General features: G+C 43.3%; 3 protein-coding genes across 3 annotated transcripts; 1 reads left to right on the top strand and 2 right to left on the bottom strand.

The window, feature by feature from the left end:
- Window positions 1-45,047: 45,047 nt before the first annotated feature.
- LOC145406062 (cytochrome P450 6a8-like) lies at window positions 45,048-45,569 on the bottom strand. Its single transcript, XM_080277248.1, has one exon. The coding sequence runs from the start codon at window positions 45,567-45,569 to the stop codon at window positions 45,048-45,050; it is 522 nt and encodes a 173-aa protein (XP_080133374.1).
- An 11,077-nt stretch (window positions 45,570-56,646) lies between these two features.
- Window positions 56,647-57,528, top strand: LOC145406061 (uncharacterized). Its single transcript, XM_080277247.1, has 2 exons — window positions 56,647-57,240; window positions 57,490-57,528. The coding sequence occupies exons 1-2, from the start codon at window positions 56,647-56,649 to the stop codon at window positions 57,526-57,528; spliced, it is 633 nt and encodes a 210-aa protein (XP_080133373.1).
- Window positions 57,529-61,129: 3,601 nt separating this feature from the next.
- Window positions 61,130-85,730, bottom strand: LOC145406060 (cytochrome P450 9e2-like). Its single transcript, XM_080277246.1, has 6 exons — window positions 85,554-85,730; window positions 67,948-68,632; window positions 65,455-65,673; window positions 64,758-64,818; window positions 64,014-64,204; window positions 61,130-61,299 (listed from the first exon to the last, which is right to left on the bottom strand). The coding sequence occupies exons 1-6, from the start codon at window positions 85,728-85,730 to the stop codon at window positions 61,130-61,132; spliced, it is 1,503 nt and encodes a 500-aa protein (XP_080133372.1).
- Window positions 85,731-144,179: the final 58,449 nt, after the last annotated feature.

Here is a 144,179-nt window from a genome sequence, read left to right as displayed (position 1 = left end):
GGCATATTGGCCTGATGGGGTGCCTCCTGTTGTTCTCAAGAACTGTGCTTCTGTGCTTACACCCTGCCTAGGCAAACTCTTTCGCCTTTGTCTGTCAACTTGTACCTTTCCTTCTTGCTGGAAGTTTGCTCTCATTCAGCCAGTCCCAAAGAAGGGTGACCATTCCCAACCCTCCAACTATCGTCCAATTGCTTTAACGTCCTGTATTTCAAAAGTTTTCGAGTCAATTCTCAATAGAAAAATTTTAAGGCATCTTTCCTATCACAACCTTCTTTCCGATCGTCAGTACGGGTTCCGTCAGGGACGCTCCACTGGCGATCTTCTCACCTACCTTTCAGACTCCTGGTCATCCTCCTTTCGGGACTTTGGCGAAAGCTTTGCCATTGCACTTGACATCTCAAAGGCTTTCGATCGAGTCTGGCATAAATCTTTAATTTCCAAACTGCCCTTTTACGGTTTCTATCCTTCTATCTGTGCCTTCATCGCTAGCTTCCTTTCTGGTTGTTCTATAGCCGCTGTTGTAGACGGCCATCGTTCTTCTCCTAGATCTATCAACAGTGGTGTTCCTCAGGGCTCTGTCCTATCACCAACTCTCTTCCTTTTATTCATCAATGACCTTCTAAGCTGTACATCTAACCCTATCCACTCATACGCTGATGACTTCACCCTTCACCTTTCCATTCGGTTCCCGCAACGCCCATCTCAACAGTTACTTCAACAAACAAGGGATGAGGCTATGGCGCACCTAATGTCTGACTTGGCTCGTATCTCTGACTGGGGTAAAAATAATATGGTTGTCTTTAATGCATCTAAGACTCAGTTCTTACACCTATATACCCGACAAAATCTTTCACAGGTATACCTTCTAATGTTTAATAATATTCAGCTTAATCCTGCATCATCGTTGAACATGCTTGGGGTTTCATTTACTCGGGACTTATCTTGGAAAGATCATATTACATCTCCTGTAAAATCTGCTTCCAAGAGATTGGGTGTGCTAAGCCGACTCCGCTCTTTCTTTACCCGTGCACAATTGTTGACTCTACACAGGGGTTTTATCCGGCAATGTGTGGAGTACAACTCTCATGTGTGCGGAGGCTCCCCACATACAGCTCTTCTCAATAGGGTGGAGTCAAAGGCTTTTCGTCTCATTAACTCTCCTCCTCTTACTGACTCCCTTCAACCTCTGTCTCTTCGCCGCACTGTTGCATCTTTATCTCTTTTCTATCGCTACTTTAATGGTCGCTGCTCCTCTGAACTGTCTGCTTGCATTCCTCCACCTCTACGACGGGCGCGTAGCACCTGTCTGGCAGCAAAATCCCATCCCTTTTCTGTCCAACTCTCTAATGCAAGAGTTAACCATTACTCCCAGTCTTTCATTTATGCAACAGGTCAGCTCTGGAACTGTCTCTCTCTGTCTGTATTTCCTGCTGCCTATGATCTCCAGTCTTTCAAACGTAGTGTGTCCAGGCATCTCAAAATGATCGGATCTTGAATCTGGCTCTCTATTGTATTTTGTTTTTCTCTTGGAGGGAACTGTTACTGCGGGCTCATGGCCTTTGGTTCCTTCTTCTTCGCATAATATATATATATACGCAACAATTTATCTTGCTCTCGTGTTCCTGAACTCGATTCTTCTGAATTCTCTACACTCTAGCTTCGGCTTTCCTCTCATTCTCTGACTAAATATATCTGTGCTGTTTCCTTATCTCCTAATTCTGCTATCAAAAATTCTTTGACTATCTTACTTCTACGATGGAACACATTCTATCCATTTCTCCTTTCTCTGAAATCTCCATTCTAGGAGATTTCAATGTTCACCACCACCTTTGGCTCTCCTCTCCTTTCACTGATCCACCTGGTGAACCAGCCTACATCTTTTCTATCTTTAATGACCTAGAGCAGCTTGTACAGCACCCTACCCGTATCCCTGACCGGCCTGGAGAGAGCTCCAACATACTTGATCTCTTCCTTACAACTTATCCTTCTGCTTACGCTGTTAATCTTTTCTCTCTGTTGGGCTCCTCCGATCGCATACTTATCACCTTAACCTGTCCTATGCGGACCCTCAAAAAAAACGTCGTCTCTGGCACTTTGGAGCTGTGGATTGGGAGGCCCTCAGGCAGTACTTCTTTGATTTTCCCTGGAATGATTATTGCTTCCATGGCTGGGAGCCATCTGGGTGTGCCTTGCGCTTTACGGAGGTTATTCTCTCGGGCATGGAAGCATACATTCCTTTCTTATATCCTCTGAGTAATGTACGAAAGCCTTGGTTTAATCATGCTTGGTCTAATACTGTCCGCAACAAGGAGAGGGCCTACAAAAGGTACCGGAGCCAACCCACCCCTGAATCACACCTTTTATACATTTCTGCCCGGAATCGTACTAAGTCTGTTCTTCGCTCTGCTAAAAATAATTTCATCCATACAAAATGCTCTCAACTCTGTAACTCGAACTCTTCTCGCTCCTTCTGGCACCTTGCCAAAAACCTTTCTAACAACTTTACCTCATCATCCTTCCCTCCTCTTTTCTACTCTGATGGCTCTGTAGCTATTTCTTCTACTGATAAAGCAGATCTCTTCACTCAGACTTTCTCCTCCAATTCCACCTTAGACGATTCCGGTGCTGTTCCTCCATCACTTCCCCCCTCTGACTTCCTCATGGCTAACATTAAAATATCTTCAGCTGATGTATTTTCTGCCATTGCTGGCCTCAGTACTAATTTGGCATATGGGCCTGATGGAGTCCCTCCTGTTGTTCTCAAGAACTGTGCTTCTGTGCTTACACCCTGCCTAGGCAAACTCTTTCGCCTTTGTCTGTCAACTTGTACCTTTCCCTCTTGCTGGAAGTTTGCTCTCATTTAGCCGGTCCCAAAGAAGGGTGACCATTCCCAACCCTCTAACTATCTTCCAATTGCTTTAACATCCTGTATCTCAAAAGTTTTTGAGTCTATTCTTAGTAGAAAGATTTTAAAGCATCTTTCCTATCACAACCTTCTTTCTGATCGTCACTATGGGTTCCGTCAGGGATGCTCCACAGGCGATCTTCTCACCTACCTTCCAGACTCCTGGTCATCCTCCTTTCAGGACTTTTGTGAAAGCTTTGCCATTGCACTTGACATCTCAAAGGCTTTCGATCGAGTCTGGCATTAATCTTTAATTTCCAAACTGCCCTCTTACGGTTTCTATCCTTCTATCTGTGCCTTCATCTCTATCTTCCTTTCTGGTCGTTCTATAGCCGCTGTTGTAGACGGCTATCATTCTTCTCCTAGATCTATTAACAGTGGTGTTCCTCAGGGCTCTGTCCTATCACCAACTCTCTTCCTTTTATTCATCAGTTACCTTCTAAGCTGTACGTCTAACCCTATCCACTCATACGCTGATGACTCCACCCTTCACCTTTCCATTCAATTCCCACAACGTCCATCTCAGCAGTTACTTCAACAGGCAAGGGATGAGGCTATGGCACACCTAATGTCTGACTTGGGTCGTATCTCTGACTGGGGTAAAAATAATCTGGTTGTTTTTAATACATCAAAGACTCAGATTTTGCACTTATCAACCTGACAAAATCTTCCACAGGTATACCTTCTAATGTTTAATAATATTCAGCTTAATCCTGCATCATCGTTGAACATGCTTGGGGTTTCATTTGCTCGGGACTTGTCTTGGAAAGATCATATTACATCTCTTGTAAAATCTGCTTCCAAGAGATTGGGTGTGCTAAGCCGACTCCGTTCTTTCTTTGCCCCCTCACAATTGTTGACTCTATACAGGGGTTTTATCTGCCCCTGTGTGGAGTACAATTCTCATGTGTGGGGAGGCTCCCCACACACAGCTCTTCTCAATGGGGTGGAGTCAAAGGCTTTTCGTCTCATTAACTCTCCCCTTCTTACTGACTCCCTTCAACCTCTATCTCTTCGCCGCAGTGTTGCATCTTTATCTCTTTTCTATCGCTACTTCAATGGTCACTGTTCCTCTGAACTGTCTGCATGCATTCCTCCACTTCTACGATGGGCACGTTGCACCCGTCTAGCAGCAAACTCTCACCCCTTTTCTGTCCAACTCTCTAATGCAAAAGTTAACCGTTACTCCCAGTCCTTCATTTATGCAACATGTCAACTCTGGAACTGTCTCCCTCTGTCTGTATTTCCTGCTTCCTATGATCTCCAGTGTTTCAAACGCAGTGTGTCAAGGCATCTCGAAATGAATGGATCTTGAATTTGGCTCTATCTTGTATTTTGTTTTTCTCTTAGAAGGAACAGTTTTGCGTGCTCATTGCCTTTGGTTCCTTCTTCCTCACATAAATATATATATATATATATATATATATATATATATATATATATATATATATATATATATATATATATATATATATATATATATATATATATATGTATATATATATATATATATATATATATATATATATATATATATATATATATATATATATATATATATATATATACACAGAGAGAGAGAGAGAGAGAGAGAGATAAATAGATATAACCCAGTAGCCCAGGCCACTTCACATCAGCTCTAACCCTAGCTTTGTGTCACCGGTCCGTCGTGTCACAGGGCACTCCGAGTCGAAGTGGGAATAGCATGGAAACCACTAGCTTCCAAGCTGCTGTCTCTTTGATAGGCATTTGTTTATGGTTAATGAATTTTTGAAGTTGTTTGTGTTGCAATTTAAAGACGATGCTAATATTTATCATTAACCTAGAACGGAACAGAAATATAAATGAACCAGCATCAAGATAGTCTCTTCCTTCGAGATCGAACTGTTGGCAAGTGAGAGAGTGGAAAGTCTATAAGGGAGATTGACAACACCTTAGGAATATCAGTGACAACAGTTTCATTATGGCTGATGCTTTGGGCAGAAAGTGGAGACCTGAACAACCAACTGAGGGGATGACCACCATGGTAGACCACGGCCAAAGATGATCGACAGATACGAGAAACTGCAGAAAAAATCCTTTTACCAAAGCGGTGGCCATACGAGATCAACTATAGCTACATGTGACTGCCCAGACTGTGCGAGTTGTCGATGGTATTCGTCACAAAACACCGGCCAAAGAACAGCAACTAATACCTAGGCATTGTGAGGGCAGATATAGGTTCTCAGAGAACCGTGTAGGAAGATCTCGTTTATTGGGCTTGTGTCATATTCACCGACGAAATAATATTCACCTCGGCAACATGCAGGATGATACATTGCTGGAAGGGAAATAACAAATTTAGTATTACAGATGGCATCACACGTGGCAGTTTATATACAAGTAAAGATAACGTGTGCATTCCATTTAGGTATCTAAAACTGTTGTGTAGATCAGAACATATTCCATATTCATGCAAAGATGGTTTCAAAGCAAACATGGAGAGCTGAGAGTGCAACATCCATGCCACACAGTTTGTCTAAGGTGGTAACTTTTGACCTTTACCTTCGGCCAAGTATTATAAATTCCAGTTACTATATGTATCGACGAATACTGGTTGGAATTTGGTTGACGATATTTATGTTGGCCTTGTCTTATGACACTGACCATTTAATTACTGTCCTCGGAATAGAAACTCTTCACCCTTGTCTGATCTAAGTCCCTTCCAGGATTTCTCCAAATCAAACAACTAGCTAAGACAAAGGGTCGAATCATTGCCATTTCCCAGTGTCTCTTACCTTTGTCCAGCGATTCTACAGTATTATTCGTTTCATCCTCTGCTGACCCCTCAACTTTATTACCACATTCGGTCTATAGCTGGTAACAAAAAAAAGGTGACTCACTATGCGCTTGAAATATGACCTTGTTAGGCCATAACTCAAATTCCTGTTCCACTTTAATTTTCAATATAATACTAATGCTGATATTTGGTTCAGTAGGATTTCCGTAATGTTGCCACAATGGAGGATTAGTGTCCCTCCCTGTAAAACAATTAACTCTAAGCCCTTGGCCACCCCGTTTGGGATACATAGCGTCTGGCAATGGATGGATGGATGGACATGACCCCTGGCTTAACACGCACAGCTGCAACAGCACACCAAATAACATTTCCTCTATTATCACACTAACAGAAATACGAAACCCAAAACATCTGTAAAGAAGCACGTCGTGGGTATGTCGTGTGTAACGTGCGAGGATGGTTTGTCTCCATGGAGTGGGTTGTCTCCCTCACACAGATGGACCCTTCACAGCAGCAAAGTATCTTCTTATTCTTGAAGAAGAATTTCTTCCTTCCTTCTGTGAGCAGGATACCCTTTTCCTGGGAGAATATTGTTTGCCCATAAAACATGCCCAGTGCACACAGCCCACATGGTCCAGAGATGGTTTGACTAACACCCCAACCTGGAACTACTGGACTTGCCGAGTCGGGGCTGTGATATGAACCCCATCGAGAATCTGTGGGGTAACTTGGTATACACATGGGAAGAAGTGGAACGAACGACACAACAGACTGTGTTTGTTGCAAATGATGGGTGGACTAAATATTAGATACCTCATGGCTTATAGCCATGTATTATGTTCGTAGACAAGCTGTCTACAGCAGACTTAGAAAGCACTGAATTTACCTTGTTAGATAACTGTCATACTTGCTGCTTCTGTGTCACGGTCACTATGTTCATATACAGTTAAGCTGCATAATGTGAAACATATTTTCTAGGTTAAAGTATTGTCATTCATTATACTTTAACATATCTTTACTAGTGAAGGGAAGGATGAATATCAGACAAGGTAGTGTCAGATATAAATGACACACGAAAACTGTTACTATCCATCTATGGGGTATGAATGTTATACAGTATTAACAAATACATTGTAGGGAAATCAGATCAGAATTTTTACGTCTTTCACTCAAAAACAAATTGCCTTAGATATTGTCGGTACTGTGTCATGCTATTATACATTGTTGAGATAAAGTGAGTCTACTGCTAATCTCTTTGCATCTGACGTAAAGAAATTAAAACAAACGGACAGAGATATAAACATCAGAATTATAAGGGCCAAATCGACATGATATTTATTTTTCATTTTAGAACAAATGGAAAGTCAGAGTTGAAACCTGCATATGGAGTGAATGGAAGAGACGAGAGAACTTGGTAGGGAAATGAATATCATCATTTTACTAGGACCAAATGGGGGAGGCGGTGGTAAAATTGATAGGTCTGTTGTTCTAATAGACGCAGGTTTGGATCCCAGCTGGAGCAGGGAACAGTATATGGGTATGATATTCGCTATAAAAAAAAAAATAAAAAAAAAGATTTTAATGATTTACCATAAGAACCGCCTGCATGTCACAACACATCCTCATTGATAATAATACACCACTCCTGCATGAAACAAAATGGACGGTGGGTGTTAGTGCCGAAGTGGTGTCATGTGGAGGTGTAAGGTTTACAGGAGGACTGCTGGGCCTCAGGGAATGGGCTCTTAACCCTATGCCTTGAGTCACACATATAAAAACTCAGTAAGTTACAGTTAGGAGAGCCCTTGTTCTTCCAGCAGTCCATTAAAGACTGCCCCTGCTGCTGCTGGTAATGATGATGATGGCCCATTTGGCCTGCATACAGGATTACCCCGTCTGCCTTTGTATGTGCTACACAGGATCATCCATAATCCCAACATACAGAATGACAGGATACCTATTATGATCATGAACTTATAAACGACGCCTATGCTGGTATCCTTTTATATAGTAGCAAATACAGTAGTCAAAAACTTCAGCTCTCGGAAAGATAACATCTCCAGCGAGAGAATGAAGGCTACATCTCCAACTGCCGTTCTAGACCATAGAGTGATCGGTCCCGCGTCAGCTGGGGTGCGTTGGACTTGCCCCATTTGGACAAGGCCAGACGCAGCTATAAGCTATGGTAAGGCGGAGGGGGAGTGGGAGACTCCCGTTACCAAGTGTAGATGATGCGTTTGTTTTCAGTGGGGCACAGCTGCAACAGATTACGACAAGCAAAAGCCATACGTAGTCTAGATCATTCTAGATCGATCCAAGGCATGTCACACATTTTATACTTGGAGTCATCTTTTGAGTGAAATATATGGCTGAAGTGTGTCATCATAACCATTATAATTAGTGCATAATGAATATATACTGTAGGCCCTGTGAATATATAATGCCCATGAACCTTTCTTTGTAATGAAAACAATGTGTCTTTTTTTTAATGTATTTAACCATATCAACACAAGCTTTGAATGAAATTTCATCACATCCAGTGTATTATATTCATCCGGTTATGCATGGAATATGGGTGTAGCAGAGAGGAAAAGTTTGAATGTAATGGAGATGAGGTGTCTGAGGAGTATGTGTGGAGTTACGTGTATGGATCGCGTGTGAAATGATGAAGTGGGAAGGAGAACTGGAGTTGTTCGGGAGATGGCTGGTAGAGTTGAGCAGAGAGTGATGCGATGGTTTGGGCATATGGAGAGAATGGATAATGAGCGATTGGTGAAAAAGATAACTAGATCTGATGTGAGAGGTGTAAGGCTGAAAGGGAGACCACGAATAGGATGGATGGACAGTGTGAAGAGAGCGCTGGATGCGAGAGGGATGTCTGTTGAGCAAGGAAGAGTGGCTGTGAGTGACAGAAATAAATGGAGAGAAATTGTGAATGAATAAATGATGACACAGCCCTGAGGAGATATTCTCCCGCATATGGTCTGATCAGCTAGTCAGGTCAGGTGCGAGTAAGGGGATGGGTCTATTATGATGTGGCAGGGGTAAACCAGCTCTGCTGTTGGGCCCTGCTGCGGATGTCACTGATTGCACTGTGCAGTTGACGCATGTGTGGTGTGGTGCAGTGAGGATCTGTCCCTTCTCCCTTTTGGGGCTAAGATGCGAATGACTGTGTTGAATGGATGAGTAAATGGGGAGTGTGTCGTCCTGTCTCTGCTACCTCCCTTTACTTGGGGGAAGCAGCCTAGGTATATAGATAGATAGGTTATGCACATAAGCAAATACATATCAGACAGCGACTTAGTTTGAGGAAAGTGACTTCACTATCCCCGCCTGCCCTCAGAGCGGTGGCCTAAGAGAGAGAGAGACTGTCATTAAGAATGGTTTATCGACCACAGTAGGGTTTTAAGGCAGATTACCACTATGAGTTTAACATGAAAGGAGAGCAGATTCTGCGACCTGCACCACCCTCAGTCCAAAAGGGTTGGGGGGGGAGGAGGAACCGGCTGTTTAGAGGGGGATGGAGAGAGTGAGAGAGGTAGGGGGTTCAGGGGAGGGACATTCCACTCTGCTTGGCCTGGCCAGTCGCCACCATGCCCGAGCTAAGCGAGACCACTTCGACTACAGCTTCGTCTGCTCACGCCCTCGACCCGTTGAGGGGGGCGCCTAGCAGCAGAGCAGAGACGCCAGGAGCCACCACCATCCAGGGAACCGTGAATTGGTTCAACGTGAGAGCGTGTTACGGATTCATCAAGCGCCGGGATACTGGTGCTGATGTTTTCGTTCACGTCTCGGCGATCGTTGCACCAAATCCACGGCATTCCCAGCGCTCACTTGGCGATGGGGAGACAGTGGAGTTTCGTGTGGTTCAGGCTGCCAAGGGTCCCGAAGCCAAGGATGTCTCTGGGCCGGGGGGCGTTGCTGTGCAGGGCTCTGCCTATGCACGGCGGCGCCCCACGTCCCTGAGGCGTCGGCCGAGGGGTCCTGGGAGTGCTGATCACACTAACACACTTGTTGCGATGTGTATCGCGACTGCCGAAGCTTTCAGTGGGGGTGACAAGGCGGTTTTGGCTGTTCTCCTCCCTCAAATCTTTGAGGAGAACGGCCTTCCACGCCTTGCCATTCCCCGAAGCTTTGCTCGTGATACACGTCTCCCCCCTCGTCAGAAGCGTCAGGCTCGGCGTCAGCAGCCAGCACCACCCCGCACGACACCGCGGAAACGGCTGTCCTTAGATGCCCCTCTTAACAGAGCGACTGGCGCCGTCACGACTGCACCTCAGTTCACCGATCCGGAACCGTCCCAGGCCATGGAGCTCGACCATTCACCCCAGGAGACTGTCGTGGAGGTCCACCTTCCTTCGGCGGGAGCTGAGGAGGAGCGGCCATCTTCTCCCGTCCCTTCTGTACATCCGGATGTGGCAGAACCGCCCTCCTTGTCCTCTCCATCTGCTCCTGATGTTGTGGAGGCACCTCCCCCATCCTCCCCACAGTCTCGTTCTGTTGCTCTGTCTTCTCCCCTTCCACCCAGGGAGAAGAAAAAGAAGAACAAGAAGAGCAAGGCTAAACCTGATCCTCCAACCATTGCCAGGCGAATCGAGACCCTGCTTCCACCTTTCGATAACGCCAGCCTCGATTCCTGCACGGATACGTACCTCGAGGAGCTTCTGTGCGACCTCACAACACCTGTCAATGATCACGATGCACTGCCGTCCATCTACCTGCAGTTGCACGACGATCTACGAGAGGCGTACATTTCCAACTCCCTCTCACCATCTCAAGAGGAACGTATCCGTGCAGGTGTTGCCTGTGATCCACCTCGTGCTGCCTTGGTGAATTACATCGTCACCAGACTCCTATCCTAACTGTCTCCATCTGTGCCATCTATTGCCTTGCCCTTGCCATGTCTGCTGTCTCTTCTGAGACTTGTTGCCTGTCTCCCAGCTTTTATTTATTTATTTATTTATTTATTTATTTATTTATTTTTTATTTTTTATTTTTTATTTTTTTTTTTTATTTTTATTTTTTGTGCCATTATCTGTTTTTCTTTTGCCCATCTCTGACGGGCTCTTTGTTTGCCCGTTCCCCACCTTTGCTGTGGGGAGAATATCTCACAAACAAAACAAACAAGGGGAGGGAGCTTGGGGAAGGGAAGACGGGAGTGAGTTTCCAGCATTGAAATAGTTGACAGAAAGGGAAGAGAGGATTTTGTTTTATGAAGGTGATAGCAGCCAGTAACCACATCTGCAGATGATGTGTTAATATTACAAACAAAAAAATGCCATTATATAGCTTATGGAAACAATTTAATGTTTGTATCAAATTAATAATTGATGAAGAGTGTTCCCTATCACCTGGTAACGCATGACAGGAGCGAGTGAGCACCCACTGGATCGGTCTATGACATGGAAATCTCTTTTTATCGTTTATATTATCATTGCAGTTGAAGTTTATCTCTCAACGAAATGAGCAATGATAATGAAAAAACACCATTACGTATGTTTACATATACTAGAGTCTTCTAAATATATGATTCGTGGCTACGTGTCAGTTTCAAACAGTGATTGGTAACCCATTCATTCATTCATCCACCTAGACACAACAAAGTTGTTAATACGTCACGGGTCGCAGGCATACCAACTGCCAGACCCAAGCTCTACTCTTATACTGCACCAGGTTCATATATTCCCATTAGTACAAAATGTGAAGTACCCCTCCCAACAGACCACCAAGAGAGACTGGAAGAACTAGAGGGGGGGGGGAAGGAGGTAGGGAGCTAGAGGGGGAGGGAGAATGTAAGCAGCTGAAGTGAGGTGGATGGTTGGGTAGGAAGGAGGTAATGGGGAAAGGAGGAGGGAGAGGGGAGGGAGGAGGGATGGGGGATGGAAGGGGAATGATGGAAATGTGTTTTTCAGGGAGGAGGAAGAGGTGGAGGGAGACGAGAGGTGGAAGGTTTGATTTGATTAATTTATTACACACTAGGGCTTTAAACCTATTACAGCGCCATGCTGCCATATGTGAGGTGAGTACAGGGGAACTCGTGCCACGCAGGACACGCTGTCTAGCTATAACAAATTAACATCCACCAAAGTGTGGATGACACATGAGAATAACATCTAGATTGCCAAGGGTCAATGGAAAGTAGTTTGGGCTCAGCCATTTTGCTCTGCGAGGATTTTGTTGTCTTCACCTTCAACCAACGTGTTTGACACTCTTCTAGGGAGGGCATAATACCTTCACTTCGAAGGAAACACTATATGAAGCATGTTGAAATCATCAGCTCTAGACAGGCATTGGGGACTAAATTGGCCCCTGCAGTCGAATTGAGGAAAAAGTTAAATAACCTTGTCATGTGGTGAATTGCTGACTGTCAAGTATGAATGCCCTTGACCCAAAACTTAAGATCACAGCCAAGGTCAAAGCTCAATTGGACAATTTGAAAAAAACTAGATAGTACTGAGCTACAGGCACCAAACTTGAACACCCAAGGTCAAGTTAAAACTTTGCTCATTTCTTTATGTACTGAGGTCACCTGCACAAGACGGATGACCCTGTAATGTGGTGTTACTAAAATTGCTGGAAGCAATATCCGTTTTCTTTTTCTTCTTCGTCTTCTTCTTCTTCTTCTTCTTTTTCTTAGTAGTAGTAGTAGTAGTAATAGTAGTAGTAGTAGTAGTAGTAGTAGTATACTATCATCATTAAATGGTTATTACCACCATGATCATCAGTGGCAATGCAGATCAAATTAAGGAAATACAGGTTTTCACCTTTTTATAATAATCTAACCTCACATCACCACCGCGATCACCATTAACGATATTAGATGTAAGCCACCACTATAGGTCGTCCACCATAAGCTGACAAAGATGCTTGATATTTGCATCAAAATTTGTCAATAATGTTATATTAATGCTTGCTTCGGCTCTACATCATTTACATAACACTTCCTCACGCTAGCACCATTTTCCAGAGTTCTTTGTTACACCTCAGCATTTAAGACTGAGAGACGTAAGTTTTAGGCCAAGTTAAAGTGTACAGAGTATTAAAGCAATATAAACAGTATGATAGGTAGGAGGTGATATAAAGAAACGTGCACGACCTGGCACTCTACTGTACCTGTACTGACTTCAGTTCTGCACATGGTATTCTGGGTCTCATTTTCTTTACTTCCCTCTCCTCTCTCTTATTTTCCTCAATACTGTCTTTGCTTTTACTTTTATTTATTTCTTGCTGTTCTCCTTGCATTCTGTTTCCTTCGTCCATACTTTATTCTTTCTCTTTTCAGTGGATTTAATTTTTGTTTCTCTTATACTTTGTTCTCGGTTCTGTCAGCTTTATTTATTTATTCTCTTTCTTTTTCCTTATATTTTCGGTTATACTCGTTATGCTTCTTGTTTTCCCCTCTTCTCTTCTTTCTTCTTTCACACTTTTTATTCCATTATCTTTTCTGCCTTCTTTTTATTTCATTTCCTATTTCATTATCTCCTTTTTTTTTTATTCCATTCTTTTGCTCTCAGGACTTTTTCTCCTTTCATCTTCCCTTAATCATTTTTCCTTCTCATCATGTTTCTTTTCCAACTTTTTTCACTTTCCTCTTCTTTTCATTGCCTATTTCAGTACAGCATCAAAAGTAACAAGACAGGTAGGAAATCAGATGTACAAACGTTGTTATCATCATTACTAACCTAATACCTATCAACATCATCATAACTACAACTGCCGCTACCACCAGAAGCAACAACATCATCACTATCAGCACAGTCATATTAAAGTACTGAAAAACAGAGCATTATGAAGGTATATGAGTACTATGAACTGAACATCTACTGACAGTTCCACACTGGTCGGCTGGGGTTCAAGCTGAAATCATTATACTCGTAGCCTTTTTTTATATATTTGTATCTCTCATTCCCTTCATTAACGTATCTGCTTATTCATCTGCCAGTCCATCTATCTATCTACGCTCATGTATACCAAACTATGTATTAATCTATCTCTCGGTCAACTTATGGCTATCTTTCTATCTATCTTCCTACAACTACAGCAGGAAATTAGGTGGCAGGGGTTCGTTGCACCAACATCATGCACCTTCAACACGATGAGGTATTTTATATTTTATTCTTGCAACCACCAGACGATTTTATTCAGCTAAGAGCCCTCTAGTAGAGCAGGGGTTAATGTACACGATACCCAACCCCTCCAGTTCTAAAAGTCTGGCTTAAGTTCCATAAAATCGTCTGCAGATATGAAAAAGAACATGAAACATAAGGAAAGAAGATATGAGACTGACCCATGTCCAACGGCCTGGGTCTCTGCAGCCAAGGTTTGGAAATTGAATGCTTTCTTCTTCGTCACCCCCCCCCCGCCTTTTTTTTATCATTATATCCACCACAAAAACCACCACCACTGTCATCATCATGATCATCATCATGAACATGATCATCATCATCATCACCATTCAGCATCACTACCACCATCACCATCCCTGGCAATGCAGATCTATCTAAACAAATAATCGTTTCCTTCTTATATCATTTGCACCACCACCACCACCATTAGCTGCATTAGGTCTATGCAGCCACTATAGTTCGTCCACCATATCTTGGCGCAGGTTTTCGTTATTCTTTGCAGCAAATTTCCCGTTGTTGAATGGTAGATTAAGACTACTTCGGCTATACATCATTTACATAACACTTCCTCCTGACTAACACCATATTCTGGAGTCGCTGGTTAATCCTCAGCACTGAGATGAAGTGATGGCAATTTTAGGCCAAGTTAAAATAGGCAGAGAATTAAAGTATTATAAGCACCAAGATAAGCAGAAGGCAATGTGGAGAAAGGTAGAGCGGCCTGGGATTATTATTATTATTACAGGTGTATTGAGTTTGATTTTGTTCACACTATTTTTCTTTCCTTTTCGTTTAGTTTCGGATTTGTTTAATTCCTGTCCCTTTTATGTTTATTTTTCTAATTTCCTTCTTCCCTTCCCTCTTTCCTTTTCCTTCTGTCTTTTTTCTTTCGATTGATTTCCTGTTCATTCCTTCTGACTCTTCTTTTTCTTGTTTGCTTTGATCTTTTTCCAAATTGTTTCGTTAATGTCTTGCTTACTCGCTCTTTATTCTTCATCAATAAAACATCAAGGGAAGCAGAAGCCAAAGGGCAGTAAGGTAGAGCGACCTGAGACTCAAACAAAGGTGTCTCCAGTTCGACCCTATATACGAAGAGCTCCTTTTATGTTCTTTCTTTCTCATGTCCTTTTTCTTTCTTTATCTTTCCTTGTCTCCCTTAGTACGTGATTCCTAAGTTGAATAAAATGGTCTGGTAGCAGCAATAAACTAAAAATGACGTCACCTGGATTCAAGGGGTTAACCATGATGACATATTTTTATAGTTTATTCTTGCTACGGATAAGCGATTTAATTCAGCTTAGGGCAGGCCTCGTAGTGAAGGGGTCAGAGACAGTCTTCATTAATTCCTGCTGCCGCAAGACGATTTTATTCAGCTTAGCAGAGATCACTCGTTACTGAATTACTGTTCTCTGGAATGTGTTCACTACTATAACCAGTTTATACTTTTATTTTTATTTACTCTTTACGCATCCAACTCCGGCCAAAGGTTTAACAGTTCGTTCCCTGAGGCCCAGCAGTCCCTCTGTGTACACCATACACCTTCTACATGTCATCATTTTGGCACTAACGCCCACCGTCCTTTTAAAATACAAGCGAGGGTTCTCTCAGTGAGGACTGGTGTACTGGTGTTAGTGAGGTTGTTTTTACATGTTGGCGGATGTTAAGGTAGATCAGAAGAGTCTGTTTTCAAGAAATCCAAATCCTTAATCTATTCCCTGCCCCAGCCAGTATTCGAACCCGCGATCGAACAGCATATCACCACAGCATATCACCATTCAACTGACTCGGTCATCATCATCACCATCATCGTCGTCTTTCATCATTATCGTCATTATCATTACTATCATCATCACTATTATCTTCATTCGTTATTATTTTTATTACTATTATTATTATTATTATTATTATTATTATTATTATTATTATTATCATCACTATTATTACCATTATTATTGTTATTATTATTATTATTATTATTATTATTATTATTATTATTATTTTTATTATTATTATTAATATTATTATTATTATTTTTATTAACATAACTGTTCTTATTTTTGTTTGTGTGGAATATCCTGGTAACATATTCGTATCTGTATTTTTTTCATGACATTTTCTTCATTGATGGATTTTCAGCAGAGTTTTCGGGGGGTTTCAAGGCCAACAGTTTATTGTGTAACCGGGCAGGTTTTAGGCATACGTTACCCGGGTGGTAATTAGGATCCCAAACCTATATAAGGCCTCGCCGAAGCTTCCACGACACTCGCAGCCCACCTCTCGCCGAGGCAACACCTCCACCGCTGTTCCCGGCGGGACCAGCTCTCCACAGCAGTCGTTTCAGCCGAGGGACGGGCCTGTCCTCTCCATCTAAGGGAGTGCCCTGGTCAGCCCACCAGGAGGTTGAGGCTCGTCCGCCCTATACCTGGCCGACCACCCTCCCTCCACCAATACCTTGACCGGGGCTGTGCCCTCGTGATCACCTGGACCGGGCCTCCCCTTTGTGCATCCACCTGCTGCTGTGGAGAGGTGGAGCGAGTGAATGGGGGTTGAGGGCAGAGTCGGGACGCTTCGATCCTGAGCTTCGGCGCCCTTACCATCGGCGCCGTTTCGTCTACCAAGCTCTCTTCCCTCTCTGCCCTCTACGAACCTCCTAGCAGCCGGCCGCCAACCACCGCCGAGTCGTTTGGGGATTTTACCTGAGCTTGCCGGCGCCCCTTCCATCGGCGCCGTGCGGTCTACCGCTCTCTCCCCCTCGCCTCGTCCATCATCGGGCTGTTGCCTCACCACCATCGCCTCGTTCCCTTCCTCTGCCGCCCTTGCCCTGTCTGCCAGTCTGCCGTCCGTGCTTTGTTTCTTCATTGGAGCCGTTTTCTGCATTTTCCCTGACGGGCTCTCATGTTTGCCCGTTCCCCACCATGTTGTGGGGAGAATATTTCAACAAACAACAGCTTCCACGAGTCATTAGGTGTTGGAGGAGTGGAGAGAGTGCACGCGCACCTCTGACCCTGGGTGAAAGAAGACCTCGGGGGCATTAAGACCCCGAAGGTAATAAGACATCGGAGGTAAGAAGACCTAGGGGCCAAGAAGACCCCGAGGGAAGCAAGACAAGGAGAAATAAAGCCCGGCAGGAAAAAACCGCAGGGCAACTGAGAGGATATTTCTCCGGCTAATCCTTGGTGAATCCCTACGCTGAGATAGGATCTAGTTATGTCCACCAGGTAATAACTGGTCTGTCTAGGCACGGCGGAGATAGGATCTAGTTATGTCCACCAGGTAATTACTGGTCTGTCTAGGCACAGCTGAGATAGGATCTAGTTATGTCCACCAGGTAATAACTGGTCTGTCTAGGCACAGCTGAGATAGGATCTAGTTATGTCCACCAGGTAATAACTGGTCTGTCTAGGCACAGCTGTGATAGGATCTAGTTATGTCCACCAGGTAATAACTGGTCTGTCTAGGCACAGCTGAGATAGGATCTAGTTATGTCCACCAGGTAATAACTGGTCTGTCTAGGCACAGCTGAGATAGGATCTACTTATGTCCACCAGGTAATAACTGGTCTGTCTAGGCACAGCTGAGATAGGATCTAGTTATGTCCACCAGGTAATAACTGGTCTGTCTAGGCACAGCTGAGACAGGATCTAGTTATGTCCACCAGGTAATAACTGGTCTGTCTAGGCACAGCTGAGATAGGATCTAGTTATGTCCACCAGGTAATAACTGGTCTGTCTAGGCACAGCTGAGATAGGATCTAGTTATATCCACCAGGTAATAACTGGTCTGTCTAGGCACAGCTGAGATAGGATCTACTTATGTCCACCAGGTAATAACTGGTCTGTCTAGGCACAGCTGAGATAGGATCTAGTTATGTCCACCAGGTAATAACTGGTCTGTCTAGGCACAGCTGAGATAGGATCTAGTTATGTCCACCAGGTAATAACTGGTCTGTCCAGGCACAGCTGAGATAGAATCTAGTTATGTCCACCAGGTAATAACTGGTCTGTATAGGCACAGCTGAGATAGGATCTAGTTATGTCCACCAGGTAATAACTGGTCTGTCTAGGCACAGCTGAGATAGGATCTAGTTATGTCCACCAGGTAATAACTGGTCTGTCCAGGCACAGCTGAGATAGGATCTAGTTATGTCCACCAGGTAATAACTGGTCTGTCTAGGCACAGCTGAGATAGGATCTAGTTATGTCCACCAGGTAATAACTGGTCTGTCTAGGCACAGCTGAGATAGGATCTAGTTATGTCCACCAGGTAATAACTGGTCTGTCTAGGCACAGCTGAGATAGGATCTAGTTATGTCCACCAGGTAATAACTGGTCTGTCTAGGCACACCTGAGATAGGATCTAGTTATGTCCACCAGGTAATAACTGGTCTGTCTAGGCACAGCTGAGATAGGATCTAGTTATGTCCACCAGGTAATAACTGGTCTGTCTAGGCACAGCTGTGATAGGATCTAGTTATGTCCACCAGGTAATAACTGGTCTGTCTAGGCACAGCTGAGATAGGATCTAGTTATGTCCACCAGGTAATAACTGCTCTGTCTAGGCACAGCTGAGATAGGATCTAGTTATGTCCACCAGGTAATAACTGGTCTGTCTAGGCACAGCTGAGATTGGATCTAGTTATGTTCACCAGGTAATAACTGGTCTGTCTAGGCACAGCTGAGATAGGATCTAGTTATGTCCACCAGGTAATAACTGGTCTGTCTAGGCACAGTTGAGATAGAATCTAGTTATGTCCACCAGGTAAAAACTGGTCTGTCTAGGCACAGCAGAGATAGGATCTAGTTATGTCCACCAGGTAATAACTGGTCTGTCTAGGCAAAGCTGAGATAGGATCTAGTTATGTCCACCAGGTAATAACTGGTCTGTCTAGGCACAGCTGAGATAGGATCTAGTTATGTCCACCAGGTAATAACTGGTCTGCCTAGGCACAGCTGAGATAGGATCTAGTTATGTCCACCAGGTAATAACTGGTCTGCCTAGGCACAGCTGAGATAAGATCTAGTTATGTCCACCAGGTAATAACTGGTCTGTCTAGGCACTGCAGAGATAGGATCTAGTTATGTCCACCAGGTAATAACTGGTCTGTCTAGACACAGCTGAGATAGGATCTAGTTATGTCCACCAGGTAATAACTGGTCTGTCTAGGCACAGCTGAGATAGGATCTAGTTAGGTCCACCAGGTAATAACTGGTCTGTCTTGGCAGAGCTGAGATAGGATTTAGTTAGGTCCACCAGGTAATAACTGGTCTGTCTAGGCACAGCTGAGATAGGATCTAGTGAGGTCCACCAGGTAATAACTGGTCTGTCTAGGCACAGCTGATATAGGATCTAGTTATGTCCACCAGGTAATAACTGGTCTGTCTAGGCACAGCTGAGATAGGATCTAGTTAGGTCCACCAGGTAATAACTCGTCTGTCTAGGCACAGCTGAGATTGGATCTAATTGGTCCACCAGGTTATAACTGGTCTGTCCAGGCACAGCTGAGATAGGATCTAGTTACGTCCACCAGGTAATAACTGGTCTGTCTAGGCACAGCTGAGATAGGATCTAGTTATATCCACCAGGTAATAACTGGTCTGTCTAGGTACAGCTGAGATAGGATCTAGTTATGTCCACCAGGTAATAACTGGTCTGTCTAGGCACTGCTGAGATAGGATCTAGTTATGTCCACCAGGTAATAACTGGTCTGTCTGGGCACAGCTGAGATAGGATCTAGTTATGTCCACCAGGTAATAACTGGTCTGTCTAGGCACAGCTGAGATAGGATCTAGTTATGTCCACCAGGTAATAACTGGTCTGTCTAGGCACAGCTGAGATAGGATCTAGTTATGTCCACCAGGTAATAACTGGTCTGTCTAGGCACAGCTCAGATAGGATCTAGTTATGTCCACCAGGTAATAACTGGTCTGTCTAGGCACAGCTGTGAGAGGATCTAGTTATGTCCACCAGGTAATAACTGGTCTGTTTAGGCACAGCTGAGATAGGATCTAGTTATGTCCACCAGGTAATAACTGGTCTGTCTAGGCACAGCTGAGATAGGATCTAGTTATGTCCACCAGGTAATAACTGGTCTGTCTAGGCACAGCTGAGATAGGGTATAGTTATGTCCACCAGGTAATAACTGGTCTGCCTAGGACAGCTGAGATAGGATCTACTTATGTCCACCAGGTAATAACTGGTCTGTCTAGGCACAGTTGAGATAGGATCTAGTTATGTCCACCAGGTAATAACTGATCTGCCTAGGCACAGCTGGGATAGGATCTAGTTATGTCCACCAGGTAATAACTGGTCTGTCTAGGCACAGCTGAGATAGGATCTAGTTATGTTCACAAGGTAATAACTGGTCTGCCTAGGCACAGCTGAGATAAGATCTAGTTATGTCCACCAGGTAATAACTGGTCTGTCTAGGCACAGCTGAGATAGGATCTAGTTATGTCCACCAGGTAATAACTGGTCTGTCTAGGCACAGCTGAGATAGGATCTAGTTATGTCCACCAGGTATAACTGGTCTGCCTAGGCACAGCTGAGATAGGATCTAGTTAGGTCCACCAGGTAATAACTGGTCTGTCTAGGCATAGCTGAGGTAGGGTCTAGTTAGGTCCACCAGGTAATAACTGGTCTGTCTAGGCACAGCTGAGATAGGATCTAGTTATGTCCACCAGGTAATTACTGGTCTGTCTAGGCACAGCTGAGATAGGATCTACAGTAGTTATGTCCACCAGATAATAACTGGTCTGTCTAGGCACATCTGAGATAGAATCTACAGTAGTTATGGCCACCAGGTAATAACTGGTCTGTCTAGTCACAATGGAGATGGGATCTAGTTATGATTTTTTTTTTTTTGCAGGTAAGACTGCCTTCCTCGTTGCAAGTGACGCCAACTTCCTTTCCTTTGCAGTTGGCATCAATAGTCTGTTAAGGAAACGCTATCTTCGTTAATTTTACTGACAGCGTCTTTATCTCTCTCTCTCTCTCTCTCTCTCTCTCTCTCTTTCTCTCTCTCTCTCTCTCTCTGACCCCTCGGGATGGTGAGAGAGATCACTTTTCCAGTATTCATGCTTGTCGTTGTAGGCAACTAAAAGGAGCCTTTTTGTGTCCAGTCATTCCCTGCCTACTGTGTTATTTTCTTTTATATCAACTCTGTCTTCTTGATATTTCCTTGTTTCTTCCGGCCTTTATTTCCCTCTACTCCTATGGGGTTAAACATTTGATATTATGATTGGAGCAGTTTAAGGCCCTCCCACTAACACCGTCCCTTCCTCCTTGTCGTCTAACGCTAAACCTTTTTATTATCAAGCCGCTTGATCGCCAAAACCGCTTGATCGCCAGCATCAGTGCCATGTAGCCAATTTGTGGTTTGGTGTTTGTTTTTCTGTATTCCTTCCTTCCTAGGATCTCGTTATTCCACCAGTTAATAACTGGTCTCTCCAAGAACAAACTCTGCGTGTAGAAGTACGATCTGAAATAAGCTCTAGTGTTAGGACACACACACACACACACACACACACACACACACACACACACACACACACACACACACACACACACAATTCAGGATCGGGTGCTCCTCCTTTTCGACAGGAAAAAAAAAAAAGTCCCTTCCTTTTGCTGGAACTCTTACCATTTTATGGTTACAGGAAATAAACAAGCTTATCATCCGGGGAGGTGGGGGAGGGATGAATACTTCCCGAGTATTCCTGCCTGTCTTAAGGGGCTATCAGCCCTCCTTCACCTTTAAAGTCTTACCAGTATTTTAAAATTCCCGTTTAAGTTGGAAAGAAAATGTTTTCCCCTCTGGGTTGTTGCTGTAAAGCTGTTTACAGCTTCTCCTTACTATAGCTTTTGCTTCTTGAGGTGCTAGTTGTACTATGCTACTTTGTTTTCACACGGCTTAAGTTTTATCAAAGCTAGATTTCTATTCTTCTGCTTCCTAATACATCCGTTCCATAACACTTACTTATGCTAGCACCATATTCTAACTTTATTTGTTATAGCTCAGCATTTAAGACTGAGAGATGGATATTTTAGGCCAAGTTAAAATGTACAGAGTATTAGAGCAATATAAACAGTATGACAGGTACGAGGCGATATGAGGAAAGGTGCAGCGGCCTGGCACTTTACTGCACCTGTACTGAGTTCAGTCCTGCACAGTTTATCTTCTAGGTCTCCTTTTCTTTACTTCCCTCTCCTCTCTCTTATATTCCTCATTGCTGTCATTGCTTTACTTTTATTTATTCTTTACTTGTTCCCCTTGCTTGCTGTTTCATTGTTCCTTACATTTTTCTTTCTCTTTTCATTGTATATTCCTTATATGTTTTTTTCTCTTATACGTTGTTCTTCAGTTCATTCGGCATTTTTATTTATTCACTTTTTTCATCTTTTTAGTTATATTTCCGGTTATAATCGTTATGTTTCTTGTTTTTCCCTCGTCCCTTCTTTCTTTCTCCTCTCACACTTTTTAGTCTTTTCTTTTCTATATTCTTTTTATTTCATTTCCTTTTTCATTAACTCCATTTTATATTCAATTTTTTTGGTCTCAGGTTTCTTTCTCCTTTTGTCTTTCTTTAATTTTATTATTTCTTTCTGTTTTCCTATTTCTTTTTTCACTTTTCTCTTTTCATTCTCTGTCACAATACAGTATCTAAAGTTGCAGTAGGAGTGGGAGACCAGAAGAACTAATATTATCATCATAACTAACCTACGACTTATCAACATCATCAAAACTACCACTGCCACCACCAGTACAAAAACAGCATCATCATTATCATCACAGTCACAGTAAGATACTTAAAAACTGAGAGTATCATGATGAAGGTATATGAGTATTATGAACAGATCATCGACATTGCGTGGCGGGGATTCAAGCTGAAATCATCACTATCGCTATTTTTTTTTATATATTTATATCTTCCATTCCCTCCCTTAATGTATCGGCATATTCGTCTGTCAGTCCGTCTGTGTATCTATCTACGTTGTTGTTTTATACCAAACAGTTTATTAACCTATCTATCTATCTTTTGATCTTTGATCTACATAATATCTATCTGTCTATCTTCCCACAACTTCATTAGGTGGCCGGGGTTCGTCGTAGGTACATCATGCACCTTCTTGCTACCACCTGACGCTTTTATTCCGCTAAGAGCCCTCTAGTAGAGCAAGGGTTACTGTAGACGATATCCAACCCCTCCAGTTCCAAAAATCTGCCCCAAGCTGCATAAAATATTCTGCAGACACAATAATACCATAAAAAAGAACGAGGAAATGAGATTGGCCAGAGTACAAAGGCCTGGGTCTCTGCAACCCAGACAAGAAGGCCGATTGCCTTCTTCTTCGTCTGCTTTTTTTTTTTTTTGCCTGATCATCATATCGTACCACAAACACCACTACCACCACCATCATTATCATCATCACTATTCAGCATCACTACAACCATCACCATCCCTGGCTGTGCAGATCAAACTAACCTTTTTTTTTTTTTTTCTTCGCAAATATCATCATCATCACTACTTTTTTGGCATAATTAACGTCAAAACTACCCAACATCACCACACCCACCACCATCACCATTAGCTGCATTACTGTAGATCTAAGCAGCCGCTAGAGTTCGTCCAGCTTATATTGGCGTAGGTTTTCGTTATCTTGCAGCAAATTTCCTATAGTTGAATGGTATTAAGGCTACTTCGGCTATACATCTTTTCCATAACACTTCCTCCTGACTAACACCATATTCTAGAGTTTCTTGTTAAAGCTCAGCACTGAAGATGGAGCGATGGCAATTTTAGGCGAAGTTAAAGTAGACAGAAAATTAAAGTATAAGCACCAAGATATGCAGAAGGCGATATGGAAAAAAAAAAAAAAGTAGGCAGGCCTGGATTAATTATAATTATAGGTGTAGAGAGTTTGATACTTATTAGTTTGACCTTCTTTTATTTACTTTCATACCCTTTTCCTCGTTCATCCTACATTTTCCCTTCTCATTTAGTTCACGCATTTATTTAATTCCTGTCATTTTTTCCTTTCCTTAGCTTCCTTCGTTCCATCCCTTTTCCCTATCTTTTTTTCTTCCATTCTGTCGTTTTTCTTTTCATTTGTTCTGTCTTTTTCTTGTTATGTCTTGTCACATTTTTTATAACATTATTTCGTTTCTTTCTTACTTACTAATTGTTTTTTTGTCTCTTCTCTGTCTTCACTATTTTCCAGCAATAAAACCTCAAGGGAAGTAGAAGCCAAAGTGAAGACTCTAACAAAGGTGTCTCCAGTTCGACCCTATATACGAAGAGCTCCTTTTATGTTCTTTCTTTCTCATGTCCTTTTTCTTTCTTTATCTTTCCTTGTCTCCCTTAGTACGTGATTCCTAAGTTGAATAAAATGGTCTGGTAGCAGCAATAAACTAAAAATGACGTCACCTGGATTCAAGGGGTTAACCATGATGACATATTTTTATAGTTTATTCTTGCTACGGATAAGCGATTTAATTCAGCTTAGGGCAGGCCTCGTAGTGAAGGGGTCAGAGACAGTCTTCATTAATTCTTGCTGCCGCAAGACGATTTTATTCATATTAGCAGAGATCACCCATTACTGAAGTATTGTTCTCTGGAATGGTGCAGCACATGTATACCTAGTTTTTATTATTTTTATTTACTCTTTATGTGTCCAGCTCTGGCCATAGGATTAACAGTTTTGTTCCCTGAGGCTCAGCAGTCCTTTGTACCATACACCTTCCACGTGTCACCACTTCCACGCTAATATACATGACTTGTGTTGGTGTTAGTGGGGGTGGTCTACAAAAATCCAAATCTTTAAACTGTTCTCTGCCCACGCCAGTAATCGAACCCACGTCTATTTGGACAGCAGATCATCTCTCAAAAGACACTGCCTTCATCATCATCATTATCAACATCATGATCGTTTTCCTCACTGTCATCACTCTGATCATCACCATCACTGGCATTATTATTATTATTATTATTATTATTATTATTATTATTATTATTATGCTGGTAGGTGGATGGTGGGGGCGTCCATCATCCACCTACATAATGGTTTTTAGGGTAGCTCTACCTTGAGTGGCAAGCTAAATTTTTTCATGTAAACCAAGAAAGCCAGTGCCGGTCCTAGCTTTTCTGAGGCCCTACGCTGGATCCCCTTTGGAGGCCCCCTCCTCCCAACTCTTATTTACATTTCTCTTCCTATTCACCGAAGTTATACCCCTATCCTGAGCAATGTAAAGTAAAAAACTAGCACTGCATAATCTTGTATTCTCTGAATAAAAAAAAAGAATAATGATACTTTGTGTGAAACTATAATTACAATTTAGTATGCATAATTTAATGTCCTAACTCCAATATTACGCGCCACGACGCCACCATGGAAGTTCTTGTTTTTTTTTTTTTTTTTTTTTTTTTTTTGTGACCGACTCTGGGCATAGGCTTCACAGCCTGCTTTCAAGGTGTTTACTCGTATTCGTAATGGAAACGTTTAGTCATGTAAAATTTTATGAACAGCCTTGTATTTCTAACATATTTTAGCCTAAGAAAAATATTCTTCCTGAATTATTCAGTGTTTATAAACGGAAAAACCTTTACCATATTTGTGAATATTTAAATTTGTTATACTAAAGGGGGGGAGGTCTCTTGTGGCGTTTATCCTCCTATCACATTCCAGTACTATTTTACGATAACCAGGTGACGAACGCCTAGCGTGAACAGGAAATTTATTTATGGTACGAAAAACGGGAACGTCAGATAATTTCGTCAATACTGGCTCTTAGTTTTTATAGTACGACCATAAAACATCGGTCAGGAACGTTAACAGTAAAGTTTGGTCAGTTTAGCCACTTCGATATTCGAAAAACAGCAGCCTACAATCGCACGATGAGTGGCAATATTAAATAATATAATACTAACCTTTACGGTTAGCATGAGCTTCCTCATGTACCCTTTTCTTTGTTCGTTTATCAAACCTGAGAGATGTTTACGCTTCGATCAGCGTTGCCACTCATGATCAGTGTATTTTTCAAGATGTTTGGGTAAAACTTTTCAATATTGGGTAAAAATTTTCAAGGTAGGCTACTACATATCATTAAATATAATAAAATTATTCATTAACTGAATATATGATGCCATATGCAGTTGGCACATTAACTGAATATCTGATGCCATATACAGTAGAGCTGGCACATGTACTTCCTGACTATTCATTTAAATCAGTTTCCCGCGAATTTCTGAATTTCTAAAAGTGTTACCTGACCTTCACATTTTAGTACTGCCTAAGTTACTACATCATATAGATTTGTTCTGGAGGGTGCTTTATCAACAGAAGAGCAAGTTGAATGCGACAAACGACTTGAATAAGCAAAAGCTTCTTTATTTATTCATGATACGGTACCAGACAGGCAACAAACAATATAATATTCTGTTCAGAGGTCTAAAAATAAAAATACATATATGGTAATTAAAGGTTTAAATGAAAAACGAAAAACAATTGTGAGTTTAACCCGTTCAGTATGCGAGCTTTTCCTTCGCTGAAGAAAAAAAAATCTTAGAAAAACAAGCGGTTCCTGTCACAGCAAACGTCGCCCAACAGCAGTTATTTTATTGCTGTTAATAACTGATTCGTTTCTGCCATTTAGTGTCAGTGCACAGTTAAAGTCTAAGGTAATGGTACAAATGTTTTCAAGTTACCCCCTCTAAAAATCTGTGATCTTAAGTTCGACCTTTCAAGGTCAAAGGTCATGGTGCCAAATATGCGACTTCCTATATCGTGGTACTGGTAAATATCTCTATCTTCAACGAGTTTCGGACTATAGCCCTCTGAATATCCATGACCTTGAGTTTGACCTTTCAAGGTCACTTACTGGTCAAGGTACCAATCAAAAACCCATATAGGATTTCTTATATGTTGATAATAGTAAATATCTCTCAATTTTCAAACATTTTTGAGTTATAGCCCCCTGAATATAGCCTATCCATGACCTTGAGTTTGACCTTTCAGGGCCATTCAAGGTCGAAGATCTTGCTGCGAAATAAAAGCCAACATTACAAGTTCCTGTATGTTCTTAATAGTAAGTATCTCTATCTTCAACCGTTTTCAAGTTATAGTCCCCTGAAATTCCGTTACCTTGATTTTGACCTTTCTTGGTCACTCGATTACCTCCAAAATTTTATCACTTTGGGGACAAATGCCCAAATATCCTGAAAGTTTCATGTAATTTCATGCAGCCGTTTTTCTTTATTGTTGCTAACAACCAAAGAAACAAACAAATAAACTCGACCAAAAACAATACCTCGTCGGACTCTGACCGGGCGAGGTAAATATTCTTAACTCATTGGGGCACGGTGGGACATATATTTACAAGAGAATGGATCAGGGACGGGCCACCACACGCCACACCAAGGAATGGGAGTGCTTATGCTGACAGCCTGTAGATGCTAGGGTTGGCGGTTTGGCGGCCAGTTTAAATAACAGTATCAATACACATTTAAGTTACTTAACACAAAATCATCAAATTGATTAGTTGCTGGTTCCTTGAAGGCCGTGATAAGAAACAGAGAAGTGAGCATGGAAGTGAAAAAGTTATTATATGACAGTATTGTGATACCAACTCTAACGTATGGAAGTGAAGCTTGGACGTTGTTTGAGGGACACAAGTCAAGAGCGAGAGCAGTGGAAATGAGTTATTTGAGAGGAGCATGTGGAGCCACATGGAGAGACAGACTGACAAATGAGAACGTGAAGGAGCGTTGTGGTGTGGATGTGAATGTGATAGGAAGCGTTAGGAGAAACACATTAATGTGGTTTGGCCATGTGGAGAGGATGGAGAGTGAGAGACTGACGAGGAGAGTGTATGCGAGTGAGGTGGAGGGGGAGGGGAAGGCCAAGGATGGGATGGAGGGATGGAGTGGAGAGGTATATGAGAGAGGGGGTTGTGAATTTGGAGCAGGGCGGTGAAATGGCTGGGGACAGGGCGACGCGGAGGCGATTTGTTTGTGTCCACCCCGTATGGGATTAAGGCAACTGGCAATAGATAGATAGATAGATTAGTTCTCTACAGTCATATGACTGATTTTCTCTGCTTTATTTAGATAGTGATATCGCAAGTGGAGAAAAGGTAAAAACAAACGAATGTAATGAGAAAATTTACGTAATTTTGCATCTTTTCAAGATTTTGATAGTTTTTATTTTTTTTTTTTCAAGTTTCCAAGGTCGGGGTCCATTTTTCAAGATCTTGGAAAAATTTTCAAGCAGTGGCAATGGTGGCTTCGATGTCAGTTTCCTGACCGACAGCAGCAGTCAGCGTGACAGGCGCTCTGCTGATCTGCAGTGCAGCACTCAGTATTGTCACCAGAATTTAACGTTAAATCCCACTAAACAAATTTCTAATTACCACTATTTTTTGTTACTCTAAAAGACTAATGTAATTTTTGCCTGCAATTATTCAGTTATTATTGTTTATACAACGTTCATGCACGTGGAACCAATTAATCAATATAAGCACCATTCTCGACGTACTTTTATTTTATTTATAATTATTTATTTTTATAATACACATCCTGAGGACGGGAGGCCCCACCAGTGATCGGAGGCCCTACACACTGAGTGTAGTGAGCGTATAGGAAAGACCGGCCCTGAAGAAAGCATTTACAACGCAGGGTACTAACCTTTTAACCAACAACACATGTTCCCTGCGTGACAACAGGTGGGTTGGCGGAGGGTTAATGCTACTCCCCGGAAAAGACTACCTAAAAATACGAACAAGAAGCCTCGGACAAGGACTGACCAAAAGGTGACGAATAAGATCCGAACAAAGGACTAGGTACGGATAGCTACATGGAATGCAAGGAGTGCAAATGAAAAGGTGAAAGAGAGATTGTCCAGGTGCTTGAGTGTGAGAAAGTGGATGAATGTGGATTAAATGAAACTAAATGGTGAGGTGAGAATGTGAGAGAATTGGAGTATGGACGGGGTATATGCGCGGGAGTAGGTGAGAACGTGAGGGCAAAAGGAGTGTGTATTATTGTGGGCAACAGAAGGAAAGAAAATAAGACAATATGGATCAGTTGGCTCAAGGATTATATGGGTAAGACTGAAAGTTGGACTACATATGTAGGCGATTGTGTGCGTGAATGCGCGTTTGCAAGATCGTGCAAGCAGAATGAGAAAAGATTTCTGGACAAAGTGTGCATAGAAAAGTTTGAAAGGAATGAGAGAGTGTTTCTGACTGGATATATGAATGGGAAGGTAGGGAGTGTGAAGGTGGATGGAGTAGTTGGTGAGTGGGGTGTGCCTGCATAGATGGATGAGAATGGCAGTGCTTTAGTGGACATTTGTGCCTGGAGGGAGATGATGATAGCCAATACCCTCTTCAGGCACAAAATGATCCACAGGTATACGTGGCGAGTGATGAGAAGGGTTGATGGTGAACTGAATGAACGGGAGGCAATGACTGATTATGGATGTGTGGATAACTGGATAAGAAGGTGTGTAATGGATGCAAGAGTATATAGAGGCTGGGGGAGTGGACTCTCTGACCATCATTTGATGGTGGTCAGAATCAGTGTCTAAACGAAATTGAGAAGAAGAAGGGGGGAAGGACAGGATGAAGTAGTATATGCAAGGAGGGTGAAAAGGTTACAAGAGGATGGAAAAAAGTCAGAAAATAAAAGGGAAGTGGAGGAGCGATTGGGTAAATATGGATTGGAGCAGATGGGGGACGTGGAAGGTGTGTGCAAGTTATTCACGAAGAAATCTGTGCACCACGTGAGGTAGTGTGTGGGGTGAAGAGAAGACGAAAGGAGGTGCAGGAAACGGCATGGTGATATGAAGCGGTGAGAGAGGCTATGGCACAAAAGAAGAAAGCTTATAATGAGTGGATGAGAAACGGGCGTGGAAGAAGTTGAGAGATGGGAAGAAACAGTTGTATGTAGAGAGGAAGAGAGAGGTGAAGAAGAGAGTGCATGGGGAATTTGGAAGGAATTTGAGCATAAAGTTGAGGGAATGTAAGAAAATGTTCTGGAAAGAGGTAAAGAGAGTTTGACAGGGTGCCAAAAAAAAAGTTGGTTGGGAGTGTAAGATAAAAATGGTAAATTACTAGTGAAGAAGGGAGAAAAAGTGAGCAGATGGAGAGAACACTTTAACGAATTGTTGAACATAGAGAATGAAAGTATTGAGAGAATAGGTGGCTGGGAAATGGCTGGGAGATGGGGGGATGTAAGAAGAGAGGAAGAAATCAGTAGGATGGAAGATGTGGAAGTGATGAAGAAAGCTAGAATGGGGAAAGCCAAAGGAATTGATGGAGTGTGTGGTGAAGTGCTGAAGCATGGGGGAGAGATAGTAGTAGAATGAATCTGGAAGATGTGCAGACTGGCCTGGGAGGAAGGTACAGTCCCAGAGGATTGGAAGTCAGGTATAATTATTCCCCTCTGCGAAAACAAAGGGGAAAAAGAAGTGTGTGGTAATCAAAGGGGTATTTGTCTTCTTAGTGTAATAGGAAATGTATATGGTAGGATACTTATTGACAGAGTTAGGGTAATAACAGAGGACTTAGTTGGAGAAGAACAGGGAGTTTTAGGAAAGGAAGAGGTTGTGAAGGTAAGATATTCATTCTTAGATCTTTAGTGGAAAAGTTTCTAGAGAAGGGATAGAAGTTGTATGTGGCCTTCATGGATTTGCAGAAAGCATATGACAGGGCGGATAGACAAGGGTTCTGGAAAGTATTGAGAATATATGGAGTAGATGGGAAGTTGTTGAATGCCGTGAAGAGTATGTGTGAGGGTGCTAAGGCTGCAGAGCGTGTGGATAGTGAACTGAATGAATTTTCTATTTGAAGGTTGGGCTGAAACAAGGATGTGTCATGTCTCCAGGGTTGTTCAATCTGTATATGGATGGTGTTATAAAAGAGATACAAGGCAGGGCAGTGGATGCTGGAGCGGCAGTAATGAGAGAGGGCATAGTTTGGAAACTCCCTGTACTGTTATTTGCAGATGATACTGTGTTGTTAAGTGAGGACGAAGGGGAGCTGCAAGGCTTGGTGGATGAGTTTGGGAGAGTATGTAAGAAACGGAATCTAAAGGTGAATGTATGGAAAAGTAAAGTTATGGTCTTCGGGAGAGGTGAAGTTGGTGAATATACAGCGAGGTTGGATGAGGAGATAATGGAAATTGTGAGTGCATTTAAGTACTTGGGTAGTGTGATGAGTAAGGATAGAAGTTTAGAGGGTGAAGTGCTTATGAGGGTACAAGAAGGAATATAGGTTGTTGGTTCCTTGAAAGCAGTGATAAGAGACAAGGAAGGGAACATGGAAGTGATGAAGTTACTACATGACAGTATTGTGATACCAGGTTTAACGTACGGAAGTGAAGATTGGACATTGTTGGAGGTACAGAAGTCAAGAGTGAAAGCTGTGGAAATGAGTTATTTGAAAGGAGCATGTGGAGTCACATGGAGAGACAGATTGACAAGTGAGGAAGTTATGGATCATCGTGGTGTGGATGTGGATGTGATAGGAAGGATTAGGAGAAACACATACAGGTGGATTGGCCATGTGGAGAGGATGGAGAGTGATAGACTGATGAGGATGGTGGAGGGGGGGGAGAGGGAGGGGGAGGCAAAAGATGAGATGAAGGGATGAAGTAAAGAGGTATATGAGAGAGGGGGATGTGAGGCTGCAACAGGGGAGTGAAATGGCGGGGGACAGGGCGACATGGAGGCGATTTGTTTGTGCCCACCCCTTGCTAGATTAAGGGGTCTGGCAATAGACAGATAGAGATATACATATACATACGAGTACACACACACACACACACACACACACACACCGTCATACACACACGTACTGTACATATACTGTATATGTAAAATAATATTTGTTTGTTTTATCTAATTTTTACTTTATATCTTTTTTTTAATATTACTTTATTTATTGGAAAAAAATACCTAATCTAAAAACCCTAAAACTAATAACCTAACAGACAAATCGCTAACCTCTACTAAAGCCTAAAGATACAAATACCTAAACCTACACTAATGGTAAAAATACCTCGACCAAGAGAACACCATCAACTGCAGATATGTAATGCCTTTCTACATTGCATACCTGCACTTATCACCTGCTGACTGTCAGTCGAGGCGCAAACTAATATAGGGGACATCAGTATATGAAAGAGAACCAGATGAAACAGGAACATTTCCATATACGTCAGCTGTCGACACTAATTAGTACAACTTAAACAAGATGGTATAAAGTACTTACATAATGTTTAGAAAATGTGAAGTACCCCACCCAACAGACCACCAAGAGAGACTGGAAGAACGAGAGGGAGGGGGAAGGAGGGAGGGAGATCGAGAGGGAGGGGGAATGTAAAGAGGGGAGGAGAGAATCGGAGGGTGCAGGTAAGGAGGGAAGGAGAGGGGAATGGAGGGGTTGGAAGGAGGTTAGGGGGGAACGAGGAGGCAGGGGGGAGGGAGGAAGGATGGGGGATGGGGTGGGAATGAAGGAAGCGTGTCTTTCAGGGAGCAGGAAGAGGTGGAGGGAGACGAGAGGTGAAAGGATTAAGAGGTGAAAGGAAAGAAAAGAAATTGAAGAAATGTAAAAAAAAAAAATAGGAGAGAGGGAGTTGGGTGGAAGAGAAGAGGGGAGGAGGAAGAAGGGGTGTGAAGGAAGGAAGGTGGTGGAAAAAGGCATGTTTGTGGAAGCAGGGGGCTGAACTAGGGGAGGGATGGAGGGAGGGTGGGAGGCAGAATTCGCCGGCTCGTGGTCAGTCTGGCTTGAGCTTTGGACGTGGGATTTTGTCTATGATTTTGGTAAAACATTTTATTTCCATTTTCTTCCCATTGAGTGTTTTTATGTAGATAATATTGATAATAATTTGTACTGTAAACACTTCTAAGTAGTTTTAAAGCTTACTCAGATCATTGAAATCGTAATAGCTGACAATAGAAGGGCAACTGATCTGTGTGTGGAGTTTGGGGTGGCGTCTGTGTGTGTGAAGATTGAGGTCGGCGTGAGGTTTTGGGTGTGGAATTTGTTTTTGATATATTTATGGATATTTTAGTATTCATGCTTTTATGGGTTTTTGGTATGATGGCGGGACGGCAGTACTGGCGTAACGCCTTAAACGTGTCTCATTCGTGTTTGGGAGGCGTGAGGAGGATGTAGACGCCATGCTTAGGCCTAAGCAGGATGGGTGAGCTTTCCATCTCGATGTCTTCGTTTCCTGGCGGTATCCTGAGGTCAGCTGCCGGGATCAGCTTGGCCAGGGCAACCTTGGTCTCCATCAGGGCGAACCGCATGGCTGAAGAAGAAATATCGTGTAATTAACAACTGAAATGCGTCTGTAAACGAACTTCAGGGGCTTGGATGATGAGTGAGTGTCTGCTTTATTTCACTGGTCGAAGTCGATACTTCTCCCTTTACAGTGCCTTCTCTCTCCTTGCTCTCTGGTTATAATAAAAAATAATAATAATAATAATGATGATGATAATGATAATAATATGCCCTTATGTCAACAATGGAATCAATGCAAAATAAAAAGCAAACAAATACCAAACAAAACAATGGTAAGCTGTAATAAAACTAAATCGCCAAAGAAGATGTGTTAGGGAATCTCAGCTGAGGAGAAGACGAAGATGAAAATCTTCAGCATATTTACGATTCCTTTTCCTTCCTTCAAAACAGCCTAAGACATTTTTTTTTTCTTACGTGGAACATAATTTTTACATCAACACATGAGACACTAGACCATTCTCCATTCTCCCTTGCATCATTATACTGTGTTCCTGGCGTGGGAGGTGAAATTTGATGTTAGAAGATTGTTTTGATCTGTGTTGTTTTGGTGTCTGTGTATATGTCAGTCAGTCTCAGTCAATCAACCAGACAGTCAATCAGTCAGTCAATCTTGTCCTTCACGTGAAAACAAATTACAGGTACGATACATCCTTTGACATAAACTTGGCTCATACTTTTGTCCTTTTGCTGGTCGTCTGGCCTTTGGTTCCCTCTTTTTTTGCATTAAAAAAATAGGCTTTCTTGATATAGCACTTCGGCCGGTATTCCCGTCTGGTAAGAAGGCTCCCTAACACCTCTTCCTCAGCGATTTATTTTCCAAACTCCTCATTAATATCCGATGGTCTGCTTCTTATGTCTTTTCAATATCGACATTGATTACATGAATAACACACAAGAATATAGTAACGGAGCAGAATCAGAAATAAATCGGTAAGGAAGAGGTGTTAGTAAGCTTCCTAAATAACACACAAGATTATAGTAACGGAGCAGAATCAGAAATAAATCGGTAAGGAAAAGGTGTTAGTACGCTCCCTAACCTTACTAGAACACCGCCCTTCCTCGTGATTAATATAAGACAATGTGTGAGCTGGGGGAGGTCAGTGAAATAGCGGGTGACTGGGCGACATGGAGGAGATTTGTTTGTGGCCACCCCTTATAAGATTAAGGCGTCTGGCAATGGATAGATATATAAACTGAATATCTTACCAAAATTCAATATTCAAGATAGAGAGATGGCAATTTTAAGTCAAGTTGGAGTGAAAGGAGTATAGTGTTGAGGCTAAGTTAGAGTAAAAAGGACACAGGGAAGCCATGTCCATGTCCCCATGTCTCATTCTGATCCCATGTCCAATTCTGACCTCATGTCCTATTCTGACCCCGTGTCCAGTTCTGTCCAAATATCCTATTATGACCCACCATGTCCTATTCTAAATCCATGTCCCACTCTGACCCCATGTCCTATTCTGACCCCATGTCCTATTCTGACCTCATGTCCTATTCTGACCCCATGTCCTATTCTGACCCCATGTCCTATTCTGACCCCACATGTCCTACGATGACGATGTCAGGACTCTACAATATCATGATATAATACATAATAGCTACTAACCTACATAGGCATTCTAGAGGTTAGGTCAAGTCATGACAAGGGCTTGGAGGAAGTGACGTTCGTACTCTCTCTCAACGAGGAATGCCAGTCAGCACAATATGCCATACACAGCACCTGGTGATGCTTAACCGAAAAACTACGACACACACACACACACACACACACACACACACACACACACACACACACACAGGCTTCTAGACTGTAGCACCAGTCGAATAGGGCAGTACACCCGAAGTGGATGGCAAGCTGGTGATAGGGAGAGCTGGAGCTCCCATTTCACCAGCCCTCAGGACTTGATCTTGACCATCTCTATTTGCTGAATATTTTCAGTGCATTCATTTACATAGAGAGTAGGCCAGCATGCTCTCATAATACCTCTACCTTCAACTGTCTACACCACACTACATGCGCATAACACATCACACCTATTCACTCTCTTTAGTAATGGCTGCTGCAATGTTACTATCAAATGAGGTGGTACCTCGGAATGCCACCACCGGCAGGGTAGGGCTGGTGGCATAGGGTCCTCCCGGTCGCCACCAAGCGACTGCGCCGGCAGCAACTGTTGCTATTTGTGGGAATGCTCTTCAGCGAAGAGGTGAATGTGCGGCCTTATTCTTCACCAACATCTGCGGCCTTACAACAAATTTAAACTCAGTTCATTTTTTCCTTCAGTCCATATCCCCTTTGGCCCTTTTCCTCACAGAACCACAAATCTCACCCTCTACCGATATATCCCCAATTTGTTTTCCCCATTACCACCTCCTTACAAACTTCCGTAACAAGGGCTGCACCTGTTGTTATATCAAATCCCAATATGCAGTTGACACTATTTTAAATTCCACTTCATCCAGTTTTGATTACTCATTATATAAACTAAATTGTCAAAATATTACCAAATATATTTGTGCAGTATATCGCTCCCCCAGCGCTTCTTCGGAACCCAGTGTATTTGATTCCATATCCACACGTTGAGTATCCTTATCCTTGCCCTAAACACCGAAATTACCATTTTGGGTGAATTTAACATACTTAACGTTGAATGGTTATTGCACTCTGCCAGGACTGACGACGCTGGTCTAGAGTGCGAGCTGTTTGCGGAATCGTTTAATCTCACCTAGCTGGTAAAGCAACCAATAGTCCAGTCCGGTTTTCAGGTATTTGGACAATTCCAGGCATTTTGGAGTAAAAGTTGGCAAATAAGCTTTTCTAGGGTGTTTTTTTGTGCAAAATCCATTTATGCTGTTTGCCAAGCTGTATCTCTCAAGCTGACACCGTCAGACGGGTACATCCAAGATGGCCGCCTTAAACTCAAAAGCATCATTTTTATATGTGGTGCCTCGTCCGTATATCATTATGATGACCCTAAAACCTTATTAAAACCCACTATAAAGGCATTGTACATTAATTATTTTATTGATATTACTTTTCTCTTAATTAAGTAATAAACATAAACATAAATCTAGGATGGCTGACAACACTTTTATATTACAAGTTGCAGATTGTAAATTGATGAACAGGCATAGTGGCAGTGTGTTTTACACAGTGTCATTGTTGGGCTTCGACATTGCTACAATCGTCATCGGATGTTCTACATTTGCATGCTGCTGTACAACGCAAGTGGGAATTTTTACATTTGCAACGTGCACTCATACATCGGTTGGCGCAGTTGCAGGTGATCAGTTCCACACATGAGTCTGGGACTGGGGGTAGGGACATCAGCATTGGCACCAGTGATGCACCTTCCATCCTCCATCCCATCGTCTCTGGTTGAGGTAGTTCTGGATACTGTTCATTTGCCTGTCACCACACAGCTGTTTGATAGTGAGCTCTTTGGATGTGAAACGAAAGGGCATCACCAGTTGGAGGAAGAGTCTCTGGAGCACTGGACTTCACGAACAGAATTTCACGCGCCTTGTTGACTGTTGTGACGTTGGGGACATTGTACAACTTACAGAATAATAATTCAGCGTTCTTCGCTGTCGCGTCATCGAGTTCACCTTGACCTAGACCTTCAAGAAGGGGAGAGTGTTCTTGAAACACCTTCCAGCATATGTCCTTTCCATGCCTGAAGAGATATGAAGTTGTGTCACTACCAGTGATGGCGTGAAACGCTGTAATGGATTCCATCTTATCGTTATCAAAAGCAAGCCGTTCCACAATGGTGTGTATAGGAATATACTTCCTGTTGCAGCTGTTCCTGCCTTCAACCAAACTTTGTCACTGGGCATTTTGTGGAAATGTGCAAGTAGTAATACCAGGACATCTGTGTCACGTGCAGCTATCACAATGTTAGAGGCCTGAATTTCTGTACAATGCAGAATCATTCTTGTATCTGCCTCTTCGTGACGAGCTTTGAGTTTGTCTGTGTCCACTTCTGGATCCGATGATTCCACCTGTTCTTCATCGACGAATTCGCCAGATACCACAACAGTTTTGTTTGCTGAAACCTTCAGCATCAGTTGTTGTGAGAGGAAATTGGCCAAGTCTGCATTGTTTTCAGGGTGTGCCATGAAAGTATCCCACTTTGTTGGGAGTGGAACATTCCTGCCTTCAATCAAACGTCGGATCGCCACTGATGCTTGACCACATCGTGTCCTTGTACCCTCTTTAATGGATTTCTCGTAGTATCTGTCAAACACTGCATCAGTTCGTTAACAGTGTCCCACCTTGAAGAACAGCTCCAATGAACACGTCAGCTAGGTCTCCAAATGTGGCTACTTTGGGTGGTTTCCCAGTGGAACAAACCATTGCTTGACCATCAATTATGAGTGTTGCTGTTTCCCCAAGGTCTGCAGTGCCTAAGCTGGGAGGACATTGTACTCCTGAGGTGAGTACTTGAGCCAAGTCTGCTTTTGATCCAGATCGAAGTCTGCCGTTTGTCTCAGCTAGAGCCTGGGGGACTGTTAAAAGTTCATGCATCATTACTTCTGACATGTTTACACGTCGGCCACTTTCGTAGGCAGTGATCAGGAGCTGGATAATTTTCCTATCTGCTTTGATGGATTTCTTAATACCTTTCAGTCTGGAATCTTTGTGTTTCACTTCATAGAGTGAAGCAAATGTGAGCGCCTTCTTTTTGGGTAGAGGATCTCGGAACTTGACCTGTCTCGGTTTTGGAGCAATGAACCTCTCTTGGATGAAGTTGTTCAACTTCTCCTATCCTTTTGAGTGTGCACCTAGTGGGTCGTTTTCAATTTCCTTTGTGGCAATGTCCATTGTTGTAATGTTCTGCAGATCGTCACATGCCTCATCTGAGAATAGCTTGAATGACTTCAGTGCCGTTCCAGGAAGCAAAGATATCAACAATCAAATAAAACTGCGGCCATCTTGGATTTTCACTGTTTATGATGCTTTATTTACACACAAAGACACACATTTTACATACTTCATTATCAATATGTACATTAGGAGCTTGTGCAATGCATTATATCAATTAATATATTTTATATTTGAAGCAATTCTTCAAAATATGCATTTTCTAGAAAAATAGCGGCTATCTTGGATTTTGTCCGCTAGGAGCAAAACCACACGAGATACAGCTTGGCAAACAGCAAAAATGGATTCAACACACACAAAAAAAAAAAAAAAACTAGGAAAGCCTATTGGCCAACTTTGACTCTAAAATGCCTGAGGATTTTTATACAGCCACATTTTCCAGATATTCCACTAGTCTACAACCAGAACACCTGATAATCCTGACCATAATGCCCATCTCTTGGATTTATTCTTGACAAATAATCCAGATCAATACAGGATAGAGGTACTGTCACCACTTGGATCCTCTGACCACAATCTCATCAAAGCCTCATTAGTTAACCCCCTACACCTCCCCGTTCTGAACCTGTCAGGGTGACCCGATGACACTTTGATTGGGTAAACTGGGATGGGTTTATAAATTATCTTGCTGACATTCCATGGCAGTCTTTCTTCTCTAGTGATCCCAGTTCTACCAAGACCCACATTTGCGACTTAATATGGTATGGATTTATTCATACCAAATCAACAGTTCATTAAAAGATTGAACTCTTCAAAATGGTCTGACGGCAGCCGTGCCACAGCAACAGCCCAAAAGTCATTAGTATATAACTTTTACTTAAAATAAAAATCGTCTGAATCACTCTCTCAATTCAAAATTGCTAGAAATCATGCAAAAGCTGTATTAAATCTAGCTAAATCAAACTTTCTTCAAAAGCAAGCATCAAAATTACTTAACAACCCTAATGACAATAGAATGTTCTGTCAACTCTTCTTTCAATAATAACTTTAACAAGTCATCTTCCATTCCCCCACTAAAATATTCAGATGGCAACATTACAAATGACCCGCGTGGGAAAGCGGATATTTTTGCCAGTACATTTGCCAGAAACTTTACCATACACGATACCAGCCAGAATGTCCCAGTACTAGAACTTGACTCTCCTGAAATTGCCATACTTAAATACAGACAAGATATGTAAAATCTATCATAGACAATTAACCTACCAACAAAGCACCAGGCCCAGATGGAATTCCGCCAATTGTTTTGAAAAAGTTTTCCCCTGAACTTGCCTCTGTTCTAGCTAAATTATTCAGACTATGCATACGTACTTCTTTATTCCCAAATTCGTGGAAAGAAGACAATATCCACCCAATTCCGAAAAAAGGAAGTTCGTCTGACCCCTCTGATTTCAGACCAATAGCTGTCACATCTTCTCTTGGTAAAGTATTTGAAACTTTAATTAATAAGCACATTGTTAAACATCTTGAATCCAACAACTTAATTAGTGATAGACAATATGCTTTTCGCCACGAAAGATCCACCATTGACATACTCAATCTCCTAACTCATACCAACCATCAATCAATTGATCTACATGGAGAAACTCATGCAGTAGCTCTTGATATTTCTAAAGCTTTCGACAGAGTATGGCACCGTTCCCTGCTGTCCAAACTCCCTTGCTATGAACTAACGTTTTTTGTTCCTTTGATTTCTTCATATCTTAGTGACAGGAGAATAAGAGTAAAAGTAGATGATGTATGTTCCAATTTCTACTCAATTAACGCCGGTGTGCCGCAGGGATCAGTTCATGCGCCAACTCTATTCCTAGTTCATATTAATGATCTCTTATCTGTCACCCACAATCCCATCCACTCATATGCAGACGACTCAACACTACATAGTTCATTCACACTCACACACCCATATAAAAAAGTCTAATATCTCTACCTCTCAATTCAGTACAGCCATCTCCATAAATCAATACCTATTACGATCAGTGAATGGGGACAAAACAACCTTGTCTCTTTTACTGGTACTAAAACTAAATATATATACAATTTACTAATAGAGAGATATTGCCAGATTCTTACATTACCTTCAGTGCTTCTGATATCCCCATCTCCAAGAGTATTGAAATTCTTGGCATCTCACTTAACAATGCCCTCAGCTGGACCTCTCATGTCAGATCACTTGCTAAAACTGCCTCAAAGAAACTTGGATTATTGTACAGAGTCCGTAACTTCTTTGCTAATGAGCAGTTAGCTATAATTTATAGGAGTCATGTGCGCTCTCAGCTTGAATATTGCTCACCCTTGTGGAATGGATGTGGAGAGGTTGCATTAAAACAACTATACAAAATTCAGAACAAAGCTGTTAGAATTATTAACAACCCTGCCATTAAAAATAAACTACCTCCCCTGCAAGTAACAAGGAATGTTGCCTCCCTTGCATTATTCTACAGATATTTTTTTGGCAAACGCTCAGACGAGGTTGCGTCCATGGTGCCACCTCTCCATGCCTTCCCTCGTGCTAAACGGGCATCTGATGGCGCTCGTGACTGGAATGTCACTCAGCCATAATGCAGAACTTCTGCCTATCAGAATTCTTTCATTCCCCGAACTATATCTCTCTGGAACTCGCTTCCCCAGAGTTGTTTCCCTCTAAATTTCAACCCACAGCTGGTCAAGTCTAACTGTTACAGATATTATATGAACAGAGGACACCAGTAATCTGGTGTATGGATATATTTTTTTATTGATTTTTTTTCCATCCTCCGTTCTGTTATTAGAAAAAAAAAAAACTCTAGAATTCCTATGTATGCTAGTAACTATTATGTATTGTATTATGATATTGTAGAGTCCTGACAACCCCATGTCCTATTCTGACCCAATGTACTATTCTTGCCCCACGTCCTAATCTGACCTCATATCCTATTCTGTCCCTATGTCATATTCAGACCCCATGTCTGCCCTATTCTGTCCCCATGTCCTATTCTGACCCCATGTCTTATTCCGACCCCATGTCCTATTCTGACCCCACATGACCTCACCTAAACAGTTCCGGGGTCCCATTCCAGAGGTCATGTGGGTGAAACTCTTGATGTTGACCTTGTTCTCTGGCAGGGAGCGGTCAGGCCGGAACTGCTTAGGGTCGGGCCAGTAGCGGGGGTCGTGGTGAAGACTCCACACAGGGAACTCCAGCAGGTCCCCCTCCTTCAGGTGCTGATTAGTTCCGGGGATGCTGGAGGAAAAGTGAGTGTAAATGTCTTGAATACACCTGTGACTGTCTTTGGGATTTAATTAGTTATCTATAAATCTGCCTATCAGTCTATCTTTCCGTTTGTCTGCTCATCTACATGTGTATCTACCATCTATCTATCTATGTCTGTCTACTACTACTACTACCATTACTACAGAATCACACCATGATTTAACATATATATGATTCTTACGTCGTCATCATTATGTTTTCGTCAGGTGTTCATCAAGTGTTCATCTTCATCTGTTCATTTCTAAGTGGTCTTACATGTTCATCTTTGTGTTCACTGTTCCGTGTACTTTGCATGCTCCTATTTACTTGTTCATATTATTTATTTCTTTGACACCATGTTTTATAATGGTCTCTTTCTCTCATCTCACACACTTCAATATCTACACCTCTTGTTCACCAGCTACATCTCTTGTTCACCATACACTTCTCTTGTTCACCATCTACACCTCTTGTTCACCATGTACACCTGTCTTCACCTGTAATCCTTGGTACACATCCGGTCCACAAACAGCGCTGGCTGGTATATCCTAAGTGACTCTGTAAAGGGAAGAGAGAAACCAATGTAAACTACCATGACTGCCTTGATATACTCTTTATGTAGCTGTCTATGTATCTATCTATTTGTCTATCTAGCTTAGCAGTCAACAGCTCAGCTCCAGTAATATCTATATTCCCTGGGATTTTGGTTTAGATAAAGCTGAAAGACTCTTTTGCCAATCAGATCAGACATTGCCCTTTCACTCGAGACAGGCGTAAATTTCAAACACTTGGTTTCACTCTTCATTCAACTACACCCATTGGAAAGACGCCCAGAATTATAAGGATATAATTTGGACAAACACATGACATCTCCTGCGCCTAGGAGTTACGTCAAAGGCATCTTGCAAACTCGATATCTTGAAGGCACCAACAGACACGCACTCCTATCAGTTGATTTGCAAGAGGGAGAGGTGTTTAACTCGACCCAGCCCTGCCTGAGATAGGGTAAAGCAAGATAATGATTCACATGTTGGTGGGAGAGAGGAAAATGAAACAATATGACAATCTGAAGGCCAAGGGGTCGAGAAAATGCAGCACAAATTTAATACACAAGAAAATGCAGCAGAATTTTAATATACGCGACAATGCAGCACAAATTCAATATACGGGAAAATGCATCACAAATTTAATATACGAGAAAATACAGCACAGATTTAATATACGAGAAAATGCATCACATTTAATACACACCCATAACGCAGGCATCCAGGAACTTGGCCTCCATGACCCCCTGGTAGGTCAGCTCCCCCTCCTCCTTCATCAGTTCCTCAAGTTCCTGACGAAGGCGCTGCTGGGGTTCTGGGTTCTTGGCAAGAAGGTGAAAGGAGAATGCCACAGCGGAGGCGGTGGTGTCGTAGCCAGACATCAGCAACAGGATGCACTGCGCCACCATCACTTTGTCGGTGAGGACTGGCAGTGGACGAGACCAAAATACAAACCAATTTTGAATGAATTTCTTTAAATAATCTTAGATTCAATCTTGGGGGATAAAATTTAGGAAGACATTATATCGGAATTTTGCTCAAATTTATCCCCAAACTGACTTCAAGATTATCCTAAGATCAAAATAGTTTAGCTGGTATTTTTTCTGGTATATCTGTAAACCCAAAGGTATTATTTCTAGGCTATGAACGACCCTGTCTTAATTCCTGCAACATAAGATGGCTGGTGTCTGAGGGTAAGGTATACATGCTTTCTCATTATGATGCTCTTCCTCGTCAGAGTATCGTAATTCTTCCCATCCATCTCCTGCTTTCACGTTTCTGCCTCGGTCCCATCTCCCGCTGTGTTCACTCACCCATACGTAAAACAGTTCACTTCTCCATCTTCACCATCAGTGCTTACTCAGGATCGTTTTGCGCTCTCTCTCTCTCTCTCTCTCTCTCTCTCTCTCTCTCTCTCTCTCTCTCTCTCTCTCTCTCTCTCTCTCTCTCTCTCTCTCTCTCTCTCTCTCTCTCTCGTTTCTCACATTCACTCTTCATTTTCTCCTATCACAAACTCTTCCTTACTCACACACTCTTTGCTAACTGTTACCTTATGCAAACAACACCTAGTTAAATTCCAGTCTTTCCCTCTCTCAGCTTTTCATAGCTTTCCCATCTACCAATACACTTACACCCGTCTCTCGCACTTACACCTTTCTCTCACACTTTCACCCTCCTCTCACGCCTACACCCGCCTCCCACACTTACACCCTTCTCTCACACTTACACCCTCCTCTCACACTTACACCCGCCACTCTCACCCCCATCTGCATGAACAGAGTGAACATCTGTGGAGATATTTAACTGAATCTAATCTGCCGTGGATGGACTTAGGTGGATATGAACTGACCAAACTGACCCAAGACTACCTTAAATGAACCTAAAATTGCTGCAGAGAAAGTGATCAGAACTTATATGAACCTATAATTGCTGAAGTGAACGTGATCAGAGTCTATGTGAACCTAAAAGTGCTGAAGTGAACGTGATTAGAACCTTTTACATCAAGTGTGGCTCAGATAGTCCCAAACCAACCTGCATTGGCGTAAACAGATATAACAGTACCTGACCTCACATGACCACACACACACACGACCTGACTTTTACCTGGCTCAGTATGAATTGATGTCAAGTGAGACCTGCAGGATCATTTGGGATAATTTCCTGCTAATTAGGTACTTATCACACACGAGTAACTGATTATTTTGATTGCTGTATTTCTGGTGGTGACACTGGTTGATGGTGCCTGAGGCTGTCCTGACTAATGAAAAGTATTTAGTTGACGAATGTGACTTAAATCAGCACTTGGTAACACCTCTAAGAACTTTCTAAGATTTACCATTGCTCTAAGCACTTAAGAAGACAGAGATGAAGGAAATGAAGTTGTCTTCCATAAGGTGACAGACAAGATGGACAATATTGCCACTGGAAAGCAATTAAGGACCTAATCAGAAGCTTCTTATTAACACCTGGTGTATTTTGTTCCCCAGAGTGGAAAATTAACCTTTGAAAATCCCTTTCCACAGTCATTTTGTGCTGGAATATTTGGTATGGTAATAGGCCATGTGGGGAGGATGGAGAGCGAGGGACTAATGAGGAGAGTGTGTGCGAGTGAGGTGGACGAAGGGAAAGGGAGGCGGCGGTCGAGGATGAGATGGGGGCCTGGAGTGGAGAGGTATATGAGAGTGGGGTGTGTGAGCCGGGGGGAGGGCAGCGAAATGGCGGGGGAAAGGGAGGCGATTTGTTAGTGGCTACCCCTTACGGGATTAAGGCGTCTGAGAATGGTTAGATAGATAGAAAATAGAGAGGTATGCAAAGTGTACATGATGTAAGAGAGAGAGAGAGAGAGAGAGAACCATCAACGATTTTGCGAAAGATAAAGGTGTGCAAAAACTTAGGAAATCAGCGTTTGTCTTGGGAGAGTTAGGGTGAACAAGAAGGCGTAATGACTACTGGCAACTGAAGGGCCAATAAGACAGTCATTCAGGTTTTATCAAGTCCCAATTTTCCTCACACTTCAAAATGCAGTCGTCAAATGTACTATCCAGGTACTTATGTGGTCCCTATTCCAGCTCTAAGTAGGAATAGGACAGAATAAAATAGACCTTGCCCAAAGATCACAGAACTGACCTGGGAATCGAACCAGGGGTCTCACTTTCATGGTCCTAATGTACTCCCGATTACATCACTTGCAATGCAGATGAAACTTTTACAGATATAGTATAGAAAAAAGACCTGTGAAGAGACAATTTAGTAATAAATGGCAAAGGTCAATCACCATGCTTAGGGGAGGCAGTGGTGGTGTCAGAGTCTTCAGCCTGCGCCTCTAGTGAAAGGTCAAGGAAATCTCCCCTCTTTTCCCCGGCTTGGCGGGCCCTGATGGTCGTCTCCGTGACAATTGGGAAGAACCCCACCTCCTCTAAGTCCTCCTTTAGGCTCAAAGCGTTGAACAGTCGTGGACAGTTCCTCATCATAAGAAGCCTCAGTACCAATTGAGGCGCTGCAGTAAAAAAAGAGTCTGCTTTTTGGACGAAAAGAGGGTTTTCCTGTGTGAGAGAGTTACACTTGATGCCAAAAGCACAAGATGCGATAGTGTCCATGCTGAACCGTCCAGCTTTGTCCTTCATGTTAACAGACGAATTCTTTTCTGCATCTTTAAGGCAGGACGATACAAATGTGTCAGCAATATCACACATAAGCGGGAACATCCTTTGCATCTTCCCGGTGGAGAATGCTGGGGACAGGACAGCACGCAAGTCCTTCCACTCCTGATCCCTCTTACTTCCCCGCATGTTACTCATGTAGCTGTCGGGTTGGTTCGCACGAAAGGGCCCCCTGTTCACGAAATTATTAGTCCTTTCCGAGTATGTTCTTGAGTATGCCCGGATCATACACCATCAGCACGGGACTGAAGCCATCATACAGGCCAAAGTAGGGCCTGTTCTTGTAGGCGTGGTATATCTGAAAAGAAGGAAAATAAAATAGTTTCAGCCCCAGTAAAGTATGATTGTTACTTAAGCTCACAAAAGTATTTATATAACATACCATACACCAGAAGCTTCCCTGGTAAGAGAAAAATAATCTTGATCAGTCTATCAGGACATAAGCAACTGTGATTAGTAACTTCATTTTTAGCTAAGACAATCCCCTGTAACTTATCATTTTTAAATACAGTTTCTTAACGTCGGCACCATAGAACAAGAATAGGACGATAGAGATACTACAAGGACATGACAGAACAGAGGTGCTGTCACTGAAAGCAGGCAGGATACAAAAGAGATATTAAGAAATGAGGTAACCATAAGTAAGAGCTGGGAACCTCCGCAATCACTTACGCAATCCGCGATTTCCGCAATAGTAGACTGCATTGTTTTAGTTGCGGAATTGCAATTGCGGCAAACTCGTCTGAAACTTGCTTTATTGATTAGCAGAAGTACTTCAGCTATCGCAATCCAGTGTGAAATCTTCCACATGGAGGTCGGTGTAGGTTAGTACAGGCTACAGCATGACTCAAGAATATCAAGCATGAACAGGATTCCCGGCCAGTAGCGGTGGCGGTTCAGGCGTCACTGTATCACTTAGCAGTAGGGATGGGCAATATAAGGAGAAATTATTTGATACGATAAGATACTGTATACTATAAGCCAGTGTGGCAGTAAATTTTATGGCACTGATAACTAATCATGCACAATGGTTCCACAATTTGACAGATGACGATCTTTAGGGCTAATCTACTGGTGATCACTGAAAAAATATATATATATATTTTTAATGGTCTTACTGAGTTTATTATCTCTAAGACTAAGTACATTTCTATAAATTATCTATTTAAGTTCCATGGATTACATTCTGTTGCTGGTCAGATGATTTTCCCGAGTGGCACATAGGCTGTTTCTTTTCCTTGTAATACTATTTTTGTAATAAAGGATATGATTCACATTATTATTATATTAGTACCGTGAGATTTTCATGGTATGCCCTAATTCTGATACAAAATAAATAGTGATGGATATACGCCTGAGTATACGTCAGTACCTTACAAAATTACGGTTCTGAAAAGATCATTGTAACGGGTAAGATTTCAGTAAATATACTAAAGTATTTGAGACAATTTTTAAAAATATAGATATCATAAATAGATTATAAATACAGTAGTTCATTATATTACCAATCGATTTTCCCCGTATTTGTGCACTTTGCATTGAAAATTGTGAAACAGGATTCCGGTTGCGGTATTGAGGTGGGGGAACTGCACATTCCAAATTTATTGCGGAATTGCGGTAGCAAAAGGTAAGGGTCAGAGGTTGCGGAATTGCAATTGCACAGGTTTATTTTAGATTGCGATGCCCAGCTCTGCCATAAATCATTTTATAAACCCTGTCTTTCACACTTTTCTCAACTCTGAGAAGGTAGTCAGCTGGTAAATTTAAAAAGGTTGGTGATTCAGATAGTTCTGTGAAAGACCAAATCGTTGGTGGCACGGGAACAGGTCAGCTTAACCAAATACCAAGTAAACTAAGTAATGGATTCAGTTCTCATTCTTACCCCTCTTAAATCCTGTATTGCCAAAAACTGGATGACTTTCTGAAAATTAAAGCTAGAAAAAAAACAAGAGGGAGAAAATAAAGAAAAGGCAATATAGACATTAATATGTTATAACACAATATATAATAGTTACAGGGATATAATAGTTATAGGCATTTATGTCATTGCACAATATGTAACACTAGCACATTATGTAATGTCTCCTGTTTAGGAAGATATACACATCCCCTAACCCAGAATGCAAGCACACAATGTATGACAAATACATTCCAGATGATCAAGAATTTTGTGATATATCAAAGACATGAGGTAACTGCTGAAAAGCAGTTAGTTCACGTGATGGAAATGTACCAGACATTAAACACATACATACCCACACACACGTCACCCAGCCGGAAACCAGCCAGTCATATATCCTGAGAAATCTGAGATGAGAGTCAGAGAGCCAGAGAGAACTAGAGAAGGCAGAAGGGGATTGGAGTGACGAAAGAAGGAAGCTTAGGAGATAGGGTAGAGTAGGAGGTTCACCGTCACGCTGACAATACGTGGGTCACGTCACTCTTTCCATCACATACCTGCATCACAATAAAAATCTCTTAACCCCATGGTGTCTATTCCTCACCTTCACTTACGATTCAAGATAGATGGAGGGACAACGAAAACAGAGAAATACCTACCTCAAGATAAAACCCACAACGAGCTCTCCAACGCCACAATACTTACTATTGGTATTAGCCCAGATTGCTGGTGACAGAGGTGCCTTGCCAGTCTACAACTACAATCCCAACTCCTAGCTATGATTATTATCTACACACACACACACACACACACACACACACACACACACACACACACACACACACACACACATACACAGACACACATACACACACACACACACACACACACACACATACACACACACACACACACACACACACACACACACACACACACACACACACACACACACACACACACACACACACACACACACACACACACACACACCACCGGATTTAAGTTGTGAACTTTTTATACTGCCATGTCTTTGCCTCTGTGTCTTAATATTGGGACACTCAAGCGTTGTGTGGCAGTATATGGTATTTATGACAGAGAGGCTGTTGATACGTGGTGGCAGCTATCATCCACTCACATGAGGTGGTGCTGCCTCCTTCTTCCTTCAACTTCATCATTCTTTTCTGCGTATGCCCTTCTCTCCTCTTATTCTTCCTTCAGTCGTGTCACATTATATTACTCATCCTTCCGCTCCAGGTGGCTCTACACTGAGTGACAAGCCTAATCGTTTCCTGTAAACTAGGAAATAATTTACAGAGTTTTGTGATAACCATATTACCACATAAGAGAGCGATATGGAGTCTACTATCATGCCCCTATTAACTGCGTGGAGTAACGCAAATGCGCCATCCATCCGAGAACCAATCCTCCACACTCTTCCCCGTGCCTTTCTGTGGTGAGAGGCTGTCTGCTGTAGGGGAAGATCAGTTCACTACACAGTTTGGCTCTGTAAGAGTGGTTACTTGTCTGTGGTTGATGGGTTTGCTCAGCTAGACAGCTAGGGGTTGTTTTTTATCAGTGGTTCATGAGAGGTCTAAGCCAAAATAACCCCTTCTGAGAAGAGATACCAAGTGCTTTTAGTTAATGTCTCACTTTGTCGAGGGCCAACCAGCGATTTTTAAAGGGTGACATGGACTACTGGAGGTGGCTGATGAAGGGGAGAGCGGGTGGGGACGGAACGCCACTGCTGGCCCAGAGGCTGTGACGCCATCTTGAGTATAATCATGCCGTCACCACCACCAGCACCAACGATAACCACGTCACAAGCATCGTGATCCTTTTACCTGGCAAGAAGAAAAACAAGAAAGCTTGAATAAAATGGCTGTCGAATACGTGATGATCATTTAAAACAGACTGTCAGTATTTACAAAGTCCTATCTGTCCCTAGTTTCTGACCCAGATCCACACACACACACACACACACACACACACACACACACACACACACACACACACACACACACAGCCAGTGAATTTACATGCCACAAGGTGAAGAAAATTAGAAAGCAGCAGGTCGTATTTATGGGTACCGAGTACACGAGGACAAACATTTAAAATCCAATTCTCTCTTACAGACTACAGGAGCCCATTGTTTAAATTATGCTTCACGTCTCTGTTTAATTTACCCGCCACTGCTCTGTTTAAATTACGCCACACGTCTCTGTTTTAGGTAAAGAAGAGGATAAAAGGAAAAACATGGAGGTTTCGCCTACCAATCGCAAGAAGGTCATTAAGGTAAGGAATTGTTAGAGTACGTAATCATGAGATCACCACATTGTCACCACCACCGCTCACGACACTGCCCATGCCCCAGCACTGTGAGGTGTTGACGTGCTAGAGAGGAGAGAGAGATGTGCATTTGTAGAGGCCTGCATTCACACACTCACAACACCAATAAAGGTGAAGTAAAAGAGTAACAGGGCTCAGAAAAGGAAATATTTTAGAATGTACTGAAAGAAATTGATGGCCAGCAAGGAAATTGAGTAATGACAGGAAAAGTACAGTCTTAAGCGGGTGGTTGACATGATATAGCAGTGGAGTGTACTATCTAAGGATCCTTTCTACAACACAGCTATTAAAAACAATATAGTCTTATTTCTTTAATATGGGTGGAAGAAACTTATACACTGAGGTGGTTTGGCCACGTGGAGAGAGAGAGAGAGGGAGAGAGGAACGAGAAGAGCGTTATGAGTGAGGTGATGGTGGGGGGGGGAGAGGAAGAGGAAGGCCGAGGATGAGATGGAAGGATGGAGTGGAGAAGTATAAGAGAGAGGGGGGTGTGATGGGACGGGAGGCCAGCGAAATGACAGGGCGACTTGAAGGCGAGTTGTTTGTGGCCACCCCTTACAGGATTAAGGCGTCTGGTTATAGATAGACGGATAGTAATGCTTACAAAATCGCCCATTTTTTACGCAAAACATTTCTTCAGGGCTATTGTAAACAGGGAACTAATTACCAAGGAATATGGGAGACTACGATACAGTAATAACATTAAAAGTGGCTTCGTTATGTGTTCGCCTTCTCATCCTCAACTGGCTATCTCAAAAGCTAAGTATTTTCCTTCCATCCATGTCGGGGAGAACACAGCCAAGACCTCATCATTATGAGATTAGTGTCACACCTTTATATCAGCGTTACACCTTTATGTCAGTTTCACATCTTTATGTCAGTGTCACACTGTTTTATTAGCATTACACCTTTATATCAGTGTCGCACCTTTATAGCAGTGTCACACTTTTATATCAGTGTCACACCTTTATATTAGCGTCACACCTTTATGTTAGTGTCACACGTTTATTTTGGTGTCACCTTTATATCAGTGTCACATCTTTATATCAGTATCACACTTTTATATCAGTGTCACGCTTTTATATTAGTGTCACCTTTATATTAGTGTCACATCTTTATATCAGTGTCACACCTGTATATCAGTGTCACACCTGTATATCAGTGTCACTCATTTATATCAAAGTCACACCTTTTACATAGCTCTGCATCATGTGATCATGAGAATTTACAATGTTTCGCTGTCACCATTTTACTTTGTCTTGCCGACCTCGGATGGAGGGACTGGTGGGTGAGGGAACATTCTTAATTTCATCTTCGACTCATAAAAAAAACACCACAGCTGTAGTTTTCCGTCATAAATGGAGGCGGAAAGACAAGTAGCAGTGTTGCTGTTTGCTCTCCTCTGTGTCCCATTTCACAAAGAGACTCTCACAGGGTTTTGCAGTGACAATAAATTTGTTTGAGATAACGGCGGAAGTGACTGGATGAGGTAGGTACGGAGATAAGCATGACAAGGGCTACATCACTTTGTGTGTGTGTGTGTGTGTGTGTGTGTGTGTGTGTGTGTGTGTGTGTGGCTCCATCTAACAGCAGGGCAGTTTGGTGTGGCGAGCATCTCTCGTGAAATAGACACGGGAATTTCAGTTTTGCGTTAATGAGTCGATGGATGCGCAGCCCGTAATTACTGATCACTCTGTTGATAGTTCCACATTTGTGCTTTCCCGTTAATGTTTCTGAGTCCCTTCCCTCCATGTAGGGGGGTTGTGGCTTAAGATGATGCTGTAGTCAGGATGAAGGAGGCATAATTGGTGTTACTCAGTCATGGCGGTTCAGTAGTCATTCACGAGCGATCATGACGTATTAGATTAAAAGTTATATGCACATCCACTTCGGTATCATTCAGGAGTCATCCATACTTCCCTCCCTAACGGTGATGTGGGTTTGTAAGTATCCCTGTTAGTACTGCACGAGGTTGTACTTACGCTGAGAGCCAGAGGGGGAGGTGGGCACTGTCCGCTGGGAGAGTCTGAGAATCACTGATGCGACACAAGACATTGTCACTGAGGTGTAACTGTGTGGCAACGTGGTGGTGAGGAGTGCCAGGGAGAGACGCACGGGGGGGGGGGAGTCACAGTTTAGGTTACAAGGCCAAGAATTGGGTGTGAAGGTGTGTGTGTGTGTGTGTAGTGTGGGGGATGGAAGGAGATGGAGGGATGGACTGGAGGAGGGGATGGCAAGGGGAGGTGGATGCAGTGAGGGTGGAAGAGATATAGTTGTATTGATGAGGAGGCGGGTGAACAGGAGGGAGGAGGGGGAAGCAGGAAGAAGAAAGGGTACATGGGGAGGGGGAACGGTGGGAGGGGGTGGGGGGGATTGCAAAAGGGTTCAACTGGGAGTTTGTAGTGGATAAGGATAAGAAGTGGAGGGGGGTGGGGAGGTAATGAGAGTGGAACAAGTAAGGAATGAGGTTGGAGAGAGGTAGTGGATGGGTTTAAGGGAAGAATGGGGTTTGGGACAGATTATGGGTTGGATGTACAGGGTGGGGGGAGGGGGGATGGTGGAGGGGGCTGGTTAGGGGAGGTGGGGGGGGGACAGTGGAAGGGAAATAGTGGATGACGGTGGAGAGGGTTGGAGAAAGGATGAGAGTGGGGAAGGGGTTGAGGATGTGAGATGAGGGGGTAGAGGGGAGAGTGGAGAGTAAGGGAGAAAATGGGAGTGGATGAGAAGGGGGAGAGAATGAGATTGGAAGGGGGAGGAGGAGGGGAGAGAATGATAGTGGTGGGGAGGAAAAATGGATGATACTGGGGGGAGGGGAAGGGGGAGGGGATGGGTGGTGTTGGGGAGGAGGGGGGAGTGCAGATTACAAAGTTCTTCTCACAGTGACTCTTGTATATAATTATCACGCCTCATATCTATACATTGAAATTATCAGTGTCATGCTTTAAACTAAAAGTTACAAGAATTTTTTTTTTATTATCAACGAACAAAAACAAGTTGTAATAATAATAATAATAATAATAAGAAGAAGAAGAAGAAGAAGAAGAAGAAGAAGAAAAAAAGAAGAAGAACTAAACAATAACAACAATATGATAATATTGGTAAAAGATTAATAATAATAATAATAATAATAATAATAATAACAATAATAATAATAATAATAATAATCAGGTAAATTCCTCCGCTCTAAAGGTCGGATCGTGGAATTTGGCGCCGCTCGCAAAACACATTATTTAAAGACCCAAACCTTTTTTATTCAACAGTGCTGTGACCTTGACCTCTATTGTCTACACGCCAAATTTCAGAAAGATAGGTCAACTCTTAGTATATTTTTGGAACTAAAAAAGTGCAAAAAACTGTACTAATCCTAAAAAAAGTGCTAAATATTGTACTGTACCTCAAAAAGTGCTAAAAATTGTATTCTGCCTCAAAAACTGCCAAAAATTTTCTTCCTCAAAATGTGCTAAAAAATTTTACTCTACCTCAAACAGCGCCAAAATTGTACTCTGCCTCAGAAAGTACTAAAAGCCGTACTCTACCACAAAAAGTGCTAAAAATTGTACTCTACCTCAAAATGTGCTAAAAATTGTACTCTACCTCAAAAAGTGCTAAAAATTGTACTCTACCACAAAAAGTGCTAAAAATTGTACTCTACCTCAAAATGTGCTAAAAATTGTACTCTACCTCAAAATGTGCTAAAAATTGTACTCTACCTCAAAAAGTGCTAAAAATTGTACTCTACCTCAAAATGTGCTAAAAATTGTACTCTACCTCAAAAAGTGCTAAAAATTGTACTCTACCTCAAAAAGTGCTAAAAATTGTACTCTACCTCAAAAAGTGCTAAAACGCTAAAAATTTTACTGTCTCAGAAAGTGTTAAAAATTGTACTCTACCTCAAGAGTGCTATAAATTGTACTCTATCTCTGAAGTGCTAAAATGATAAAAGTGTTATTAATTCGTGGAAAGTCGCCACGACCATCATCCGCTCACTTGATGTAGTGCTGCTTACTTCATCCTTAGCCTTTATCATGCTTTTTCTGTGCCTTCCCTCCTCTCTTCCTATTTCTCCCAGCTTTCCTGTCACTTCTCATTGCTTTTCTTTCCTTTACAGGTGGCTTTACATTGAGTGACAAGCAAAATGGTTTCCTGTAAGCCAAGAAACGATTTACATTGCTGGGCGGTAACCATATAACCAAACCATACGTGCTCCCTACGTGTCAGCAAGTGGGTTGGTGGAGGGTTAGTGCCCCTCCCCGTAAAACAAATAACTCAAAGTCAAATGGCCACCCCTTACGGGATTATGGCGTCTGGCAATAGATAGATAGTTAATAATTGCACTGTACCTCAAAGGTGCTAAAAGTCGTAACAGTGCTAAAAATTGTACCCTACTTCCTACGTAACACGTGTGGAGGTTTTGACTGGATTTCAATGATATAAATAATAAAAAATAAGCTTTGCCCTACAGTGGTTCTCTGCTGGGTCCACAAGTAATGATGTGCAGTAATTCTTTGTTGTATTCCATTATTGGTTGGAGCGTCTTAACCCACTAGGCCTCCTGGCGTCCGTTTGGTTATATGGTCAACACCCAGCGTAACGAATGGCTTCCTGACAGTAAGCCATTTAGTTTCCCAGTACAGGTACCTGAAGATAGCGCTACATCAGGTGAGTCGATGGTGGATGCCCTCGCCTACCACATCAGTAAGGGCTGCGCTGCATCAAGTGAGTAGTTGATTTATACCCTCGCCTACCACAGTAACAGCAGCACATCAGATGAGTGGATGGTGTATACTCTCGCCCACCAGAGCAACAGCAGCACGTCAGATGAGTAACGGTGTATACCTTTCCCTACCACATCAGTAAGAGCAGCGCTGCATCAGGCGAGTGGATCGCGGATGCCCTCACCCACCACTTCAATAAGGGCAGTGCTACATCAGATGAATGGATGGTGGGTGCCCTCAACTACCACATCATTAAGAGCAGCGCAACATCAAATGAGTGGAATGTGGGTGCCCTGACCTACTACATATAGTAAGAGCAGCACTACATGAAGTGAGTGGACTGTGGGTGCCCTCACCTACTACATATAGTAAGAGCAGCACTACATAGGCGATTGGATGGTGGGTGCTCTCACCTACTACTTATAGAAAGTGTACTGTTGCATCACGTGAATGGATGGTGAGTGCCCTTGCCTATTACAAATAGTAAGAGCAGCTCTACATGAAGTGAGTGGATGATGGGTGCCCTCGCCTACTACATATAGTAAGAGCAGCGCTACGTCAGGTGATTGGATGGTGGGTGCCCTCACCTAGTACATACAGTACCGGTATGATTACCGCTGCATCAGATGAATGGATGGTCGGTGCCCTCGCCTGCTACATATAATGACAGCAGTGCTACATCAAGTGAATGGATGGTGGGTAGGGTAATAATTCATCGTCGGACTATGGTAGCTAAACAGAAGCAGCAAACGAGTGGATGAACCTGGTTAAGCCAGCTCGTAATGCCTCTTCCTTAGCTAGAGGCAGGAGATATGGAAAGCGAGAAAAAGAAAGAGGTGGGGATAGAAGCACTGTAGTGTGAGTGAGAGAGAGCAAGAGACAGCAAGAGGGATGATTGACGCCGGAAGAGGAGGAAGTCGAGGCAAGGTAAGAGTGAGGAGGAAAACAGGCCTGCAGGGAATACCGCAGGGTACATCGTGGGGTCGTGAATGGAAGAGAGTTGAGACGCATGTTTTTTTTTTGTTTTTTTTACGAAAAAGAAGGAACCAAAGGCCACGAGCCCGCAATAACTGTTCTTTCCATGAGAAAAACAAAATACAAGAGAGAGCCAAATTCAAGATCCGTTTATTTCGAAATGCCTGGACACACTGCGTTTGAAAGACTGGAGATCATAGGAAGCAGGAAATACAGACAGAGAGAGACAGTTCCAGAGTTGACCTGTTGCATAAATGAAGGACTGGGATTAACGGTTAACTCTTGCATTAGAGAGTTGGACAGAAGAGGGATGAGAGTTTGCTGCTAGACGGGTGGTACGCGCCTGTCGAAGAGGTGGAGAAATGCATGCAGACAGTTCAGAGGATCAGTGACCATTGAAGTAGCGACAGAAAAAAGATAAAGATGGAACAGTGCGGCGAAGAGACAGAGGTTGTAGGGAGTCAGTAAGAGGAGGAGAGTTAATGAGACGAAAAGCCTTTGACTCCACCCTATTGAGAAGAGCTGTATGTGGGGAACCTCCCCACACATGAGAGTTGTTCTCCACACAGGGGAGGATGAGGGAAAGACTAAGAAAAGACTATAGACCAGGTAAGAGGAGTTAACTGTAAAGCTGTACACCTTAGCTCTACGGGTGTTATTTCCACTTGTTTGGTTTGATATAATATTTCCTTGACCTGGAGTTCTTTCCTCCTTAATATTATTACTCTTTCTACACTGCCACGTAAATGAGTTTTCCCTCCACCACTCATGGAATATACCATAATTCTCTCTCTCTCTCTCTCTCTCTCTCCCTTTGTGTGTATGTGTGTGTGTGTCCTCTGTCAATTCTTTGCTAATCTTCTATACATTATCTGGTCTCCGAACCATCACAGACTTGGATATTAATAAATGGGACTAGAGCTATCCCAACCCAATAAAAATAACACTTAGGCATGAGACATCTGCCGTGTGTGTGGTTCTTTGCAACAGACTAAATATGTGGTTCCGCCCATTCCGTGAGCAGGTGGGAGCTCTGAGCAAGCGCGGGTGTATTGAGCACATCGTCGCATTACGTCTTCTCACTGACATGGCGCGCCGGAAAAAGTGTAAACGATTTATAACCTTTTTTGATTTTAGTAAAGCTTATGATCTGGTCCCTCGTAACAAACTATTTATGATTTTAAAGCGTATGGGTTGTGGGTTGGTAATGTTGGCTGCATTGGTGGCTAGGTGTAGTGTCACGAAGTCGGTGATAGGGGGAGCCATCATGACTGCCACGCTTGGGGTCCGGCAGGGCTCACCCACGTCTTGCCTTCTCTTCATAATGTTTATGAATGAGCTCATTAGGATGCTCAAGCAGGGGTGCACGCCTGACGGGTTCCTGGGCTGGCTCCATACTCTAGTTTTAATGGATGATACAGTATTGTTATCCACGACCAGGGGGGACATGATGAAGAAACTTAGGATATTGCATACCTTTTGTAAAGATCATGGCATGATTACCAATGAATCAAAGACGAAGTTTTTTGTCATTAGCAGCACAGAGGAGGAGGCAGAGCCGTTGCGGGTGGATGGACTGGTTATTGCCCTCTGCACTTCATACGTGTACCTGGGGTCGCCCTTCACCAGCGACGGATCTGCTTCGTCCGCGCTCAAGTTACATGCAAAGAGCAAATTATGTCACGTGCTCAAGTTCGTATCTTTTGTTAGAAAGAACAATGACGTGCCTTTTGTGGTGAAGCGAAGGGTATTCGATGCGGCGTTGATGTCTTCGTTACTTTATGGCTGCGAGTCATGGGTGGGAGCCGACCTAAAACCTATCATTAAGCTTTATAATTGGGCCCTTAAGCAACTCTTGGGAGTGAGAAAGGCTACCCCGAATGATGTTTGTTTTACCCTTCGTTACCCGACTTGGTTAGACTTAAGCAACATAAATTTTACTCCAAAATGGTATCAGAGAGATCCAGTCTGGCAGATGATCCCTTGATTTTTGCCGTTGATATTGTCGCTAGAGGTAATACTGGGATGAGCAGGACGATTAGAGGGTTCATAGATACGAACGTGCCAGATATGAGTGCTCTCATGCAGAATGTGTATGCACGTATCACAGTGTCCAGTGGTTCAAGGTGTGCAGTGTACCGTAGCTTGAACCCCAACTTTACACTCCACAGTATATACAAGGACCGTCATACGGTGAACGATCGCTTTAGAGTGGCTTTCACCCGTTTCCGTGTGTCGGGTCCACTTCCTCCAGAGCAGCGATGGCAGCAACACCTGTTCTTCCCACGCCTTCTACACCCGCCTCGGCCTTCGACCCGTTGAGGGGGGCCACCACAGACAGGGAGCAGTCACCACGAGCCGTTACCATCACGGGGACTGTGAAGTGGTACAACGTGAAGGCGGGGTACGGATTCATCTGGCGCCAGGACACCGGCGCCGATGTATTCGTGCACCGCCTGGGGATCGTTGCACCTGCTTCACCACGTCTTCAGCGCTCGTTAGGCGAGGGCGAGACGGTGGTGTTCACTCTCCACCAGACACCGAAGGGTCCTGAGGCCAAGGACGTCACCGGGCCGGGGGGTGCACCCGTGCAGGGCTCTGCCCATGCACGGTGGCGCCCCTCGACCCGAGGGCGCCGGCCCGGGGATCGTCGATGTACTGGGGAGATTGACACCATCGCCAGCATGTGCATCGCGACGGCGAGTGCTTTCTGTGGCGGTGACAAGGATGCGTTGCTTATTCTCCTCCCCCAGATCTTTGAGGAGAATGGCCTTCCGCGCCTTGTCATCCCCCGGAGCTTCGCCCGTGGTGCACGGCCAGCCCCTCGTCAGGAGCATCGTGCCCCTAAGCTGCAGCCCTCCCTACCCCGCAGAACACCACGGAAGAGGCTGCAGCTCGATGCTCCTTTGAACAACACGACTGCCTCTATCGCCACCAACCCTGCTCAGCCTATGGAGACCTCTGACAATGCTGACAACCATGGGAAGCCTTCTACACCCCAGCCCCAGCGCGCAGCCGACCAGCCCAGCCACCAAACTACCACCACGCCACCCTGTGCTTCTCCACCGACACCCAGGAGAGCACAGAGGAAGCGCAAGGCCACCGAGACTGACACCTCCCAGGCAGCTTCTTCCGGATCGACGCCACCGACAGACGACCCACGTACTGACGCTGACCCCACAACTGACATCAACGACTTCAACGACAAGCTCAACGACTACTTAGCCAATAACACCGACCAGTTTGTTACCAAAGTCCAAAAGAACCTCCAGCAAAGCCGGAACATGGACCTACTCAACTCTCTTACTCAGCAGTTTCCTCTGGACCACCGTTAATTCCGACAATCCACTGACTGGGCTAATGTATGGCCCGGCCTGCACTACGGGTGCAGGAAATCTTAGGAAAGGAAAGGAAAGTGTTGGGTCACAGTTTGTGTACTGAGACTGGACGATGGAATAGGCGGGGACGGGGTTGTTTACCATTGGAAGAGCGTCTGTGCGTATGTGGAGAGGTTCAGACAGAAAGGCACGTTGTGGAGAGTTGTCCTGTCACGAGCGATATTAGGCAAAATGCAGGCTTGACTTGGGTACAAGAGCTCTTCAGTGGTAAGTACGCAAATGATGTTGCATGTAAAATTGTTTACGACATTCTTAAATTATACCCATAGAGCGTACGTATATTTGTTGGTTCCTGGCATGACGATGACCGACCCCATTTTCATTTTCTTCGTTTCTTGTTCAAGTTAGTTTGTGGACTGCCGAATGAATTTCCGTTTTAATAGTTCACATTTTATTTACTATATACGTTGATATATTTTTTTCTTAATGTAAAGACAAATGAAACTGTGGTCAGTAAACTATCTATCATTCTATCTATCTATCAATCTGTGTGTGTGTGTGTGTGTGTGTGTGTGTGTGTGTGTGTGTGTGTGTGTGTGTGTGTGTGTAAATGTCCTTAAAATATCATATATTCTAGAAAGACTTGTTTTGTGCCTATCGAGCATTGGGCCGAAGCCCCTGGTCAGTAAGGCAAATATGTATATGTATAAACATGGACATCATATACATAAAGGAGCGTTGTGGTGTGGATGTGGATGTGATAGGCAGCGTTAGGAGGAATACACTGAGGTGGTTTGGCCATGTGGAGAGGATGGAGGGTGAAAGACTGGCGAAGAGAGTGTATGTGAGTGAGGTGGAAGGGGGGAGAGGGAGGGGGAGGCCGAGGATAAGATGAAGGGATGGGGTGGACAGGTATATGAGAGAGGGGGGCGTGAGTTGGGAGCAGGGCAGTGAAATCGCGGGGGACAGGGCGACGTGGAGGCGATTTGTTTGTGGCCACCCCGAACCGGATTGAGGCGTCTGGCAATAGATTAATAGATAGATCATATATATATATATATATATATATATATATATATATATATATATATATATATATATATATATATATATATATATATTTTAAAGTATTTTTAATGTATGTTAATTTTATTTATTTCTTAATTTTTTTTTTAACATTACATTATTTTTCAGAAAAAATACCAACTCTAAAAACCCTAATACTAATAACCTAACGGACAAATCGTTAACCTTTACTAAATCCTAAAGATACATATAGCTAAACCTTCACTAATGGTAAATTACCTCGATCAAGAGAACACCATCGACTGCAGATACGTAATGCCTTTCTACATTACATACCTGCACTCATCACCTGCTGACTGTCAGTCGAGGCACAAACTAATATAGCGGACATCAGTATATGAAAGAGAACCAGACGAGTCAGGAACACTTCCATATACGTCAGCTGTCGACACTAATTAGGACAACTTAAACAAGATGGTATAAAGTACTTACATAATATGTACAAAATGTGAAGTACCCCACCCAACAGACCACCAAGAGAGACTGGAAGAATGAGAGGGGGGGGGGAAGCATTGAGGGGAAAAGAGGAGGAGGGAGAATGTAAGGAGGGGAGGAGAGAATCGGAGGGTGCAGGTAAGGAGAGAAGAAGGGGATGGAGGGGTAGGGAGGAGGTAAGGGGGGGAAAGAGGAGGGAGGGGGGATGGAGGAGGAATGGAGGAAACGTGTTTTTCAGGGAGGAGGAAGAGCTGGAGGGAGACAAGAGGTGGAAGGAGAATGAGGGGAAAGGAAAGAAAGAAAACAGAGGAAAAGGAAAAAGTAGGGGAGAGGGAGGGGGATGGAGGAAAGGAGGGGAGGAGGAAGAAGGAGTGTGAAGGGAGGAAGGTCATGGAAAATGGCAAGTTGGTGGAGAGTAGGGTTGTAGCGAGATATCTGGTCCTCCCTGAGATTAGTGTCCCCTGTGGAGGATGGGAGCGGATGAACTAGGGGAGGGATGGAGGAAGGGATGCGGAATTCGCCGTCTCGTGGTCAGTCTGGCTTGAGCTAATTTGACATGGGAAGGTTGTCCATGATTTTGGTAAGGCATTTTATTTCCATTTTCTTCCCATTGAGTGCTTTTATATAGATAATATTGTATTGTAAACACTTCTAAGTAGTTTTAAATTTTACTCAGATCATTGAAATCGTCATAGTTGACAATAGAAGGGCAACTGATCTGTGTGTGGAGATTGGGGTGGCGTCTGTGTGTGTGAAGATTGAGGTCGGCGTGAGGTTTTGGGTGGGGAATTTGTTTTTGATATATTTATGGATATTTTAGTGTTTATGTTTTTTATGGGTTTTGGGTTTGATGGCTTCCCAGCCGTACTGGCATACCGCCTTATATGTGTCTCATTCGTGTTTGCGAGGCGTGAGGAGGATGTAGACGCCATGCTTAGGCCTAAGCAGGATGGGTGATCTTTCCATCTTGATGTCTTCTTGACCTGGCGGTATCCTGAGGTCAGCTGCCAGGATCAGCTTGGCCAGGGCAACCTTGGTCTTCATCAGGGCGAACCGCATGGCTGGAGAAGAAATATCGTGTACTTAACAGCTGAAATGCGTCTGTAAAGGAACTTCAGAGGCTTGGATGACGTCTGCTCCATTTCAGTCGAAGTCGATACTTCTCCCTCTATAGTGCCTTCTCTCTCCTTGCTCTCTGGACCCTACCTCGTCCCTTCCTTATGTAGGAAAGAAGTTCAGGATGATGATGATGATGATGATGATGATGATAATAATAATAATAATAATAATAATAATGATAATAATAATAATAATAATAATCTATATATCTATCTATTGCCAGACGCCTCAATCCCGTTTGGGGTGGCCACAAACAAATCGCCTCCAAGGCGCCCTGTCCCCCGCCATTTCACTGCCCTGCTCCCAACTCACACCCCCCTCTCTCATATACCTCTCCACCCCATCCCTCCATCTCATCCTCGGCCTCCCCCTCCCTCTTCCCCCCTCCACCTCACTCACATACACTCTCTTTGTCAGTCTTTCACCCTCCATCCTCTCCACATGGCCAAACCACCTCAGTGTGTTCCTCATAACGTTTCCTATCACATCCACATCAACACCACAACGCTCCTTTATATTCTCATTCGTCAGCCTGTCTCTCCATGTGACTCCACAGGCTCCTCTTAAATAACTCATTTCCACTGCTCTCACTCTTGACTTGTGTCCTTCCAACAACGTCCAAGCTTCACTTCCATACGTAAGGGTTGGTATCACAATACTGTCATGTAGTAAATTTTTCACTTCCATGCTCACTTCCCTGTTTCTTATCACTGCTTTCAAAGAACCAGCAACCTTTCTTCCCTGCTGTACCCTTTCAAGCACTTAACTCTCCAAACCTCCATCCTTACTCATCACACTACGCAAGTACTTAAACGTACTCACATTTTCCAATTCCTCACTATCCAATCTCGCTGTACATTCACTGACTTCACCTCTCTCAAATAATAAAAATAATAATAATATGCCGCTTATGTCAACAATGCAGTGTAAAATAAAAAAGATATATGTACCATACAAAACAATGACAAGCTATAATAAGAAAACTAAATCGCCAAGGAAGATGTGTTAGGGAATCTTAGCTGAGGAGAAGACGGAGGTGGATATCTTGAACATATTTACGATTCCTTCTCCTTCTTTCAAAACAGCTCAAGAACATTTTTTTCTTAAATGGTATATACACAATTTTTACCTCAACATATGAGACACCAGACCATTCTCCATTCTCCCTTGCATCATTATAGTGTGTTCTTGGCTTGGGGTGAAATCTGATGTTATAAGATTGTTTTGATTTGTGTTGTTCTGGCGTTGTCTATTTTTGTATCTATCCTTCAGCCAGTCAGTTAGTCAGTCAGTTAGTCAATCAGTCAGTCAGTCAGTCAGTCAGTCAGTCAGTCAGTCAGTCAGTCAGTTAGTCAATCAGTCAGTCAATCATTCATTCAATCAGTCAGTCAATCAGTCAGTCAATCAGCCAGTCAATCAGTCAGTCAGTCAGTCAATTAGTCAATCAGTCCGTCAGTTAATCAGTTAGTCAGTCAGTCAGTCAGTCAGTCAGTCAGTCGGTCAGTCAGTCAATCAGTCAGTCAGTCAATCAATCAGTCAGTCAGTCAATCAGTCAGTCAGTCAGTCAATCAGTCAGTCAGTCAATCAGTCAGTCAGTCAGTCAATCTGTCAGACATTCTCGTCCTTCACGTGAAAACAAATTACAGATACGATACATACTTGCTCGTAAGTTTCCTATAATCCTTTCGCATAAACTTGGCCCAGATTTTTGTCTTCTTGCTGGTTTTCTGGCCTTTGGTTCCTTCTTTTTTCATTTAAAAAAAAAAAAAAAAGCATTCTTGATATAGCACTTCGGGCGGTATCCCTCTCTGGTGAGGAGGCTCCCTAACCCCTCTTCCTTAGCGATTTATTTCCAAACTCCTCATTAATATCCGGTGGGCTGCTTCTTATGTCTTTTCAATATCGACATAGATTGCATGAATAACACAAAAGAATATTGTAACGGAGCAGAATCAGAAATAAATCAGTAAGGAAAAGGTGTTACTAAGCTTCCTGAGTAACACACAGGAATAAAGTAACGGTTTTGAATCAGAAATAAATCGGTAAGGAAGAGGTGTAGTCAGCTCCCTAACCATACTAGAACACCGCCCTTCCTCGTGATTAATATAAGATTCCAGGTGTGAGCTGGGTGGAGGGCAGCGAAATGGCGGGTGACAGGGCGACATGGAGGAAATTTGTTTGTGGCCACCCCTTACAGGATTAAGGCGTCTGGCAATAGAGAGATACGAGTATATATATTGCATATCTTGCCAAAATTCAATATTCAAGATAGAGAGATGGCAATTGTAAGACAAGTTGGAGTGAAAGGAGTATACTGTACTGTTGAGGCTAAGTTAGAGTAAAAAGGACACAGGGAAGCCATGTCCGTGTCCCCATGTCTCATTCTGACCCCATGTCCTATTCTGACCCCATGTCCTATTCTGACCCCATGTCTCATTCTGACCCCGTGTCCTATTCTGACCAAATGTCCTATTCTGACCCCGTGCCCTATTCTGACCCCATGCCTCATTCTGACCCCATGTCTTATTCTAACCCCATGTCTTATTCTAACCCCATGTCCCATTCTGTCCCAATGTCCTATTCTGTCCCAATGTCCTATTTTGACCCCATGTCCTATTCTGACCCCATGTCTTATTCCGACCCAACATGACCTCACCGAAACAGTTCCGGGGTCCCATTCCAAAGGGCATGTAGGTGAAACGCTTGATGTTGACCTTGTTCTCGGGCAGGAAGCGATCAGGCCGGAACTCCTCAGGGTCGGGCCAGTAGCGGGGGTCGTGGTGAAGACTCCACACTGGGATCTCCAGCAGGTCCCCCTCCTTCAGGTGCAGATTACTTCCAGGGATGCTGGAGGAAAGGTGAGTGTAAATGCCTTGAATACACTTTTGACTGTCTTTGGGATTTAATCAGTTATCGATAAGTCTGCCTATCAGTCTATCTTTCCGTCTGTCTACTCATCAACATGTGTATCTACTATATGTCTGTCTATGTCTACTACTACTACTACTACTACTACTAGTACTAGTACTACTACTACTACTACTACTACTACTACTACTACTATTACAGCTGCACACCATGATTCTACATATATATGGTTCTTACGTGTTCATCATTAAGTTTTCCTCAGGTGTTCATCAAGTGTTCATCTTCATCTATTCATCTCTAAGTGGTCTTACGTGTTCATTCTTAAGTGTTCACTGATCCGTACTTTGCGTGCTCCTATTTACTTGTTCATATTATTTCTTTCTTTCACGCCTTGTTTTAAAATGGTCTTCTTTTCTCATCCCACACACTTCAATATCTACACCCCTTGTTCACCATCTACATCTCTTGTTCACCGTACACTTCTCTTGTTCATCATCTACTTCTCTTGTTCATCATGTACAACTGTCTTCACCTGTAATCCTTGGTACACATCCGGTCCACGAACAGCGCTGGCGGGTATATCCTCAGGGACTCTGTAAAGGAAAGAGAGAAACCAATGTAAACTGCCATGACTGCCTTGGTATACTCTTTATCTGTCTATCTGTCTATCAGTTTGTCTCTCTATCTTAGCAGTCAACAGCTCAGCTCCAGTAATATCTATACTCCCTGGGATTTTGGTTTAGATAAAGCTGAATGACTCTTTCGCCAATCAAATCAGACATAGCCCTCTTTACTCGAGACAGGCGTAAATTTGAAACACGCGGTTTCACTCTTCATTCAACTACTCCCATTGGGAAGACGCCCAGAATTATAAGGATTAATTTGGACACACACATGATCTCTCCTGGGCCTAGGAGTTACGTCAAAGGCATGTTGTAAACTCGATATCTTGAAGGCACCAACACACACACACACGTCTTTCAGCTGATTTGCAAGAGGTAGATGTGCTCTAACTCGATCCAACCTTGTCTGAGATAGGGTACAGCGAGAAAATGATTGACATGTTGATGGGATAGCGGAAGATCAAACAATATGAGAATCTCAATATCAAGGGGTCGAGAAATTGCAACACAAATTCAATATATGAGAGAATGCACCATAAATTTAATACACGAGGAAATACAGCACAAATTTAATACACAAGACAATACATCACATTTAATACACACCCATAGCGCAGGCATCCAGGAACTTGGCCTCCATGATCCCCTGGTAGGTCAGCTTCCCCTCCTTCTTCACCAGTTCCTCAAGTTCCTGACGAAGGCGCTGCTGGGGCTCTGGGTTCTTGGCAAGGAGGTGTGAGGAGAAGGCCACAGCGCAGGCGATGGTGTCGTAGCCAGCCATCAGGAACATGATGACCTGCGCCACCATCACTTTGTCAGTGAGGACTGGCAGTGGACGAGACCAAAATATAAACCACTTTAGAAATGAATTTCTTTATATAAATTTGGAATCAATCATGGGGGATGAAATTTTGGACGACATTATTTCGAAATCTTGCTAAAATTTATCCCCAAACTGACTTTAAGATTGTCCTAAGATCAAAATAGTTTAACTGGTATTTTTTCTGGTATATCTGTAAGCCCAAAGGTATTATCTTCAAGCTATGAACGACCCTGTCTTAATTCCTCCAGCATAAGATGGCAGGTGTCTGAGGGTAAGGTATACCTGCTTTCTCATTATGCTGTTGTACGTCCTCACAATATCGTAATTCTTCCCATCCATCTCCTGCTTTCACGTTCCTGCCTCGGTCCAATCTCTCGTTGCGTCAACTCAACCATACGTAAAACAGTTCACTTCTCCATCTGCCTCATCAGTGCTTACTGAGGAACGTTTTGCGCTCTCTCTCTCTCTCTCTCTCTCTCTCTCTCTATTTTCCCACTTTCACTCTTCATTTTCTGTCACAAACTCTTCCATACTCACACTCTCTGCTAAATGTTACCTTATGCAAACAACACCTGGTTAAATTCCAGTCTTTCCCTCTCTCTGCATTTCAGAGTTTTTCCGCCTTCCAATACACCTACACCGCCTCTCACACTTACACCCTTCTCTCACACTTACACCCTTCTCACACACTTACACCCGCCTGTCACACTTACACGCTCCTCTCACACTTACACCTGCCTCTCACACTTACACCCTCCTCTCACATTTATACCTGCCACTCTCACCCCCAGATGCATGAACAGACTGAATACCTGTGGAGTTATTTAAGTGAACCTAATCTGCCCTGGATGGACTTAGGTGGATATGAACTGACGAAACTGACCCCAGATTACCTTAAATGAACCTAAAATTGCTGAAGCGAACTTGATAAGAACTTATATGAACCTAAAATTACTGAAGTGAACTTGATTAGAACCTTTTACATTCAGTGTGGCTCAGATATTCCCAAACCAACCTGCATGGGCGTAAACAAATGTAACAGTACCTGACCTCACATGACCTCACACACATGACCTGACATTGACCTGGCTCAGTATGAATTGATGTCAAGTGTGGCTTGCAGGGATCATTTGGGCTAAATTCCTGTGTTATTAGGTACTTATCACACACGAGTAACTGATTATTTTGATTGCTGTATTTCTGGTTGTGATGCTGGCTGCTGGCGCCTGAGGCTGCCCTGACTAATTAAATTATTTTTGTTGAAGAATGTGACTTAAATCAACACTTGGTAACACCTCTAAGAACTTTCTAAGATTTACCATTGGTCTAAGCACTTAAGACGACGGAGATGAAGGAAATGCAGTTGTCTTCCATAAGGTGACAGACAAGATGGACAATATTGCCACTGGAAAGCAATTAAGGACCTAATCTGAAGCTTCTTATTAACACCTGATGTATTTTGTTCCCCAGGGTGGAAAATTAACCTTTAAAAATCCCTTTCCACTTTCATTTTCTGCTGGAATATTTGGTATGGTAAAAGGCCATGTGGGGAGGATGGAGAGCGAGGGACTAATGAGAGGCATGTGTGTGAGTGAGGTGGATGGGGGAAGAGGGAGGGGCGGCCGAGGGTGAGATGGAGGGATGGAGTGGAGAGGTATATGAGAGTGGGGGGTGCGAGCTGGGGGAAGGGCAGCGAAATGGCGGGGGAAAGGGCGACCTGGAGGCGATTTGTTAGTGGCTACCCCTTACGGGATTAAGGAGTCTGGGAAAAGCTAGGTAGATAGAAAATAAAGAGGTGTGCAAAATGGACATGATGTAAGAGAGAGAGAGAGAGAGAGAGAGAGAGAGAGAGAACCATCAACGATTTGGGGAAAAATGAAGGTGTGCAAAAACTTGGGAATTCAGAGTTTGTCTTGGGCGAGTTAGTGTGAACAAGAAAGTGTAATGACTATTGGCAACTGAAGAGCCAATAAGACAGTCATTCAGGTTTATCAAGTCTCAGTTTTCCCTAGACACCAAAACACTGTCGTCAAATTTACCATCCAGGTCAATATATGGTCCCTATATGAGGTCTAAGTAGGAATAGGACAGGATAAAATAGACCTTCCCCAAAGATCACAGAATTGGCCCAGGAATCAAACCTGGGGCATCACTTTCATGGTCCTAGTGTACTCCCGATTACATCACTTGCACCGCAGATGAAACTTTTACAGATATGGTACAGCAAAAGGACCTATGAAGAGATAGCGTAGTAATAAAACGCAAAGATCAATCACCATGCTTAGCGGAGGCAGTGGTGGTGTCAGAGTTTTCAGCCCGCGCCTCCAGTAAAAGGTCAAGGAAGTCCCCCCTCTTTTCGCCGGCTTGGCGGGCCCTGATGATCTCCTCTCCTACACTTCGGAAGAACCCCACCTCCCCTGAGTCCTCCTTCAGGCCCAAAGCATTGAACAGTCTTGGCCAGTTCCTCATCACAATAAGCTTCCACGCAAACAGTGACGATGCAGCCAAAAAAGATTCTGATTTTTGGAAGAAAAGAGAGTTTTCCTGTGTGAGAGAGTTACATTCGATGCCAAAGGCACAAGATGCGATACTGTCCAAGCTGAAGCGTCCAGCTTTGTCCTTCACGTTAACAGACGGATTCTTTTCTGCATCTCTAAGGCAGGAAGATACAAATGTGTCAACAATATCAAACACATGCGGGAACATCCTTCGAATCATCCCAGTGGAGAACGTCAGGGACACGACAGCACGCAAGACTTTCCACTCCTGATCCCTCTTACTTCCCAGCATGTTACTCATGTAGCTGTCGGGTTGGTTCCCACGAAAGGCCCCCCTGTTCATGAAATGATCAAAGTCCTTTACGAGTATGTTCTTGAGTATGTCCGGATCACACACCATCAGCATGGGACTGAAGCCATCATACAGGCCAAAGCAGGGACTGCTCTTGTAGGTGTGGTACATCTGAAATGAAGAAAAATAAATAACTTTCAGCCCCCGTAAAGTATGATGGTTACATAAGCTCACAAAAGTATTTATATAACATACCATGCACCGGAAGCTTCCCTGGTATCAGAATAAAAATCTTGATCAGTGTCTTTGGACATAAGTAACTGTGATTAGTAACTTCTTTTTTAGTTAAGACAATCCCCTGTAACTTGTCACTTTTAAATACAGTTTCTTAACATAGGCACCATAATACATGAATATTTTAATAGGACGATAGAAAAGAGGACATGACAGAACAGAGGTGCTGTCACTGAAAGCAGGCAGGATACAGAAGAGATATAACGGAATGATGTAACCATAAATCAGAGCTGGACACATCTGCAATCACTTCTGCAATCCGCGATTTCCACAATAGTGGACCGCATGATTTCAGTTGTGAAACTGCGATTGCGGCAAAATCATACAAACTTGCGGTATTGCATTACGGAAGTACTTCCGCTATCGCAATCCAGTGCGCAACCTCCCACATGGCGGTCGATGTTGGTTAGTACATGCTACAGCATGACTCATGAATATCGAGCTTGAACAGGATTCCCGGCCAGCAGCGGTGGTGGGCTAGGCCTCACTGCATCAGTTAGCAGCAGGGATGGGCAATACCAGGAAAAATTATTTGATACGATAAGATACTATATACTATAAGCCAGTGTGGCAGTAAATTTTATGGCACGCATTGCTAACTATGCACAGTGGTTCCACAATTTGACAGATGATGATCTTATGGGCTAATGTAATGGTGATCATTGAAAATACTTTTATATTTTTTTGTTTAATGGTCGTACTGAGTTATTATCTGAAAGAGTAAGCAAATTTCTACGAATTATATATCTATTTAAGTTTCATGGACTGCATTCTGTTGCTGGTCAGATGATTTTCCCAAGTGGCACAAAGGCTATTTCTTTTCTTTATAACATTATTATTGTATTAAAGGATACGATTATATTATTTTAATATTTGTACTGTGAGATTTTCATGGTATGCCCAACCTCTGATACAAAATAAATAGTGATGGATATACACCTGAGTATGTCAGTATCTTACAAAATTTCGGTTCTGATGAAGATAATTGTAATGGGTAAGTTTTCAGTAAATACACTAAAGTATTTGCGACAATTTAAAAATATACAAATATCTGATCTACACACCCTTTTCCCTTCCTAAATCCCCCTTCTTCTTCTCCAACTAGCTCCTCTGTCCTATGCCTAACCCTATATATGAGTATTCTATCATATATTTTACCAGTCACACTAAGTAGGCAAATACCCCTATGGTTACCACATACTTCTCTCTCCCCTTTACCTTTGTATAAAGGAACAACTTAATCTTCTTCATCGCTTCCATTACTTCCGCCCTACTGATCTCTTCCTCCCTCCTCTCCTCTTCTCCCAGCCATTCCCCAACCACTTATACTCGCACTGCTGTCACTCTCTACATTCAACAAATCCTCAAAGTGTCAAAAGTAGGTTTTGGAAGGAGGTAAAGAAAGTAAGGCAGTGTGAAACGGGAAATAGTAGGGGAGTGAAAGATAGGAATAATTGATTGTTGGTGGAGAAGAGAGAGAAATTTAGGAGATGCAAGGAGCACTTTGAGGATTTGTTGAATGTAGAGAGTGACAGCAGTGCGAGTATAAGTGGTTGGGGAATGGCTGGGAGAAGAAGAGATGAGAGGAGGGAGGAAGAGATCAGTAGGGCGGAAGTAGTGGAAGAGATGAAGAAGATTAAGTTGGGAAAGGCCCCAGGAATTGATGGAGTGTGTGGTGAAATGCTTAGGTATGGGGGTGAGATTGTTGTGGAGTGGATATGGAAGTTGTGTAGATTGGCTTGGGAAGAGGGAAGGATTCCAGAGGACTGGAAATCAGGTATAATTGTTCCTTTATACAAAGGTAAAGGGGAGAGAGAAGTATGTGGTAACCATAGGGGTATTTGCCTACTTAGTGTGACTGGTAAAATATATGATAGAATACTCATACTCGTATATAGGGTTAGGCATAGGACAGAGGAGCTAGTTGGAGAAGAAGAAGGGGGATTTAGGAAGGGAAAAGGGTGTGTATAGATCAGATATTTGTTCTAAGATGTTTAGTGGAGAAGTATCTAGAGAAGTATCTAGGAAAGGAAAGTGTATGCTGCCTTCATGGACTTGGAGAAAGCTTATGACAGAATAGATAGGCAAGGTATGTGGAAGGTATTAAGAATATATGGAGTGGAGGGGAAATTGTTGAGTGCTGTGAAGAGTATGTACGAGGGAGCTAGGGCTGCGGTGCGAGTGGATGGTGAGCTGAGTGAGTTCTTTGATCTCAATGTGGGACTGAAACAGGGTTGTGTGATGTCTCCATGGCTGTTTAATATATATATGGATGGGGTTGTAAAGGAGGTGCAGGGTAGGGCAGTGGATGTGGGGGTGGCTCTAATGAATGAGGGTGAGATTTGGAAGCTTCCGGTGTTGCAGTTTGATGATGATACGGTACTGTTGAGTGAAGATGAATGGGAGTTGCAAGGTTTGAGGAATGAATTTGAGACAGTGTGTAGGAGGAGGAAGCTGAAAGTTAATGTAAACAAAAGTAAAGTTATGGTGTTTGAGAGGAATGAAGTCACAGAGTGTGCAGTGAGGTTGGATGGTGAGGATATGGAGAATGTGAGTGCATTCAAGTACTTGGGTAGTGTGATGAGTAGGGATGGAACTTTGGGGGATGAAGTGCGTGAAAGGGTACAGCAGGGAAGGAAGGTTGTTGGTACACTGAAAGCAGTGATGAGAAATAGGGAGGTGAGTATGGAAGTTAAGAAGTCACTGCATGATAGTATTGTGATCCCTACCCTGACGTATGGAAGCGAGGCATGGACCTTGCAAGAGGGGAACAAGTCAAGAGTGAGAGCAGTGGAAATGAGTTACTTGAGAGGAGCATGTGGAGTGACGTGGAGGGACAGGTTGAAGAATGAAGAAGTGAAGGAACGCTGTGGGGTGGATGTGGATGTGATTGAGAAGATTAGGAGAAATACACTGAGGTGGTTTGGACATGTGAAGAGAATGGAGAATGAAAGACTGACTAAGAAGGTGTATGTAGGTGAGGTGGAGGGAGGGAGAGGGAGGGGTAGACCGAGGATGAGGTGGAGGGATGGAGTTGAGAGGTATATGAGGGAGGGGGGGTGAGTTGGGGGGAGGGTAGTCAAATGGTGGGTGACAGAGCGACTTAGAGGCGTTTTGTCTGCGGCCTCCCTTTGCGGGATTAGGGCGTCGGGCTATAGATAGATAGATTATTAATACAGTAATATAGAACATTACCAATCGATTTTCCCCTATTTGTGTACTTTGTATTGAAAATTGTGAAACTGGATTGCGGTTGTGGTATTGACGTAGGGGAACTGCACATTCCAAGTTTATTACGGAATTGCGGTAGCAAAAGGTAAGGGTCAGAGGTTGCAGAATTGCTATTGCACAGTTGAATTTTAGATTGCGGTCCCCAGCTCTGCTATAAATACATGTTATAAACCCTGTCTTTCCCACTTTTCTCAACTATGAAGAGATAGTCGGCTGGTAAATTTAAGGAGTTTGGTGATTCAGGTATTTCTGTGAAAGACCAATATGTTGTTGCCAGGAGAACAGGTCAGCTCAACCAAACACTAAGTAATGGATTCAGTCCTAATTCTTACCTCTCTTTAATCCTGTATTGCCAAAAACCGGATGAGTTTCTGAAAATTAAAGCTAGAAAAAAACAAAGAGGGAGAAAAGAAAGAAAAAGGAATATATGCATTAATATGTCATAACATAATATATAATAGTTCCAGGCATATAATACTGTAGTTATAGGCATTTATGTCATAGCACAATATGTAACACCAGCACACTATGTAATGTCTGGTGTTCAGGAAGACATACACATCCCCAAGCCCAGAATGCAAGCACATAATGTATGACAAAAACATAATTTTGTGATGTATCAAAGACATGGGGTAACTGACCATCCACTCACTCGATGTAGTGCTGCTCTCGGATGTCTGCCCTTTCCTCTTCTCCATCCCTCTTTCCTTCCATCCTCTTCTGTCTTTCGTTCATTCTTTCCTTGTCCTTCTGCCTATGGGCAACTTTACACTCCCTCTTCTGTCTTTCTTTCCTTCATTCTTTTCTCTTCCTTCTGCCTGTGGGTGACTCTACACTGAGTGACAAGCCAAATGGTTTCCTGTACACCAGGAAACCATTTACTACGCTGGGTGGTAACTATATAACCAAATTTTGGCTCCTGGTGGTTTAGTGGGTAATTATTGCGCTCCAATCGGATTGAGCAGGTGAAAATTTATATCCAAGGGGTGGTCGGGGTTGATTGCTCGTGTAATTCCACTCAGGGATGAGTGAGGCTGGTCACTCTCATCTTAAATGTCGGGACCAACTGCCTAGCCCCGGACTCCTACGCTCCTCATGGGGCAATGTAGGATTGGATGATAGACAGACAGATAGATAGATAGATAGATAGATCAGAGACATGGGGTAACTGATGAATACCAGTTAGGTCACGTGATGGAAATGTACCAGTCATTACACACACACACACACACACACACACACACACACACACATCACCCAGCCGGAAACCAGCCAGTCATATATCCCGGGAAATCTGAGGTGAGAGTCAGAGAGCCAGAGAGAACCAGAGAAGGCAGAAGGGGATTGGAGTGAGGAGAGAAGGAAGCTTGGGAGATAGGGTAGAGTTGGAGGTTCACCATCACACTGACAATACGTGGGTCATGTCACTCTTTCCATCACATACCTGCATCACAGTAAAAACCTCTTAACCCCAGACTGTCTATACCTCACCTTCACTTACGATACAAGATAGATGGAGGGGCAAGGAAGACAGAGAAACACCTACCTCAAGATAAAACCCATAACGAGCTATCCAATGCTAGAAGATTTTATATTAGTAGCAGCCCACATTACTGGTGACAGAGGTGCCTTACCAGTCTACAACTACAGTCCCATCTCCCTGCTATGATTATTATCTTTTTTTTTTTTTTATATATATATATATATATAAATAACAGAACGGAGGAAGGAAAAACAAATGAGTAAAAAAAAAAAAATAATCCATACACCAGATTACTGGTGTCCTCTGTTCATAAAATATCTGTAACAGTTAGACTTGAACAATTGTGGGTTGAAATTTGGAGGGAAATAACTCTGGGGAAGCGAGTTCCAGAGAGACGCAGTTCGGGGAATGAAAGAATTCTGACAGGCAGAAGTTCTGCAATATGTCTGAGTGACATTCCAGTCATGAGCGCTACCAGATGCCCCTGTAGCACGAGAGAAGGCATGGAGAGGTGGCACCATGGATGCAACTTCATCTTAGCATTTGCCAAAAAAATATATGTAAAATAATACAAGGGAGGCAACATTCCTTCTTACTTGCAGGGGAGGTAGTTTATTATGTAATGGCAGGGTTGTTAATGATTCTAACAGCTTTGTTCTGAATTTTGTCTAGTTGTCTTAATGCAACCTCTCCACAACCATTCCACAAGGGTGAGCAATATTCAAGCTGAGAGCGCACAAGACTCTTATAAATTATAGCTAACTGCTCATTAGCGAAGAAGTTACGGACTCTGTACAATAATCCAAGTTTCTTTGAGGCGATTTTAGCAAGTGATCTGACATGAGAGGTCCAGCTGAGGGCACTGTTAAGTGAGACGCCAAGAATTTCAATACTTTTGGAGATGGGAATATTAGTAGCACTGAAGGTAATGTACGAATCTGGCAATAGCTGTCTATTAGTAAACTGTATATATTTAGTTTTACTAGCATTAAATGAGACAAGGTTGTTTTGTCCCCATTCACTGAATGTAGATAGATCTTGATTTATGGAGATGGCTGTACTGAGTTGAAAGGTGGAGATATTAGACTTTGTAAATGGATGTCTGAGTGTGAATGAACTATGTAGTGTTGAGTCATCTGCATATGAGTGAACGGGATTGTGGGTGACAGATAAGAGATCATTAATATGAACCAGAAATAGGGTTGGCACCAGAACTGATCCCTGCGACACGCCGGCGTTAATTGAGTGGAAATTGGAATATGCATCATCTACTTTTACTCTTATTTTCCTGTCACTAAGATATGAAGAAATCAAAGGAACAAAAGACGTTAGTCCATAGAAAGGGAGTTTGGACAGCAGGGAACGGTGCCATACTCTGTCGAAAGCTTTAGAGATATCAAGAGCTACTGCATGAGTTTCTCCAAAAACATCAATTGATCGATGAATGGTATGAGTTAAGAGATTGAGTATGTCAATGGTGGATCTTTCGTGGCGAAAACCATATTGTCTATCACTTATTAAGTTGTTGGATTCAAGATGTTTAACAATGCGCTTATTAATTAAAGTTTCAAATACCTTACCAAGAGATGTGACAGCTATTGGTCTGTAATTGGAGGGGTCAGACGAACTTCCTTTCTTCGGAACTGGGTGGATATTGTCTTCTTTCCAAGAATTTGGGAATAAAGAAGTATGTATGCATAGTCTGAATAATTTAGCTAGGACAGAGGCAAGTTCAGGGGGAACACTTTTTCAAAACAATTGGCGGAATTCCATCTGGGCCTGGTGCTTTGTTGGTAGGTAAATTGTCTAGGATGGATTTTATGTATCTTGTCTGTATTTTAAGTGGGGCAATTTCGGGAGAATGAAATTCCAGTACTGGGACATTCTGGCTGATATCATCTATGGTGGAGTTTCTGGCAAAGGTACTGGCAAGGATATCTGCTTTCCCAAGTGGGTCATTTGTAATGTCTTCATCTGAAGATTTTAGTGGGGGAATGGAAGATGACTTGTTAAAGTTATTATTGAAAGAATTAAGAGCTGACCAGAATATTCTATTGTCATTAGGGTTGTTAAGTAGTTTTGATGCTTCCTTTTGAAGAAAGTTTGATTTAGATAGATTTAATACAGCTTTTGCATGATTTCTAGCAATTTTAAAGTGGGAGAGTGATTCAGATGTTTTTGATTTTAAGAGTTATATGCTAATGACTTTTGGGCTGTTGCTCTGGCACAGTTGCCATCAAACCATTTTGGAGAGTTTGATCTTTTAGTGAACTGTTGACTTGGTATGAATAAATCCATACCAGCTAGTATTAAGTCGCAAATGTGGGACTGGGTACACACACACACACAGACACTTCAGTGGATTTAATTTTTTAACCTTTTATACTGCCATGTCTTTGACTCTGTGTCTTAACCTGAGGCATTCCGACAACTTATGGATACTTTGCCACGTTTTGTCACTGTGACACCCGACAACGTATCCATACATTTTGCAATTGCGAGGTCCATCATTTGCACATTTTTCAAGTTTCACGGGTGATTTTTGGTAGGCACATGTGAGAGACCTTCCTCTACCCAATGGTAGGTGGGGATAATGCCTGACCCCACCTGACCCCCCCTCCCCCTCACGTGCCATTTTCTTGGCACCTCACCTGTTAGCTGTGATCTGGCAAGAATAGACATGTCGCACCACGGTCTCTCTAATGACGAAATTCAAGGCAAAAGTGATTCCTGGGGTGGAGGACAAAGGAAGAAAGAAGCCAGAGGAAGAAACAAGAAGTGATGAGGCGGTAATGTCATATAGGAAGGTGCCATATGTTGATGTTTTTGGTGAGTGAACAACGCTTATATCACCTATTTTATTGTGTGAAAACCAATATACTCTTGTACTGCATACAAATTTGTACCAAAAAATAAATATTTATGTATAATGAGTGGTTTGGAATAGCTGCCCCTCCCAAGAAAACGTCTTTTCTGGACCCTGGCCTGAGAGAACACAGTACCAAGGTGAGGGATCTGTTACCTGTATTTGGTATTTCTAAACTCAACTGAGCACTTTCTCTCTGAATTTTCGATGTTTCTCATAAAAAGCAGAGATTTTAGCAGAAAAAAACTTTTCGAAAATCTGCCGAGATTGGGAGGGGTCAGTGGTGAAAAATCTGCCAGGACGTGGCAGGTTAATATGAGGACACTCAAGCATTGTGTGGCAGTATATGGTATTCAAGACAGAGAGGCTATTGATACGTGGTGGCAGCTATCATCTACTCACTATATTATTTTTTTATGCGAGGAAGAAGGAACAAAAGGCTATGATCCCACAAAACAGTTCCTCCTAAAAAAACAAAAAACAAAAGAGAGCCAAATTCAAGATCTGTTCATTTTGAGATGCCTGGATACACTGCGTTTGAAAGACTGGAGATCATAGGAAGTAGGAAATACAGACAGAGGGAGACAGTTCCAAAGTTGACCTGTTGCATAAATGAAGGATTGGAAGTAACGGTTAACACTTGCATTAGAGAGCTGGACAGAAAAGAGATGAGAGTTTATTGCTAGATGGGTGTTGCGCACCCGTCGTAGAGGTGGAGGGATGCAAGCAGACAGTTCAGAGGAGCAATGACCATGGAAATAGCGATAGAAAAGAGATAAAGAGGCAACAGTGGGGAAAAGAGACAGAGGTTGAAGGGAGCCAGTAAGAGGAGCAGAGTTAATGAGACGAAATGCCTTTGACTCAACCCTATTAACCCGCTGCATGCCGGCTATTTTTAGCCCTATGGGTCACCCGCAGTGCCAGCCATTTTTCGATCTTTTTTTTTGCTAAAATGATAAATTTTGATGTGGAAACAACGAATCTCGCCATTAAAATGCTCACCAAGGCTCGGAAATTAGTTTTATTGAGTCCTGCATACTCGTGTACAGGTATAGCCGCTCTCTCATGTTCACCATGTACGTGAGAGAAAGCCATTTTCCATGTAAGGCATACTCAGGTATTTATGATGGGAAGGTATAGCAATGTTCAGCACACTTTTCTGATAACTTATTACTTCAGCATCTATCACAATTTGCGTGTCTTTCTCACTGTGAATGCATTATCTTACACTTACCTGAAGATAGGTACAATACAACCTGACTTCATTACGCACAGTCCCGGCACTTACAAGAAGGTATTCACAAGTTGACTTCACTATATAGTCCTTACACTTACAAGAAATTATTTACAACTTACACTTACATGAAAATATTTACAAAATGCCTTCACTATGTCAGCATTGGGTGAGACACACAGGCAGAGTGAGGCAGCGCGAGCGTGAGGGAGGGAGCGAGTAAGTGTATGGCCTTGACAGCCTGAAGGATGGTAGAGGAATAGTTACCTTACGTGCCTGCCAGTTTTTACCCATGAATCTTGAAAAATCCGGTCACAGTGAAGTTTTTTCTTTTTTATCAATTTAAAACAGCACTGGCACTGGCCATGGAATTATGTCAGACCGTTTTAAAATGGCACTGGCATGTGGTGGGTTAAGAAGAGCTGTATGTGGGGAGCCTCCCCACACATGAGAGTTGCACTCCATTCAGGGGCGAATAAATCCCATGTATAAAGTCAACAATTGTGCAGGGGTAAAGAAGGTACGGAATCGGCATAGCACACCTAATCTCTTGGAAGCAGATTTTACCAGAGATGTAGTATCATCTTTCCAAGATAAATCTCGAGTGAATCAAACCCCAAGTATGTTCAAGGATGCTGCTGCATTGAGCTGGATTATTAAAGTTTAGTGGGTACTCCTGTCGGAGATTCTGTCGGGTTGATAGGTGTAAAAATTGAGTCTTAGATGCATTAAAAAAAACAAGATTACTTTTACCCCAGTCAGAGTTACGAGCCAAGTCAGACATTAGGAGTGCCATAGCCTCATCCCTTGTTTGTTGAAGTAACTGCTGGGATGGACGTTGCGGGAACCAAATGGAAAGGTGAAGAGTGGAATCATCAGCATACGAGTGGATAGGGTTAGATGTACAGCTTAGATCATTGATGAATAAAAGGAAGAGAGTTGGTGATAGAACAGAGCCCTGAGGAACACCACTGTTAATAGATCTAGGAGAAGAATGATGGACGTCTACAACAACGGGTACAGAATGACCAGAGAGGAAGCTGTAAATGAAGACACAGATAGAAGGATAGAAACCGTAAGAGGGCAGTTTGGAAATTAAAGATTTGTGCCAGACTTAATCAAAAGCATGTGAGATGTTAAGTGCAATGGCAAAGCTTTCGCCAAAGTCCCGAAAGGAGGATGACCAGGAGTCTGAAAGGTAGATGAGAAGATCGCCAGTGGAGTGTCCCTGACAGAACTCATACTGACGATCAGAAAAAAGGTTGTGATAAGAAAGGTGCTTTAATATTATTCTGTTAAGTATAGAGTCAAAAACTTTTGAGACACAGGATGTTAAAATAATTGGACGATAATTAGAGGGTTGGGAAAAGACACTCTTCTTTGGAACTGGCTGAATGAGAGCAAACTTCCAGCAAGAAGGACAGGTACAAGTTGAAAGACAAAGGCGTAAAAGTTTACCTAGGCAGGGTGTAAGCAGAACAGGAGGGACTCCACCAGGCACATATGCCTTGTTAGTACTGAGGCCAATGATGGCAGAAAATACATCAGCTGAAGAAATTTTAATGTCAGCCATGGGGAAGTAAGAGGGGGGAAGTGATGGAGGAACAGCACCGGAATCATGTAAGGTAGAACTGGAGGAGGAAGTCTTAGCAAAGTGATCTGCTTTATCAGTAGAAGAAATAGCTACTGAGCCATCAGAGTAGAAAAGAAGAGAGAAGGATGATGAAGTAAAGATGCTAGAAAGGTTTTTGGTAAGGTACCAGAAGAAGTGGGAAGAATTCGAGTTGGAGAGTTGAGAGCATTTAGTGCAGATGAAATTATCTTTAGCAGGGCAAAGAACAGACTTAGCATGATTCTGGGCAGAAACATAAAAAAGATGTGATTCAGGAGTGGGTTGGTGCTGGTACTTTTTATAAGCTCTCTCCTTGTTGCGGACAGCATTTTAACAACCTCAATTAAATTGAGGCTTTCTTGCATTACTCAAAGGACACGAGAAAGGAATGTATGCTTCCATGCCCGAGAGAATAACCTGCGTAATGCACAAGGCACACTCAGATGGCTCCCGGCCATGGAAGCAATAATCATTCCAGTGAAAATCAAAGAAGTACTGCCTGAGGGCCTACCAATCTGCAGCTCCAAAGTGCCACAGTCGCCATTTCTGTGGAGGGTCCATAGGCTATACTGAAGCGATAGGACAGGTTAAGGTGATAAGGTTGTGATCGGAGCAGCCCAACGGAGAGAAAAGATTACCAGTGCAAGCAGAAGGATTAGTTGTAAGGAAGAGGTCAAGTATGTTAGAGCTCTCCAAGGCGTTCAGTGAAAGGAGAAGAGAGCCAAAGGTGGTGGTGAACATTGAAATCTCCTAGAATGGAGATTTCAGGGGAAGGAGAAATGGATAGAATGTGTTCCATCGTAGAAGTAAGATAGTCGAAGAATTTTTGATAGTATAATTAGGGGATAAGTAAACAGTACAGATATATTTAGTCAGAGAATGACAGGAAAGCCGAAGCCAGAGTATAGGGAATTCAGAAGAATCAAATTCAGGAACATTAGAGCAAGATAAGTCGTTGCGTACATATGCACAACAGTGACCTTCGGCTTTAAAATGAGTATAGAAAAAGTAGGAGGATACAGAGAAGAGTTTGCTGTCAGTTGCCTCAGACAGCTGAGTCTCGGTTAACCCCTTAACCACAGGGCGTCACTTTCGTGACACTCGGGTGCAAGGGATCATACCGCGGAGTGTCACTTTTGTGATTCTGTGTTATTTTGAATTCGCACAGGCTTTCAACTGGTGGCTTGTATCATCTGTCAGTACTGCAAGTGTCCTGCTACAGTCAGCGCTGATAATGTCATTGGTACTCCCATCCATTGTTGACAATTTAGCCATATTTCCTGTCCTTGACTCCCCTCCTTACCTCTCCTCCATTACCCTCTCCTCCCAACTGCCCAGCCGTGCCAAGCTATGCAAATCCTGCCTGGATATTTCCACTCATTTCATCCATTGAAATGTGCCCTATGCCCTATTCTTATACAATATAATATATATATATATAAAAAAGTGAGATGGTAATTGATACTGCTATACACCTGGAATGGGCTAATTATCACCTGGCAACACCCTAAGTGCACTCGTTCACTAATTTTCCCTGTTTATTTCCCCTTGAAATGTGCCGTATGACCTATTCTGGTAATAAAAATATATATAAGAAAGGAAGGGAGAAGCCTAAGTGGTATTTACATTTACCTGGAACTATCTAATTTATTATGTATTGTCTAGATTTCCTGCCAATCATTTCACAGCATATAACTTAGCAGCTGTCACCACGCTGACATTGTCAACCCTTCCCAGCCCATAATACACTACATCATTCAGTTTACTGTCGTCTTTCGAGGTGAAACCATGTCGGATTCACGCCTGTCCAATTCTGCCGCTTCTGAGCCCACTGCAAAGGGCCCTGTGACCTCTACCCCTACTAAACCTCGTGTGGGAAGGGGTAAAGGACTAAGTGATTCTGCTGTGGAACGTGAACTGGCTAATTTATCCATGATAATGATGGACAGTGATTACGATCTTTCTGATGAATCGTGTGATGAGCCAGTGGAGGAAATGGTGACAGAAACTCCCAGCACGAGTGCTTGAGTGTCCCAAGTTTGTCCTGGCTCCAAGGGAAAGGAACCCTTAGTTACTGTAAGTGACAGTGCATAACATAGTGTAAATGACATAGAAATGTAAATAATGGAAATGAAATAGACAATATAAATAGAAATGTAAATAATTACTAATATAAGAGTATGAGTATAAATTCTTGGAGTAATGACAGTGAATGTGAAAGTTTCACTCTCTACGCTAGTTTACTGAACAAGAAGGTGAATGCCTGGAGTGAAAATAAACTACTAGTAGTGAAGGAAACTTGTGGGTAATTATGGTATATATATAAATAAGTGTAGTAAAGTACTAGGAATATAAAGTGTAAGTGTGTTTATAAATAATAAATGACAGCTCTGCCTCAGAATACCAGCGGGGAACGAGTATGGGTGGAAAGCTTGTATGCGCTCATTCTTTACATTGATTTCACAGTGTTATTTTTTTTTTTAATATGGATTCCAAACCACATGAAAATCATAGAATAGTGTTTGTAGTGATAATATCAGGCAGTGGTAACCATGTTACAGGGTATCAGGAAGTGTAAAGTGGAGACCTCATTACCCAACTGCAGAAGTCTCCACAAGTCCTACAGTAGTAGAAGGAGGCTCAACAAACATCCCAGGAGAAAGCTGAAGGTATGTGCCATAAGCATATTTAATTATAATATTCTATGACTAATACCTGATTTTTGGCAAATACTTTTAAAAAGTCAGTTGGACCGCAATTATCCACGCGGGACGGGCACGGCACGCTTCCGACATCCCCGTGGTTAAGGGGTTAAAAAGAGAAGGTGAGGTTTAGAAGAGGAGAGATGATGTTCAACAGAGAGAACGTTAGAGGAAAGGCCCCAAATGCTGCAGAAACGAAGAAGAAGTGAGTCAGACAGTGGTTCAAGGCAACTCATAGAGTCGTCATCGGGAGAGGGGAGGATGGTGGGGGCATCTGTGGTCCCCCCCCCCCTGAGGAACCCGAGGCAAGTTCTAAATGCACCATTTTTCTTTTAATTTGGAAAAGGAAGTGTAGAAGAAGCATGTATGGACCAATTTGAGAGGAGAGAGAGAGTGCTTTTGATTGGAGACATGAATGGCAAAGTTGGGAATATATGAGTGGATGGAGTGGTTGGTCAGTGGGGTGTGCCAGCTGAAGTAGATGGGAATGGTAGTGCTTTGGTGGACATCTGTGCTGGCAAGGGGTTGGCAATAGCCAACACCTACTTTCAGCATAAGATGATCCACCGGTATACATGGAGAGTAATGAGGAGGATGGATGGTGAACTTGCTGAACGAAAGGCAATGATAGACTACGTGTGTGCTGATGAGCGAATGAGAAGACAAGTGTTGAATGCAAGAGTGTGGAAAGAGTGGGGGAATGGAGTCTTGGACCATCATTTAGTGATAGCCAAGGTAAAGCTGCAAAGAAAATGGTTGAGGAGACGAAGGGGAAGACAGGAGGAAGCAGCTCCTGTGAGAAGAGTGGAGAATTTGCAAGATAATGAGAAAATGGCAGAGTATAAGAGCATAGTGAAAGAAAGATTGGGAAGGTATGAGCTACAGTAGATGGAAGGGGTGGAAGATGTATGTAAGATATTCACGGAAGAGATAGGCACAGCGTGTGAGGTGGTTTGTGGAGTGAGGAGGAGATGCAAGGGTGTGCAAGGGACAACATGGTGGAATGATGAGGTGAAACGAGCTGTGAAACAAAAGAGGAAGGCATATAGTGAATGGTAAGCGAGTAGAGGTAGGGGAAAAGATGAGAGAGAGAAGAGAGAGGTATATGTGAGCAGAAGAAAGGAGGTGAAGAGACTGGTGAAGGAAAGTAAGAAGAAAGTGGATGAAGAGTTTGGGAGGAATCTGAGTGAGAAATGGAGGGAGAGTAAGAATTTGTTTTGGAAGGAGGTAAAGAAAGTAAGGCAGTGTGAAAGGGGAAACAGTAGGGGAGTGAAAGATAGGAATAATAGGTTGTTGGTGGAGAAGAGAGAGAAATTGAGGAGATGCAAGGAGCACTTTGAGGATTTGTTGAATGTAGAGAGTGAGAGCAGTGTGAGTATGAGTGCTTGGGAAATGGCTGGGAGAAGAAGAGATGAGAGAAGGGAGGAAGAGATCAGTAGGGCAGAATTAGTGGAAGCAATGAAGATCAAGCTGGGAAAGGCCCCAGGAATTGATGGAGTGTGTGGTGAAATGCTGACGTATGGGGGTGAGATTGTTGTGGAGTGGATATGGAATTTGTGTAGATTGGCTTGGGAAGAGGGAAGGGTTCCAGAGGACATGAGAGCAGGTATAATTGTTCCTTTATACAAAGGAAAAGGGGAGAGAGAAGTATGTGGTAACCATAAGGGTATTTCCCTTCTTAGTGTGACTGTTAAAATATATGGTAGAATACTCATTGATAGGGTTAGGCATATGACACTGGAGCTAGTTGGAAAAGAACAAGGGGGATTTAGGAAGGGAAAAGGATGTGTAGATCAGATATTTGTTCTAAGATGTTTAGTGGAGAAGTATCTAGAGAAGGGAAAGAGTGTATGCTGCCTTCATGGACTTGGAGAAAGCTTATGACAGAATAGATGGGCAGGGTATGTGGAAGGTCTTAAGAATATATGGAGTGGAGGGGAAATTGAGTGCTTTGAAGAGTATGTACGAAGGAGCTAGGGCTACGATGCGAGTGGATGGTGAGCTGAGTGAGTTCTTTGATCTCAATGTGGGACTAAAACAGGGTTGTGTGATGTCTCCATGGCTGTTTAATATATACGTGGATGGGGTTGTAAAGGAGGTACAAGGTAGGGCAGTGGATGTGGGGGTGGCTCTAATGAATGAGGGTGAGATTTGGAAGCTTCCAGTGTTGCTGTTTGCTGATGATACAGTGTTGTTGAGTGAAGACGAATGGGGGTTGCAAGGTTTGGTGAATGAATTTGGGACAGTGTGTAGGAGGAGGAAGCTGAAAGTTAATGTAAACGAAAGTAAAGTTATGGTGTTTGAGAGGAATGAAGTCACAGAATGTACAGTGAGGTTGGATGGTGAGGATATGGAGAATGTGAGTGCATTCAAGTACTTGGGTAGTGTGATGAATAAGGATGGAACTTTGGGGGATGAAGTGCGTGAAAGGGTACAGCAAGGAAGGAAGGTTTTTGGTTCCCTGAAAGCAGTGATGAGAAATAGGGAGGTGAGTATGGAAGTTAAGAAGTCACTGCATAATAGTATAGTGATCCCTACCCTGACGTATGGAAGCGAGGCGTGGACCTTGCAAGAGGGGAACAAGTCAAGAGTGAGAGCAGTGGAAATGAGTTACTTGAGAGGAGCATGTCGAGTTACATGGAGGGACAGGTTGGCGAAGGAAGAAGTGAAGGAACGTTGTGGGGTGGATGTGGATGTGGTTGAGAAGATTAGGAGAAATACACTGAGGTGGTTTGGACATAAGAAGAGAATGGAGAATGAAAGACTGACTAAGAGGCTGTATGTAGGTGAGGTGGAGGGAGGGAGAGGGAGGGGTAGACCGAGGATGAGGTGGAGGGATGGAGTTGAGAGGTATATGAGGGAGGAGGAGTGAGTTTCGGGGAGGGTAGTCAAATGGTGGGTGACAGAGCGCCTTGGAGGCGTTTTGTCTGTGGCCACCCTTTGCGGGATTAGGGCGTCGGGCTATAGATAGATAGATAGAAGTGTAGTGTGTACTGTGCATGTAGTTTGCTGTAGACAGTTAGAGAAGCTTGTATTAGAGAGCATGCTGGCCTACTCTCTGTGTTACTGAAACACTGAAAAGGTTTAGCATAGGGGGATGGTCGGGAACTAGTCCTGAGGGCTGATGAAACTGGAACTCCATCTCTCCCTGTCACCAGTTTTCCACCCACCTTGGGAGTACTGCCCTGCCCGACTGGTGCTACAGTCTACTCTACTTAATGTTGTGCTGCCTCTTTCTTCCTTCAGCTTTATCACTCTTTTCTGTGTATGCTCTTCTCTCTTATTCTTCACTCCTGTCCCGTTTTATTACTCTTCCTTCCGCTCCAGGTGGCTCTACACTGAGTGACAAGCCTAATTGTTTCCTGTAGCCTAAGACACAATTTACAGTGATATGTGATAACCATATAACCACATAAGAGTGCGAAGTGAAGTCTACTTCCTAATAACTGGGTGGAGTAACGCAAATGCGGCATCCATCCGAGAACCAATCCTCCACAGTCTTCCCCGTGCCTTGCTGTGGTGAGAGGAGATCCACTGCAGGGGAAGATCAGTTCACTAAACAGGATGGCTCTGTTAGGGTGGTTGCTTGTCTGTGGTTGATGGATTTGCTCAGCTAGACAGCTAGGGGTTGTCTTATCAGTGGTTTATGAGAGGTTTAAGCCAAAATCACCTCATCTGAGAAAGGATACCAAGTGCTTCTAGTTAATGTCTCACTTTGTCGAGGGACAGCCAGCGATATTTCAAGGGTGACATGGTCTGGTGGAGGTGGCCGATGAAGGGGAGAGCGGGTTGGGATGGAACGCCTCTGCTGGCCCAGTAGCTGTGACGCCATCTTGAGTATAACCATGCCGTCACCAGCAGCACCAATGATACCCACATCACAAGCATCCTGATCCTTTTACCTGGCAAGAAGTACAAGAATGCTTGAATAAAATGGCTGTCGAATACGTGATGGTCATTTAAAACAGACTGTCAGTATTTGCAAAGTCCTGTCTGTCCCCAGTTTCTGACACACACACACACACACACACACACACACACACACACACACACACACACACACACACACACACACACACACACATCCAGTGAATTTACATCCCACGAGATGAAGACAATTAGAAGGCAGCAGCTCGTATTTATGAGTATCGAGTACACGAGGACATACATTTAAATTCCAATCTTCTCTTTGACTACGGGAGCCCATTGTTTAAATTTCGCGCCGCGTCTCTGTTTAATTTACCCGCCACTTCTCTGTTTAAATTACGCGCCACTGCTCTGTTTAATGAAGGTGCCAATGTCTTCATTATCTTTCTTTTCCCTTGATGGTCTGAACTCTTTATGCTGTTCTGAGCTGCTACCTTCAATGCCTGTGAATTTTTCCAGAGCATTACAGACTGGAGTACAGCTGGGTAGGGCAGACACCCACTTTGCTAGTGTGCTCTGTGTGATGCCACAGCCATGAGTAATACTTCCTGCTCTCTTAAAAGATCATATGAAAGACTTTCCTATCGCCTGGTCAGAGTATACTCCAGACTGGAGTATACTCTGACCAGGCGATAGGAAAGTCTTTCATCTCCAGTCCATGGCTGGTTAGATCGACATACAGTGAAGTAACCTTTATCTGTCAGTTTCTCCAGCTCATTCTCGAGCATCTTCTCCTGCAGTTCACTCATCTGTTGCAGGTATAAGTGTGCTGATTTGGCATAAGCCAAATGCCCAGCTGCATGAAAGTGTGTTAGCATTTCCTTCACACAATACAAATGAAGATACCAGTCTCCTGTTCTTTCAGCATGAAGGTACAAGCACATCAAAGATGCCTGTTGGCAATACTGGATCCAACGTTTTGCAGTTCTGCTCATTTGTGACATGTGAACACAAAGATTATCAGTAGCCTTCAAGAGATCATTAACATCATGGTCTTGCAGAACTCCATCAACATTAACTTCCTGTTTGATAATCCCTTCATAAACAGCTCTCAATTGGTCTGTGTCAGTCTCTTTTGCATCTCCTTCAGTGGAGTTGAAATGTTTGAACAGCAGAGTAGAGAGACCAGCTTGTGTCAGGAAGTGTGCTTTTAATGTCCAGGAGCAAGCATGACCATTCATCATCTGTGGAATGGATCCTCTGGCATAAACAGACTCCCATAGTACTTCCAATCCACTACCAGACATAATGTTGCCAACTGAGCCGAAAAAAAAACATGAGCAGATGAAATCCCCCGAGCCAAATGATTTCCAAGACCATCTGAGGCAGCAACAATGTCCACAGCTTTAATATATAGCGATTGATCAAATGTGACTGGACAAAATGGAATACGTTGTTTCCTACATTGTTCTTGGGCAAAACACAATGCACTGTACATGGTTGCTGGGTCAGATAGATTCGTGTCACTGAATGGCAATATCTCTATTCTGGAGACATCTGAAGTAGCATCTCTATAAGCCAGTTGCATGAATCCACTCCCTGATGGTTTTGAAGAAACCTCAAGAAAGTATCCATAAATCCACATAGAATGCAGTGCTTGGGCCTTATGAAGCGATTGTGGCTTCTGTCAAAGAAGTTGAAGGTCTTTAACTTCAATGTGCTGGAGACCTGGAGATGTTGGCATGGTATAAGGCTTGATGGGTATCTTTACAAAAGAGCTTATGACGTTTGCAGAAGGTAAAGAGAGCTTACGTGGTAGGATTAGTGGCGGTTTATCTTTGCTTGGAGTAAAACAGATTATACCCCCCATACTGTGAAATGTATTGTGGCCATCAAGGGTATGGATGTTAACATCAGCATTGTCAAAAACAAACTGCACAAATCCATCCAAATCTAGTCATCCTGTTTCTTCAGAAAAAATTACCTGTTCATACCTTTGAACTTCTCGATAATTAGTGCAAAAACCTAAGGAACACAGGATATCTATGAGCCCTTTAGGTGCATATTTCCGATGGATGTATATAGCAGTTGCCAAGAGTATTGGAGATATGAATGAGAGGGGACGACATGAAGAAATGATCGCTTGTGCAAGAGAAGTAGATCTCCGTTTGACAGATTAATTTTTCTCCGTTTTGGAAGTCAACACATCACTAATGAACAATTTTAGGGACTCTGGAATCAGATGATCTTTTAATATTGACTGGATATCAGGATATGTCACAGTCATACAGGGTGGTCCTTATGTCATCTCGGACAATAGATGCTGCCATTTTTACATTATGTTTTCTCTTTTCATCTGTGGTCATTATTCTACCCATGTTCCAATTATCAAGTAGCATTTTGTGGACAGTGTCTCTGAAACTTACTTTTTTGGTTTTTTCTTTGATAGCTGTGATGATGATGTCCCCATAATGCTCTAACAATTTTGCCTTCAAATGTTTGGCTGAGTAACTATTGTAATCATCTAGGTGCTCATTCATGAAATTCAGCAGCTCTGTCAGGGAGTATTGACATTCAGCATTCTCATCTATATATAAGCATGGTTCCTGGATTTTTTTTTTTTTATCTTCCGGTCTACCACGTTTTGAGGGACATTTGGGATTGTCACATAAGAAGTCAGATCTGCACTCTTCACGATACTTTGCTTCCACCGCAACAAGATCAAACACACTATGGACATGAGTTGAGACAGATCTTGTCCACTCTTCATTTCTTCTGGATGCGTGAAGCAAAAGATTTTCTTTGAATTCTAGTGTTCTTACTTCACACACAGTTTTACTTCTTTTTACAGGAACTTTAGTATTTGTGAATACATTTGTTGCAAAAAATAACCACTGTGTATTGAAACTTACCTCATTTTCTTGAGAAAGAAGTTGTGGCTGACATGTGGTGCTTGTCGGTATTTGTTGACTGCCTTTTTAGGTCTGCTTGTATACTGCTAGGTCTAGTATAGCTCTTTCTGCAGTCTGTGTGTACCGTACTATGAGGGGGATTTGCTTCTCAAATGTCTGACCCAGGCCATCATTTCTTGAGAAGCTGGCAGTTATTAAGGTTTCCCGTCCCTTGCTTCTGTAGTTGATGTGTCTTTGCTCCCCAAGGCTTAGACACACAGATGCATGCCATACTTCTGGAAGTACAAAAAGTATCAGTGTTTTACAGTGATATTCAATTAAAAATAGGAACACAAATAAATTAAAAACAATACGAACATACATTAGTACGACCCATGCAATTTGAACAACCAACATTGGCTTCTGACAGTATTTGGCATGAAGAAATAGCTCATTTTATAAGATATAAGGCACTGGAACCCTAATTAAATCAAGGAATGGTTTAAAAGAATGAAAAACACAAGTATTTTTTATAAAATTTTATTTATCATAAGACATCAGCAATAAAACTGATTATATAATATTCCCCGACTTCAGGCATCCAGTGTCAAAAGCACAAGGGAGGAACTCGGGGACTTTTAGTATGTTATTCTAGAACTCTTTAGGAACTAATACAGAAAAAATCAGTTCCATATTATTTTTTTTTCCTTGATTACTCATATTTCGACCTAATGCTCGTGGACTTGGTGGCGTCTGTGTGTGTGTGAAGATTGAGGTCGGCGTGAGGTTTTGGGTGTGGAATTTGTTTTTGATATATTTATGGATATTTTAGTGTTGATGTTTTTTATGTTTTTTTTGGTATGATGGCTTCCCGGCTGTACTGGCATACTGGCATACTGCCCTATACGTGTCTCATTCGTGTTTGCGAGGCGTGAGGAGGATGTAGGCGACATGCTTAGGCCTAAGCAGGATGGGTGAGCTTTCCATCTTGATGTCTTCGTGACCTGGCGGTATCCTGAGGTCAGCTGCCAGGATCAGCTTGGCCAGGGCAACCTTGGTCTCCATCAGGGCGAACCGCATGGCTGAAGAAGAAATATCGTGTAATTAACAACTGAAATGCGTCTGCAAAGGAACTTCAGAGGCTTGGATGACGTCTGCTCCATTTCACTGGTCGATGTCGATACTTCTTCCTCTATAGTGCCTTCTCTTTCCTTGCTCTCTGGACCCTACCTCGCCCCTTCCTTATGTAGGAAAGAATTTCATGATGGTTATAATAATAATAATGATAATAATAATGATGATGATGATAATAATAATAATGATAATAATAATGATGATGATGATGATGATAATAATAATAATAATAATAATAATAATAATAATAATAATAATAATAATAATAATAATAATAATAATAATAATAATAATAATAATAACAATATGCCACTTATGTAAACAATGCAATCAGTGTAAAGTAAAAAGAATATAAGTACCAAACAAAACAATGGAAAGCAATAATAAGAAAACTAAATCGCCACAGATGGTGTGTTAGGGAATCTCAGCTGAGGAGAAGACGGAGGTGGAAATCTTGAGCATATTTACGAATCATTTTCTTTCCTTGAAAACAGCTGAAGACCAATTTTGTTTTCTTATATGGTACATAACTTTTACATCAGTATAAGAGACACTAGACGATTCTCCATTCTCCCTTGCATCATTAAAGTGTGTTCTTGGTTTGGGGGGTGAAATTTGATGTTAGAAGATTGTTTTGATTTGTGTTGTTCTGGTGTTGTCTATTTGTGTGTTTATCTGTCAGTAAGTCGGTCAGTTAGTCAATCAGTCAGTCAATCAGCCAGTCAGTCGGTCAGTGAATCAGTAAATCAATCAGTAAATCAATCAGTCAATCAGTCAGTCAATCAGCCAGTCAGTCGGTCAGTGAATCAGTAAATCAATCAGTAAATCAATCAGTCAATCAGTCAGTCAATCAGTCAGTCAGTCAGTCAGTCAATCAATCTTGTCCTTCACGTGAAAACAAATTACAGATACGATACATACTTGCTCCTAAGTTTCCTATAATCCTTTCACATAAATTTGGCCCAAATTTTTGTCCTTTTGTTCGTTAAGTCTGTCCTTTGGTTCCTTCATTTTTGCATCAAAAAAGAAAAAAAAAAAAGCATTCTTGATATAGCACTTCAGCCAGTATTCCTGCCTGGTAAAGAGGCTCCCTAACACCTATTCCTTAACGATTTGTTTTCCAAACTCCTCCTTAATTACAACACACATGTGCAAAAAAAGTCACGTTAATGCGTATGGTGGGTGTGAGAAACCCATTTTTCGGAAAATAAAACACCAAACTTAAAATCAAAATATAATAAAACTAAAAATATAAGTACCAAATATAAGCCTTGTACTTGCATTTCCACATAAAATAATTGACTTTAAAGGAAAACTTAAGGGTGATGGGGTAACTTAGAAAAGCACCGAAACGGGGAAAATGTGCAATGCATCGTAAAAAAAAAAAAAAGAAAAAAAAAAAAAATTGAGGTAGGCTTTTCACTGCAGCTGCGGGTTTCTCCACTTGCACACACACTCCTGGGTCATGGGCGCTGCAGTTCATGGCGCCAACACTTTTAGTGACTCACACTGGGTTGTGGAGGAGGTCGACAAAAAAGGTACATTTTTTTTTTTTTTAATCAAAAAATGACGTACGAAAAACAGCGATTTTTCATGCAATCATTTACTCTTGAAATTGAACACTACATGGTATTTGGACCTCCCTGAGGCTAATCCCATTGATTTAGAACCTGCACCCTCCCCCTATTTTTTTGGGGATAACTAAAGTAAAACATACGTTCACCTGTAAATGGACATTACTTGAGGTGTGTACAGTGTTATTATACTACTGATACCTCCTGATTGCCAAAAACATTGATTTTTAATCCAGATTTGTTGTTATTTGTCACTTCTGTTATATTTTTGGCCACGAGGGAAATAATTACTAAGAATTCTATAACATGTGACTTGACTGGGTTGGACATGTGCCTTTGATTAGGCTTCCAGGGACGGTTGTCACTATCGGTGGAATTTTCTTCACTAGATGAGGTTGCATAGTCTTTATCAGTGTCACTATCATTGATCCCTACATGCTCAACACTGTTACTTTTTTCATCATCATTTGCCTCCTGTTCGTGATCACTTTCACCACTGCCAACTACATCGGAAAGGCCTGTGGTATTCATCGTACAGTCTAGTTCTTTATCATTCATAAAATGGTGGTCCATTTTTATTGTTTGTGCACTAAATTCTCCCATTATAACAAATATTAACTTCCTACAAGAAAAAACACCTTACTAAATAAACTATTAATACTTACGGTGGGTGTGACAAACCCACTGTCAAAGGTGTACACCAGTGTATATGCCGAGTGTGCGATGCCCAGACGGGTCATTTTGGAAATTTCCTATGGATAGAGTGGACCAACAGTACCTCTCAATGCTAGAGCAACTCGTGGAATGAGTGTATATGGGGCACACAGTGGCTGGGACAATGAACCGCGTGTAGGTCACATACACACAAGATAGTGTCGGGTCTGACAGACCCACATATGCATTCCAGCATAATATCCATTGGTTTGCTCCTTATGTCTTTTCAATATCAATATAGATTGCATGAATAACACGCACAAGAATATAGTAACGGGGCAGAATCAGAAATAAAAAGGTAAGGAAAAGGTATTAGTAAGCTTCCTGAATAACACATAAAAATATAGTAACGGAGCAGAATCAGAAATAAATCGGTAAGGAAGAGGTGTTAGTATGCTTCCTAACCTCACTAGTATACCTCCCTTCATCGAAATTAATATAAGACTCTAAGTGTGAACTGGGAGGAGGGCAGCGAAATGGTGAGGAACAAGGCGACATGGAGGCGATTTATTCGTGACCACCTCTTACGGGATTAAAGCATCTGGCAATAGATAGATAAATAGAATATCTTGCCAAGTTAGCATGAAAGGAACTTTGATCAGGCCAGCTGGGATGGATTTATAAATGATCTTGCTGACATTCCATGGCAGTCTTTCTTCTCTAGTGATGTCAGTTCTGCCCAGTCCCACATTAATGCCTTAATACTAGCTGGTATGGATTTATTCATATCGAGTTAACAGTTCATTAAAAGATAGAACTCTCCAATGTGGTGTGTCAGCAACTGTGCCAGTGCAACGGCCCAAAAGTCATTAGCATATAACTCTTACTTAAAATGAAAAAAAAAATCTGAATCTCTGTGAATTTAAAACTGCTAGAAACAATGCAAAAGCTGTAATAAATATCGCTAAATCAAACTTTCTTCAAAATCAAGCATCAAAACTACCAACCCTAATTACAAAAGAATATTCTGGTCAGCTCTCATTTCTTTCAGTTATAACTTTAACAAGTCATCATCCATCCCCAACTAAAATCTTCAGATGGCAACATCACAAATGACCCACGTGGGGAAGCGGATATCTGTGACAGTACATTCACCAGAAATTCTACTGTAGATGAAGTCAGCCAGAACGTTCCAGTACTTGAACTTGACTCTCCCAAAACTGTTCCACTTAAAATACAGGCTAGATACATGAAATCCATCCTAGACAATTAACCAGCCAACAAAGCTCCAGACCCAGACGGAATTCTCCAACTGTTTTGAAAAAATGTTTCCCAGAACTTGCCTCTGTTCTAACTAAATTTTTCAGACTATGCATACATACTTCTTCATTCCCAAATTCATGGAAAGAAGCCAATATCCATCCAATTCCACAGAAAGGCAATTCCTCTGACCCCTCTGATTACAGACCAATAACTATCACATCTCTTGGTAAAGTATTTGAAACTGTATTTAAACACATAGTTAAATACCTTGAATCCAACAACTGAGCGATAGACAATATGGTTTTTGCCACGAAAGATCCACCATTGACATACTTAATCTCCTGAGTCATACCATCCATCAGTCAATTGACCAACATGGAGAAACTCATGCAGTAGCTCTTATTATTTCAAAAGCATTTGACAGAGCATGGTACCATTCCCTGCTGTCCAAACACACTTGCTATGTGTCACGGGGTTTTTATAATAGATCTGTAATTTTGATATAAATGCTTAAATATTATTTAAATTGATATTTATATTCAATAATAATGAAGCGCAGAGACAATGATTGTCTTGCTACATCAAGCAACGATTACTTTACGCTGGCTTGTGCACGATTCTCTAAGAACGAGAATTTATAAACTTTCTCAACAGTACACAGCAGAGACTAATTACTCACAATTGCTGAATTACTGTACTGTTAGCCTCTGGAGAAAGTTACATCACCCCTGACAATAAATAACTAATACTAATAATAATAACATCAGGTTCTTGCTGATGCATTAACTCCTGGCACAACGGATTTTAAGTTAATACAACAAGACTGGTCTAAGTACCAGTTATGAAAGCAAACGTTTATGCAAGCTAGGAGCTATATGGAAAATAAGCTTAATTATGGAGAAATGAAACAAGATTTTTACTCTACATTAAGCTCAAGAAATAGAACTGTTAAATTTATTAATTACAAAAATAAATTTAACATTACATTTCAAATCAAATTAAATGAGACGCACTCGCTCACTCACACAGAAGCTAAATACTTACGCCTAGGAAAAACACCTTAACTAAACTCTTAAGACTACAAAATACACAAAGGAAATACTAGTCAATGAATGTGTGTATCACTCAAAGCTGGAGAACTAAAGGTGGGAGCTTGGAGAAACTGTAAGTGGAGTTTGGGTACTAGCTGACCTCTCGCACTGCTGCACAGGTCCTGTCTCCGTCACAGCAAACACTAAACTGAATTCAAATACATTGAATGGGCAGGACGCAAGGCGTGGCTAACGGTTGAGGGAAGCAGAGGCAAACGATAAAGAAATAATTGTATCGCTCAGTAGCGCACTTAGTGACGTGCATTAAATCGGTCACTTTTTGAAAACGGTGACGAATTATTTGAAAAGTATACCCCGGAATGGAGAGAGAAACGGTTAACTGAGCGATACACAGTGAGTTTTCCACTAATAGTTCGTGGCTTCTCACAAAAAGGAAATGTCGCGAATTGATTAGTGACATTACGCACCATGAAAAATAAATCTTTCTTCCTTCAGAAGAAAGATTTCAATATACATACATATAAATCCTAACTCAGTCACACAAGATTCACACTGTGGTGTGTGTGCTATCCTGCTACAGGAGAAAGTCGCAGTCGTCAGTGAGCGAAAAAACCTCGTATTTACGTTAATAGAAGCAAGCTTGAGGGAAAAACTCCGTGACGACGGTGAAAATCCTGTACTCAGGTCAAACTGAGCGAAAATTCGCTACATTTACACTGACAACTAATTGTTGTGTAGCGTGGTGTATGTAATACCCGGTGTAGGTGTGACAGTTGTAGTGTAACTGTACCTACGTGTAAAATGACACAGTAAATAATATATGGCGATGACGAAGGCAGAGGGAGAAGAGTGGCAGCGTGCGGCAGACGATCGGCTGGCCCGCACAGCAAAACTGCTACACCCATTGCTGAACCTGCAAAACCAATTAAGGTGGAGCATCAAAAGTGTCAATGAGACAAAATTCTTATTATGTTACAATTACTCTCTCTGGCTAGCAGTCAGTACATGCTATGAAAAGTACACTCGAGGTCGCCATTAATTATAGCACACGATTATGGTCGGCAAGTTGAGAATCCCTGTGCAAACTCGGGTCTTCCATAGCCTCGAACCGCACACGGGTCCTCAACCTGTGCCTCAACCTACAGTACTTATATTAATATCGGAGAGCTGAGAAACCTTGTGCAAACTTGGGTCTTCCATAGCCTCAAGTCGCCTCTGCAGAGTTCTCACTTCCCCCTTAACCTACAATACAATACTTCTATTAGTACCGGGAAGCTGAGAATCCTTCTGCAAACTTGGGTCTTCCATAGCCTCAAGTCGCCTCTCAACTTCCCCTTAACCTACGGTACATATATTAGTACCGGGAAGCTGAGAATCCTTATGCAAACTTGGGTCTTCCATAGCCTCAAGTCGCCTCTCAACTTCACCCTTAACCTACAATACTTATATTAGTATCGGGAAGCTGAGAATCCTTGTGCAAACTTGGGTCTTCCATAGCCTCAAGTCGCCACTGCGGAGTTCTCTCTCGAACTTCCCCCTTAACCTACAGTACTTCTATTAGTACCGGGAAGCTGAGAATCCTTATGCAAACTTGGGTCTTCCATAGCCTCAAGTCGCCACTGCGGAGTTCTCTCTCGAACTTCCCCCTTAACCTACAGTACTTTTATTAGTACCGGGAAGCTGAGAATCCTTATGCAAACTTGGGTCTTCCATAGCCTCAAGTCGCCACTGCGGAGTTCTCTCTCGAACTTCCCCTTAACCTACAGTACTTCTATTAGTACCGGAAGCTGAGAATCCTTATGCAAACTTGGGTCTTCCATAGCCTCAAGTCGCCTCTCAACTTCCCCCTTAACTTACGGTACATATATTAGTACCGGGAAGCTGAGAATCCTTATGCAAACTTGGGTCTTCCATAGCCTCAAGTCGCCTCTCAACTTCCCCTTAACTTAAGGTACATAATATGCATGTACAGGCCCTGGACATACTGTGTCCTGTGGGGCCAATGGGCGAGACATCAGGTCTGCACCCACTTCACCACTACCCTGTCTCTCAACTGACTCAGAGATTACAGGTGTGGTTATGAATGGCACAGGAAGGGCATGTCCCTGATCAGTGGTGATACTTTGGCACACACTACAGGAACGGACAAAACTATCTATGTCCCGTCCCATCCCTGGCCAGAAAAGTCAGCTCGGATACGGCCCTGGGTCTTCCTTTGGCCCACGTGACCTCCTGAGGCTGAACAATGACCCCATTGTAACACTGCTAGGCGGTACTTGGCGGGAACGACAAACTGCAGTCGAACCTCGCCCTCGGGTGTTCGTGACTCACGGTAGAGCCGTCCTTGTTTACGAAGGAACTTGGCTCGACCTCCCCGTGAATACTTAATCACTCGACCCTTTTGTTTATTCCGCACGGCAGCAAGTGTCGGGTCAGAATGTTGTTCTTGTACAACAAGTTGACTGCACATCAGATCTTGCGGCGATTCAATGATCACTGGGGTGACACAGTCTGGAGCCTCAGTCATGGCTCGTGTCACCGCAGCAGCCGAAGTCTGAGTGGCGCCATCATCGGAGCAACTATCCTTGGCTCCTTGAATATTGCCTACTATCAAGTCAAATAGAGGCTCTGGCATGACAACTGCAAGTGTCGTACCAGTATAAAATGGAGATGCCACCTGGATACATGCCTCAGGGAACAATCTCACTGATCCATCAATAAGCTTTGCATGGACCTGTCGACCTGTATACTGCTCAGGCCGAACTAAACTCTGCTTAACAGAGCAACCTGAGGAACCATTGTCTCTCAGGACCTTCACAGGAATGTCTCCCACAAACCCTGGCTGAACAAGGAAGGTACTGTCACCTGTGGGAGGGCCTGTGGAGGAAGCAGCAAGCCACTCATGAGGCTGCTGAAATGATGTGGCGAACATTGTGCCTTGAGGGTTATATTGGGAAGATGGAACATTGGCCATCTGTGGAGGGGGGTTCACTATCACTGTGGGACTAGTGAACTGTGGGGAAGTACCCACACTGCTAGGGACGTGACCACCAGGCTGCTGCTGAGGAATGAAGGCTGCATTCGCTTCCTGCCTCTTTTGAGCTGGTGGTAAAAAAGTTTGTCCCGACGGTCGGTTGCGTGGCTGATATTGCTGCTGATTAGGGTACTTGTTGTACCTCTTCCACTCAGGTTTCTGAGTGTTTTGCCCCTGGTCCTTCCACTGCGGTTTTGGACCTTGACCATTACTCTGAGAACGGCCTTGGTGCTGGGATTCAGTCTGAGACGGCTTCCCAGACTTGGCAGTATCTTTTCTGCTCCAAGTGTTTTCCTTACGAGTTTGATACCCGTATGCAGTAAAGAATGCGTCAGCCTTTTCTGCCATTTGGCTGGCATCTTTCACCTGGCAGATCTTAAGCTGTGCTATGAGCTCAGCAGGCCACGACCTCTCTAGCTGTGTACGCAGCATTAGGTCAATTATCCCCTCACGCGTGGAAGGAGTTTCATCTTTCTCCATCCACTCATTTAAGTAAGCTGTGAGACGATCAAGGAACTGAACAGCTGTCTCCTTGTCTTGGAGACGAGCTCGCATGAACTGAACTTTGGCGTCGTCTACTGTGAGACCATACGCCTTAATGAGTGCAGCTTTCATCATCTCATATGTGAGATTGTCTCCACGAATTCTGTGGAGAATATCGAGGGCAGGGCCCTCAAATAGGCTAAGAAACTGAAGCCGCTTAGCTGCCTCATCCAGTTGATATAAGTCTGCCATGTCCTCAAAACGAGCTATGTACGGCTCGATTCGCTCGCTTTCCTTGTATGAAGGAAGCTTGATGCGTGGGGTCGCCAGGACATGTGCAGGGAGAACGCTCGTGGAGCTTTGACCAACTGCACCAGACGTGTCTGAAGCCAAGGAATCTCGCTTGAGCTTCAGCACTTCAAGTTCATGTTCTCGTTCTTTGTCTCGTTGTTCACGCTCGTATTCGCGCTGTTCTCGCTCTTTTTCTAACTCGAGCTCGCGTTGTTTCTGCTCGTATTCGCGCTCTTTCTCACGCTGCTCTTGTTCATAAGCACGCTCTCTTTCACGTTCCTCACGCTGTTCTCGCTCGTATTCGCGCTGTTCTCGCTCGTGTTCGCGCTGAATCCTACGCTCTTCACGAGCATCTTTCTCACGTTCTTGCTCGTAATTGAACCGTGAGAGAACGTAACTCTGTATTTTCTCTGGGTCTGTGAGACCAATATCTTTGGCTTCCTGTACATATACAGCTGTAGCCATGATGCTAGCTCAATTTACTAAGTAACCGAAATTGAGTACTGACTGCTTAGCGACGAATACTAATAAACAAAAGTAAAGAGTACAGACACAAGCTAGTGGTGACCAGTCTTATCCAGTTAACTGGCAAAGAATAAATCAAAAATGTAAATGACTGGGAAGACTCAATAATGAACACAATGGGTACGCCGACTTCCCAGGAGCGAATAAAATCGTCTGGCGTTACCAAAAATAAACTAGAGTTAAGTACTCTATTGATTAATAAAGCAAAAATTCACTTGCTAAATCAACGGTAACCACCAGTAAACTTGTGCCTATAAACTTTAATAATAAATACCTAAATATGAATGAGTGAGCACTATCTCGTGAATAGTTTTATAGCTAGGAGTTAATATCCTGGAATGAGGTCGCCAATTGTCACGGGGTTTTTTTAATATCACGGTAATTTTAAAATAAATGGTTAAGTATTATTTAATTTGATAATAATATTAATATTGAAGCGCAGAGACAATGATTGTCTTGCTACATCAAGCAACGATTACTTTACGCTGGCTTGTGCACGATTCTCTAAGAACGAGAATTTATAAACTTTCTCAACAGTACACAGCAGAGACTAATTACTCACAATTGCTGAATTACTGTACTGTTAGCCTCTGGAGAAAGTTACATCACCCCTGACAATAAATAACTAATACTAATAATAATAACATCAGGTTCTTGCTGATGCATTAACTCCTGGCACAACGGATTTTAAGTTAATACAACAAGACTGGTCTAAGTACCAGTTATGAAAGCAAACGTTTATGCAAGCTAGGAGCTATATGGAAAATAAGCTTAATTATGGAGAAATGAAACAAGATTTTTACTCTACATTAAGCTCAAGAAATAGAACTGTTAAATTTATTAATTACAAAAATAAATTTAACATTACATTTCAAATCAAATTAAATGAGACGCACTCGCTCACTCACACAGAAGCTAAATACTTACGCCTAGGAAAAACACCTTAACTAAACTCTTAAGACTACAAAATACACAAAGGAAATACTAGTCAATGAATGCGGTGTATCACCCAAAGCTGGAGAACTAAAGGTGGGAGCTTGGAGAAACTGTAAGTGGAGTTTGGGTACTAGCTGACCTCTCGCACTGCTGCACAGGTCCTGTCTCCGTCACAGCAAACACTAAACTGAATTCAAATACATTGAATGGGCAGGACGCAAGGCGTGGCTAACGGTTGAGGGAAGCAGAGGCAAACGATAAAGAAATAATTGTATCGCTCAGTAGCGCACTTAGTGACGTGCATTAAATCGGTCACTTTTTGAAAACGGTGACGAATTATTTGAAAAGTATACCCCGGAATGGAGAGAGAAACGGTTAACTGAGCGATACACAGTGAGTTTTCCACTAATAGTTCGTGGCTTCTCACAAAAAGGAAATGTCGCGAATTGATTCGTGACACTATGGACTAACGTCTTTTGTTCCTCTGTTTTCCTCATATCTCAGTGATAGAAAACAAGAGTAAAACTAGATGATGTATATTCTAATTTCCACTCAGTTAATCTCAGCACACCACAAGGATCGGTTCTGGCACCAACCCTGTTCCTTGTTCATATTAATGATCTCTTATCTGTCACCCACAATCCCATCCATTCATATGCAGATGACTCAACACTTCACATTTCATTCACACTCAAACACTTATTTACAAAGATTAACCCACTGTGTCCCATTGACATATATATACGTCCACGCATTTTGCCACTGGCAGTCCCTTTGATGTATATAAATGTGCCTCAATTGCAAGGTCCTTAATTTGCACAATTTTAAAATTTCGTATGTGATTTTTGGTATGCACACTCAGGCAAACCTCCCCTAATTGCCACCAGGCAGGCCTGCTCCCAGACCCTGCGTGACCCACTCGCTCCCTCTTCTTGGTCACTCACCTATTTGCAGTGACCCATGTCAGACATGGAGCATAGAGGTCTCTCTGAGGACAAAATTTAATCCGCCCTGGACACCTTCACAGGTGATAGTGATTCTCCGCTGGATGTGGAGGATAGGGATTATGTGCAGCCTGAGGAGGAAACAAGCAGCAGTGATGAGGAGGTCCCTTCGCCAAGGAAAGTGCTGTATGTTACGTAACGTAAGGCAAGGCAAGGCCAGCCTGGACCTCATCCACATGCATGGACCTCTCTCCAGCCCCTAGACAGAGAGTCAGATGAGGACGAGGGCGAGGATGAGGACAAGGATGGCGGTGTAGGACGTGATGTTACCTCGTGGTTGGGGAGGGAGAAAATTTCACCACGAGGATCTGAAGGTGCAGAGAGAAGGAAAATCAGGTATGGTCCTTTTGTGTTGTCTGGGGAAGGTGCGAGCGATGTGGCAGGAGTGAGGGGTAAGAGGGAAAGTGGTGTGATGGGAGTGAGCGGTGAAAGGGAAAGTTGTGTATGGGAGGCAGGATGAGCACATGGTATACATGGGCAGCAGGGAGGTGAGGTGAAGCCGCTCCCTAGCACGTCTTTTGCCCCACAATATTCCTGCACTTCCTCCCCACAGCCCCATGAAGTGGGGAAAGGAAGGAAAGGGAAGGGAAAGGGGAAAGGAATAGGGAGAGGGAAGAGGAGTGCGAGTAGGGAAGGGCGCTGCTCTCCACCTCCCCAACCTCCCCCACCACTCTCCCCTCCCCACCCTGACGAAGACAACGATGGGGACGAGGCTGGAGACAGTAGTGTGTCATGGGAATGGGAAGATGGTAGTAATTTCACTCACATCATTCACTCCTTCACTGAGGAGTGGCATTCTGCCTGCACTGCTCCAGGTATCCACGCAGGCTTCACCAGGGTGGATTTCTTCCACCTGTTCTTTGGGGAGGAGTTTGTGGGTTGCATAGTGGAGCAAACAAATTTATTTGCAAGCAGCCAGTGCCGTGAAAGTGAGCGTGAAGGTACAACGAGCAGGCACTCCCAGCAATATGACTATCCAGTAACCCTGGGTGAGATGTTCTTATTTTTGGCCCTGGTTCTCTTGATGGGTGTAGTACGAAAAAATCAAATTCCTGCATACTGGACCACGAACCTATTGACCAGCACACCTTCCTTTGGTAAGGTAATGGGTCGTAATCGATGCCAGCAAATTCTCAACCGCCTCCACTTTTATGATGCAGACGGCCCTGCTAATGCTAATAACACAGATAAAATGAGGAGAATTAGGCTTGTCTTTGATCACCTACGGCAAATGTTCCGCTCGTCATTTTATCCTTACAGAAACCTCGTCATAGACGAGAGTCTTGTGTTGTGGAGGGGCAATATTTCCTTTCGCCAGTACATACCCAGCAAGAGACACCATTTCGGGTTCAAGATCTTTGTTATATGTGACTGTAAGACTGGTTATGTGCAAGGCATAGTCTTGTACACCGGCGCACAGACAGACATAATAGAAGATCATAGTATTGGACTCTTAGGGGTCGTGGTGAAGACAATGATAGAGGAGTACCGTCATCGTGGTCATGTGCTTTACCTGGACAACTGGTACACTAGCCCTCACCTTGCTCGGTCCCTCCACCAACACGACACCAGAGTTTGTGGTACAGTAAAGAGAAACCATCGCCTTATGGTCAAGGTTGGGAGGAAACTTGATAAGAACGAGGTGGTTTTCTTCCAGGCAAATAACATCCTTGCCACCCTGTGGAACTACAACAAGGAGGTTTGCCTCCTGTCGACTGTACACCGCCCCCTGATCCACTGCACAGACTCCATGGATCACCGCAGCAAGAGGAGGTGCCACGTCTGGAAATCGGAGTTGGTACTGGACTACAATATCAACATGAGGCAAGTGGATCAGTCTGACCCCATGATTTCCAGTGTGGACTGTGCCAGGACCACGATGAAGTGGTACAAAAAGCTCTTCTTCCACTTGCTCGACATCATGGTCCTCAACGCACACTACCTCCACGCCATGACAATGGGAATCTCTGAGACCTTTGAGGAGTTTGTGAGGGAGCTGTCTCGTGAAATTATTGCCAGGTACGCACAGGACAGGGCCCCACACTGCATCTGCACCCCAAGTGCCGCCCAGACTCCCCTATGCCTCACAGGGTGCCACTACCCGAGCAGCATCCCTCCTCAACCAAACCGTCCTAGACCCCAGCACCGCTGCCATGTATGCAAGCACTCAACAGTAAGACCGACCACTCAGAGAAAAGACACAAGATACGAGTGTGTAGACTGCAATGTAGCATTGTGCCTTGAGAAATGTTTCAAGGAATATCACAACTTCCTACATTTACTGATACTGCATGTGCTAACGATAATATGACGCTCATTGTAGAAGTAAGGCCTGTACATATGAGATAATATGACGCTCAGTATAATAGTAAGGCCTGTAAGTATGTGATAAGAATTATATAAAGTTGAAATGGGTGTAATGTTAGTGGGAAAGTATTATATAAGTTGAAAAATAGTGTAAATTGAGACAAGTGATATCGCGAGTTCACTCACTGTGTAAATATGTGGTAATATGACGCTCAGTAGAATAGTAAGGTCTGTAAATATGTGATAGCAATTATATAAAGTGGAAATGGGTGTAATGTTAGTGGAAAAGTATTATATAAGTTGAAAAATAGAGTGTAAGTTGAAACAACAGTCATAGCGACTTCACTCTCTATGTAATTATGCGCTAATATTACGCTAAATATTATCTGAAGGCTTGTAAATATGTGAAAACAGTTCTCTAAAGTGGAAAAGGGTATGTTATTGGAAAATTATTCTGTAAGGTGAAAATATTGAATGTGAGTTGAAACAACAGTCACAGTGAGTTCACTCACTACGTAAATATACGCTAACATTACACTACATATTACAGAAAGGCCTGTAAATATGTGAAAACAGTTCTTTAAAGTGGAAAAGGGTATAATGTTATTGGAAAAGTATTATGTAAGTTGAAAAAATGAAATGTATGATGAAACAACAATGATGTCGAATCATCGGTTAACAGTTTGGGAGATTTAGCTAGGTTCGCCTGATGGAACAATGCTTACTTCACCTCTATTTCTGTATAAATACCATTATACTCATGTACTACATGTTTTTTTGTTTGTGGTGAATAAATATCTACCTATTGTGAATGGTTTCCCATACTAATCCCTAGCATAGAAAATGTGACAGCCGCAGAGCACCTCCATAGAACACGGTACCAGGTGTAATGATGATATACCCGTCTAAGCCACTTATGGACCCCGGTGACCACTTTCTTTGTGATTTTCCATTGTTTCTCACCAAAAGCGGAGGTTTGAGCCAAAAAAAAATTTATCCAAAATTCATCAGGATTGGGAGGAGTCAGTGGTGGAAAAGTGGTTGGGATGGGGTGGGTTAATATCTCTATCTCTCAGCTCAATACAACCATCTCCATAAATCAAGACTTATCTAAGATCAGTGAATGGGGACAAAATAACATTGTCTTATTTAATGCTTGTAAAACCAAATATATACAATTTACTAATAGACAGATATTGCCAGATTCACATATTACCTTCAATGCTACTCATATTTCCATCTCCAAAGGTAATGAATTTATCGGTGTTTCACTTAACAATGCCCTCAGCTGGACCTCTCATGTCAGATCACATGCTAAAACTGCCTCAAAGGAACTTGGATTACTGCACAGAGTCCGTAACTTTTTCACTAACGAGCAGTTAGCTATGATTAATAAGTCATGTTCGCTCTCAGCTTGAATATTGCTCACCATTGTGAAATGGTCGTGGAGAGGTTACATTAAAACAGCTAGACAAAATTCAGAACAAAGCTATTTGAATTATTAAAAACTCTGCAATAAACCCTCCGAGGCATGTTGACGCGAATCATATTCTTTGTGGTTTGGCATATGAATGCTTGAAGACGCGAATCGCGTTGTTAACCCCTTCAACGCGGATCGTCTCATTTGCGACGCTCGGCCAAAAGGACATGACGGCGGATCGTCGCGTTTGCGATTCTAGTAAATTTTGAATAACCGCAGGCAAGCAGGCTCCAGCTGGTATTGTCTATCAGTACCACCACCCTCTAGCTACAACTAGCATACTTTACCTTTGTACTACTGACCTCAGTTGTTGCCAAGTATCGCATTTTCCCCCCGTCCCCCCACCACCACGGCCCGGCCAGCCTGGCTGTGATACATGGCAGCGCTCTGAGCGCTCAGAACTATAAATCTGCGCTCTCCTCTCACAAGCAGTTTATGCTACTAGGAAATGCTTGTTTCCCCAGTTGTAACACTAGCTTTTTTTCTCACGGTTTGCCCCTGTTTAGCGTCAGTTTACTGCAGGCTTTCAAAGTGACATTATGGCGAGTTCTAACTCTTCCCAGTCAGTGCAAGCGGCTGACAGGAACGAGAATAAAGTGGCGGGCGTAAGGCAGAATAAAAAGCGCGCCGTGGTGATCTTTTGGGAAGTAATATGATTGAAAATAATGTAGTATACATGTTTTTAGCTGTGAAAATGGAAATGTTTGTTGAGTGACGGGAAGACCGCCGCCACAGTGCATGTCGGCCGTACGCTCCGTTGATTTTAGCCTTATTTTCAGTGCTTATTGTACAAATACGGATTCCTAACTACCTTTACGTTGTAGTATAAAGTTTACTGTGACAGAATGAGGCTGTGGTAGAGGGGAAACCGGGTTGCTGGAGGTGTGAAAGTGAAGATTTGGTTACCCAATTTTGCAAGTCTCCACAAGTCCTTGGGTATTCCACGAAGGCTCAACACCTGTCTCTGGAAAAAGCTGAATGTAAGTACTATCTGCCATACCAAGTATAATGTTCTAGGGTTAATCTCTGATTTTTGGTGAATATTTTCCTACAGGTACTCAGACCGCGATACAACCCCGCCACTCGGGGGGAAACGACTGTACACGGCTGCGTTTAAGGGGTTAAGCAGAAAAACGCTGTCAAAAGGAAAGTTTTGGGCCAATTTGCTCAAATTTTGGTGCATTCTAGTCGGTGCATCTCTCTTCCGAGGTAAACACTTGGGAAAACTGTAATTGCTCTGATGAGGCAATGTGCAGTAGAAAAATCTCAGTATCTCACGATCAGCCGGGCTGAAGGGTAGCGCTGCTGTCAGTCGTCCCTTTAAATCCACCATTCTCCCCCTACCACCTGAGGCAGAAGCCTTTATTGAAATATTGTGACTATACAGTGTTTTTGACTATAATGTGAAGTGATTCTGTTTATGAAACATAGTTATATTGTTTGTAAAACATGGGGGCCCATTGTCAGCCATGAGGCCTAGAGGCAGGAGTGAGGTTTGTTATAATGGGGTTTCCACTCTGCTTCACCCTGCCTGTAAATCTATCTATCTATCTATCTATCTATCTATAGCCCGACGCCCTAATCCCGCAAAGGGTGGCCACAGACAAAACGCCTCCATGTCGCTTTGTCACCCACCATTTGACTACCCTCCCCCCAACTCACCCCCCCTCCCTCATATACCTCTCGACTCCATCTCTCCACCTCATCCTCGGTCTACCCCTCCCTCTCCCTCCCTCCACCTCACCTACATACACCCTCTTAGTCAGTCTTTCATTCTCCATTCTCTTCACATGTCCACACCACCTCAGTGTGTTTCTCCTAATCTTCTCAACCACATCCACATCCACCCCACAGCGTTCCTTCACTTCTTCATTCATCAACCTGTCCCTCCACTTCACTCTACATGGTCCTCTTAAGTAACTCATTTCCACTGGTCTCAAATGGACTTGTTCCCCTCTTGCAAGGTCAACGCCTCGTTTCCATACGTCAGGGTAGGGATCACAATACTATCATGCAGTGACTTCTTAACTTCCATACTCACCTCCATATTTCTCATCATTGCTTTCGGTGTACCAACAACCTTCCTTCCCTGCTGTACCCTTTCACGCACTTCATCCCCCAAAGTTCCATCCTTACTCGTCACACTACCCAAGTACTTGAATGCAATCACATTTTCCATATCCTCACCATCCAACCTCACTGTACACTCTGTGACTTCATTCTTCTCAAACACCATAACTTTACTTTTGTTTACATTAACTTTCAGATTCCTCTTCCTACACACTGTCTCAAATTCATTCACCAAACCTTGCAACTCCGATTCATCTTCACTCAACAATACTGTATCATCAGCAAACAGCAACACCGGAATCTTCCAAATCTCACCCTCATTCATCAGAGCCACTCGCACATCCACTGCCCTATCTTGCACCTCCTTTACAACCCCATCCATGTATATATTAAACAGCCATGGAGACATCACACAACCCCGTTTCAGTCCCATATTGTGATCAAAGAACTCACTCAGCTCACCATCCACTCGCACCGTAGCCATACTCTTCACAGCACTCAACTATTTCCCCTCCACTCCATATATTCTTAATACCTTCCACAAACCTTGCCTATCTATTCCGTCATAAGCTTTCTCCAAGTCCATGAAGGCAGCATACAATTTCCTTCCCTTCTCTAGATACTTCTCCACTAAACATCTTAGAACAAATATCTGATCTACACACCCTTTTCCCTTCCTAAATCCCCCTTGTTCTTCTCCAACTAGCTCCTCTGTGATACGCCTAACCCTATCAATGAGTATGCTACCATATATTTTACCAGTCACACTAAGAAGGCAAATACCCCTATGATTACCACATACTTCTCTCTCTCCTTTTCCTTTGTATAAAGGAACAATTATACCTGATTTCCAGTCCTCTGGAACCCTTCCCTCTTCCCAAGCCAATCTACACAACTTCCATATCCACTTCACAACAATCTCACCCCCATACCTAAGCATTTCACCACACACTCCATCAATTCCTGGGGCCTTACCCAACTTAATCTTCTTCATCACTTCCACTACTTCCACCCTACTGATCTCTTCCTCCCTCCTCTCATCTCTTCTTCTTCCAGCCATTCCCCAACGACTTATACTCGCACTGCTCTCACTCTCTACATTCAACAAATCCTCAAAGTGCTCCTTCCATCTAGTCAACTTCTCTCTCTTCTCCACCAACAATCTATTATTCCTATCTTTCACTCCCTTACAATTTCCCCTTTCACACTGCCTTATTTTCTTTACCTCCTTCCAAAACAATTTCTTACTCTCCCTCCATTTCACACTCAGATTCCTCCCAAACTCTTCATCCACTTTCTTCTTACTCTCCTTCACCAGTCTCTTCACCTCCCTTCTCCTGCTCACATATGCCTCTCTCTTCTCTCTCTCATCTTCTCCCCTACCTCTACTCGCAAACCATTCACTATATGCCTTCTTCTTTTGTTCCACAGCTCGTTTCACCTCATCATTCCACCCTTGCATCTCCTCCTCACTCCACAAACCACCTCACACGCTACGCCTATCTCTTCCGTGAATATCTTACATTCGTCTTCCACCCCTTCCATCTGCTCTAGCTCATACTTTCCCAATCTTTCTTCCAATATGCTCTTATACTCTGTCATTTTCTCACTATCTTGCAATTTCTCCACCCTTCTCACAGGAGCTGCTTCCTCCTGTCTTCCCCTTCGTCTCCTCAACCACTTTCTTTGAAACTCTACCTTGGCCATCACTAAGTGATGGTCCGAGACTCCATTCCCCCACCCTCTCCACACTCTTGCATCCAACACTTGTTTTCTCATTCGCACATCCACACACATGTAGTCTATCATTGCCTTTCGTTCAACAAGTTCACCCTCCATCCTCCTCATTACTCTCCATGTATACCGGTGGATCATCTTATGACGAAAGTAGGTGTTGGCTATTGCCAACCCCTTACAAGTACAAATGTCCACCAAAATACTACCATTCCCATCTACTTCAGTTGGCACACCCCACTGACCAACCACTCCATCCAGTCGTACATTCCCAACTTTGCCATTCATGTCTCCAATCAACAGCACTCTCTCGCTCCTCTCAAACTTGTCAATACATGCTTCTACTCTCGCCCAAAACTCATCTTTCACTCTTGCCACTCGGTCCTCTGTCGGGGCATACACATCGCCCACGCTTGTATACCTACTTTCATCCTCACCCATACAATTCTTGCACCCACTGTTCCATACTCTCTTATATTCTCCTTCCACTTCATGCTTATCATCAGACATACTCCCTCTCTTGCCCTCTCATTCTCATTGACTCCCGCACATATACCAAAACCATAAAGCCTGTAAATGATGTGAGTATTTTACCTTTATAATGAAGCCAGTACTTATATTTTCTAAAACATATAGTGCCTGGATTGGTGAAATAACTGACCTACCATAGCAGGCATTATGTATGCCATAGAGATATGCCATAGAGTCAGGAAGGGAATAATAGACGAGGCTGGGATGGAATCATGTGATAGCGTTTTATATTGCATATGGTTCAGCATGAAATATACGCATAAAATTGTGCAGCGAGTGTTCGTCGAGAAATACTGTGTGCATTGACTGACTTAGCTCAAACCTTGCACAAGGATCAGAGACAACAAATATGCCACACAATCACAGACTTCAGTGAAAAGGTATTGTACCAATCTCAGACATTGCTATATTGAGTATCGTCTAGTGTGAAACATACGAATAAAATAGTGCAGCGAGTGTTCCCCGAGAAATACTGCATGCATTGACTGACTTAGCGAAAACCTAGCACAAGGATCAGAGACAAGAAATATGCCGCATATATATGCATATGTCGTGCAGCGAATGTTCGTGTAGAAATCTATTGTGTGCATCGCATGTGAAGTTGCAAGGAGGAGAGAACAAAATATGCCACACACACACACACACACACACACACACACACACACACACACACACACACGCTACATAACTCCTTGTCTTCAAACCTATCAAGGTCCTGTCAACATTTCAACACCTCTGGATGAAGAGAGTTATCCGTATTTTGTTGATTTGTATATTGACCTATTTCTATATTTTTTACACAAATAAATATTATTTTTACATATACACATATGAGATGGAAGGAAGTTAAGCTTCAGTATCACTACCTAGCAAAAAGACTGGTGGTCATGTCGAGTTTCTAAGAGGACTGTCAAAAAGCTTATGATATTTTACGTGTATACTTTGAGTAAAAAATAAAAATAAAACCTAATGAGCAAAAATATGTTGATGTGGGTGAGGCAGGGAAAGGAAGCGTTTTTATCTCGCTTGCAGCCAAGGAGTATTCTACTTTTGTCATCCATTTACTTGAAAACTATTGGACGTATCGATTTCCTGTAAGAACCTTGATAAAGATCAGTGAATTTTATGTATGTACAAGACATAACAATGTAATATCTCTGATGAAAAGTCGTTGTTACACAGGCGGGAATATAAAGTTTATTGTGCGCACATGAAAGTGCAGCACGGCCGTGAGTACTCAGTAGTTTTTTGCGATTTACTCGGAAACTATGAGGCCTATTAAAAATCGGCACAGCCCTTGAGAAAGTTCATGAAATTCTACACAATATTACGAAATAAGAACACAATGTGTGTTTGAGAAAACTTCTGCAGAAAAGCTCCCTGATTTTTTCAAAAAATGGCTTTCAGTTTTTGGCTATTTCCTCGAAAACTACAAATCATATAATAGCCGGACTTACCCATTAGAAAGCTGATGAAATTCTCTATCAAAACTTCTAATAACATTTTTCTGTATGATGGAAAACATTCGAACTAGGATGTTGGGAAGTGAAATTGACTTTCTGAAATGATTATTCACGGTGGCCAAATGTACTTTTATTTGTATTGTTCTGTACTTTTTTTTTTCCGCTTATCGGCCAAAACAAACCTCGGCGAATGAGACATGTAGATTTCATGGCAATATATAGAGGTTTGGGTGGCGAAAATAAGTCGAGAATACATGTTTTCAGCGGCACCCGGGCGGGCTGGGGGGGAGGGGGGTGTCGGCAAAATTTAAAAAAACTTATGTGTGTGCGAGAGGGTTAATAAGTTACCTCCCCTACAAGTAAGAAGGAATGTTGCCTCCTTTGCAATATTTTACAGATACTTTTATGGCAAATGCTCAGACGAAGTCGTGTCCATTGTGCCACCTTTCCGTGCCGTCCCTCGTGCTACACAGGCATCTGGTAGCGTTCATGACTGGAATGTCACTCAGCCCTATTGCAGAACTTCTGCCTATCAGAATTCTTTTATTCCCCGAACTGTATCACTCTGGAACTCGCTTCCCCGGAGTTGTTTCCCCCAAACTTCAACCTACAGCTGTTCAAGTCCAACTGTTACAGACATTTTATGAATGGAAGACGCCAGTATTCTGGTGAATGGATTTTTTTATTCATTTGTTTTTCCTTCTTCTATTCTGATATTCAAAAAAAATAAATAAATAGGGGATGGAAGCAGTGTGATAGAGATGAGGAGGGAAGGAGACAGAGAGCGAAATGAGGGAGAATGGAGGAAAGCAAGTCTGTGGAGCTGAGGAGAGGGACTAGAGATAAAGTGGAAGAAAGGATGGGGAGGGGAAACTTGGAGGTCGAAAGATACGCAATGGAAAGGGAAGGGAGTTAGAGGGAGGAAAGGGGGGAAGACAAGGAAGGAATGAAGAGAAAATGCAGTAGAAGGGAATGGGAGAAGAAAGGAAATAAAATACTGAGAGAGAGAGAGAGAGAGAGAGAGAGAGAGAGAGATTAACATACTGCACACTCCAAGATCTTAATCCTTGAGGCACCTGTTCAAGAAGGGAAACATAAGAGGCAAATACTTATAAGGAAATGACAGGGAATTGTAGAGAAAACATCATGAGGGAAAGAGAGGCCGGGAAGATAATATGAGTAAACTGGAAAATATTAGAGACAAATCTTCATTATTATTTATTAATTTATTTATTTATCCATTTTTGAGCCACGGAAGCAGCAAGTTAGAAAAATTAAGGAGAGGGGATAGGGGATTGAGGAGTAAAATGGGACGACAAGGAAGAGAGTGAGTTAGAGGAGAGAGGGACTGAGGAAGCACGGAGAGGACAAAGCTGTGGTAAGGGTCGTGACGCAGTAAGAGGGGAGAATCGTGAGAGGAATAGTAAAATGTGAGGCAGCAAGAGGAAGGTTTGAGAGAGAGAGAGAGAGAGAGAGAGAGAGAGAGAGCGAGAGAGAGAGAGAGAATCATAACAACCTAATTTCAGTATCTCCAGGCTTCGTGTGTTGGGAAGGGGTTTACTTGTGTTTGATTTTATATTTTGTTGCATATTAATGGCGTGTTTTGTTGTGCTGGTGTGTGTGTGTGTGTGTGTGTGTGTGTGTGTGTGTGTGTGTGTGTGTGTGTGTGTGTGTGTGTGTGTGTGTGTGTGTGTTGTGCTGTTGTTTGTGTTTTGTTGTGTGTGTGTGTGTGTGTGTGTGTGTGTGTGTGTGTGTGTGTGTGTGTGTTGTGCTGATGTATGTGTTTTGATGTGTGTGTGTGTGAGTGTGTCTATGTGTGTCTGTGTGTGTTTGTGTGTGAGTGTGTGTGTGTGTGTGTGTGTGTGTGTGTGTGTGTGTGTGTGTGTGTGTGTGTGTGTGTGTGTGTGTGTGTGTGTGTGTGTGTGTGTGTGTGTGTGTTTTGTGTGTGTGTGTGTGTGTGTGTGTGTGTGTGTGTGTGTGTGTGTGTGTGTGTGTGTGTGTGTGTGTGTGTGTGTGTGTGTGTGTGTGTGTGTGTGTGTGTGTGTGTGTGTGTGTGTGTGTGTGTGTGTGTTTTGCTGATGTAAGGCAGCTTCGCGTGTGGCTTTGTTACCTTGAGTTGTATTGGTTGTTGCATGGCTTGGCATGCATGTTTGCTTACTGTATGACTCACTTCCTCTGTATGTAATTTACTGTGTACTTTTGTTAGGTTTTGCTTGCATTAGCTGACGTTATCGAAGGGAATGTGTGTGTGTATGCATTAGGGGGTGGGGGTGCTTGTGTGTGCTTGTGAATACCTGTGCCCGTGTCCGGCCGTGCGTGTGCATGCTTCATGAAGTATGGTTGGATATGTAATAAAATCGAAATTCGCTGCAAGTGAAATTTTCCATTACTATCTCCCTCGTTACTCCAAAATAACATCGTTTTCATCCACTTTTTGTCTTACTGTTTCTCTTCCCTTTCCCTATCCCCTCCTTCCCCCTATTTTTCCTCCAACTTAGGGGAGACCAGACCTGCTAAAAGGTGTAGAAACAATCTCTTAACCCTTTTTGTGCGTCAGCGTTAAGTTTACTCTGTTCCTGTTCGTGTCTTTTATTACTATGATTCACCAATGAAATGGCGAAGCTTAGTGTTATCGTAAGTAGTATCATTATTTTTCTTTGCACTTTTTTTTCTTAGAGCATGGCAATATTATACAGGAAGGTACTCTAGGGTAACCCAAGTATCTGTCTATCTATCCATTGCCAAACGCCTTAATCCCGTAAGCGGTGGTCACAAACAAATCCCCTTCATGTCGCCATGTCTCCATCCATTTCACTTCCCTACTCCCAGCTCACTCCCCCCTCTCTCATATACATCTCTACTCCGTCTCTCCATCTCATCCTTGGCCTCCCCCTCCCTCCCCTCTCCACCTCACTCATGTACACTCTCCTCGTCAGTCTCTCTCTCTCATCATCTCCTTATGGCCAAACCACCTCAGTGTACTTCTAACGCTTTCTTTCACATCCACATCCACACAACAACGCTCCTTCACGTCTTCATATGTCAGTTTGTCTCTCCATGTGACTCAACATGTTCCTCTCAAATATTGTAATTCACTACTGACTTCATTTCCACTGCTCTCACTGTTGACTTGTGCCCCTCCAACAAGGTCCAAGTTTCACTTCCATTCGTTAGGGTTGATATCACATTACTGTCATGCAGCGACCTTTTTACTTTCATGTTCACTTTCCTATTTCTTATCACCGCTTTCAAAGAAATAGCAACATTTCTTCCTTGATGTACCCTTTCAAGCACTACACCCTCTAAACTTCCTTCCTTACTCATCACAGTACCCAAGTACTTAAATGCACCCACCCAAATACTTTTGCAAAATATGAATGACCTTGACCTATTTTTTGAGGTAATATAATCTTTATGGGTGCAAAAATTACATATTTGAAATTGGAATGTCTGAGAAGCTAATTGAGATACAGCTATTTGGTTGAAAATCCTGTAATAAAAACGTTTGCTGAGAATTTTGTGCAAAAATTTTGCCATGTAGCCTAGTGGAAAGTAGCAAATTCAAATCTGTTCAGTGTGTGTGTGTGTGTGTGTGTGTGTGTGTGTGTGTGTGTGTGTGTGTAATTCACCGAGTCGGTCAGGATCACTTGATGCTCGTGATCGTCAGCTTTTACCCTCCTGGAAGGGAGCTGAGAGCTCATATAGTCCGATCTAAGGGCAAGGCTGTGACCTTCACACACGCACACACCCGTCCCCTTGCTCAATGGGGACAGTGACCACCCACTTCGTCAGTGAAACTTTTCGCAACCTGAGCGAGGCACGAACTCCGGTCCACCAGTTGGCAAGCGAGAACGATACCACTGCACCATCGAGCGGTGTGTGTGTGTGTGTGTGTGTGTGTGTGTGTGTGTGTGTGTGTGTGTGTGTGTGTGTGTGTGTGTGTGTGTGTGTGTGTGTGTGTGTGTTCAGAGAAAACAAAAGCTGTAAACCTGTAACGCTACAAAAAAAAAAGCTGTCGTCCCTCTTGTTATCTGAAAGAAAAATGGTTACAGTTAGGCATGCAGTTAGCCAGTTATTGAGACAATAGTAAAATGTACTCAAGCGTTCTTCTACAACCCCGTGGTAAAATCTTGTTGATATTATACAAGATGTTGCCTAAGGTTAATCTAAGTACGTGTTCCAAATATAAATGACCATGAAAAACCTTTAAAGGTCACAGATGATGATGACACCAAAATTTCATACCTTACAGAATGATGGTTATGGAAATGCTTTCTTATTGTTGCTATGCAATAATTAAATAGGTAACTAGCTATCAGGCTTTGTATATCAATGGCAAAGCATATTGTTTTTGTAAGTAGTATTATTGTTCTTCTGTGCAATTATTTTCCTTAGATCTTGATGATATTATACAGGAGGGTACCCCAGGGCGATCCAAGATGCTTTTACAAATATAAATCATCTTCACCCCTTTCTGAAGTTCACATACTCATATTTGGTGCAAAAATTGCTCAATTGAAACTGAAATATCTCAGAAACTAATTGGGATATAGGTATTTGGTTGAATGTCCTATGATAGATAAGTCTGCTGAACATTTTGGCAGAATATTTTGCCATTTAACCAAGTTGAGTGTACCGAATTCATATCTGCTCAGTGTTTTCTTTGTTGTTCGTGTTAGAGAAAACCGCAAAAGCTGTGAAGCTGTAACTTTAAAGAAATATAGCTGTCGTCCCTTTTATTACCTTAAAGGAACATGGTTACAGTTATGCCTACAGGTAACCAGTTAATGAGACAAATGTAAAGATACCCATGCATTCTTCCACACCATTGTCTTTAGATGTTGATATTACACAAGAAGGTGCTTTATGTAAATCTAAGTATATGTTTAAAAAATGAATAACCTTGAAGTACTTTTAAAGGTAACACGCTTGTTTATGATGCCAAAATTTCACACCTTGTATAGGCTGCCATAAATAATTGTGGCAGAGTGTCCTCACTGGGGCTAACCGAAAAGTAAATTAGTAACTAGTTATTATTTTTCTTTGTACTCTTGTTTCTTAGATCTTGATGATGTTTTACAGGAAGGTACCCTAGGGTAACCCAAGTACTTGTGCCAATATATTTATAATTGACACAAATACTTGGGTTACTGTAGAGTTCCTTCCTGTATAATGTCATTTGACCTTGACCTATTTTCGAAGGTTATATACTCATTCATCGTGCAAAAAAAAATGGATATTTGAAATTGAAATATCTTAGAAACTAATTGAGATACAGTATTTGGTTGAAAGTCCTATGGAAAAAAAAAAAAAAAAAAGGTTGCTGAAAATTTTGGCTGGATATTTTGGCATTTTGCCTAGTGGAAAGTACTAAATTCAAATCTGCTCAGTTTTGTGTGTGTGTGTGTGTGTGTGTGTGTGTGTGTGTGTGTGTGTGTGTGTGTGTGTGTGTGTGCACGTTTTAGAGAAAACCACAAAAGCTGTAATGCTGTAACTTTACAGAAATATAGCTGTTTTCTCTTTTATTATCTGCATGGAATATGGTAAGAGTTACGCCTACAGTTAGCCAGTTATTGAGACAAATGTTAAATGTACCCATGCCTTCTTCCACACCTCCGTTTTCAGATTATGCTGATATTACACAAGAAGCCACCTTAGTTTAATCTAAGTACATGTTCTGAATATGAATGACCGTAAACTACTTTCAAAGGTCTGAAAGTAAACAGGGAACTTAATTTTATTATTATTATTATAATAACCTTTCATCTTCTTCTGTCTTTCTTTCCTTCATTTCTTTCCTCGTCTTTCTGCCTGCGGGTGACTTTACATTCCCTCTTCTGTCTTTCATTCCTTCATTCTTTCCTCTTCCTTCTGCCCGTGGGTGACTCTACACTGAGTGACAAGCCAAATGGTTTCCTGTACACCAGGAAACCATTTACTACGTTGGGTGGTAACCATATAACCAAAGTTTGGCCCCTGGTGGTTTAGTGGGTAATTGTTGTTCTCCAATCGGATTGAGTCAGTGAAGGTTTATATCCAAGGGGTGGTTGGGGTTTACTGCTCACGTAATGCCACTCATGGATGAGTGAGGCTGGTCATTCTCATCTCAAATGTCAGGACCAAATGCTTACCCCCGTGCTCCTACGCTCCTCATGAGGCAACGTAGGATTGGATGATGGATGGATGGATGGATTAATAATAATAATAATAATAATAGTAGTAGTAGTAGTAGTAGTAGTAGTAGTAGTAGTAGTAGTATTACTAGTACTACTATTATTATTATAATTATTATTACTACTACTACTACTACTATTATTATTATTATTTTTATTATTATCATCATCATCATCATTATCATCATCATCATTATCATCATCATCATTATCATCATCATCGTCATCAGAGTTATTCCTCTTCTTCTTCATCTTCTTATTTGTTATTTTCATTTTTTTTTAATTATTATTATTATTAATTTTTTGCAACACAAAGAAATCCTCTCCTACTGGAGAGCTTGAACGCAAACTCTGCTTTGTGTTCGTCTGCTGCTTGCTATTACCTGACTCTGCTTTCACCTCATCTCTGCTCAGATTCAAAGAGACTTACGATAAAGCCTTTTGTCTAATAGGGAGATTTACAGTATTTTTCTGCAGGAAAGGAAGGGAAAGGAGAGTGCATAATCTTACCATATCTTTTTGTACTTCTTGGAAAAAAAAATCGCAGAAGAATATGATCAACAGTGAAACCATGAATTTGGGAAGTGTGTTGCCACATTCCCTCTTGCTCAGGAAGAGAGAGAGAGAGAGAGAGGGGGGGGGGGAATGTCCGGCTGGAAGGAAAATCTCATAGTTCGGTAGAAAAATAAAATATATAAGTACAATGAATAAAATCTCGATTATGGAGGAGGGGGAACAGCGAGATGGGATTGCTACTTCCAGGATGTACAGGTCGTGGTCACTTGGGTTTTCTCAGCACTACTTTGTCTTCCATCTGTGACATCACTTAGTTTTTCTCAGTACTTCTCCGTATATCATCATTGACATCAGTTAGTTTTTCTCAGTGCTGCTTCCGCTACCATCCGTGGCATCAATTAGTTTTCTCAGTACTTTGTCTGCCTAGATGGAAGGGAAGATGAGCTTAGACAATGCTAGGACTTGTTACGTTAACAGCGAATGAGAGATACTTTATAACTGATTTGAAGCGGAATGAAACAGACCGATGGTAGAAAGAATTAATAACAAAAGACAAATCCGTAATCTCATTGGTTTAGGAAGCTCCCTAACTCGTTCTTCCGGGTGATTTATTTTGCTTACTACACCTTGCCATCCTCCTCTGTGCTACATAAATCCTTCCAGTAATACCATTCTCTGCATAAATGTAGTACAACAGGATATTGATTAGCCTTATATAAAAATATATCGCTAAGGAAGAAGTGTTAGGAAGCTTCCATAACCGACCAGAATACCGGCCATAATGAAGGGGTTGATGAAGACCTTATAACCTCCCAAATATTTAAGTCTTCCTCTAGAATGAACAAGTGTCTGGGCAGCAGGAATTACTGACAAAGGACCTATTGGTACTGAAGGGATTAATGTTCCTTTCAATGGTGGGATTTATTGTTGGTTAACTTGGAACCGAAGGTTTAATACGTTTGTAGAGACATAGTATTACAAGTGTGTGTGGTGGTGGTGGTAGTTGTAGTAGTAGTAACAGTGATAGTGGAAGTAGTAGCAGTAGCAATAGAAGTAGCAGTAGTGATAGTGGTAATAGTAGTAGTAGCAGTAGTTGTAGTGGCATTAATGGTTATAGTGGTAGAAGTAGTAGTAATAGTAGTAGTAGTAGAAGTAGTAATGATAGCCGTAGTAGTATTAATAATAATAGTAGTAGTAGTAGTAGTAGTAGTACTAGCTTAGTACTGTAGTCGCGTCGCACGACTCTGAGGTTATCATTACGTACCCTGGCAACTTACCAAGTGCGTCCAATTTCGTATCATAGTATACACGGATCGTATTATTTTGCACGAATATAATATACACCAATATTATTATGCACTAATATATTTTACACGAATCACATGGGTCTCATATTATCACGAAATCAGACGCACTGCTCAGAGGTACGTTGCCAGGGCACGATAATAGCAACCTCAGAGTCGCGCGCCGCGACCATAATACTAGTAGTAGTAGTAGTAGTAGTAATAGTAATGGTAGTGGCAGTCGTGGTGGTAGTGCTAGTAGTGGTGGTAGTAATAGCAGTAATGTAGTAGTCCCATGCTCATCTCCTTCATTTCCAACGTCAACCCAGTGGACTGCAGGCTTAAGGTGTCCTTCATCTACAGTCCACAGTCCTCTTTTCGAGGGACAGAAAGGGAAATGAAGGGCAATTTCTCAACCACTTACGTCGTTGCCACCACGTGAAGGCGTCCCTCTCATCGGTGGAAAAATTAGAAGTATGAATCGTGGAAGAAGAGGGAGATTACAGCGAGCACAAATGTACCCCTCGCTTGGAAAGGTGAAAGGTAAAGGGTAATGAAAAAGAGAGAAAGAAAGAATAAACAGAGGAGTGGGATAAACGAGAAGTAAGAGAATAAGTGACAAAGACAGGAAAAATGACGCCAGTGGAATTACCTGAACAAGAGAATGGAACCGAGCTGAAAAATGTAAATGGCGATAGGTGATGTATGTAAGAGAAGAGGCGAAAAATCAAATATGAAGAGAAGGTAAACAGGAAGGAAAGAGGGTTAGTGATAAGAAGAGTTTTCATGTTAAGTGGAGCAGGAGTATCGAGGGACAAAACAGAGACAGCAAAATCTTAAGCGATAAGGGATATAGGGAGAAGTGAGAGGCAATGAGACAGAGAAAAGGAGAGGCTGAGTCAGGGAGATTAAAGACACAAAAACAAAAATAACGAGGTTAAAGCAACATGCAGAACAGGTGAGTCTAAATTTTGACAAAGGGATGCAGTTTTGACGCGGACGAAGGAGAGGAAATTATTTAAGAGAGAGAGAGAGAGATGTACGCAGGAGAAACAAGAAGAGAGATTTAGAAGCTTAGCATTATTTGAAGGAAGGGAAAGTCTTTGGAAGATGATGACGTAGAATCTCGCCTGGCATGAAGGAGAACCACTTTCCTGTTTTCCTCCTCCTTCTCCTTTCCTTCTGTCCTTCTACATTGTTTCACTTTCGTTCTCGTCTCATTGTACGCCTTTTCTTCCTCTCTCCTTTCTTCCTCTCTTTTTCCTTCTCCTCTAGTCTTTTATATATATCTTAGTCTTTTTAGATTCTCCATCTTTACTTCTGTTTTCACTTTCACTTTCTAGTATACCCCATTTTTTATTTTAAGGTTATCCCCTCCCGATTCCTTCCTCTTCCTTCCTCTTTTTTATTTCCTCCTCTTGATGCCTTTACGTTTTTGCCTTCATCTTTTCCCCCTCCTCCTTTTCTCAACCCCTTCCTGCCTTTGCTCTCCATTTTACTTTTTTACGTAAGTTGTTTTGTTTTCTTCATTCTCGCTTACTTTCATCAGCAGAAGACTCCCTGCTTAGCTCTCGTGGTGAGCGGACCTCTTGCCAGTCTCTCTCGAGTATTGGACTCTGCCTCAGTTAATGAGAAGCATTTTTCGGGAGTTTTTCCTGTTTTTAACCATTGCAGGACTTAGCCTAATTTACTTAGGCGATTTTTCTCTTTTTTTTCTCTGTTTCTGGGTGGACTCTGTCTCTGACAGATAGCCTTGCGAGCTTGTGTGTTTGAGTGTATGGGTGTTTTGTGAGTGTGTTTGCGAGTGTGTGGGTGTTTTTTTTTTTTTTTTTTTTTTTTTTTTTTTTTCCCCGGCTGCCGTTAGTGTCTCTCTGCGTGGTACGAAGCCGAACCCTGAAGGGCTGTCGTTAGGGCAGTTCCATGAGGGGGGGCCATTAGGGCCTGGTTATAGGAAGCGCAGAGAGCGGCTCTGATAGATTAGGGAAGACCCGTAAGGGGCAGTGGCGGGGCCTCCCACGTCGCCCTTTAGAGGGCGGGGAGCATAGGTAGCCCGTCACTGTAGGGACCTGCCGGCTTTTCTTAGTTTTTTTTTTTTTTTTTTTTTTTTTTTTTTTTTTTTTTCAGAGTGAGTGTTGGTGTATCTGTTTGGGTGTCTGTGTGAGTGGCGTCTTTGCGTGTTTGTGTGACTGTCCCTCAGGGACATGAGACGCACCCAGATCCCTAGGCCTACGGGGCCACCGCGCCCATCCCAGTCCCAGCAGAGGACGACTCGCCCTGCTGCTACACCAGGCGCGAAGCGAGAGCGGCGTCTCTCAGATGCGAGCTCTCACTCGTCAACGTCTGGTGACGTCTCCGCCTCCACTTCTTGTCGCCCTAAAGGGCAGGCTCCCCGCGCGAGGGCTGTCGCCTCAGCCTCCCCCCTTCCCACTTTGGCACGTGCAGCTAAGGTTGCACGTGTCCATGAGGCTATGGAGGAAGCTGCTTCGGCTCCGCTTCCCGTCCCTACCAACGCGCCCTCTGCTAATGCCCCTACTGCTGCCTGCCCACGCCGCCAGGCCCTTACCACTGCCATGCCATCTCCACACAGTGGAGCCCGTGCTGCACAGGCACCCGGTGCCGACCATTCTCCCTCTGGAGCTGCCCCTGCTACTACTACCGAGGACGCTGATGGCTTTATAACTGTGGCGCGCAAACCACGGCGAGCGCCGCAGGGAAACACCGCTCCTCCAGCATCAAGGACTTTGGCGCCACGGCAGCCTTCCTCTACTCGTCGCCCCTCAGTGTCAGTCGTGCCTCCTCCACCTCCTCGCTCGTCCTTTCCAGCCTTCCGCGTTCCCCTCCAGGCGGGGTTCAGCACGAGCTACGATGCAGTAGCCGCCTTAGAGCAACACCTGCCGGGCCTAGTGGCTATGAATCGTTACGGCCGCGACGACAGCTGCGTGCTGATCCCTACCGAGGAGGAGTCTTATCTGCGCCTGAAGGCAGTGGCGGAGGAGGAGGCCCCATTTGTCAAGCTCGTGGAGCTCACGCAGGGCGCCCAGACTACAAGGGCGACGGTCATGGGCTATCCTCGGCGCATGCCGGTGGACATCCTTCTGAGGCATGCGCTAGTAGAGGCAGCAGAACGCTGTCAAAACCAGCGCACCAGGGAGGAAACGCTGCAGGTCTGTGTGACTCTGCGAGGGCCTCTCGTGCCATCCCTCGACCTGGGCAATTGGGGAGTTTTCCATCTCCGCCCCTTCACGCCAGAACCGCTGCGCTGTTACCGGTGCCAACGCTACGGGCACCACCGTGCCAACTGCAACCGCCCCGTCATCTGCGGCATGTGCAGTGGCGCCCACGATATGGACGAGTGCCTGCAGCGGTTCAAGGCAAAGCAACCAATTGCGGCCAAGTGCCCCAATTGCTCAGGACGACACCACGCCTGGCACCGCAGCTGCCCCGCGAGGGTTCAAAGAGTGAACCAGGGTCGAGAGAGGCAGGTTGCTTTTGTGAAGGACAATCAGGCCACCAGCGCCACTCCAGCTCCCCCTGGCACCTTCCTCTGGGGACAACAGCGCCGCCCTCCCAGTCACCGTCCACCACCTCTCAGCGACCAGGAGTTCCCTCCATTGCCCTCGGCTCTTACTGTAGTCCAGACCACAGCAGAGGTTCACCGCCAACAGCCGCCTGTCTCGCCACCACTTCCCACGGTAGCGCCAAGTCAGCCCCTGACGCTTCCGCCACCAGTACCTGGCTCCACACCCAGCCCACCCACTGCTGCTGCTCCACCAGTCCTTGCGTTCACGGCGGAGGATCTGCGGGACCTGGGTTCCCAAATTGCAGTGGCCGTTGCCCAAGCAGTGTCCCTCAAACTGGGGATCACCCTCAAGGCGGCCTCAATCGCCTCCGCAGCCGATCGCATCATCGATCGCGCAATTGCCAGGAAGCAGCATGGTCCCGACACCCATCCTGCCCCTCGACGTCCGGCTCGCTCAACAGGGCGACCACGGACTCCCCCCCGCAAGCCGGCTCGCTCTTTCAAGCGAGCCAAGCCCAGGAAGGCCGCTGCTCTGTCTTCCACCCCTCAGCAGAGTCGGCCTCGCCCCCTTCCAGAGCAACAACCAATGCACGTCGTGGCACCCTCGACAGCCATGGCCTCACCTCCGTTGCTGGAGGACGTCCGTCTCTGTCTGTCTCCGGACGGCGGGGACGGCTCCCCCTTCGACTCCTTCAGTGGAACTGCCTAGGAGCACGGAGCAAGCTCCCGCTCTTGCAGGAGGCGGCTGCGAGGGACCGCCCCCATATCATATTACTGCAGGAGACCCTGCTCCCAGACAGTTCCACATTTCGTCTCACGGGTTACACCACCCATCTCCTCCCGTACGTTCGTGGCGTCACACGGGGATGTGCCGTTCTGGTTCAGGACCACATTGAGTGCACAGACTGTGAACCTCCTCCTTTCTGTGGACCTGATGTGGAGGTTCTGGGCGTGGTTCTCCACCTGGCTACGTCGTCCCTGACGGTATACAACGTGTACCGAAGTCACAGGGGCTCCCTGGAGATGGGAGATTTGTTCTCCCAGGCTGCCAGGGGCACTGTGTATGTCGGGGGCGACTTTAACGCCCACCACGCCTTGCTTTCATCGCCTCTCCCGTCCAATGATGCAGGGCGGCACATCTCTTTGGTACTGGAGGAGATGGATGGTGTATCTCTCTTAAATGATACAAAGGTCGCTACTCATGTGGCTGGGGGCCGTCTCGACCTATCCTTTGTGTCGTCCCCTCTGGCTGGATCTGCGACATGGTCACTTCACCCCCACCTCACTAGTGATCATTTCGCAGTTGAAATTACACTACCAATGCCTCCACTCCCCACCTCCCCCTCTCCCTCCACCGAGGTGGGATCTCCGCAGGGCTGACTGGCCGGCTTTTGGCCGTGTGTTAGCTGCGGCCTTTGAGGCATCTCCTCCTGCCCCGGACCTCGAGAGTCGAGCAGATCAGGTAGCCCGTGCTTTTCCCATGCTGCCTCTCTCACTATTCCTCTGCAGCGACGATCCACGCGGTGCTATCGGGACGGCTGGATTTACTGCGACAGGGTCAGGGAGCTGAATCACAGGCTCAATGCAGCACGCAGGCAGTACCGGCGGCGCCGTACATCCCCTCACCGTCGGTGCTTGGCTGCTGTCACACGCCATGTGACGTTGGAGAAGCGTCGCCTTAAGGAGGAGGCGTGGATTAGATGGTGTCGAACCTTGGATTCTCACTCCACTCTCCGTGAGATGTGGAGGAGGATCCGGTCCATCTCTGATCCACGTCCACCTCGACCACCGTCACACCCTGACCCTGCTGCTGAAGCCAGCCGTCTTGCTCAGCATTTCGCGGATCGTTCTGCTTCCCACAATCTTCCGCAACCCGTCCGAGCCCTACAGGAGCAGTTGTCGGCTTCTCGTGTCGCTGCTGTACAGGCTGCTTGTGCCAGACCTGACCCCGCTGATCTTCCCATCACCAGCAGGGAGCTTCATAAGGCGCTGCGACATAGAACCGACACTGCACCTGGCCTGGATGGGCTCGTCTACTCGCTCTTGTCTCATGCTGGAGATTGTGGTAGTGAGAGACTGCTTGGTCTGTTCAATCTCTCGTGGTCTGAGGGCCGTTTGCCGAGGTCGTGGAAGACAGCTATCATCCACCCGATTCCAAAGCCTCGCGATCCCGACGCCATGCGCCCTATCTCGCTCCTTAGCTGTGTGGCTAAGACAGCAGAAAGGGTTGTGCGTGCCCGCCTTGCCTGGCGTCTGGGACCATTGCACCCGAGGACTTTTGCATACCATCCTGGCAGGAGTGCTTCTCACTGCCTTGCTTCCTTCCTCGGGGAGCTTCGAGGTGGACGGGGGATGGCAGTCTTCCTCGACCTCGAAAAAGCCTTTGAGCTGGCAAGCCCTCTAGCCATCCAGGCAGCCCTTGCGGCCCGGGGAGTTGGGGGTAGACTTCTCTCATGGGTGGGGGATTTCTTTTTGCACAGGTCGGCAGGGGTCAGGTTTCAAGGGGAGCTCTCACCGTTTTACCACCATCTTAACGGCACGCCCCAAGGGAGTGTTCTCAGCCCCTTGCTTTTCAATGTCCTTGTTGAAGGGCTATTAACGGTGGATTATGGTCCCGGCGTGACTCTGCTGGTGTATGCTGACGATTTGGCACTGGTCTTTTCGAGGGGGGACTGTTTCACCCAGGCACCCGCTGCTCTTTCTCGGCTACACGCCAAGTGTAATGAACTCGGGCTGAAGGTCAACCTCGGGAAGACCAAGTGCCTACCTTTCGGTCTCCGCCCTCCAGACCGTCCTCTCTTGCTTGATGGCTGCAGCATTGAGCTGGTCAAGCTCCACCGCTACCTGGGCGTCTATTTTGATGCTGGCCTCACTTTCGCCAAGCACGTCAGGTACCTGCGGGAGCGGGCTGCCACCCGAACTTCTGCTCTGCGTTATCTGTCTCTGTCGCAGTCTAGGGGCATCCTATAACGTGTTACGCACCTTTTTTGTCCACGCTATCTGCTCTCTTGTGGACTATAGTGCCATATGTCTCACCAGCCTTGCCCCACATGTCTCTCAGTCCTTGGAGGTCCTTCAAAATGAGGCACTCCGCACCATGCTACATGCGCCACGCTGGACAAGGTTGGTTAACCTACGTCTGGAGAGTGGTTTTCCTTCACTGGCTCATAGAATTGCATTGCGTGCAACAGCTGAAACACTCCGGCTTGTGCATCGCCATCCACACCTGCCGGTCTCGGCTTTACTGCGGCGTTTAGCAGGCCGACCCCTGACCCGCTTACTCGCCGTGACTGGGCTCGTGCCACTACGGCCCTACTACAGGATTTGGGCGTGGCTTCGGAGGTGTGCAGTGATCCTGAGGTAGACTGTCCAGGTTACTTGCCCCCTCCCCCCGGGGGGGCCCCCCCTTTCACTGTTGTCTATCCCTCAGTGCCCAAGCCTCGCCACTCCATTCCGGCAGTTCTTCGGCAGGTCAGTCTTTGTAGTATCTCTACTGTCAACTCAACAGCTTCGGCAGTCTATTATACGGACGGCTCAGTCTCCTCCGATGGCTCAGCGGGGGCGGCTTTTGCTTTGACTTTTCCTTTTGGACCATACACTGAATCCTGGCGCATCTCCACGGGGGTCTCAGCCTTCCAGGCGGAGCTGGTGGCTCTTCTCGGTGCCTTGCGTCATGCTTACCGGCATCAGCATCAGCGAGTCGTTCTGCACACTGACTCACTCTCTGCCCTTCAGTGTCTGGAGTCTCTCACGCTTACATCTCACCGTTTCCTACTAACGGCTATATATACTGTTGCGTCTTTCATTCAGCAGCGTGGTGGCTCAGTGATTTTTCACTGGGTCCCTGGACATGTTGGCGTTTGGGGGAATGAACTGGCAGATACAACTGCACGTGCGGCTAGCACCCTCCCTGCTGTCACATTTCCGCTTCGCCCCTGTGCCACCCATGTCCTCTCAGAGGTGTATGCCACTATCTACAGGCGTACCAGGGATGAGCATGAACTCTGTATTGCCGAGGGATCACGCTCGGCTGCCTGGTATGCGGCGGCCACATCTTATTCACCTCTTCCGATACCAACTGGATTACCCAACTTTATTCTAGTTAGGATTAGGCGTCTCCGCTTAGGTTTCCTGTGCTACCGCCAGGTTGCCGGCTTGGAGCCTGACCCATGCCCCCATTGCTATGCATGGTCCGCCAATCCTTTATCCCATTACTTACTAGACTGTCCGGCCACAGCGCTGCTTCTTGCAGGTCCTGGCGGAGGCTTCTCTCGTACTGAGGATGATGTCTTTGATGCAGCTAGGGTTGTTGGCAATGCATCTTTTCAGAGAATTTTGCGCACTGTGCGGGACTACCCTCCTCCTCGGTAATTCTCTCAGGCATTGATCCTGCTTTTTTTTTTTTTTTTTTTTTTTTTTTTTTTTTTAGGCTTTTCTCTGACGGGCTCTTAGTTTGCCCGTGCCCCACCAAGTGTGGGTAAATATCAAACAACAACAACATCAGCAGAAAAGAACCACAACTAAGAAATAAGTCTACTGGATCGTACTTTCAAACTGTGTTGCCGCCAATGTATATTCCCATTATTTTTGCATGCATTTTTTGTAGTGCATGAGTCCTTGACTGAAGTTATCCTTGAACTGGAATAGAGAAAAATCGTGTATATCTGTCTCTTTATCTGTAACTATCTAAATGTCTGCCAATCTGTCGTGTGTGTGTGTGTGTGTGTGTGTGTGTGTGTGTGTGTGTGTGTGTGTGTGTGTCTGTTCGAGAGAAAATAAAGCTTTTACCTGATTCTATTTTGAGAACAGTCGAAGGTCAAAGTCCCTGGGAAATGTTAAAGACCAAGGCCATTGGGTAAAGTAAATACAAACAATTTTGATTTGATATGAACCATTGTTGACGGGAGGGTTAAGAGATGATTTTTTTTTTTTTTTTTTTTTTTTTTTGAGAGTAAACTGTTGAAGGTCAAGGTTACAGGACCGAGGTATTCATATCCGGCCGGTAGACAAGTTGGTGGTCGCGGATGTTACACTTTGGCTCGCATTTTCGTCGTTAAGGAAGCTCCCTATCCCCTCTTCTTCAGTGATTTATTTTCGGATGCAGCCAGTAAATATAAGTTTGTATGTTTATGCAGAGTATGATGCTATTTGAATCAAGTATCACAGAAGAGGAGCATAGGATAGGGATAATTAATTAGCAAAATAAATAGCTCTGGAAAAAAGGAGCTAGGAGGCTTTATCAACCGACGAGAATACGGGCGTCTGGGTATTGAATTTTACTATTTCCCTTTTCCATCTCTCTTTCCGTCTCTTCCTCCTTTATTCCCACCACCTCCCTGCATCCCCTATCCTCCTCCTTGTTCCTTTGCTCTCTCCCAGCCAAATCTTTCTTTAGTACGGATGCCAGGTAACAGCCAGAAGTAAGACTCCTATGACCCCAACCCTCATCTTCTTACACCTTACCACACTTGCTCCTTCATCCCCTTCACCCCGAGGAGCTTCTGAGTTAAAATTGTCTGACATTAACTTGAATAAGATGCCTAGTACGTCCTGGGGCAGACAGGTCTAAAAATTCATCTTTTCTTCCCCTCTTTATTCATTTGGTGTCCCTTGTTCCCATGACCTTACTTTTTCCCTTTTTTCATCCACTCTTTACTTCCGTTCATTATTTTCTTCATCGTTCCAAGCTTCCTTTCCTTATTTCTTTCATTATTACTCCAACTTTTGCTTTACTTGGTTAATCTCTTATATGGCAATTATTTCTTACTTTGTCCCTTCTACCAATTTCGCGCTTTCTCAGCGTCTATACTCTCACCTTCTGCCTTCATATCGCTTTCGACATTTTCATCCTAATTTTCTTTCAGTCTATCTGATTCTCGTGAGTGCATCTTTTCTCTTGAGGGTATTTTTTCGTCTGTCATATAATCTTTTCACCACAATTACCTTCTAAATTTGCCACATTCTTCTCTTTCTCTGTATATTCTTCTTCTTCTTCTTCTCCTTCTTCTTCTTAATATTATTATTATTATTATTATTATTATTATTATTAATACTTTATTGTTGTTGTTGTTGTCTCGTATGTATCTCTTTCTATCTATCAGTCTTAATCCCTTCCTCCCTACCAACCTACCTAACTGTCTATCTGTCTACCTACGGACGGATGTAACTTACTACCAACCTATAGGACTACATAATAGATAGATAGATAAATAGATAGATAGAAGCAGGAAGTCAGATGATGAGAAGGTGTTGTGTCTGCGAGAATCGAGCAGTGCTAAACATGCTTACACACTCTTAACACTGAGGAAAGCTGACGACAGCGGCCAGTAAGGAGATGATGCAGTTATCTGTCAGCAGTCCTCTCGTGAACAAAGATCTGGTAACCATGCACACACATATACACACATACTCACACACAGGCTCCTTAAGCTTTCCATCCACGAGGAACACACGTGACACACCCCTGCTACACTAGATTTTAGGAAAGAGAGAGTAGAAGGAGACAAGCGACCCTAGAGACAGGTCACGGAAGAAGGGCTTAGCGATTTGAGAGAGAGAGAGACAGATAGCGAGACAGGGAGGTAGCTACCCGGGACTTATATTCCTTCCGTGTGAGAGACTTGTTAATATTTCTAAGACAAATAAAAATAGTCCCATACTATTCTTTACCTCTCCTGTCACTACATGACATTTGGTGGGGAAGCTACTACAAGATATAAAAGCAGCTCGACCACAAGTCTAAAATATACTTCTCTACAAGTAACTACAAAGTCTTTATGACAAACCTACCTACCTACCTACCTACTTACCCACCTACGTAGCTCATGCCTATCTCTCCCTATATTTACCTCCATCATCAGTATGCACATTTTAACTCCCCACACCGTTATTTTCACCTTCGATTTGCCATTCCACTATTGTTACGTCCTTCCGTCTCCGTTTCCTCTCTCTCTGCATTCCCTCTACCGTTTCTTTAGTTCTCGCCATAAATACCTCCAGCATGAGTGAGGGGAAGAGGAGGAAATAATTGTAATGTGTGTGTGTGTGTGTGTGTGTGTGTGTGTGTGTGTGTGTGTGTGTGTGTGTGTGTGTGTGTGGTCCTGGATCTGCTGTGTTGCCTGCATAGTGTCCCTGTTTACTGTACATTTTCTTTTTAGTCTCTTACGCACCTTGTTTGTATTTCATCTTGCACTGTGTTTGTTGATTCGAATTTTCATAATGTTTACCTTTCCGTTTCATGCTTATAATGCATTTTTTAATATGAACTCTTTATACGTTACTCACACACACACACACACACACACACACACACACACACACACACACACACACACACACACACACACACACACACACACACACACACACACACACACACACACACAGCGTAAAAATAATTGTAATCTAACGTGGCCTAAAACTGTGGTCCCTCCATCTTGGGTGCTGAATTGCAACAGTTGATTAACACTAGAATATGATGGTTGTTACGAACAAGTACTGAGGAAATGATCTATATCCAAAAATTCGTCTTTGTTTACCACTAAGTTTTATTTAACGAGTATCTGAAAGACTAAAATTTGGGCCAAGTTATGCAGAAACAAATGTATTAAGATGTATCCATTACAGAAAATATCTTTGTTCGTAAAATGCTAATGCTTTTCTCTTCTTACTCCCATTTGCATTCTGATTTTCCAGCACAATTCCCCAGCCCTCTCTAGTTTTTTTTTTTTTTTTTAATTTCTGTACGAGTTTTGTGTTTGTATTTCTACCCTTGCTCTAAAACGATTTGAAACATTAATTTTACTTCACGCATTGGCTGGAGAAGGATCTGAAGCTTTTTTTTTTATATATCATACACCTGCTTTAAAGGGATCTGAGGTTGAAAGTATTTTTTTTTTAATTCATAAACTCGTTTTAAAAGCATGTGAAGCATTATTTTTACATTATACACTTCCAATAAAAGAACCGAAAATTTTTCATTTTTTACTTCATGTACTCACTCTAAATTTCTAAAAGGATCTTCTTCTTTTTTTTTTTTACTTCTTACACTCGCTCTAAAAAGATTGGACACTTTTTTTTTTTTTTTACATACGTTCGCTTTAAATGGATCTTGATTTTTTTTAGCTTCATATTTTGAATCAGTGGACGAAGCAACTGAAGCTAATATCCAGTAACGTTTCAAGAATGTGTACACCTGCTGTTTTCATCGATACACCGTCTAGATGGAACGTTAGAGAAAACATGAAATACACTATCCACTCAGAAGTATTTGCCTTAGGGAACAAAAGCAAACAACAGTACGACTCACTGTCAAACCATCAATGACCTAACTGAAGGTAGTTACTGGAACGAGCATACTGGATGGTGTAGTTGTATAATTAAGCACCAGAGTAGGTAACGGCCAGCTGATGTTTGCATTGAAATCAATCCCTACGTGCCAATTAAAGCTTTCAATAATTTAATGACATCAGGTAGGTAGGCTACGTACCTGGTCACGTATTCACGTCAGTTAAGGAAGCTCCCTATCACCTTTTCCTAAGCAATTTCATTGCTTGTTTCACTATACTGCCCTGTTCTATATTGTGTAAATCTTTTTAACATCGCCATACCCTGCACAAATAGGATAAAAAAGGATATGAACCAGCCAGATTCAGGGCAGGGTGAGGAGTAGCAATGTCCAGACAACCCAAATTTACCCAGTCCAATGGGTCAAGCTTCCATTCGCTCACCATTCAAGCCCCCGGAATACTGGCTCTATCTGATACCCCAGAAACATTCACCACATTCTGTAGCTTCACGTAAACGTATCCGATAGAGTGAATCCGGACGCTGTCCCGTTAAAAAAGGGTGTCAGATCCCTGATCCTGCGCTTCTTCTCACAACATTTGTGAGGAGTAGACTGTAGCACCAGTCGAACAGGGCAGTACTCCCAAGGTTGATGGCAAGCTGGTGATAGGGAGAGCTGGAGCTCCCGTTTCACCAGCCCTCAGGACTTGATCCTGACCATCTCCCTTTTCTGAACATTTTCAGTGCATTCATTTACACAGAGAGTAGGCCAGCATGCTCTCATAATACCTCTACCTTCAACTGTCTACACCACACTACATGCGCATAACATATCACACCTTCTATTCACATCTTTAGTAATGGCCGCTGCAATCTTAATATCAAATGAGGTGGTACCTCGGATTGCCACCACCGGCAGGGTAGGGCTGGAGGCACAGGGTCCTCCCGGTCGCCATCAAGCGACTGTGCCGGCAGCGACTGTTGCTATTTCCGGGAATGCTCGTCGGCAAAGAGGTGACGGTGCGGCCTTATTCTTTACCAACATCCACGGCCTTACCACAAATTTAAACTCGGTTCATTTTTTCCTTCAGTCCATATCCCCTTTAGCCCTTTTGCTCACAGAACCACAAATCTCGCCCTCTACCGATATATCTCCATTTTGTTTTCCCGGTTACCATCTCCTTACAAACTTTCGTAACAAGGGCGGCACCTGTTGTTATATCAAATCCCAATATGCAGTTGACACTATTTTAAACTTCACTTCATCCAGTTTTGATTACTCATTATATAAATTGAATTGCCAATACATTACCAAATATATCTGTGTAGTTTATTGTTCCCCCAATGCTTCTTCGGAACCCAGTGTATTTGATTCCATATCCACTCAGTTGAGTAACCTTGACCTTGCCCTTGGCAATGAAATTACCATTTTGGGTGATTTTAACGTACACAATGTTGAATGGTTATTGCATTCTGCCCGGACTGACAACGCTGGTCTAGAATGCTAGCTGTTTGCGGAATCGTTTAACCTCACCCAGTTGGTAAAGCAACCAACCAGAATACCTGATAATCCTGACCATAATGCCCATCTCTTGGATTTTATTCTTGACAAATAATCCAGATCAATACAGGATAGAGGTACTGTCACCACTTGGATCCTCTGACCACAATCTCATCAAAGCCTCATTAGTTAACCCTCCTACACCTCCCCATTCTGAACCTGTCAGGGTGACCCGATGGCACTTTGACAGGGCAGACTGGGATGGATTTAGAAATTATCTTGCTGATATTCCATGGCAGTCTTTCTTCTCTAGTGATCCCAATTCTACCCAGTCCCACATCTGCGACTTAATACTAGCTGGTATGGATTTATTCATACCAAGTCAACAATTCACTAAAAGATCAAACTCTCCAAAATGGTTTGATGGCAATTGTGCCAGAGCAACAGCCCAAAAGTCATTAACATATAACTCTTACTTAATATTAAAAACATCTGAATCACTCTCCCAATTTAAAATTGCTAGAAATCATGCAAAAGCTGTAATAAATCTGTCTAAATCTAACTTTCTTCAAAAGCAAGCATCAAAACTACTTAACAACCCTAATGACAATAGAATATTCTGGTCAACTCTTAATTCTTTCAATAATAACTTTAACAAGTCATCTTCCATTCCCCCACTAAAATCTTCAGATGGCAATATTACAAATGACCCACGTGGGAGAGCAGATATCTTTGCTAGTACCTTTGCCAGAAACTCTACCATAGATGATACCAGCCAGAATGTCTCAGTACTGGAACTTGATTCTCCCGAAATTGCCCCACTTAAAATACAGACAAGATATGTAAAATCCATCCCAGACAATTTACCTACCAACAAAGCTCCAGGCCCAGATGGAATTCCGCCAATTGTTTTGAAAAAGTGTTCCCCTGAACTTGCCTCTGTCCTAGCTAAATTATTCAGACTATGCATACGTACTTCTTTATTCCCAAATTCATGGAAAGAAGCCAATATCCACCCGGTTCCGAAGAAAGGAAGTTCATCTGACCCCTCCAATTACAGACCAATAGCTGTCACATCTTCTCTTGGTAAGGTATTTGAAACTTTAATCAATAAGCATATTGTTAAACATCTTGAATCCAACAACTTAATTAGTGATAGACAATACGGTTTTCGCCACGATAGATCCACCATTGACATACTCAATCTCTTAACTCATACCATCCATCAATCAATTGATCTTTTTGGAGAAACTCATGCAGTAGCTCTTGATATCACTAAAGCTTTCGACAGAGTATGGCACCGTTCCCTGCTGTCCAAACTCCCTTGCTATGGACTAACGTCTTTTGTTCCTTTGATTTCTTCTTATCTTCGTGACAGGAAAATAAGGGTAAAAGTAGATGATGTATATTCGAATTTCCACTCAATTAACGCCGGCATGCCGCAGGGATCAGTTCTGGCGCCAACCCTATTTCTGGTTCATATTAATGATCTCTTATCTGTCACTAACAATTCCATTCACTCATATGCAGATGACTCAACACTACATAGTTCATTCACACTCAGACATCCATTTACAAAGTCTAATATCTCTACCTCTCAACTCAGTACAGCCATCTCCATAAATCAAGATCTATCTGCAATCAGTGAATGGGGACAAAACAACCTTGTCTCTTCTAATGCTAGTAAAACTAAATATATACAGTTTACTAATAGACAGATATTGCCAGATTCGTACATTACCTTCAGTGCTACTAATATTCCCATCTCCAAAAGTATTGAAATTCTTGGTGTCTCACTTAACAGTGCCCTCAGCTGGACCTCTCATGTCAGATCACTTGCTAAAACTGCCTCAAAGAAACTTGGATTATTGTACAGAGTCTGTAACTTCTTCGCCGATGAGCAGTTAGCTATAATTTATAAGAGTCATGTGCAGCTCTCAGCTTGAATATTGCTCACCCTTGTGGAATGGTTGTGGAGAGGTTGCATTAAGACAACTAGACAAAATTCAAAATAAAGCTGTTAGAATCATTAACAACTCTGCCATTACATATAAACTACCTCCCCTGCAAGTAAGAAGGAATGTTGCCTCCCTTGCATTATTTTACAGATATTTTTTTTGGCAAATGCTCAGACGAAGTTGCGTCCATGGTGCCACCTCTCTATGCCTTCCCTCGTGCTACACGGGCATCTGGTAGCGCTAATGACTGGAATGTCACTCAACCATATTGCAGAACTTCTGCCTATCAGAATTCTTTCATTCCCCGAACTGCATCTCTCTGGAACTCGTTTCCCCAGAGTTGTTTTCCTCCAAATTTCAACCCACAACTGTTCAAGTCTAATTGTTACAGATATTTTATGAACAGAGGACACCAGTAATCTGGTGTATGGATTATTTTTTTTTTTACCCATTTGTTTTTCCTTCCTCCGTTCTGTTATTTATTTATATTTATATTATTATATATCCAGTTCGATCTCTTGTCAGCCTTCTAGCCTCACCGACTTCCAAACCTCTCTTCCTCACACTCTCATCCATGACATCCCTCCACCTTCTCCTTGGCCTACCTCGCCGCCTCCCTCCTTCAAACTCGTTCAGATGTGACTGTTTCACCACTCTGTTGTTATCCATTCCCTCCACATGATCTCACCATCTCAGTACACTCTCTTCGATTCTGATGTCCACAGACTTCTTCACCACATCTTTCACGAATCACATTATTTCGTGTCATATCCACTCTCTGTACTCCACATATATTCCTCAGCAGTCCCATCTCCACTGCTTTCACTCTAAGGAAGGGTGTTAGAGGGCCTCCTTACACTACGAGAATATGATCGGTGGTCTGTGATCTCAGGACTACTGTAGCCTGTCTTAGATCCTTACCTGTTTATCACTGAGGGTAAGGCAGGACTGGCTTTTACCGTTTATAATGTTTTTACTTTCTCTTTTTCTTTCTATCCTACATTATATCTGAGTTTTGATTTCTAACATTATTTGTTGATTTATTTCCCATTGGTGTATTCTCATAGATCTGTCCTCGCTGTCTGCCTCTGTGTGTGTGTGTGTGTGTGTGTGTGTGTGTGTGTGTGTGTGTGTGACTTTTATTTGCATATATTTTTCTCATGTAGTATACTATTTGAGTAAAGTATATGTGTGTGTCAAAAAACTCCGAAACTAATTGTTCAGATCCGATGAAACTCGGTGTCCACAGCCGTTCAGTTCCCAATAGGTGCCAAACGAAATCTCATCGGCTGGGTTTCTCCTGGGGGCCAGTTTCAGGCTGTTTTGTTTCCCCACTGGATTACATTGAGCAGTCGACCCTTGCTAAAGTTAACATGGCTGCTTCAAACCAGCCGTTAGAGATCGAACAAAAGTGTAGACAATTCTCGTGCAGTTTTCTATTTCGGTGTTCCGAAGGGCTCTGTTTCAACTGGTGAGTCTCTGTGAGGGTAATTTACTCATATTAAATTAGCTGAGGTGCTCTGAGCTAATCACATGTCCAGTAATACATTGCATCTGCCAGCATCTTCCTGTGTGCCGACTTTGCACGAACCTCTTCATGTGTTCTTCATGTACCATGAGGTGCTCTGAGCTGATCACGAGGTAAAAATCCCCGTAAGGACATCATTTATGAAGCCGCACAAAACTTTGAACTTGAAAAGAATAAGTGAAGCTTGTCTTTTTTTTTTTTTTTTTTTTTTTTTTCAATATATAACTAAGCTAGGTGTAAACGAAACAGCTTAGCGGGAGCTTTTGACTTATAAGTCTCAGTAAGCATCTACTCCAGGTCAGGGTAAGAGGGCGAAGCCCTAAAGCCCTCCGCAGGAGCAAGCGCGCCACGGCTAGAAGGGCCGGGAGCCATTGTTGTATACTATTTCTTCCTGCCCCTCTCTCCCTCCTCTCACCCTCTGTCAACTCCTGGGCGTGAGCTGGTTTGTTTACACTGGTTGCAGGAGGCTGGGTCTAAGACATTGAACTCTATAATATGGACAGGCTTTCTTATGGCTAACACAGCGTAACTGATGGCGGCGCTGGTGTAGCGGCAGCCATGTTACACCTCGCCTGATGCCTACAATTTTTGAACTGGGGTGATTGTTGGGTTTTTGAAAGCAGCCGATGATTCCTTAATATATAGTGCCATGGTCAGCTGTTCAGCTTCTGGATGCAAAAATGGATACAGGAATTCATCAGAGAGGGATGGCATTACATTCACAAGTAAGAAATTTATCTTGTTGCTACTTCTATAAGATTATTGCCCCCTGGGGTGGGGCGGGAAGATTCTTCCCCGGTATCCCTGCATAAATGAGGCCACTAAAACGGGCCCATTTATCCCCAGTCTTTCTTTCCATGTCCTCTTCTGTTCACATTCTCTTATAGATATTTCCATGTTTCTTCCGGCCTTTATCAATCTGGACATTCGGTTTCATGACATGGCTAGTGCCATAAAGGGTAAGTTCTGCACTGCAGCAACCTATGACGTTGTTTTATACTCATTGGCTAAATGTACCCGATATAACTCGTTGAACTAGGCAGAAAAAAAAAAATCATTCTCCACATATGTTTTTGTATTATAAGCAAAATGTGTCTCTTTAATAACAATCACTGCTTAGTGGAAATGAAGTATTTGAATATAAGTGTCGGTGTTTCAATATGGCTAACAAAATCACACGCCTGCGGAGGAGATAGCTTCTCCATATTATAGAGCTCAGTGGTCTGAGAGCACGTATTGAAGCCTCTGACTGGAGGAGGAGGGGGGAGGAGGTGATGATTTTTTTTTATGTGAGGAAGAAGGAACCAAAGGCAATGAGCCCGCAAAACTGTTCCTTCCAAGAGAAAAACAAAATACAAGAGAGAGCCAAATTCAAGATCCATTCATTTCGAGATGCCTGGACACACTGCGTTTGAAAGACTGGAGATCATAGGAAGCAGGAAATATAGACAGAGGGAGACAGTTCCAGAGTTGACCTGTTGCATAAATGAAGGACTGGGAGTAACGGTTAACTCTTGCATTAGAGAGTTGGACAAAAAAAGGGTGAGAGTTTGCTGGTAGACGGGTGCTACGCGCCCGTCGTAGAAGTGGAGGAATGCATGCAGACAGTTCAGAGGAACAGTGACCATTGAAGTAGCGATAGAAAAGAGATAAAGATGCAACATTGCAGTGATGAGACAGAGGTTGAAGGGAGTCAGTAAGAGGGGGAGCGTTGATGAGACAAAAAGCCTTTGACTCCACCCTGGACCTGGAGGCGGTGGCGTCTTCGTCGTGGGTCTACCCCCCAGAGGCTGTCGAAGAGAAGAGGAGGACAGCATGGGGGCCAAACCACCGCAAACCCCCCCGGCCCCTCACGGGGCTCGAGTACCTGAGAGTGGCTTCGGTCGCCCAGGCAAGTACCACATCTCCCATCACAACACACACAACAACACCGTTTTTTCTACATCGAGAAATGACTCCCCGGCTGTCATTTCTCGACGACTTCTTCTAGCCGGGGACATTGATAGCAATCCAGGACCCACCAACAAAAACATATGTCCAACATGCTCAAAACCTATCACGTCGAGCCGACAGACAAAGGGTTCAGTTCAGTGCAATTCCTGCAAGAACTGAACCCATTACACCCGCACAACACTTGCATCCAGAAAACATTACACAAACACCTGGACCTGCTCCTTATGCTCCTTGGCCCCCCCCATCAACCCCCCGTCCAATCCTACTCCTACTTCCTTCACACCTCCACAGCCAAACCCACCGACCCTTCCCACATCATCCAGTCCCCCAACTCCTCCCATTCCAACCCATCCTAATCCACCTCAACCCTTACCTCCATCACAACCTCCTCCTACCCCTTCCCCTCCACCCACACTACCTCCCCCCAGCGCTGCAGCAGCCAACACACATCGCACACACAACATAAACATCCTTCAGTTAAACATAGCTGACATAAACACTAAAAAACATGAACTCACACAATTCATCAAACAAAAGAACATACACATTGGCATCTTACAAGAAACAAAACTACACAGAGCACAGAAAACACCGACATTTCATAACTTCACCACCAATCGATAAGACCGGGCCGACGGCGGTGGCGGTGGACTCATCACCCTGATGCACAAATCCATCAACTTTGCAGATACCAGTGCACACACAAAGTCACTTCTCCCCCCACATGACACCACAACAGAAATACAATCAATTAAAATATGCACTGGTAACAAATCACACATACCAATCGCTAACACATACATTCCTCCCCAATCGTCCCCCACAGTACCACACAATTACTCTCCACAGATACACCACATCACTAACATACCCATCATCCTGGTAGGTGATTTCAATGCCAAGGCATCGGCCTGGCATGTCAACAACCCTGACACAGACAGAGGGCTGGTACTACAATCCCAGACAGATCATCTTTTCATACTAAACAGTCTAGACCAACATACCCATATCCTACACCAAGCCCTCTTCCTCCCATCAACTCCAGACATCACCTTCTGATCCCCAAACCTCGCCCCCATTACATCATGGAGAGTGGTCAAAACCCTAGGTTCTGATCACCTCCCAATCATCATCACTACCAAAACCAGAATCACCCCAGCTGGCCACAAACACACATACATTAATTATAAGAGAACCAACTGGGAGGCCTTTGTAACTGAAACAGAACAACATCTCGAAACACTAAACAGTACACCCATCACAAACAACAACACCGCTGTGCACACTTTCAATACAATTATACAAAATGCAGACAAAAGACACATCCCTAGAGGCAACAGAAAGAGACAACCCCAACTTCACACCAGAAATTCAAGGCCTCATCAGACAACGGGACACACTGTGACACTCCCCAACACCCCATACACAAGACACAATGCAACAAATACAAGAACTCAACACTGAAATAAACAATAAAATATAACAGCAAACACTAAACTGGAAAAATTACCTCCAAACACTTGACCACAAAACAAACATCAGCAAACTCTACAAAACACTAAACAGCATCACACTTTCCAACAGCAACACCACACAATCACACGCTGCCATCACAACAACAGACACCATTCCCTCAAACAAACAACAAGCAAACACTCTCATCAATCACTTTTCACAAGTCAGCCATCTAAACCCCCATCCCGAAGACCGACGTATCATCTGACGTAAGGGACATTTCCCCACAGACCCAGACTACGCACCTTTCACTTACAACCAGACGAAGCACATCATTAACAACCTCAAGCACTCATCTGCCTGTGGACCAGACAACATAAGCAACATTCACCTTAAACACCTAGGACCACAAGGCATACAAGCACTCACCAGCATATCAAACTACAGCTATTCACACAACATAATACCCAACATCTGGAAGCATGGCAATATCATCACTATCCCTAAACCCAACAAAGACCCCACGTTACCCTCCTCACATCGCCCCATCACACTCCTCTGCACCCCCTCTAAAGTCACTGAACGACTAGTACTACAACTAGTCACACCTCACATTCCCTTGCCCAGTCACAACATTTTTTAGGCCACTACACTCCACAAACACCCTTCTTACAGACCTTACACAGAGAGTTTTCGATGGCATGCATGAATTCAGCTACGCCACCACACAGAACACTCCTAATCACACTAGACATTAGCAAAGCTTTGATGCCATCCCCCGCCACAACCTCACAAACAAAATACTCAACACAAACATGCACAATAACACAAAAAGATGGCTGGCAAACTACTTAGCAGGCATATGTGCATACGTAACATTTGCCGGTCAGTCTTCTAACATCAGAAACTTCACAAACGGCGTCCCCCAATGATCTGTTTTGTCCCCTACACTCTTTAACCTATACATGCACGATATACCCACACCCCACACACCACAGATACACATAGCTTCCTATGTAGATGATATAACACTTACATGCACGCACCAAAACGCAAACACAGCTGCACACATCATTCAACCTTATCTCAACACACTACACGAATGGTTCACCACAAACAGGCTCAAAATAGCCCCAGCCAAATCTACAGTGACTCTTCTCACAAACTGGACAGCAGAACACAGTCACATCCCACACCTCACTATAAACAACACTCCCCTACCACACACATACACACCCAAAATCCTTGGTGTAACATACAATACATCAATGTCATTTAAACAACACATCACAAACATTAAAAATAAAATAATACCAAGACTCAATGCTTTGAGGTCACTTGCCCATAAAGCATTCGGACACAACAAAGAAACTACCACCACATTATACAAACAATACATACGTTCAGTGATGAATTATGCAAGCCCTGCCTGGGCTTCTAACCTGACCAAAACACACTACAACACTCTACAGACCATACAGAACAAGGCCCTAAAAATAATCACAGGCTGCACAGCTACTACACCCACAGACCACCTACTTCAAAAAACCAAAGTCCTCAAAGTCAAGGATCACCTAGACATGAGAGGCACCCAGTTTCTTGCTGCAGCCTCCACAAACCCACAACATCCACTACAGTACATGGCAGCACATCCACCCACACCAAGGAACATCAAAACAACACCCAGCACACGATACCATACACAAATACTGTCATCTCTCCCCCCTTGCCCACCTCAGTCCAGATTCCAGAAGCATATCCACACTCAGATCACTCGCTGCTCCATTCACTCACTTAAACACAACAAACAGCTGCATGCACGGCCTCCCGACATCCACCCTTCTGAATCCTATCTTCATCGTGAGGACAGGGTCCACCTGGCCAGGCTGAGATGTGGGCACCATCCAGCCCTCTTAAGCTACCAGAAGAGGCTGGATGACTACGTCATTGATGCCTGTCCAGGATGCAACACAGCACCCCATACTATTAAGCACATTATGGAAGACTGCATTGCACACAATCACTTACGCCAACAACACAACATACACTCTTTGAGAGCTCTGTGGGAAAGCCCGGTCTTGACCATGGCCTTCCTAAGGGACTCGGGGCTGTTTGGCCAGACTGCCTAAGGAACTACTACTACTACTACTCCACCCTACTGATAAGAGCTGTATGTGGGGAGCCTCCCCACACGAGAGTTGTACTCCACACAGGGGCGGATAAAACCCCTGCATAGAGTCAACAATTGTGCAGGGGCAAAGAAGGAACGGAGTCGGCTTAGCACACCCAATCGCTTGGAAGCAGATTTTACAAGAGATGTAATATGATCTTTCCAAGACAAGTCCCGAGCAAATGAAACCTCAAGCATGTTCAACGATGATGCAGGTTTAAGTTGAGTATTATTAAACATAAGTGGGTATACCTGTGGAAGATTTTGTCGGGTTGATAGGTGCAAAAACTGAGTCTTTGATGCATTAAAAACAACCAGATTATTTTTACCCCAGTCGGAGATACGAGCCAAGTCAGACATTAGGTGTGCCATAGCCTCATGCGTTGAAGTAACTGCTGAGATGGACGTTGTGAGAATCGAATGGAAAGGTGAAGGGTGGAGTCATCAGCGTATGAGTGGATAGGGTTAGATGTACAGCTTAGAAGGTCATTGATGAATTAATGGAAGAGTTGGTGATAGGACAGAGCCCTGAGGAACACCACTGTTAATAGATCTAGGAGAAGAACGATAGCCATCTACAATAGCGGCTATAGAACGACCAGAAAGGACGCTAGAGATAGATAGATAGATAGATAGAAGGATAGAAACCATAAGAGGGCAGTTTGGAAATTAAAGATTTATCCCAGACTCGATCGAAAGCCTTTGAGATGTCAAGTGCAATGGCAAAGCTTTCGCCAAAAGTCCTGAAAGGAGGATGACCAGGAGTCCTGAAAGGTAAGGGTGGGAGAAAGATCGCCTGTGGAGCGGTCCCTGACGGAAGACGCCACACTTACTGACGATCAGAAAGAAGGTTGTGATAGGAAAGATGCTTTAAAATTTTTCTATTAAGAATAGACTCAAAAACTTTTGAGATACAGGATGTTAAAGCAATTGGAAGATAAAGTTAGAGGGTTGGGAAATGGTCATCTTTCTTTGGGACTGGCTGAATGAGAGCAAACTTCCAGCAAGAAGGAAAGGTACAAGTTGACAGAATTAGAGGCGAAAGAGTTTGCCTGGGCAAGGGTGTAAGCACAGAAGCACAGTTCTCGTGGAACAACAGGAGGGACTCCATCAGGCCCATATGCCTTATTAGTACTGAGGCCAGCAATGGCAGAAAATACATCAGCTGAAGAAATTTTAATTGTTAGCCATGAGGAAGTCAGGGGAGGGGGAAGAGATGGAGGAACAGCACCGGAATGGTCTTCAAGGTGGAATTGGAGGAGAAAGTCTGAGCGAAGAGATCTACTTTATCAGTAGAAGCAAATAGCTACTAGAGCCATCCAGAGTAGAAAAGAGGAGTGGGAAGGATGATGAGGTAAAGTGGTTAGAAAGGTTTTTGGCAAGGTGCCAGAAGGAGCGGGAAGAGTTCGAGATTAAAGAGTTGAGAGCATTTTGTACGGATGAAATTATTTTTAGCAGAGCGAAGAACAGACTTAGGACGATTCCGGGCAGAAATGTATAAAATATGTGATTCAGGGTGGGTTGGCTCCGGTACCTTTTATAGGCCCTCTCCTTGTTGTGGACAGCATTAGAACAAGCGTGATTTAACCAAGGCTTTCGTGCATTAGTCAAAGGATATGAGAAAGGAATGTATGCTTCCATGTCCGAAAGACTAACCTCCATAATGCGCAAGGCACACCCAGATGAAGCTCCCGGCCATGGAAGCAATAATCATTCCAGGGAAAATCAAAGAAGTATCTGCGCTCTGAGGGCCTCCCAATCCGCAGCTCCAAAGTGCCAAAAGACTGACGTTTTGTTGGAGGGTTTGCAGGCCGTGACCGGAGTGATAGGACAGGTTAAGGTAATAAGGTTGTGATTGGAGGAGCCCAACGGAGAGAAAGGATTAACAGTGTAAGCAGAAGGGATTAGTTGTAAGGAAGAGATCAAGTATGTTGGAGGATCTCTCCAAGGCGTCAGGGATACGTGGTAGGGTGCCGTACAAGCTGCTCTAGGTCATTAAGGATAGAAAAGATGTAGGCTTGTTCACCACATGTGAAGCAGTGAAGGGAGAGGGGAGCCAAAGGTGGTGGTGAACATTGAAATCTCCTAGAATGGAGATTTCCAAAGAAAGGAGAAATGTGGATAGAATGTGTTCCATCGTTAGAAGTAAGATAGTCAAAAAGAGAATTTTTGATAGTCAGTAGAATTAAAGAGATGAAGTAAAACAGCACAGATATATTTAGTCAGAGAACTGACAGGAAAGCCAGAAAGCCAGAGTGTGGAGAATTCAGAAGAATCGAGTTCAGGAACACGAGAACAAGATAAGTTGTTGCGTATATATACACAACAGCCACCTTTGTAGCTTTGAAACGAGTATAGGAGAAAATAGGAGGATACAGAAAAGGGTTTGCTGTCAGTTGCCTCAGACAGCTGAGTCTCAGTTCGGAAAAGAAGGTGAGGTTTAGAGAAGGAGGAGTAATGGTGCTCAACAGAGCGAAAGTTAGAGGAAAGACCACGAATGTTGCAGAAATGAAGAAGAGGTCAGACAGTGGTTCCAGGCACCTCGAGTCGTCACAGGGAGGAGAGGGGCTGAAGGTAGAGGGGGCATTTTTATGGTCCCCCCCCGGGCTATGTTATTCGACGCCATTTTTTTGAAAAATTTGAAAAGGAAGTGTGGTGTGTAATGTGCATGTAGTTTGGTGTTGATAGTTGGAAAAACTTGAATTGGAGAGCATGCTGGTCTACTCTTTGTTACTGAGACACTGAAAAAGTCTCCACCAAAGGGGACAATGGTCGGGACCCAGTCCCGAGGGCTGATGAAACGGGAGCTCCAGCTATCCCTGTCATCAGCTTTCCATCCCTGCCTTGGGAGTACTGCCCTGCTCGACTGGTGCTACAGACTACTCCTACATGATGATGATATACGTGAGGATATGTATAGGTGGAACTTAGATGCCGTGGAGAATGGAAAAGAGAAAAATAGGGTGTGTGAGTGTGTGTGTGTGTGTGTGTGTGTGTGTGTGTGTGTGTGTGTGTGTGAGAGAGAGAGAGAGAGAGAGAGAGAGTGCGATGGAAAGAGGGCAGCAGCTGAGAACACGAGAACAAAGAGAAGATAGAAAATGTGGAAAATGAAGATGGCCAACGACTGGATTGTTGATGAGACTTTTGTGAACACACACACACACACACACACACACACACACACACACACACACACACACACACACACACACATATACTAGTACACATACAAATCTTTAAAGAGTCCCTTCCGCTTCGTCGGTCGATAATTAAAAAAGAAAGATATGGGCAAGCAGAGAGAGAGAGAGAGAGAGAGAGAGAGAGAGGAGCCCAGGTGTGGGTGAGGGGAGGGAAGGTAAAAATTTAACACACTGCTGGTGTTGTTGTTGTTACTGTTACTCTTGTAGTTGTTGCTGGCTCTTATTGACGCGGAATGCAGACACTGGACCACTTCGGCCGGACACTTCGGTGGTGTTTAGGTTGACGGGAGTGTTTTTATGAGAATTAGGTGAGTATATGTGTTGTGGTGAGAGAGGCTGTTATAATGAGGGTAGACGGTTTGTATGGGAGTTGCTGAAGATAGAGTGGTTTGTATGGGAGTTACTGAGGGTAGTGTCGTTGTTTGGGAGTTCTTGATGTTTGAGCGGTTTGTTTGGGAAT

The sequence above is a fragment of the Coenobita brevimanus genome, chromosome 69, assembly GCF_032717465.1.
Source record: "Coenobita brevimanus isolate Jiangsu-jjx chromosome 69, ASM3271746v2, whole genome shotgun sequence".
Taxonomy (NCBI): Eukaryota; Metazoa; Arthropoda; class Malacostraca; order Decapoda; family Coenobitidae; genus Coenobita; species Coenobita brevimanus.
The sequence above is the reverse complement of the archived record's forward strand: the minus strand, read 5'-3'. Positions and strand labels throughout refer to the sequence as shown.

What these genes read in the sequence shown, in the direction of transcription:
- LOC145406062 (XM_080277248.1), bottom strand. Translation starts at nt 45,569, where the DNA reads ATGCGGGGAAGTAAGAGGGATCAGGAGTGGAAGGACTTGCGTGCTGTC.
- LOC145406061 (XM_080277247.1), top strand. Translation starts at nt 56,647, where the DNA reads ATGACTGCCACGCTTGGGGTCCGGCAGGGCTCACCCACGTCTTGCCTT. An exon ending in CCCTTAAGCAACTCTTGGGA is followed by an intron (nt 57,241 to 57,489) that starts GTGAGAAAGGCT and finishes CACGTATCACAG; the next exon opens with TGTCCAGTGGTTCAAGGTGT.
- LOC145406060 (XM_080277246.1), bottom strand. Translation starts at nt 85,730, where the DNA reads ATGGTTATACTCAAGATGGCGTCACAGCTACTGGGCCAGCAGAGGCGT. An exon ending in GGTATCCTTTCTCAGATGAG is followed by an intron (nt 68,633 to 85,553) that starts GTGATTTTGGCT and finishes TCTTCATTTCAG; the next exon opens with ATGTACCACACCTACAAGAG. An exon ending in CACTGCCTCCGCTAAGCATG is followed by an intron (nt 65,674 to 67,947) that starts GTGATTGATCTT and finishes GTCCACTGCCAG; the next exon opens with TCCTCACTGACAAAGTGATG.